Raw genomic sequence first — 131076 nt, 5'->3', positions numbered from 1 at the left:
GCGGCTCCTGGTGACAGGGAAGCGGGAGCAGGTTAAAAAGATTTGACGTCTGGAGCTGGGGGGGTGTTTTGCTGGCGCCTTTCCGTGCCTCCTCCCGTGCTGGCTGTTGGGAGCTAATGGTAACGAGCCAGTCCAAGGGTTTGGAGTTCCCCGGGGCCGCTGTGGGAGCGGTGCGTTGCTGTGCCTGGTGGTAAACGTGCGACTGAGATTGGTGATAAAGGGCTGTTAAACATCTGCCTGCGATCTGGGCGTCTGGGCTCCGGCGCACCAGCCCGGTCGGATCCACTGGGCAGCACCCACCACCGCTCCCGGCAGCGGCGTTCCCTGGCACCATCCATCAAATTATGAGCAGTTTACAACCAGACGTAAAGAATATGAAGCAATTAACTTTCTTTTTTTTTTTTTTTCGCTTAGCAACACTCATTCGCTTGAGGTGATTATTGGTCTCTGTGCTCGAGCTGGGAAAGCCAAGAAGGAGCAGCGCTCTCCTGCCTTGCCCCCCTGCTGCAAAGCGTGGTGGTGGGATGGCCACCGTGTCCCCAGCCTGGCTGCCGGGTGGGGACTTTGAGTGGCTGGATGGGCTTTGTGGGGAGTAAAGGCGGGGAGGAGATGCCAGATTGAAGTTATGGGGGCAGGCTGCTGTCTATTGACAATGAGGGAGGGGGCACAATGTGCATCATAGAGTGGTTTGGCTTGGAAGGGACCTTGAAGATCACCCAGTGCCACCCCCTGCCCTGGGCAGGGACACCTCCCACCAGCCCAGGTTGCTCCAAGCCCCGGCCAACCTGGCCTTGAACCCCTCCAGGGATGGGGCAGCCACAGCTTCTCTGGGCAACCTGGGCCAGGGGCTCACCGCCCTCACAGCAAAGAATTTCTGCCTCAGATCTCATCTCAATCTCCCCTCTTTCAGTGTAAAACCCTTCCCCCTCGTCCCACGGCTCCCCTCCCTGATCCAGAGTCCCTCCCCAGCTTTCCTGGAGCCCCTTTAGGGACTGGAAGGGGCTGGAAGGTCTCCCCGGAGCCTTCTCCTCCAGGCTGAACCCCCCCAGCTCTCTCAGCCTGTCCCCACAGCAGAGGGGCTCCAGCCCTCCCAGCATCTCCGAGGCCTCCTCCGGCCCCGCTCCAACAGCCCCGTGTCTCTCCTGTGCTGAGGACTCCAGAGCTGGACGCATCTTGGGGTGCATCAGGTTGGGCCTGGTGGAAGCCCCTGGCCGACTCGCTCTGCAGCTGCATTTCTGGTCTTGTTTCTGGGGAAACTTTTGTCCAGGAGATGGTGCCAGAACCGTACGACAGCGCGGGACTTGCAGCCGGCAACGCTGCCGGGGGCCATGGCCACCCCGTGGCACTTCTGCCCCAGTGGGTCCCCGCGGAGCCCCCTCCCACCCGCCCTGCGTGGTGGCCCGAAGGTGCTGTGCCGCCTTGCTCCGCAGTGAGCGTGGGGGCGGGTTGGGCGAATGTGGGACAAGTGCACAATAACCAACCCCTTTCCGTGCAGAAAGGCCCGGTTTTGTGACATTCCTAACGTCTGACCCACCGGGGCTCCGCGTAGGAACCTTCCTCGCCCTTCCTTCGCCCTCCCCGGCGGGGCAGGTCACCCACGATGGGCTGGGAGCTGGGTGTCACAGCAGCCGGGGCCAGACGTCCCCTCTGACCACAACTAAGCCGCAGCGGTGCCGGTGTCACGCCGCCGCTCCCCCGGCACAGCCCTTTTCCGCGTGTTTCGCTCCCTTCGCCTTTTGTTCTCGGCACAGTCCCACTGCGGCTCGGAGCGAGGGCTCGGCGCTGCGTGGCTGGAGGAGGAGGTGGCTGCTCCGTGGGAAGCGTGGTGCCGGGCTGCTCCTGGCTCATCGGGAAGCAAAATCCTTCTGCCCAAACCACCATCTCACACACAAGGGTGTCCTGGTGCCACCGGGATCGCCAACGGCCGCACGTCTCCGGAAGATGGCTGATGTGCTGGGGCTGGTTTTTGCCGTAGCAAATACATCTGCTGAGCTCCATCTCCTCCCTGTGCCCGATCCCGACGCAAATCCACTTCCCCTCTGGTGGGTTTCTGCTCTCAGGATGGTCCCGTGGGAGACAGGTGGCTTCCCCGTCCCCCTGTGTCCCCACCAAAGGAAGGACACTAAAGGAAGGTCCCCACTAACAGAAGGACACGGTGCACGGGGCAGTGGTGGCCATGCTGCCACGGCCGATGATGGCCGATGCTGTGGGAGCCTCCCTGGGACCTGTAGAATTCAGATTCACTAGAAATGCTGAATATGGGTGTTTTCACAAAGAAAACCTCGGTGTGTGCCCGCTTGCTGTCCCCTTCCTTCCTAGCCTGGGTGGTTGTGAACAAGGAGCTTTTAAAAGGATTTTAAACCAAATGAAAACAAAAAGCCCGGCTGGTATTTCCCCTTTGAATTTCCATTGGATTAAGATATAAAGAAATAGGGGGGGGAAAAATTCTCTTGTGGAAAGCAATAAAAGCTGATTTATTTACCTGGCAGGAGGGAGCCTGGAGCTGCTTGGGATTCTTGGCTGAAGGTCCTACAAAGCCCTCCAAGAACCTTGGCGTTATTTACCCTGGGGGCTGCACCGGCTCCTTCTCCCTTCCGATGCCGTTTCTGGCAGGGTTTCTCCTGGGGTTGCCACGGAGAAGCGAGGGGGACCCTGAGAATACGTGTGGACAGGGAAATGCACCCCTCCCTGGGGGTTACTAGAGAAGGAAGGAAATCTTTTAGCATCAGATGAGTTTATCTGGCAGGGACCCTGACCCCGTGTACCCTCCAGGTACGTTCCACAATAACCCCGGGGTGGCGGGAGAGGTTTTGCCCTGGGCTGCAGAGGGAGCTCCTCGCCCTGAACCACAGCGTGGGCTTTTTCGCTGCTGGGTCTCTTCAGGTTTCCACTTCACGTCTATACCAATGAATCGGCGGCGGTTTCGAAAGCTCAGCCCTGAAAGCTCTACGATGGGGAGATCTCGGCGGAGTCTCGGGAGCGGTGCCCGGAGCTGCTCGCAGACCCAGCTCCCCAAAATGTTTGATTAACGCCGTGTGTGAGCTATAACACGGGGCAGAGGCTGCTCCCCCTAAAGAACCCCCCGTCCGCGAGCGGTGGCAGGGACTGGGTGGCCGAGAGGACCCGGTGTCTCCAGGAGAGCCATGGTTATCCCCGCGGTGCCTCCCCCAGCGCTGAAATAGGATTAAGGCAGCTTAGGAACAGACCTCTCACCGCGTTTGACTTTATAAAACTATTTCTGCCTTGAGCCAGCACGTGCCACAAGCCATCCCTTGGCCAGGGCTGGCTATCGGGGTTTTCCCCAAAAAAACCCACGATGGGGAACAGTTTAATGTGGCAACTTTGTCCCCCGGTGCCTATTTTAGGTGAGCAGTGGGGCGTCCTAGCTGCCAGGTTGAGTGTCCCTGGGTTGAAGCACCACCACTGCTCGGGTGCTCCCCGGGTTTGGCCACAAGCATTAATTAAGCTCTGGGATTTCTTGGCTGTGGTTTGGCTCCGGCGTGCAGACCCTGCGTGGCTGCAGAGCCAGGGGAAGTGGAGCTGCCTCCCTCGGGACCACGCCATCACCCCATCACCTCCCCACTCCTGGGGTCATGCCGTCACCTCCCCGACCGTGGGACCATGCCGTCACCTCCCCAATCTCGGGGTCATGCCATCGCCTCTCCAGTCTCCAGGCACATGGCGGAGTCCGCGTGGTGGTTAATGGGGCGGTGATTGAGGTTTATCTCTGCAGCCGGGGTCACAGATGGTAACGTGATAAAGGTGGCAACTCCCCATCCGCCCCGGCGTGCCCGTAACCTAACTGGGGCAGGCAGGGAACGCTATCCTTGTTCCGCCCAGACCCAGGCAAAAAGCCCGATCTTTCAGAAAGCCAAACGTAATCCTGGTGAGCTGTGGGGGTCTGAGCGCTGGGCTGTCCTGAAGCCGCATCCACGGCACAGGCAGGACACGAGCTTGGCCCGCGGTTTGCAGCCAAGGGTTTCTCCCACAACATGGAACTGATGCCCAGGACTGCGGCATCGCTCCCTGCTACGCCGGGGTCCCATCGGGTGCTCTCCCGACAGGCTCACTGGGACTAACCAGACGTGTTTTTCCTACCCACTGGTTCAAAGAACCATAGGAAGAGCCTTCCCAAGGCTTTGGGTGAACTGGTTTCCCCAAATCCTGCCAGGGAACTGCTCTGACGTGGGGATTGTGCTTCAGCTCGGCAGGGCCAGCCCCTTCCTCCCTGCTGTGGGGACCAGCTCCTTCCTTTCCACCTCTCAAGCCTCTCCTGAACCAGCAGCTTCCCCCTTGTGCCATGACAAGCTTTTGCAAAGTCACCGCTGGGACACAAGGGCAGTCGCCGCCTTCGCAGTCGCCCAGCCCAGGTGCCTCCCAGACCCCACCTTTTCCCTTAAAAGACATTTAATTGACGGCTAAGAACAAGCAGAGAGAAAATACCCATTGGGTAGCTCCGAAAGCGCTGCAGATAATCATCAGGGTGCCCTACATACTGCCTCGGCTTGGCTGCGAGATCAGACGGGGAGAAGAATTTGACATTGTTTAAAACGAACAGGAGAGGGAAGTAACAACTCCATAATTACTCACCCCGAGTTAATTGACGGTAATTACACCGAGTAGGCAGTGGAGGAAGCTGTGACGGGCTAGCCCCGAAGAGTCACTTGGAGAGCCGTGCTGGGAGGATGCCCTCTGAACCCCGGCTCGCAGGCGGGGTGGCAGCCCGGCTCCCAGGGGGTTAAGCCGAGGGGTTTGGTTGGGATTTTTTTTTTTCTCTCCCTCCTGGGTTATTCGCCGCAAACGGAGCCTGGGTGGAAGGTCTGAGCTGAGCAAGTGTTTGCTCCTGAGGGGGACCAGCAGTTGTTGGGCGCTTCCCGAGCTGGGTGCCGTCCCTCCGCGCGGCGCGGGATCGCTTCTGCACCGCGGTGTCGTCCCCCCCGCCACCGCCGTCCCCATGGCGGAGGACATCGACTGGCTCGACCTGCCGGGCAGGTGGACTTACGGCGTCTGCGGGGACGGGCGCATCTTCTTCATCAAGTACGGTCCTGCCTGGCCACAGCGGGGGCTGCCGCGGGGACGGGGGTTAAGATGGGGCACGGGGGGAGCCGGGTGCGTGGCTTGGGGGGGGCTACAGGGGCTGGGGGGCTTAGTCCGGGCTGGGAACAAGGGGTACCCCCTGCTGCAAGCCTCTGTGTCTGGCTGCTTTCCTATCACACACGGTCATCTCTCCTTTCCCCCCACTTCTCTCTCCTTGGGGCTCACCGCTGTCCCAGCCTGCTGGATGCTGTTCCCTTCTGGACCTAAAATCCCCTCCTTCCATTCCTTTGGCTGGAAAAGTCACCCGTGTTGCAAAGACACCCTTCCCCAGTGATGGGAAGGGGCTCCCTGGGCCACCCCCGGGTGCTGACAGCCCCGCTCCTTGTCTTTCACAGCGACGAGACCAAGTCCACCAGCTGGGTGCACCCCGGCACGGGCTACTCCATCCAGAGCGGGCACTTCTCCTGCGCCGGTAAGGGACCATTCCTGGGTCTCAGCATTTGCCCTCTGCTCTCCCCGGACACTGGTCGGATCCTGGGGGTGTGGAGCGAGATCCTCCAGAAATGCCCCAGAGACCCCAAAAAGCTGAGCGAGCAGGAGCTGCCTTGCAGCTGGGGAGGGTTGGGGGACTTCAAATGATGCCCGAGGCGATGCTGCATCTCTGGGGCCTGGGGTTTCTCGCTGGAGAGATGTTCTCAGGGGGCTTTTAAGAGTCCCCTTCCACAGAGAGACTCCCTGCAGTCTCTGAGACCTGTCACTGATGAGGAGGGGACCCAAGCTGCTTTAAAAACGCAATTTGAGAGTAGGAGAGCCAACCACGGCAGGATGCAGCACCCCACGAGTGCCACCATCATCCCGTGGCTCCCTGCCCGTGAGCTCCTGTCCCTCTCTAGTGCTGCCTCCTGCAAGGGGGGGTCTCCTCCACGGTTGCCTCCTGGTGAAGTGGGCCCTCGGTGCAACGCCGAGCATTGCCAACTGTCCAGCGGCAGATCCTTTGGGCAACATCCCAGCCCGCGGCAGGGAGGGGAGGGCAGGGGCTGCGTGGGGCGAGGGAAGGTGACCGCTGCTTCTGCCCTGTGCTTCCAGGGCTGCCCCGAGGCTGGGAGGTGGACACCACGCTGCACGGGGGCTTCTACTTCATCAAGTAAGTGAGAAGGGGCTGGGGGAGGAGAAGCTTCACCTTCCTGCCCGCCGGCGCCATTGCACCCTCGGAGGATGCTGCTCCCTGGGCTTGTCTCTGCCCAGAGGCAGCCGCTGCCAAAATCCTGGCGAGCGTGGCACGGGCTGCGCCGATCCAGCCTGGTGGAGGACCAGGGCAGTGAAGATGTGGTTTGGGAGGCTTTGGAGCACAGCGGTTCCTGGAGGATGGGGCCAGGACCCGTGCTTCTGGTGCGTGCCGAGGTTTGGGTGGGTGCCCGTGACCCTGCTGTGGCTCGTCCCACGCTGCTGTGGTCACGGCTGTGGTAGTCCCAGCAGCTGGACAAACCCTGTTTGGTAGGCATGTGCTGGGCCACATCTCAGGGGCTGCTTGGATGCTGTGCTGAGCGAGCCCTGCGTACACGGGCTTTGGCAGAGGGCTAAAGCTCATCCCGACACAGCACAGCGAGGCCAGGCTGGGGCTACCTGTCCCTGCGTGGCCGTGGCAGTCCCCGTACGCGGTTAGAAGGGACCAGTCCCAGCTCTGGGCTATGTCCCGCACCTGGATCCTGTAACCGGCGCTGCTGGGACAGGTGAATCTCGCCCCGTCCCTGCACACAAGGCAGCTCCTGTGCCAAGTTACCGTTTCAGATGCAAATGCCTCTTCTAAGGGCTCCAGCAGCTCCAGGGTGGCGTGGGCGAGACAGCCAGCCCCCCGCCCTGCCTCATCCCTCGGGGACAGGTCCCCCGGAGCCCAGTGGGGACTTTCCCCAGGGCCCTGCGGCAGCCAGCCCTTGTGGGAGGGAGCTCAGTGGTGCAGAAGGTCCCCGGGGCACGCAGCACCCGAGGCAGGCGCTGCAGAGCTGGCTGCGTTCACCAGGGCGAATGCAACAGGAGCGTAACTCAGTGAGGATCTGGCCCCAGGCATTGCTCCGAGAGCCCCGGTTCATCCCGGCGGGTGGTTTCCCATTGCTTCTTGCCCCCTCCCTGCCTCCAGCGCAGGGACTGGGACCCCGGCGGGGTGACGGTGGTGTCTAGACAGGCTGAGCTGCAGGTTGCCGCCGTCTCGCCTCGCCTGGCGCGGGGCTCCAGTTCCTGCTGGCTGAGGGTGTTCCAGTCGGGATCTTTGAGCCCGTCCCTATCTGGTTTCTCTGTGTGCTCAGACGGCAGTAAACCCGGCGAGAGCAAAGATCCCAAGGTGGGCTGGAGCAAAGCGCCGGGATTAGCCGGTCTAATCTGCCGAGCAGAGCCAAGGTGTCCTTGAATCAGCCCCGTGTTGGAGTCGCGCAGCCACAAACGTGGCCGGGAGTGGGGCTGGCTGGGCGAGGGCTGCGGTAGCCAACCCCCGGGTCAGGCTGGAGCTGCGCATCTGCAGCACGTCTGCGATGCTCCTCCATGGCAGCGACCCTCTTCCCCTGCAGCCGGCCGTCGCTGCGTGCTGGTATTATCCATGCTCCTGGTTCCCTGTGCACCCTGCCAGCTGGGAACGCCGCTGCCGGGCAGGGAGAGGGTCCGGGCTGGGGGTGGGGGGCTCCGACCGGGAGCTGCTCCCCCCAGCCCTGGCTATGGCGGGCTGCGCTGGCTCCTGCCTTTGCGACAGCACCCACCAGGTGGCATTGAGGCTGGCGCAGCGGTGCATGCCCCGCACGTTGCCGCACACGTGTGCAGGGCCCAGCTGCGGGGAAGGGACCCGCTGGCTCTCTGCGATGCTGGCCACCCTCCCACCGGTGCCAGCCCAGGGGGTGGGAGGGCAGCACCCATCCCCACGGCCCGGCTGGGTGCTCCTGCGGGGAAGCGCCGCTGGTGAAAGGGCTTTTTTTCCATCCCACTCCTGTCTCCAGCTCTCTGCCGGCAGAAGGAAAGGCCCCGCTGTGTCTTTGCCTTCAGGATGGGATGCAACCAGGAGCCGATGTGGCAGCACCGGGCACCTCTTGTCTGTGTGAGGGGGTAGGGAACAACCGGCCCCCCAACCTGTCTGGGGTACACACGCGGCTGCACCCTTCCCTCCTGGTGCTTAGGGCTGCCAGGCTAGGCTGGGGGGGGCTCCCCCGAAAGCACCACAGCTCCCCAGTTGCTCATGGGCTCCCCAGGCTGTTTTGCGGCTTTTGGGGCTCTCCTGGGCGGCAGGAGGGCAGTGGGGGGTAGAGCTGGCCCAGCGGGTCCCCGCTGCCTGCGGAGTGGCTGGGGACGGTGACCTTGGAGAGGGAACGACGGGCAGGCACAGCGTGTAACTTTGGGGATGCGGGGGTCCCTCTGCTGTGGGCTGGCAAGGAGGGAGGATCTTGCCATTGCTGGGGAGGGGAAGGAGGGAGAGATGCAGGATGAAGAGCATCCAGTGAAAGCCAACCCCCTCCCCAGCCCCTAATGCCGTGTGGCTAATGGGGGGATTATAGGATCAAGGGCAGCTGTCAGTTTTTTCTTCCTGGAGAGCCCACGCCAGCTCGGGGGAGGAGGAGGAAGGGTCCCTGTGGGCTGCGGGGTCTGAGCCTCCGGCTGGGTGCGGGCAGGGTGCCGGCCATGGTGGCTGTCAGCTCTGACGGGCAGAAGTAGGGCAGTGCCATAGATCAGGGCACGGTGCCATTGCTGTAGGGCTGGAGTTTGCAGCTCCCCAGCGCCTCTGAGCGCCTGGCTCTGCAGCCTGGGAGTCACCCTGCCACCGGGCCAGCGCTGGGTGCCTGGGCAGGGCTGGGGAAGGGTCCTGCCAGCCCTGCTGGGGCCGTCACTGGCCCTCGGCACAGACCGAGTGGTGGCCTTTGTGCCACCAGAGAACAAGCTGTGTTTGTTGAGCTGTTTTGCTGCCTGTTCTCTGGGTGCTGCATCCTCTCCCTGCGGGCAGCTCTCCCTGGGGTGCAGAGCCTGGGGGTGCTGCCTGACCCACTGTGGGGGGGTCCCATGGGCCTGGCTGGGAACTGATGGGCTCCCCTGCCCTGAGAGATGCGGGGGGGAGCACGGTCCGGGCTGCCCCCGTGATGCTGAGATGCAGGGGGGAGTGTGGTGTGGGCTGTCCCCCCGATGCTGGGATGCAGGGGGGAGCACGGTCCATGCTGCCCCCCTGATGCTGGGATGCAGGGGGGAGCACGGTCCTGGCTGTCCCCCCGATGCTGGGATGCAGGGGGGAGCACGGTCCACGCTGCCCCCCTGATGCTGGGATGGAGGGGGGAGCACGGTCCTGGCTGTCCCCCCGATGCTGGGATGCAGGGGGGAGCGCAGTGCGGGCTGCAACCCCCAAGGGATGCGGGCTAGCAGCACGGTCCAAGCTGCTCCCCCAGGGATGCAGGGGGGTGTGCGGGGGGGGGCAGTGTGGTCCAGCCCCCCCCTCCAAGTGCTGCAGGGGGGGGCCGCACGGTGGCGGCTCCCCCCCAGGTGATGCCGGAGGAGGGCGGCGCGCTTCTCCCCCGCACCCCCGGGGTGATGCCGGGGGTGAGAGCGCGGGGGGGGCGGCGAGGCGGGGGCGGCGGGCGGGGCCCCCCCGCCGTGCTCGGTGCCAGCCCGGCATCACGTGCCGCTCGGCGGCCCCCGAGCATGCCCAGCTCCGGCTCCGGCTCCGGCTGGGGCTCGGGCTGCGGCTCCGGCTCGGGCTGGGGCTGGCCGGGAGGATGCTGCGGCCGTAGGCAGCGGGGGGGACCCGGGCCATGCCCTCCCCGCACGGTGAGTGCCTCCAGCGCGGCTCCCTTCCTCCTCCTCTTCCTCCTCGCCGGGCGATGCGGGGCGGCAGAGCGTCCCCCCACCGGGGACTTGTGCCATGGGGCAGGCGCGGGGGGGCAGCGAGCTGTGCAGGGGGTGTTTTCTTAGGGGAGGGTGAAGGGGACCTGTGCTCCAGCCGGGGGTGGGGGGTGGGGAGGGTGTCCCAGCCCCCCCGGGGTTTGCTGTGGCTGGATCAGGGTGCGCTGCAGACACCGCAGGGGGGGGCCGGCTCCCCCTGCACCCCCTTGCCCCTCCTGCGGTGTGTTCGGTGAGGCGTGGGGACCCCCAGAGCTGTCCCCGCGGTGTGTTTGTGTGCTGTGCGCTGGCTCCTGTCCCCGGACCCCGCGGCTGCAGGCTGGGGTCCCCCGGGCTTGGACCCCGCTCTGTGCATGGGCGGGCAGCACCGAGCCTTGGGGAGAGACCCGGTTTTTGGAGCCCTGGCTCAGCACCCCCAAACCCCCCATGATCGTGGCTGAGGGCTGAGATGGGCCAGACACCCCCAGCCCTGCATGGGGGGCTGGTCCCTGTGGCTGAGCGCTTTGCTGAGGTGACAGCCAGGACGGGCTGTGATGGATGGAGCCCGAGATGTCGTCTGGCACTTCCCGGGGACCCGACCGCTTGCCTGGGCTTCGCCACTCCCGCCTGGCTGCCTGCTTGTTAGCAGAGAGCTAGCCTCCTCCTCCTCGGCAGAGAGCAAGGGCGAACCGCCTCGGGGATGCGTGTCGCCTGCGAGATGCTGTTCTTGCTTGGCCCCCCCTGCATCGAGGTGTCTGGCGGTGCCGGAGACAGCGCGCGAGCCGCAGCCACTTCCCCGAGCAGTCAATTGCAGCTTTGTTGCGCCGCTGTGAGATCTGAAGGAACAGGGTCTGATTCGTCACATGATGGGGCACGTTAAATACGCCACAAGTCTATTAAACCCCAGTGGAAGGGGCTGGATTGGCCACCCTGTGCCATCCCCCCCCGGGACTTGGTGGGGACCCCAGCTCCAGCCGCCGTGCCCCTCTGAGGAGGGAGGTCCAGCTCCTCCATCGCCCCTTTGCGGGGTCTTTGCCATCCTCCCAGGGCTGTGCTGTGGCGTGGGAGGGCCGAGTCCCCGTGTACAGGGTTCGATCCGTACCGCCTGGCCCCGCCACCCTGCCCATGACGTGTGCCACGGTCCCTTGGGTGCGGGGGGGACGGCTCCCGCTCTCCAGATGGCTGCTGGAGCGGCTGTGTAATCCCTCCGTGCAGGGAGGCGGGAGGGAAGCTGCGGCGGGGAGGGTTTGCGTGGCCACCCCGGGGTGTGGAGGGGTGCAGGGAGGCCTGCCAGGGACCGGGCACGGAGGTGACCGGGGTGGCATTTGCTGGGGGAGGTGTCCTTCCAGGCAGGCGAGGCTGTTTGCGGCGCTGCGTGCTGCTCTGCAGCCGGCAGTCAGCAGCACCCGTTGATTTCTCCCACTTCTCCACGTCAAGAGCGTCTGCATCCCGCTGTGCATCCCGCTGTGCATCCCGCTGTGCATCCCCCGGGCCGAGCGCAGAGCGGGAGCTGGGACCGCTGCTTGCTGCACCGTCGCACCCAGTATGGCTCGTCCTGCGGTGCACAGCCGTGCACACGCGTGTGCACACGTTGCGTCTGTGCATGCAGCCCCTCTGATTCCTTCCCCTGAACCCCCCTGGCATTTCCTCACGGAGAGCTCCTGTCCCGCTCCGATCTGCACCGATCCCTCTTGTCCCTTTCCCTGTGTGGCCCCGGGGGAGCCCCCTTCCCTCCTCCACCTGGCAGGAGTCATGGCCAGGGGACATCCGTCCCAGTTGCCCACCCCGAGCCAGCCCCTCTGGGAGCCAGAGCTGGGATTAGGACTCCCGGAGATGGGATGGCCGAGGCATTAAAATTCTTGAGCGTCTGCTAAAAATCACATGGTGACTGCAAACCCTGTCCCCTCCGGCTGGTTGCTGGCTGCCTTGGCTGGAGCCTGCTTGGGGGGAGCAGCCCCAGCCCCCCCAGCCCACGCTGGGGAGCCCAGCGGGCCATGGCAACCATCCCACTGCACCGGGCCACCAGCGCCATCCTGCCTCCGCGCACCCCATCACCCTGCCCACGTCCCTGGCTGTCCCCTCGGGGAGAGGGGGGTGGTGAGGGGTCCCTGCCCTCCTGGGCAAGGCCAGGCACAGTGGTCCCCGAGGCAAACCGGGCGACGGGGCCGCTCGCCACCTGGCTTTGGGCTGCCGGGGCCGGCGCTGGCCTTACTAGAAACCATGTTTTCCTGCCGAGTTCCCATAGAAACCGGCGGGAGCAGGCGCTGGGCTGGCTGGGACGAGGGAGAGGAGGGACGAGGAAGAGGAGGGACGGGCAGGAGCAGGCAGGAGGGCGAGCTCCATGCCTGGCGCTGCCGGGATGAAGCGGCTGCATGGGCTGCCGGCTGCTGCCAGGGTGCCAGTAGCCATGTCCCCCCTCCCCGGGGCTGCCCCCTGCCATGGGGGAGATGCACCAGCATCCCCCCGTCTGCTGGCCGTGGCTCGCCGTGCCCCGGGCTGTGTGCGCACACGCGTGTGCGTGCCTGTGTGCGCGCACACCCGTGCACGCCGCTGCTCCGCGGCCAGGCCTGGCGTCGTCGGGCGCAAACACCAACCCAGATGGGCAGCGTGGGGGGCGTAATCCCCCTGGAGGCTGCCGGGCAGGGGCTGGGGTTTGTTTTCTGCTCCATCTGTGCCCCTGGGAATCAGCTGGGCTGGGGATTTCTCCTGCCTGGCTTTGCTCGCTGGAGGGGAAAGCACGGCTCCTTAGCTGCTCTGCTCTCTCTCCCTCTCTCAGGCATTTGTAGTAGCATCCCCCCCTTCTGTTTTCCTTAGCTTGAAACACGATAATCCGCAGCAGGCAGAAATAGTACATTGAGGAATGTGCCGTCTCCTCTTCAGCCTCGTTTTTCCCCAGGATCTGGCAGCTCCGCAGCCGCCGGGGGATGCCCCGCACCGGCAGGGGCCGTGCAACCCCTTCCCGCTCCCCCTGCCAGCCCTCCCCTCCGAAAACACCCCTGATTTCATGGCGCTGCTGGGAGAGCATCCCCCGGCGCAGGATGCTGAGCAGATGGGCAGGCAGAGGTGACCTGCAGGGACAGGGAGGGGACACATGTCCCTCCGACCCCCCCACAGCCCTGCCTGCTCCTTCCAGCATCCGAAGCTGGAAAAAATCCTAGAAATGGGTTGGTTTTATGCAGGCAGGTTAGGGCCCTCCTGGTTTCCAGCGTGGTTCTGGTTTTATTCCGGTTTTCACCCCGCAGCAGGGCAAAGAGCCGGGCGAGGAATCCCCGGGGAGCAGCGGCTGCGGGGCGAGGTTGCTCCGGCCGCGGTATGCAGGGAATCAGGTTTGGATGATCGCAGTGGCCGGTTGTGCCGCTAATCTGTGAATTCACCAAAGCTCTTTAATAAAGATTCAAAGTCACCAACTTCTCAATTAAAGGATGAGAACAGCTCCTGATCCGCGTTTCTGGGTCAGCCGGAGAAAGGCCATTTAGGACCTGGGCGATTACTTTTCCTTTGATGTTCCTAAAGGAGACGACTTTTGCATAAACACCTTGCGCTGTGCGGGAGGGCGGGTGGCCCGGCCGCCTCCGAGGCAGGACCTGCAGCCTGGAGTCCAACCCCGGCTGCTCCGGTGTCACGGGCTGAGCTGGGGACAAAGCCTCGCCTCTCCCTGCGGAGCACGGGTGCTCCCTGCCGCGGGCGCTGGGTGATGCCCTTCTCCCTTGGGATGCTCTGGGCTGTGCCACCAACCTCACGAGGTGCTGTCACTGCCCTCCTGCCGTCTGCAGGGTGCAGGGCGCCCTGCCCAGCCCTGGCAGGAGCACCCCAGGGCCTCGGGGAGGTGGGTCAGACACCTCGGCACCGGGGCCACCTATTCCCGGTGCGTGCCCATGGGTGGTCTGCACCCTGCCAGGACCCCCCAGCTCTCTAGGGTGCTTCTAACCCTCTGTTTACCTCAACAGCAGCCGCTTGCACGGGTGTTAATTGCAGGAGCTGGCAAGGCACTAATTAGGGGATAATGAGATGGCTTTTGTGTGCGCCTGGCATCATGTCGACAAACGCCCCGCTCCAGTGCGGAGTCTGTGATCCCCCTGCGCCGTGTTGGTGATCCCCGTGTGCCGTGTTGGTCATCCCCCTGCGCCGTGATGTCCCTGTGCCGTGTCCGTGATGTCCCTGTGCCGTGTCCCACTGGCCCCTCTCCCTGCCTGCCCCCCCGCCTGCCCCACAGCTCCGGCCTGGCAGACCGGGGCAGCTCGGAGTTTCCTTACACCACCCCGTGTCCCCACCGTGATGGGTCTCGAAACAGCTGCTCGATGCTCCTGTGATTATTTCAAGCAGAGGAGTCCCCGTCCCTGCTCTGTGGGACTCCATGGCAGCTCGGCTGCTCCGAGCCCCCGAGTCCCGCTGGTAATTAAGTGGCCACTGGAGCCTTTGCTGCGCAGCCCTTTGTTCTCGGGGCAGGGAGGCAGGATCCGGCCGATGCGGGGCTCGGGCCGCCCCCTCCACTGCCACCGTCTCACCAGGTACCATCCCTCCCCATCCTCAGAGTTGAGGACTGGGGCTTGTCCCCGCCGGCTCGGTGACCGAGCATAGAGCATCCTCTTGCGTCCTCCCACCGCGCACCGCTCCGGCACCCATCTTCCTCCCGCTGCCGCTGCCGGCAGAGCCGTGCATCCGTGCCGAGCAGCGAGAGGCTGTTGTTCCTCTCCGCCTGCCTGCAGTCGCCGGGGACTGGGAGCCAGCGCTCGCCTCGGAGGCTTCTTTACGTAACCGCCAGCAGCAGCAGCAGCGCGGCTGCTCCAGCAGTGACGGTGGCTCGGTGCCGCCGGGGCCTGGACCCTCGCATCGGCTGCTGGCAGCCAGGTAAGGGCCACCCCAGCGCCACGATGGAGATAGGCGTGTGGCTGCCAACAGCCTCTGCCGCGTGGTGAGGGCGCCGGTGTTGCCGGGCTGGGCTGAGAGGAAGATGCTTCTCTGGGTGCAGCCGGGGTGGGAGCATCGTTCCTGCCCCAGAGACCCGGGGGATGATGTGCCGTGGGTCGGGCTGGCACCCGGCAGAACAGCCAAGACCAGTCTGGCAGCGCCGGCCGCCTCCCAGCCCTGCTTGGCCGGTTCTGCGCCAGCCGGCGCGGCGATGGCGAGCCCCATCCGTGCTCACCGCTTCCCGGGGCACCGGCCGGGCGGCGGAGCTGCTGCACACCCGGGCGATGCGGTGGGTGCCGGGCTCAGCACCCATCCTGCGATGCCGAGCCCCCGATGGGACGGTGCTCAGCATGAGGTGAGGGTGGGGTGCGTGTGCCCGCGGAGGAGCATGGCATCCCAGGCTGGGGGGGGGCGGGGAACAGCTTCGCAACTCCGTCCCACTGGCATTGCCCCCAGCAGCCTCGTGCCCCCAGCTCCGGGCAGCCGGGAGGGTTTGGAGGGAGACGAGCCCCTCCGTGGTGGGTGCTGAGCTGCGGGTGGGTGGCGCGGTGCCTGTGATCCGGCAGGCAAAGGCTAATTACAGCCCAGACGAGGCGGGTTCAAAGGGCTGAGCCGGCGCAGGTGGGGTGGGCCAGGGCGAGCCCGGCGTGGGCTCGGTGTGGGCGCTTGCCCAGCCTCCTCTCCTGCACCGCCATCTCTGCCCCTCGCTGCCGTCACGGGAGGTGAATCCTGCAGGGATTCGCTTCCAGCCGGCTAAAACCCTTGGGTGATTTGGCAATGAGGGGGGGGTGCAGGGTGCAGGACGAGGCCGGGATGCGTGGGGCAGCAAGGCATCGCTGCCTGTCCCCAGCGGTGCCGGAGAACGCAGCTCACGCAGCTTTAGCATCCCCGACCCGCCGCGAGCACGGCCGGGGGCAGCTCCGCTCCCTCGCCAGGCTCCTGCTCTCCCTGTTCACCCCCATCCTGGAATCGCCATCACTTGTCCCTTGTCCCCGTGTCCCCCAGCACAGCCATCCTGGGTCCCATGGCCAGGACCCGCACGCTGAGGCTCTGCAGCCTTGGCGGGGGGGTTCAGCTCTGCCCCACCTTGCAGGGGGATGCTCGGGGGCAGGAGGTCCCCCAAAGTCCTGGCCCCCTGCCATCTGCCTGATGCACCGAAAGGAATTTTCTAGCCTTTATTCTTCTAGGAGAATTTGAAAATGCGATGGCACCCTCGGGGCCCAGAAGGCGCAAGCGAATGAGGAGATATAAATGATACAAATCGGCCGGTTTCGCCCGCGCCTGATGATTTTAAAGCCAATTGCGCGGTGCCAGCCTGCCACCTCTGGGGTGCTGAGGGCTGGGGGGGGGGACACCCCGGGCTGGGACAGGGTGGGCTGGTGTTCCCCGGCTCCTCCGTCGTGCCGATCTTCCCACAGCGCGTTCGCCGTATTTGCCGTGCGAGCGCGGGATATTTTTATTTCAAAAAAAACAAAAAACAAAAAAAAAAAAAAGCATGTTTTGTGAATGTGCAAATGCAGTGACCTTTCGCGGGGGCCGCCCGGAGCTCGGGCTCTGGCTGCCGGCTGCTCTCCCGCTCGTCAGGGAGATGAGGGTTTTCGAGGGCGACGTGCAAACTCCGGGGCCTCTGGGCTCCAACGCTCAGTTGCCATCACGGTGATGAGTTCCCGGAGGGGAGGAAAGAGCTTGTTTCCCGTCTCTCCCCGTGCGCCCGGAGATGCCAGGCCCTTCACCAGCCATCAGCGCTGCTGCTTCGCATCCTGTCCCCGTCCTCCCGGCGTCTCCTCCCTGCTAGCTGCAATCTGTTATTGGCGTGACCTTGTCGTCCCGTCCCCCCCCCTACAACTTGCCGTTGCAGGAGGCTCTGGGGGCAAAACATCCCCTTCCCTGTCCCCGAGGGTCCCTGGCAAGGAGCAGCCCGGGATGGACCGGGGTGATGGGTACCGGTGGGGAGGGTCCGGCTCCTGCCTGTGACCACTGGCCCCGCACAGTTCTGGCAAGTTGTCCCCTTCCCTGGCGTCCTTGGGCACGGCGATAGGGCTGGTGGCCTCTCCGGGCTGCGGACAGGTCTGCGCTAGCCCTCCACAGATAAGGGCTGTGGCGGCGGGGAGCCAACAGGAATGTTATTTATGCGGTTAAAGTTCACCTGCCGTTAGGAGCCGTCCTGGGCACACGCTCACGGGGGGTTTGGGGTGGCCAAGAGCAGGGCTGCCCTGTCCCTGGGGTGGCAGGGTGGCCCCTGGTCCAGGTGCCACCATAGCCCTGGCCCTGCTGGGAGGGGGCTCTCGGGGCTGCTCCGGCTCCCATAAGGATGCTCGTGGGCAGCGGGGGGGGCATGGACCCCCACTCCCAGCCCAGTGGGACCGGGGTGCAGTGGCAGCATCCCGCTGCTGGCTTGAAGCCAGCGGGATGGGGCCGGTGGGATGGGGATGCTCCTTGCCGAGGCAGCGCTGCTGTCGGTGCTTTTGGGGTGCAGGGGTTGTCGCGCCGGAGGGGTGTTCCGATGCCTCTGGAGTGGCTGCGGGATGGTGGGGAGAGGCAGGGGGGCGGCTGGGAGCAGGATGCCCAGCCATCCCCAAAGGGGGAAACTGAGGCACAGAGCTGGCACAATTGGCATTTAAAATGGGATGCCCAGCTACAACTGGGGAAACTGAGGCACAGAGATGACACAATGGGGATTTAAGCCAAGGCCCTCTCTCGGGACAGGTGCCTCCCTCTGACGTGTCCTGTCTCCACTCCGGAGAGCTCCGGAGGTTTCGTGGGGTGAGGGTGCGTGTGTGTGTGCGCCGGTGCACGCGTGCACCATCTGGCACCCAACAGCCCCATTTCCTGATCGGGGTTTGGGTGTTACCATCATATAATTAGTCTGTAATTGCTCTGTAATGAGGTAGCAATCCTGCGGCGGGGCTGCACTTAAAAGGGCTTCCCCCGCCCTGGGACGCTCCCCGCAGCCCCCCGGCGTCGCACCCTGAGCCCCATCCTCCTCCGCAGGCTGCCGGGGGGGTGCCTGCCGTGGGGTCAACGCTGGTCCCACTCCTCCCGGGAGCGGGATGGATGGAGAGATGTGGCGCGGGATGTCCTGAAAGAGGGGGTCTCCTCTGCGCTTGCCCCCCTGCCCCCTCCCGCTCTGCTCCTCCCAGCGGGTGGCACTGGGGGCGCTGGGAGGTGGCGTGTCCCCGCGGTGCCCGCGCCAGGCTGGCAGGCTGCCCCGCTGCCTATCAGCGCTGCCTTTCACTCCCTCCTGGCACCCGCCCCGCCGCCTCCAGGGCCCTTTGGGGATTTCCTCTGCCTCGCCCCCGCTTGTCCCCAGTGGCACGGCCACCCCGCTGGCACGGCCACCCCGCTGGCGGGGTCCGGCTTGCCCGACCTGTCGCCACCGTGCCCTGCTCCCGCATTCCCCCAGGGGAAGAGCCACCCCAGGCTGGCCCCGCGTCCCCCTCCCCAGTGCTGCCGGGTGGGTGCCCCGCTCCTCTCCCTTCCTCCCACCCCATAGGGCTGTTTCCATCCGATCCCATTTAAACCCCCCCGCACCCCACAGCCGGAACGGAGAGTGCCGGGTATTTATAGCCTGGCACGGATGCTGGGAGGCAAACAGGCGTGGAGGGGGGGGGGGGGGGTTGGTTTTGGTCTTTTTATTTTTTCTCAGTCCTCCTATTTTAAAGGCCAGGCTGGCTCTGCCGGAGGTGGGGATGCCCACGCGTTGGCAAATCCTGCTTGTAGGTCCTGGGAATGGGACCGAGCGTGGCAACCCACTCCGTCCTCCCCCTCCTCGCTGTGCCCAGGCACCGCAGGCACCGAGTTTGGGTGGGAGGGAGAAGGGGCTGGGTACGGACAGGCACCAGGGGGGAGCCCCTCCTTTGGGGTGGCCCCAAAAGCCCCTCTCCCGTCATCTGCGGTGGGTTTGCGTCCTCCAATTCTGGGATGTGGCATCGCCCTGTGAGGGATGCTCAGCCCCGGTTCTGGGCAGTGCAGGCAGGGGTGATGCGTTGAGAGGAGGAGGAGGAGGAGGAGGAGAAGTGGTCCGAGGAAGGCTGAGGTGTGTGTGCCGACCCCGGGTGAAGCCCACGTGCCCTGCTCTCGCGTCCTGTGGGTTTGTTTTCCTCGGCAGCATCTCTTCTTTAAGTTTGGCTGAGCAGCAATAATTAGCGATTCCAGTTTTTAGCGCGAGCCTGATGCCATCGGGTTGTGTGCGCCCCTCCCCTCCCCGTCACCCCCCCGCCGCCTTTGCTGCCAGGTTTCCCCGGACAAATTATTTGATTCGGTCTGTGGGTTTTGTTTCTTTTTCTTCCCCGCATCCCCCCCACCCCCCCTCTCCTGTCCCCTGAATCGGGTGGACTGTCCGATTTGGAAACAACAAGCAACTCGTGTGTGTGAAGGTGATGCATCTTTTAAAGCTCATCAAAGTGAAGAGGTTGCACCCATGCCGTGGGGGGAGGCTGCTGGGGGGGGTGTTTGGGGGGTGCAGCACCCCTCAGCCTTGGGGCTCTGTGCCGGAGGAAGGGCTCGTGATAGCAGCGAGGCTGCCGGGGGGGGGGGGGCCTTATCTTATCCCTCCTGCGCTGGGCTTATCACCAGACATGCTTGTGCTGCAGATAAGCAGGACCTTGGGTTCAGGCGGGGGTTGGCGGGTCGGGGGGGGGAAGCAATGCTCCGTGTCCCGGCGCAGGGATGCACCGTGGGGGCCAAGTCCCCCGACTTGGGGTGGGGGGCACCGCTGTGGGGTCCCCCCGTGGCTCGGCTCCCCACCACCTCGGTGTGTCGGGGCAGGGAGCACAAAGCCGCCCCCTCCCCCTGGCGGGTGGAGGATGCGCGTTTCGTCACATGGATGGTGCCAAAACCAGCTGGGAACCGCGTGTCGGGTTCGACCCCATCCCATCTTCTCTTTAAGGAAAAGAAAGTGCAAAACGCCCAGTTTTAGGCCAAGATGACGACGGTGGGCTCATCTAGCTGCTTAAGTAGAAGTGGCGTATTCAAAGTACCCGAGGAGGGGCCCCCGGCTTCTCTCCCCCACCCCCAAAATCTCCGACTGTGCCGGCAGGAGCCCCAGACCTTGCTGGTGGTCTCTGCTCCCTTCCCAGTGGGTTTAGGGTTTGCTGGAAGAAGGCAAGACGTGCTGCTGGGCCACGTCGGTGTGTGCTGGAGGAGCCGGAGAAGGGAGATGTTCGTGCAGAAGTGCTGCCCGGTGCCAGGGCTGCTTGTGGGGCACGGTGGGTGCTGTCCCGGTGGGGCAGGAGGACCCGCCGTGGGGCCAAAGTCCCGTGGGGTGGCCCTGGGGAGGAAATCCCTGCCCGAGGCCACCTCATCCCCCTCGCGCCCTGTCAATCCAGGCTCTCCAAAGGCAAATTTGCTCTTCCAAATTACCTTTGCAAGGTGCTGGGGGTCAGGGTGCTGGTTGAGGCGGACCCACCGTGCCGGTGCCTGTGCCGGGAAGGATCCTCATGGTGGCGTTTCGGTGGGGGGGGTCCGGTGGCAGCCCCCGGGGGCATGATGAGTGGCAGAGGGTGCCTGGGGAACCGCGGGCAGCCGGGCTGGGCTTCGGCGCGTCTCCCGCTCTTCTTCCCTGGGATCAGGCGGGGCGAGGAGCTCCGGAGGCAGGTGGCTGGGGCGATGCCGCCTGCTCGTAAACAGGCTGTTATTGTTTGTGCGCACCCGGCAGCGCCCCGGGGCCGCTTGTGCAACCGGGGCGGGGAGCTGGCTCAGAGCACCGTGGGGCTCATTGCACCCCAGATGGGGACGCCTTGGCCCGGATCCAGCTCCAGGAGCGCCGGGAAATCCCGGGCCGCGCTCATGCGGAGCCGGCAGCCCCCAAACACGAGCTGCCCCTTCTCGGCACCGAGCTCCCCAGCATGGGGATGCCATGTCCTGCCGTGCGATGGAGAGGTCCTTGTGGATGTGCCCTTCTCCATGCCATGGAGTGGCTTCACCCCCAGCTGGCAAAGCAGTTTTGGGACTCCCCTTTCCCGCAGGCACTGTCCAGGACTGTCCCCACGTCCCCGAGCAGGGCACACGGCACAGCCCCGCTCGCCCCATGGGCTGGAGCTGGGGTGAAGCAAGCAGCCCGGCCTCGCTGGTGGTATGTGGCCGCCCCGGTTCTGGGCTGTAGATGAGCCTGGAGAACTGGGGAAAACAGGGCAGGGTTTTGTCTTCTTGAGTGTTTCCTCCCGCTGGAGGAAGCGCGGCCGTGGTGGCGCTGGCACAAGGAAGTCCCGCGGTGGCATGGCGCGGCCACGCTCTGGCTATCAGCCACCGTGGCCTTGGCAAGCAGAGGGGGTCAGGGACAGGGACAGTCTGGGTCATGCATGTGGCATCACTGCCCGTTACCGGTGGGCGAGGGGGACCGAAATTTTCTATGACCGCAGGCGCCCCGTCAGCTAATCCAGCGTGGTGCTGAGTCCCTCTGACCTGTTTTATCAGGTTAAAAAATGTACTGTTTGCTTTTCCCACATGGCTTTTTTTTAGCGCCCAGGCAGGTGATGGCCAGTGCCCGCCGGTGGGTTCCTGTCCCTTTCCCAAAGCACGGAGCCCGCTCCCGCTGCCCGGAGGCAGAGCTGTCTGGGAAATGAAAATACCCACATCAACCAGCGGCGGGCTTTGCTTTGAGCCGGCCCCAGTGCGTTTGGCAGCAGGACTGGTGGCGGGGGGCTTGGGCGGCGCGGCCGTCCCCGGCGGAGGGCTGGCGGGTGCCTGGCGTGGCCGGGAGCGACGGGAGTGGCGTGCGAGCCGGCGCGCACGGGGAGGTGTGTGTGTGTGCGAGCGAGCGAGCGAGCGCCTGTTTATATAGGAAGGAGCCAACCTACAGTTTCAGATTTCAGACCTCGCTTATCAGCCGGGCCGCGCTCGGACGTGGCAGCTCTCGGAGGCGGCTGAACGCTTCTCCCCCTTCCCCACCAGCTCCCCGCCGGGGCACCGAGCCCACCGCCCACCCCGCGGCCGGCACCGTGGCCCCGGCAGCGCCCGGAGAACAGGTAGGCTGAGCCGACAGTGGGTGCTCTGTCCTCGCCGCCTGGCCCATGGTTGGGGGTAAGGAGGGGAGCAGGGGGATGGAGGAAGAGCCCCCAGGGCTGGAGCAAAGGGGATGCAGGTGCTGGAGGGGTTTGCGCAGCGCTGGGGGCAGCCAGAGAGCCGGGCTTTGCTGGAGGACGGCCACAGAGCCACTCATGGGGCCAGCGCTCGCGGGGAGAGGGGCTTGGGGACACCGCCCTGGATGTCAGCGTTTGCACCGTGCCCATGGACGGGCAGCACGTCCCACCGGGCATGGCATGGCACGGCACGCGGGAAAGCCCGGCTGCGCTCTGCCAGGGGTTAAACTCCTTTGCAAGGAGCTAAATGGAAGGTGTGGCAGCACGATAAGGCTGGCAGAGCTGGGAGTGGGGCAGAGGCACCCAAGCGCCCTATTACACAGCTCCACGCTTCCAGCCGGGATGCGGGGCGGGATCCTCCTGCCCACCCGGCGGCTCCTGGCCGGGAGCAGTTGTGCCCCTGCCCTGTGCCATGGGGCTGGCTCTGAAGCCTGGGGGAGCTGCCGTCCCTGCCCTGTGCTGAGCTGGCTGGGGAATAACGCTGAGATCTCCTGGAAGCACTGCTTAAAATCACCTCATGTCCTGGGGGAGAGACCCGGCTGCGTCCCTTGCTTTGTTCCGTTTCATGAAAGGCTTTTTTAAAGCAACCCTCTGCTGTACCTGCCGTGCCTCCCGGTGTTTTCCCAGAGCCTGCAAAAGCCCCTTCCTCCCGACACCCTCCAGCCCAGCCGCTGCCATCTCACAGGGCAGCCGGGAGGGATGGTGACACCCTGCAAGTGCCGGAGGATGCTCCGGCGCCGGGCACCGGTGGGTGCCGCAGCCCCTGGTTGGCAGCCGGCAGCAGCGTGTGGCTGTTGTGGGTCTTCCGCAGCACGGAATGGCTGTGGTTTCCATTCAGATGCTCCCGGCCATCCATGGGGGTGCCCGGGAGACGGGAGGGATCCCCCCGCTGCTCTCCATCGCTGGCAGGGTGGTGGGTTTGTAGCTGAGCCTGATCCTGGCACCATCCTGCTCCGTCCTCCCCTATTGCTCTAGGGGTGGCTCCGGTCTGGAGCAAAGCGTTCCCTCCTCCCGGCAGCATGTCCTTCACTCCATCCCAGCGCCGCAGGGCCACTAATTAATTTTGTGACAAGGAGGGACCTTTAGCAGCTTCTGGCGATGCCCGGCGTAGCTGGGACATCACCTCTGCGGTCCCTGCGCAGTGACTGCTCCATCCTGCTGGGGCAGGGGGACGTATGGGGAGGGAGAACGCATCGGGGCAAGTCAAGTCAAGTGGCTTTTTTCCACTTACTGCTTTCCTAAGGAGTTGAGGGTTGTGATCACTTTCTCTTGTCCATTCCCTCAATTCCCAGTGACTTCTGGGCCAGATGGGGCTGGGGGCACTGGTCTCCATGCGTGCGGAGCATCTTCCCCTGGCCCAACCCCGCAGGGAAGCAGGAGCCACCCCGCCGGAGGCACCCAGCGAAGGCATCTCCCACCTCTCCGGCGCCCGACTGCTCTTCTTGTGCATCGGCCCATCTCTGCCCTCTGGAAACTCGGCACAAGCCTCGGGCTCTTCCCGGCACCGAGAAAACCAGTTCCTTGGGGAGGGCAGCCACTGTGCTTGCTCCCCTCGACTAACCCTGGTGCAACTCCCCGGCCCCGGCTGCCTGCGAGCATCCTCGGGGGGATGCTGCGGGCTGGTGTGTCGGCGAAGGGTTTATCCGGGATGCGCCGGCGGTGGCAAAGGCGTCGCCAGCCCGGCTCAGCGACTCCCGTCCCGCCGGCTTCCCTCCCCGGGCACGGCGGAGGACGCGGGGCTGGGACCGGAGGCCGCATCTCCCTGCCAGGACGGAGGGAGGGCTGGGGCGGCGTTTATTTACGTGATGCTGGGGGAGAAGGGGGGAACTGGCAACAGATCTCGCTTGCAAATGGGATTTCTGGGAAGTGGAAGGCTGGCTCGCGTTCAGCCTGGAACTGTCCTGATTTCCAATTGGAAACATCCCACGGTGACTAAACTTCATTCAGGGGAAGAGCTCGTTCTGCGGAGCCGGCGCCGCGCCACTGAACTGGCCTGCGGCGTTTGCACCCTTGCGGAGGTGGCTGCGGGGAGGGGGACGAGGAACAAGGCGAGGGCTGTTTGGTGGCACAGAGACGTGGCCTGTCCCCGCGCTGGCTTTGCACCACCCTGGGAGACTCTGAGGGTCCGGTCTGATGGGTGCGGAGGGTTTTCTGCTTTTCCCCCAGCAAATTCCTTGCTTTTCCCTCTCCAGCTGCCCCCCAGGGCTGCTCTCAGCTTTTTGCATTAATTAGGACGCGGTCGGGAAGGTGGGAACCATCCGTGATTCATCGGGAAGCTGTGCCTGACTGCCCCGGCCATGGCCCTGCCACACCAGGGTGTGGTGGGCTGGAGACAGCAATAAAACCGTGGCCGTCCCATCCGAGGGCAAGCAGAGGAATCGCTGCGCCCGTCCTGGCGCTGGTGCCAATGGCTGGGCTCAGCGTTTAATGGCCGGTGGAGGAGGCTAATGGCTTGATACGGCAAGCACCTGCAGATAGCCGGGCTCTCGGTGGGTGTTGATAGGAACCGGACGGCATCCAGCCTCACCTGCCTGCCCGAGGCTGTGCCCCAGGACGGCTGTGCTGGAGACAGGAGATCCCTGGGGAGCAGTGCCCACGTCCTGGGGCAGAGCCGCTCCGAGCTCGGCAGCGGCACCTGGTGCCTTGGTCAGCTGCAGTTTATGGGACTGGTGGGATTTGGTGCAGAGAGCCCCAAAAGAGGTTTATCTCTGCCTCCGCAGACCCGTTCTGGCTGTGTCAGCCTGGCACAGGGCTCGGGGGGATCAGCTGTGGTTCCCCTGCACCCGGATGGCATCTCTGCCGGAGGTGGAGACCAGCTCGGCAAAGGCAGCGGATCCCAAGCCTGTGCCTGGGGTCTGGAGGGGCCTGTCGTCTTTGGTTTGGTCTGTTTGCTTAAGAACAAACCTCCCGCTTTGGGGGACCTTTGGTTCCCACTGTGTTTGTACATGGAGGCCGGTGGTGCGGCCGCGTTCCCCAGGCGGCTCTGGGGCTGGGGGCTGTCGGTGCCGGGGCCAGGAGGAATCGGAGGCAGCACCGTGCTGCAGGTGCCGGGCTCAGCTCCTGCCCACGGCGGGTACCCACCACGGTGGCTCTTCCCAGGCACTCGGGAGTGCTTTCGGCTGCTCCGCACATTGCACCCACAGCGGGATCGTGGGCTGCTCCCCGGGGCCGTGGGACACGCTGCAGGCGGCTGCGGGGTCGGGGAGCCTCGCCGGTGCTCGCCCCGCGTCCTTGGGAGCTGTTTTGGTGCAACACACACTTGCACAACCGAGACGCGTGCGCTGTTGCGTCACAGCTCGGTTACAAGCTGTTCCGAGGCCGGCGAAGGTACAGGATCAGATCTAAAAATGGAGAGTTTCCCCATACACCGCCATCACACCCCTGCCGACGTAGAGGGAAGGGTGGCATTGCACGAAGAAGGCAACTGGGACGGCGGTCGCGCTGCTGGGGAGGATGACAGGCTGCCCGCGATGACAACCATGGCACGGCAGCACTGAGATGCTCCTGCCCTGGGGTAAATCCCCACGGGCACACGTGGCCACGCTGGGCCATCGTGGCCATCAGACCACGACGAAGCCCAAGGATGCAGGAGCCTCTTTGCAGAGACCCGAGCGTGCTTCTGGCCTCCACCCAGCCTCGCCGCTCCGGCAGGTGTGGGGCTCCGCGCCGGCACGGCTCGGCACAGCCGGCTATGCCAGGAATGTGCCGAATGCGTCGGGGCTTGACTGCGGGAGGTCGGGGCGCAGAGCAGCCGATGAGTCACTTGGAGGGCTGGCAGCGGCGCGGCAAAGCTCGTGAGCTGGGGCAGAGCCAGAGCTGCCGCAAACCCCCCTAACCCACAGCCTCCCCGAACCCAAACGCCCGTGGGAAGCGTGCCGGCAGCGCTCTGCCACGGCCCCGCGGTGACAGCGGGGCCACGCAGGCTGGCAGCGTCGGTGTTAGCGGTGTAACGGGCCGTGTCGTGCCCCCTGCGCCCCGGGGTGCTGCGTTTACGACTTTATTTTTCATCCGTATGAGCGCACCCGATTGCTAAAGCACTCAAGTGAGAGGAGCCCATGGGAAATCCGACAGCGGAAAATCGGTAATTTAGACAAAAACAATCAAAAGCCTCTGCAGGGATCGGCACAACCTGCCGCAGCTGATTGAACCCGGCCTGGGGCTCACCCCACTCCCTGTCCCGGGCTGGGGGGAGGTTCGGAGGTAAGTGGGAATAGCAGCGCCCACCTCTGCGGACCCCCAAGAGCTGTGCCAGGAGCACCAGGGCATCCCTGAGCCCTGCGCCCTCCGAGTGCTCCCAGCTCGGCTCCGTGTCCCGCGTGGGTGCGGGGAATGGGAAATTCAAAAGCCGTGCCCGTATGCAGAGGGGCCACGCACATCGCGGGCACAGGGAGCCGAGCCCAGCCCTGCCGCCGCCGGCTCTTATCAGCCGCTGCGTCTGAGCGTATTTACAGCTCGCTCCCGTCTGTGGTTTTTTTAGCCATTTGATGGTCTTATATCATGATTAAAACCATCCCCACAGCAGCCCTCCGCTTTCCAGCCTGCGCGGGGTGGTGCCGTGCAGATGTTTGTCCAAGGCTATTTATGAGCGCTCGCAGTCCGCACGCCCCCGGGGCCGCGGCTGGGGCTGGAGAAGCCGAAATTCGCTGCGGGTCGGTGTGCGGAAGCCGGAGCCGGGTTGCGGTGCCGGAGGGGTCTCGTGGGCTGTGAGTACCTCCAGACCCACGGGAGCCCGTGGGAGCTGGGACGGGGACAGGGACAGGGACGGAGCCCCCTCTGTGCCCCTCTGCATTGGCACGGAGACGTGGGGGCTGCCCCGGGCTGGCCAAGGGGGACGTGTCCCGGCTCTGGGGCCGGGTGCGGGATGCTCCGGGGGCAGCAGGGGCTGGTGATACCGGATGGGCTTGGGATCGGGGGTTTGCTCCCCAGGTGCTGTCATGCCCCAGGGCTGCGCATGGGCAGAGCAAGGCTCTACCAGCTCCTGGCGATGGCACGGCCGGAGGTTAATCATTCAACCCCTTCGCACGTTGGGTAACACAGCCAGTGGTGGCGGGGGGGGGCAGTGATGGGGACATCTGTCCATCCGCTTCCCAGACCTCAGACATAGGAACGGCCCTTGTGCTCCTCCTCCAGCTCCGGGTGCGGGTGCCCCCTCTCCGTGGGGATGCTCGTGGCGGTGAGCCGGAAAGCCCCGTGGGTACCGCAGCGTGCGGGAGACCCTGGCATCAGGGTGCTGGCAGCACCGTGTGCCGGCAGCATCGGGAGCTGAGCCGGCCCCCGGCACGGCCGAGGGAGCCAAGAGCCAGGGCTGGGTTGTAAACACGCTGCGATAAAGTTACAGCCATCGATGTTCCTTGGAAAAGCTGTGTGAAGGGAGAGCTCCGGGACCCCTCAGCTGAGAGATCCCATCCTGCCCTGGCGCCCGCAGCAAGGAGGGGATGGACGTGCCTCTGTGGGCAGCCGGGGGGGAGCAGCCCCGCTCCTTGGGGGGCAGAGGGCTGTGGGGCTCAGCACCCAGGGATGGCCACTGCCGGCTGCCCCCAAGGATGGGGGAGATTGGGGCTTCCCCATGGCTGAGCTCCTTATGTCTCGGCTGGATGCAGAGGCAGGATACGGCCCTCGGGGCTGCACGGGGACATGCGGGGCAGCTCCCGGCGCCCGCGCTGCCGACGGAGCGGTTTGAGGAGCATAGACATGATGCTGTGGGAACAGCCATGGGTCTATGGCGGGTTGCGGAGCCCCTTGGAAACCCTTTTGCATCCCCGGCGGGTTGGGCTGCAGTGGCCTGCCGCACCGCCGTGCCGTTAAAGGGGCTTTAACGGCAAAGGATGCTTTCCCGTGCCGGTCCCGCCACGGCACGGTGCCGAGGGGGTTAAGGCGGCCGGCAGCTGCGGTGGCTGTTAATGATTGATACCAATGACGGTCTCCATGGGCTTGGAAGGAAACCATCTACCCTGGCTGCGGGAGAGCCACCGGCTTGGCAAGCAGTGTCGGACGGAGAGGGACGCGCGGTGGCACCGGTGAGTGCGTGCGTGTGTACGTGCGTGCAGCGTCGGCACGGAGCCCGGCCATGGCACACGTGGGCCATTGTCTGCGCCCATCACTGTGCCGGCCGCCCTCGGGTCCCCGGCTGCTCTCAGACAAGAGCAGCCGGGGACCCGAGGGCGGCTGTCACGGTGACGGGCGCCGATGGCGGCGGGGGGGGTGCCCCACAGAGCCCGTGCGCTGGGGTGATTATCGTGGGCGATGGGTTAAGCAGGTGCTGAGGATTTGTCCCAGCAGGATTTCCCCAGCCCCGCTGTCGTAATCCCTGCTCCTGACCCGACCTGGCCGGGGAGGGGTCGGGGATGGGTTTGTTTCGATGCCTCGTCGCGGCGATTGTTTCGGACAGGCATTTCTGCCCGCTGGACACGGTTTCTTAAGGAGCTTAGCGAAAGGTTTAAACCCTCCAGGTCTGGGTCCGGCTTGTGACTTGGAGGCCGCATCGGTGGGTCACCGTTGGCAGAGGTGTCACAGCTGCCCAGGCACCTCTGTCCCCCCCAGCTAGGTTTTGGTGGCAGTGCCAAGCCAGGAGCCATGACCCTGGCCCCCTGCGCCCCCCGTGCCGGGCCGAGGGAGGCGGAAGGTCCCCGGCCCCACAGTGGTTCCAGATTTGTGGGAGGCTGCAGAGCGCGGGGGGAGAGGCTGAAGGATGGCACCCTGATCCGTTAAACACTCTGGATGTCTCGTGTCCACTCGCCCGTGCCGGTGCCCCGTGCCTCTCGGTGTCTGCCATGGTCCAGCTCGGCGTGCTGGCAGCATCCCGCCCTGCCTCCTCGCCTCCGAGCTCCACAGTGTGTGTTTCTGTTTGTCCATGGCTGATTTCATCCCCACTGGTCCCTTGGGGGTTTGTTCCCAGCTCCTGGGCCACCCCACAACTGGGGAAGGATGCTTGGCCGGTGATGCCGCAGGAGAGCTGATGGCTGCCGTGGGGGCACAGTGGCTCGGGGAGCCTGTAATCCCGTGCACATGGGGTTTGGGTTTTGTCCCCAAGAAGGGACGATGGAGTGACATGGTTAAAGCAGGGCCATGCACTCAGCCATTGCAGGGCATGGACCGTGACCTTCTCTGACCCAGGTCCTCACCCACCCTGTCACACCGCTGTGACACTCCCAAGCTGTCACCCCAAAAATATGGGATGCTGCTGCGCCTGCCCTGAACCCTCCGTCTCCTGCAGCAGCGCGTTTTGGCTGGGCCACCCCCGTGGGCCATGCCTGGGATGGAGCCGGGGTTGCCAGGGAGATAAAACACAAACTCCCGGTGCTTTTTGTGCTTTTTCCCGACCCCAGCTGGAGCGGGAGAAGGAGACTCGCCCTCCCCGCCGCCGGCGATGCTGGCTGCCAGCAGCCGCTTTGTTCTCTGGAAATCCCCTGACTTCCCCCTGCTCCCGGCCATCCCGGTGCCGAGGGCGGTGGGGGCTTCTCCTGCTCTCCATCCCCACAGACCACGACCAGCCGTGGCCAGCCGGGATGTCCCTGCTTGGGGCCACCAGCCCCTGTGCCAGCCCGGCGGCGTGGCGACGGTGACGTTGCAGGCGGGTTGTGGGTGCGCGGCGAAAAGCCAAGCCGCCATCTGCCCTTGCCGAGGACTTTGCCCCGGTGCAGCAGCCCTGCTGCTTCCCAGCCCCATCCAGCTCAGGCTTTTCTGCCGTCCCTCCCTCCCGCCAGGGCTCCCGAGGGGACTCTCGGGGCTGATGGCCAGCGTGTCCTCGCAGGAGCGGGTGGTAAAGCCTGGCCTGGCCGCGGTGCTCGCTGCCTGCAGCCTCTCACGCCAAAACCCTCCCGCGGCGCGTGGGGCAAAGCTCTCCGGCCAGAGGCTGCTTTGCTCCGGGGAGGCTCTCGGCGATGGGTGCTGAGCCCGGGTGCTCCCCGCCTGGCACCGCGGTGGCGGGTGACGTGTGCGGTTTGTCACAGGGGTGAGGTGGCAGAGGGGATGGGTGCTCGGACCCGCACCCTCCCTCCTGGGGCTGCTTCCCAGCAGCAGCCAGCACAGGCGAGGGCAGGAGGCAAAATTAACCTTTGCCTTTGCCCCCCACCCCCAGCCCCATCCCAGAAGCGGTGGCACTGGAAGGGGACCGCTGGGCTGTGCCGGCACCGAGCTGGGCGCAGGAGGAGGCTGTGCCTGCGCTGGAGTCGGGATGCCTTAGCACGGGGGGGGGCGAGGGGGGGGCTGCGCTGCCTCCTGGCCCCCAGCCCTGATGGACGCGGTGCCGGAAACGCTTGCTCAGCTGGATGGCGGGGCCGGGATTAGGACGGGGATGAGGTTATGGAGGAGAAGCGGCTGCCGGTCCCTGCCGTGCTGGGAGCAGCGGGAGCCGGGCAGCCGGCAGCACCGCGGGGACGGGCCGGAGGGAAACCTCAGCCTGCGGCTCCGCACCGAGGGCTGGTTTTCAAGTGCCCACAAGCCGCCTTCTTCCCAAAGGCTGATCTTGCCGCAAATCCGGCAGGCGCTGGGATTTCCAGGGCTGCTGGTCGGCTCTGACGAGCCCGTGGCGGTGCCTGGCCGGGCACGGGGAGGGGGTGGGGGGTTTCTTGCACCTCTCCATCCCGCCTTTGCCTCTCTCTCCTCTTCCCCTGCAACCTTTTCAACTTTCGCTGCCCTCTCCCAGGGCTGGCACGTAACTCTTCCAAGTCCAGGGCAATTTGGAAATGCTGAGCAGCGTTTTCCCACCGGGTTGCGGCCCGGGCTTTTGGCGGGGGCCGGAGCTGGCAGAGGATGCCCTATGGCCGGCTCAGCCCTGCCGAGGGCGTGGGGAGCGTGCAGGGATAGCTTTTATTTTTTCCTGCTTGAGTCATCCAACGGGGGCTGAAGTAGCTGCAGCGATGGAGCAGCCCAGGGCCTCGCTCGGCAGAGAGCCGGAGCTGGGGACGGCCCCGCACGGAGACGCTGGAGCAGCCGAGCTGCTGGCGCTCGTTCCCCTGGCTCTAGCGACTCCGCCAGACCTGCTCGTGCTGCGCCTGCAGAATTTAATTTAATTTATTTTTTATTTCATTTTTATTTTTTTTCCCCCTATTGCATCTCAAGCACGTGCTGCGCCAGCCCCGCGGGGCAGAGACGAGTCCCCTGCACCCCCACCCTGAGTGGGACGGCCCCCGGGGGGGCGCAGGGTCCGGTTTATTAGTGCATTATAATGGGTTTGCTCCTGCCCCTTGCGAGACAGGACTCGGCAGTTTGCTCATCCCAGGGTGGATTTTCTCTGCCAGCCCCGGCGCGGGGGCCGTGGGGGTCAGGGTGACCCCGCATCCCTTCCCGTGGGTGCTGAGCGCTGCAGTTAACCGGGAGAGAAGGGTTTTCACGGGCTCTGGTCGGAGGAGAGGGAATGTGGCTCAGGAGGAGGGGGAGAGGTGAAGAAAGGGCTAGAAAAACAGAGGAAGGAAGCCAATGCGCAGGGCGTGTTTGGCCAGTGGCCACGCAAGCCCCTTGCTCGGGAGCTGCCTGGATGCTCGCCCCAAGAACACGGGTAAAACCTCCAGACGAAGGGTTTTCATTATCGCTTGGGAGGGGGGTTGCAGGCAGCTTTGGCCGCTTGCCTCCCCTTCCTCTTCCTCCTCCTCCTCCTCCTCCTCCTCCTCCTCCTGCTGCCGCTGTCCCGGGGTGGCAGAGCCCAGCAGCCGCCATGGCAGCCCCTCCATCCCAACCGAGCCCCCCGAGGGTCAGGGCGATGGGGGCGGCGAGGCGCCTGCCGGAGCTGAAAAATTTGGGTTGGGACGTGGGAGGACAAGGCGGTTGGATGCCGCGGCCAGGGCAGGGCCGGTGGGGCCGGGGTGGTGGGGGCTCCCTGTAGCCCCCCCTGCCTGGCCATTCTGCCCTGGATTTAGGGCTTGGCAGGCTCGGGTGCCTGGGCGTCGAGCCTGTGCCCCCCCCTCCTCCCGCCGCCGCCATATAACAGCCAGCAGCCCCGATGCCCTGGGGAGGGCCGCGGCGCGGGAATGGTTCCCATTAGCTGACGTCTGCCGCACGCCGGGGGGTTTTGGGGGCTGCATCCAGCCAGACGAGCTGGGCTCACTGTCTGCTGTTGGAGGGGACCCCACTGTGCACCCCACAGCAGCCCTCAGAAGGCTTTTTCCATCCCTTCTAGTGCATCCCACCCCACATCCGAAAAGGAGAGGGTAAGGAGGGGTCCCGATGCAGCCGGACTGGAATCCTGTCCGGCAGAGCACGGCTAGCATCACCCACTGATGCTTTGCCCCACGGCGAGCGGTGCTGGGGGCTCGCAGCTCCCCACACCCACTCCCTTCGGCGCCCTGGGTACACCAAGCCCTGGCGTGGGCTGGTGCCGGGAAATCTCTCCCTCCTGTCACCATTTCACCTGCTTCTTCCCAGCTGGGGCGGCGTTAACTCTCTCACACCCTCAGCTGCAGCCGGAGCGGCTATAAAGCATCCCACCCTCCTGCCTGCTGTGGCTCTGGCATGGCTGGTAGCACCCTGCTTGTGTCCTGGGGTGATGTGGGGGGTGGCACCCACCTTTCTGTGGGGGTCCTTGGGTTTTGCCACGCTTTGTGGTTTGCAAAAGCTGGAAATCTGTGACCTTCATGGGTTGTGGAAGGGCAGGGGGGGAGCCAGGAGGGTTTTCCTCCTGCTCTCAACAAACTTCAGCTTTGGGGAAGAAAAGCAGCATTGAGGGAAAGTCATTCTTCAGTTATTGCTTTTATTCCCTTCTTTTGCTCCTTACCTTTATGAAAAAGCAAGAGGAGGTTCAGAGGGCTTTTTCTTTGATGTTTACCCCGAGGAAAAGCACCGGCTCTTCTCCCCCCGCGGTTCTCCTGGGAGGTCGGGGGGAGCCCCCTGCCCCCGAGCTGCTCTTGGGAGCTCTGAAGCGTGTCCGCTCCGTGGGCCGCGGAGGATGCCGCGTTCCTGCCCACCCCCGGGATACTAATGACTGTGAAATAGCCCAGCTGGTCCAGGGAGAAGGGCGCCAGCTCTGTGCTGGCAAAGCCGTGGTTGAACTCGGGTGCAAGGCTCCCTGAGCCCTGGAAACCCCCCGGTGCTACTGAACTGGGGTGATGGGGGGGTGACACCCCCATATTGGGAGGGATGATGCTTCCAGCGCAGCCACGGGCAGACTCTGTGGCTCCTACCTGCAGCATTGGGCACATCCAGGAGCCGCCTTTCCTGCTCCTGCCACACCATCCCCTGGGGCTGCTGTCCCCAAAAGGGGCCACAGCTTCAGTCGGTGGCTCCCCTGCCTCCGTGGCCACCGTGCCACTGGGTGAGCATCGGCTTTGGAGGGCTGGCACGCACCCGCGGGCCGTTGGGGGACCTTGACCCCGGCTGCTTCGCTGCGGAGGGCGGCGGGGATTGAGGAGCGGGTGAGTCGCTGCCGCGGGGACATGGGGACAGCCAGCACTGGTGGGTTTGCCAGCGGTGTGGGCTGTGGTGGGCAGGTTTCTCCGTGCACGCGTGTCTCACCCCGTGGCTGGTAGCCGGCAGTGTGGCCAGAGGAGAGCAGCAGTGGCATCATTCAGCTCCTCCGTGCCCAGGGTGCCCTAAAGGGATGGATTTAGGTGTCTGGAAGGGGTGATGCTGCTGCGTTGGCACGTCCTCTGCCCATGCTGGGGGGTTGTGGTTGCTGTCCCTGGCTCTCCTCCCCACCCTCCTGGCAGGGACCAGCCGAGGAGAAGCGGGAGCATCCCTGAGCCGGGCGCTGGTGCCGACCCAGCTCGCCCCAGGCTCAGCGACTGGCATAGCTGTAACGTCAGGGCACTGGGGTTTTGGGAGGAGCAGCTGAATGATGCAATGGCCGGGAGAGGTGGCGTCCCGAGGTGGTCCCGGGGTGCCGGCGGAGCGGGGACGCAGCGTGATGGAGGCCAGCTGGCTTTCTGTGCTCCGCTTCCTTCTTTGGAAGGTTTCTTTGAAATGTCAGCGCTGCCTTCCCTCCCTCCCGAGGCATTATCATAACAGTCCGGCTGTGTTTGCGTTCGCTTTCCAAAGTGCCGTGCCCAGCAACCCCCAAATCCTGCTCCCAGGGCTCCCCACTCTTAACCTGATGGGGTGCAAAAGGCTCCCCGGATTTTTGGGGGTGCTGCAGTCCCGGTGCTGGATGCCCTGTCCCCCCTCCTGCAGCTGCTGGGTTGTTCGGTGGTCGCTGCTTGTCCCCATCCCACTCCCCGGGATTCTCTCCTGGTGTGACCTGGGGAAGGGATGACGGTGCCGGGGACGGGGCGGGGGGGGTGGGGGGGAGCGGGGACGGTTTGGGGACAAAAGCAGGGGGAAGGGATGCAGCCAGTGAATCCAGGGCAGCGGCAGAGCTCATCTCGGCGCGGCTGCCTCCCTCTCCGCGACACCCCCCCGCTTCCCGGCCAGCAGCCCCCCCCTACTTGCACGGCTGCCTCGCCGGGGTGGGGGGCCCGGCAGCCCCCCCATCCTTCCCCTCTCGCCCTTCGCCTGCCGCTCCCCGACACCGCACCTGGGCTGGGGGAGGCGGCGTGTGCGGCGCTGCCCTTCGCCTCTCCTCTGCGCGGGGACGCGAGCGGGAGCTGTTTGTCCCCGTCGTCGCCTGGCTGCCGCACACCGGGGCTCGCCAACCCCGGCTGCACCGGAGCCCACGGGGAGCTCCGCCACCACCGCCACCGGCGACGCCAATGCCACCGGCGCAGGGTTCGGGGGACTGGGACATCTGGAAGAGGACAGCGAGACCCTTCTCCTGCCACCGGCATCCCCCTGCCCGCGCGCCCCACTGTCCCCATGGCACGTGCCACCACCTCGTAGCGTGGCGGCACGGGGCTGGCCGTGCCCACCGCTGCCATGGTGGGAGCCGGGAGCCGGCGTTGAGCTGGGAGGGCCCCCGGCATCATGCTGAAGTTTCGGGCGGACCGGAGGGTGAGGTAGGACGCCGGCGGGGGGCCGTGGGCAGGCGGTGGCGGGGGACCCTTAGCCCGGGCAGTGGCTGCTGCATTGCAGTGCCTGGGAGGCGATGTGAACTCGGGAGTTTCTGGAGCGGGGTCAGCCGAGGGAGCCGCTGCTGGGGGTGGTTAAGGAGGTTTTGTGGCTGTTCTCGGGGTCTTGCCACATTTGGGGATGGGGACAGAATTTTTTTTCTTGGGGGGGAGGCACCGGGGTGGGTGCCAGGAGGAGCCATGGGGGTTGCAAAGCAGGGTGGGTGTGGGGGCTTGGTGGTGGGGTCGGCGGGGAGAGTCCAGCCTGCGGGAAGAGAAACCTGCTGCGGTGCTGGGGGGGACGGGGATGTCCCCAGCTGGGGTTCGGGCACGCTGGTGGGTCAGGGCAGCCCCCGCTTTCCAGGGCTTGGGTGGTCAGGGTGCTGCTCGCTCGGAGTTTGCACCCTCCTTGTGTGTCAGCATCACGGCGGGGGGCCTGGGCACCTGCTGGGGACCCCCTCCAAAGTCACCTGCTGGGGGCAAACGGTCCGGGCGCAGCTCCAGCCCCGGGTGACAGAATCCCCCTTTGCTGCTGTCAGAGTGTGGGCCGGGCAGGCTGTTCCCTGCGGATAACTCCTATCGGTCGTGGCCCAGAAAAGGCCGGTGCTGGGGGGTTTTGGGGAGCGAGTGCTCCCCACTCCTCATTACGGGGTGCGCACCCATTGCCCAGGTTTTTAAGGTGACCCTACGCGAGGGGGGGGCGCTGGCGGAGGATGGCAGATCTGTGGCAGGGTGCAGGGTGGGACCTGCAAGGGGGAGCAGCTCTCAGCGAGGCTTTTTTGGGCAGAAAGCAGTTAATATCTTCAGAGCCTGGCTGGAGCCCAGGTTGGGGGTGAAGCGTGCGTGGATGGGATGGTCTTGGCAGCGGCATTTTCTTGCTCAAACTTCCCCTGTTCTGCTGACACGCAGAAGTTCGGCAGCGTGCCGGGCTGGTGGCACCGTTGGCTTCGCCTGTGGTTGGGGGCACCCGTGTCCGGCGGCTTTGGGAAGGAGGGGTGTCATGGGGGATGATGTCCAATGCAAACTTCCCGGGATGGAGCCTTGTGGTTGCACCTCGTCCTTTCCTCCTGAGGCAGCGCCAGCGGCGATGGCCCCCGGGAAGCAGCGTGCGAGCAGGTTCCCCAGCCGGAGCAGCGAGGTGCCGGGGTGCCCGGCAATACCAGCTCTGCGGGATGGGGCAGGGACATGGCAAACGCTGCCAGCCCTGCCTCGCTCCTCCCGGCGCTGCCAGGGAGCCCTGCACCGCCCGTGGCGGCCGCCTTTGCCAAAACATCACCAGGGCTGGGGCCAATCTGGGTCTGATCCAGCTGCAACGGCTTGTGCTGGTGGGTCCTGGGCTGGCGGCCGGGGTCTGCGTGGGGCACAGCCCCACGTCGCCAGGTGGCCCTGCTCTTAGCCTGACTCGAGGTGCTTTGGGAAATGGCTCTGAAAGCAGCGAGCCGAAGGGGAGGAGATGACGCTGGGGATGTCGCTGCAGCCACAGCCCAGGATGGGCCATTGCTGCTGCAGGGACTTCTTCTGAGTGGGGCTTGTGGTAACGTCTGGGATGTGTCCAGCAGAAGTGACGAGGGCTCGGCCACCAGACACCTCGTTTCTGCTCCCAGCAAGGCAAACGCTTTCTGGGAAACACCGATGAAATGCGCTGAGCAGATCTGCAGCGCGGGGTTAGTGGGGGTGTGTGTGGGGGGGGTGATGCTCGGGGCAGGGCACAGGGAGCCAGCGCCGGTGCAGGTGTGGGACAACGGAACACCGGGCTGGGGGCAGCGAATGTGGTAAAGGCAAAGGGTTTCTGGGGGGGTGACGGGGACGGGAGATGCTAACCACCACCCTGCCGCTGTCTCTCGCAGCCACAATGAAAGGCGGAACACATTCCTGCACCCAGTGACGGGACAGGTCCCCGAGGACAACTCAAGACTTGACTTGCAAAAGTAGGTTGGCTCCCGACTCCTCTGGTTTTGGGGCCCGGGAGTGGGTTGTGATGGGGGACCAATGTGAGCTGGAGTGTGGGGGGCCGGTGCCCGGGGTGGGGATGCCCGGGGACAGCATCTGCGGGGTGGAAAACGCAGCTCTGCTGACTCAGCTCTCCTCCTGTGCCGCAGACCAACCTTGGACATGTCAAGCAAAACGGGTGGCAAGCGACCGGCGACCATCACCAGCGAGCCCTCCAACCACGCCATGGTGTCGGAGGTGCCCCTGGAGCGCCCTGGAGGCCGGGTGGGTGCCCGGAGCCAGGCGTCACGGCAGGCAGCAGCGGAGACAGGATGCCGGGGACCCCCCCGGGGACTGAGCGGCTCCTCTCCCCCTCTGCAGGCTTCGCGCTCCTCCCGCAAGGGCATCGCCTTCGGGAAGCGCTCCAATTCCATGAAGAGGAACCCCAACGCCGCCGTCACCAAAAGCGGCTGGCTCTACAAGCAGGTACCCGAGTCCCTGCCATGCCGGGTGCCCCCCCTGGGACTGTGCCATCCCCTTCCCGGCCGCCTGCGGCAGCCCCCCCCTCCCCGGGTGGGTGCTGCTCTCATGGCCCCTCTCTCGCAGGCCAGCTCGGGGGTGAAGCAGTGGAACAAGCGCTGGTTCGTGCTGGTGGATCGCTGCCTCTTCTACTACAAAGGTACGGCAGCCAGTACCTGCGCTGGGTGCCCCCCCCACGGCTCGTGGCCCCCCAGCAGGACCCAGTGGCCACCAGCCGGCCACCTGCAAGCAAACCCCGGGCTGTTAGCAGGCTCGGAGCAGGTTTTGCCAGCGTGGGTAAAAGGGCCCAGAGGTGACAGCCCAGCAGGGAGGGGCGGCCATGCACAGCACCCCTTTGTGTGGGCGTTTGCCATGCCGGGGACTCCAGGACTAATGCAGGCGCCTTCCCTCCCCGGCGGCTCGCTGGGCTCAGCCCTGGCAGCCCCGCCGGGGCGGGCATGAATAATTGAGCAGGCTGTTGTTTGAGCCGCGCAGAGCTGCCGGGGAGCAACAGGCTGGCAGCGGTTTCCCACAGGTGGGAAATGCAGGAGCGATGGGACCGTGTCCCCACGGCACCTCAGGGGTCTTTGCTGGGGGGCAGCCGGGGCTCCCGGCCCCTCCCTGCGTGTAACCCCTGCATTTGCCCACCAGACGAGAAGGAGGAGAGCATCCTGGGCAGCATCCCCCTCCTCAGCTTCCGCGTGGCGGCCGTGCAGCCCTCCGACAACATCAGCAGGAAGCACACGTTCAAGGTCAGTGCGTGGCCAGGACGGAGCAGCGGGGCAGCGCTGGGGCAGCGGTGATGCTCGCAGGGTCCCCGTTGCTCCCTCTTCTTGCTTTCTTGGTGACGGGGCGTGGAGCAAGCTGGGGAGAGGGGGGACCACAGTCACCCCCCGGGGATACGCTGTGCTATGCAGATGCGCTGGGGAAACTGAGGCACGCACGGGGCAAAGCAGCATCTCCAATGTCATCTCCCCCCCCCACCAGACTTGAGCTGCTCCTGGGCTCTGCCCCGTGGGGTGCCCTGCTGCCCCCTAACCTGGGGAGGTGCTGGGTGTGGGGCAAGCAGCAGTGCTGCCCTCAATGGTGATGCTCTTGTCCCTCTCCCTGCCCCACTTTCCCCTGCGCATCGCTGCTCCCAGCCATCCTCTCCCCACCGGCTGCTGCAGCCCTCCTCGGAGCCAGACGTAGAGGGGTGTCCCCAGCTCTAATTTATTTTTTTTAGCCTGCTTTGACTGGCGTGCAAAAGAAAGGGAAATATAATTGCAAGGGGGTAGCCCGTAATGAGTCGCTGCTCGTCAGCCTGCGCTGCCGTGGGTGTTGGAGGAGGCAGAGAGGATGCTGCAGACCTCGGCTCTCCCTCGCTCCGAGCAGGGGCTGAGCTTTCCCGGCACCGCGCGGCACTTGTCGGCATCACCGTGTACTTTTGGCATCGCCGTGCACTTTCACCGGCACAACTGCCCGCGCTGCCCGCGGCCGTGGGTCGTGTCAGCACTCGCTTGGTGCTGGGCCGGCGCGCAGGCTGGCTTCCACTCCTGCGCCCTTGTGCAAAACCCCGGCGTGCACCTTCCTGCCCGTGAGCGCGGCAGGAGCCGGCACCTGGGTCCCTGCAGGGCTCTGCGGAGGAGTTTTCCCGATCTAAGGGATGGATTTTTGTAGCTGCCACCCTTAAATCTGCGTTTAAGCTGCAGCTGAGCCCGGTTTTGGGGCAAGTGGCAGCGCGGGCTCTCCCGCATGCCCGTGATGATGCCGGCAGCCAGCGAGGTGTCTTTTGGCCTGTGGCTTCCGCGGGTCAGAGCAGAGAAGTGACCCGGGGGGTGTCGAAAAGTCTCTTGGCTTTTGGGGTGGGGACGGAGCCTTGCAAAGGCGCTGCCCACGAACTGAGCTCTGCAGGCGCCTGCCTGCGGTTCCTTCCGCACGCCAGGGTTTTGGGGGAATGGTTGTGTTCAGAGAAGGGTAGAAAGGGTCCCGACGGCCGGGGGAGGTCTGTGCTGCAGCACCCGCGCTCCTGCCACGCTGCGGCTTGACCCTTGTCTGTGTTTCCTCCTCTCTCCGCGGGCGAGGATCCCCGGACAGGAGGTCTCTCTTCGCGCCCGTCCACCGCGCCAGCACCCAGCCACCACCTAGGTAGTACCTTCTTGTGTTTCTGATGCATGCAGAAGGGCGAGGGACCCGCAGGCTTGCCGGCATGCTCCGCTCACCCCGCTCACACTAACTCGGGGGACGAATCGGTTTGGTTCGGTTTTTTGCTCTGGCTGCAGAGCTTTCAGAGGCAGGAGTGCATGGGGGCTGCAGGAGGTGACCCCGTGGCGGGGCACAGTGGCTGCATGCTCTGGGGAGGGGGAGGATGGAAACCCAAGGGAGGGTTTTAATTAGACCCCTAATATATTTTACTTTTTTTTTTATTTTATTTTTTTAAGAGATCGAGCCCTGAAAGTCACTCAGGGGGGAAAACCTCCTGCTTTCTCCCTTTTCTTCCTCCTCGCTGCCTCCCGTCCCTTCCCACAGAGGGGGAAGGTGGAAGCTTCGAAAAGGCCCTAAATAGCCAGACCAGGTGGAGAGTGGGCACTGACATCTGGGACCAAAAGTGAACCTTTTTCCCCCAAAAATATTTTCTGGGCCAAAAAGCCACCTTCCTCCTAACCCTGCATGAATGATAATGCTCCATCTGATGCTGCTGCTCTCGCTGGGAAGCGGACCCTTCACCAGCCCCATGTGCCCCACGCGGACCCGCTCGATGCTGGGGTGCAGCATCCTCCGTGCAGGGGTGCGGAGCCCTGGGGAGGGTGGTCCCGAGCATCCCACAGGGGGTCCCGTGTGAGGGGACGAAGGCTGGCGCTGGCTCTGCCTGCAGAGCCTTCCATCCCGAGGAATCACGCATGGCAGGGCGGGAAGGACCGCGCCTGTCTTCTCCTGCGGCAGCAGGACCTCGTGCCGGGGTGGAAATGGAGCTCTCACCCTCCTGTCTGTCTCTCTCCCCACTTCTCTGCCTCCCTGCAGGTGACGGTGTGCTGGGTGGAGGAGATGCCGGCGAGTAACGAGCAGTCCCTGTCTCCCCAGGCGGAGCACGCCGGCATCCGGACGTACTTCTTCAGCGCCGAGAACACGGAGGAGCAGGAGTCCTGGATCCAAGCCATGGGCGAAGCCGCCCGGGTGCAGATCCCCCCGACCCAGAGGTCAGCACCCACCGTCTCCCTGTGCCACCCCTCTCCCCTCCTCTCTTGGAGATGGAGCAGAGGGGCCGCGCATCGCGACCGGCGACCTCTTGGGAGCATGAGGGTCCCTCTGGAGAGTGGAGCCGGGGCAGCATTGGCCCCCCAAGGCTGAGGGAGGGACAGGACGTTACCGGCCACCCCAGCGGCATTGCAAAGGGAGGGTAATGCGCTCTCGTGTTTCGGCACCCTGCAGGCACGAGAAGCCAGACTCTGAAAACATCCCCCCCAGCAAACACCACCACCACCGCAACGCCGCCCACCGCGAGCACCCCAAAGCTGACCCCGACGCCAAGACCCGGGGGGAAGGCGACGGCCGTGGCTCAGAGAAGATCGAGAGGAAGCCGGAGAGGACGGAGAGCAAGAAAGAGCCCTTGGCCAAAGCCAACGGCATCGCCGGGCAGGAGATGCCCTCGGAGCCCGGCAGTCCTTACCCTGAGGCACCCCGGGTACCGGCGAGCGCGGAGCGGCCGCCCCAGCCCAACGGCTGGGCATACTCGTCACCCAGCCGGCCCGGCAGCACCGCGTACCCCCCGCCCGACGGGGAGAGCGTGGTCCACCGCCGGGGCTTTGCCCCCCGCACCAACCCCGAGAAGATCGCCCAGCGCAAGAGCTCCATGACGCAGCTGCAGCAGTGGGTGAACTCGCGCCGGGGGGCTGTGCCCCCCGAGGAGCTGCGGAGGTGAGGGCTGATGGGGGGCAGAGATGGGGGTCTTGCTCCTTCTCTCCAGGGCTGCCCTTCAGGTGATGCCCTGGGAATGATTTTCCCCTCCCCAACTGCTTTATCCCCTCCTGGGGTCAGAAAATCTCCTTTCTGGGCTGTCCCCACGTGCCAGCTCCGAGCTGGGCGTGGGACAGGGTGGGTTTTGGAAGGGAGGCCCCCGTGGGGTCCCTGGGAGGAGGGATGCCAGGCAGCCCAGCTTTGTGGATGCTGGCGTTGGAGCTGCCCGCTCGAAGGCTGTCCTCACTCACCAGGACCCCTGGCTGCGGAGTGACGGGCCGGGCTCTCACATCTCTCTTCCCCCCTCCAGCCCCACCAGGTTTTACCCCGTGTCTCGCCGGGTGCCCGACTACTATTCTCCCTACTCGCCCCAGTACCCCGAGGAGTACCAGTACTACCCGCCGGGGGTGCGCCCCGACAGCATCTGCTCCATGCCCGCCTACGAGCGGGTGAGCCCGCCCTGGGCGCTGGAGGACAAGCGTCATTCCTTCCGCAACGGGGGCACCTACCAGCTCCGCGACTGGAAGGAACACCCCGGGTTCGGCCGGCAAGACGTCCCGCTCTGGCTACCCGCTGCCGGGAGGCAGCCGACTTACTTGGATGAGGTGGATGCGGCCTCGGGCTCCCTGCGACGGATGTCGCTGCAGCCCCGCTCCCGCTCCGTGCCCCGCTCACCCAGCCAGGGCTCCTACAGCCGGGCGCGGGTGTACTCCCCGGTCCGCTCGCCCAGCGCCCGCTTCGAGCGGCTGCCGCCCCGGGGAGAGGAGATTTACGCCGACCCCACCACCTTCATGATGAGGCGATCCATCAGTTCTCCCAAGGTAAATGTCCCTCGGTGCTCGGGGGGGGGCACAGGGTTGGAGGGGGACCCTCGCTGGGGACGGCAGGGCAGGAATGCTGCAGCACAGCCTGTCTGTCCCCTCTGCCACCGAGTCCATCCCTTGCAGCAGCTGTTGGCTTTAGGTCCCCTCTTGTCATCCTGCAAAGCTGCCCAGGTTGCGCTTGTTCCTTTCTGGCTGCTCCTTCGCTACTGTGAGCCCAGAGGGATGGGGATGGAGATGGGGATGGTGTGCTCGGGGCCACCACGGGTGATGCGCTCCCGAGCAGGGACCGCTGATGTCCCTGTCTCGCTGCTGTGCACCCCAGAGCAGGGCCTGACCCTGCTGCGGGGCTGGTGGCTGCCCTTGCACGCGCTTTCTGGCCTCTCGCCCACCTCTCATGTGTCTCCGGTTTTGGGGTGCGGGGTCTCCTCTCTTCTCAGTACGACTATCTGGGAGACAGACGGCCCGTCCCTGCGGGAATGTATCCGTACCACTACCCGGCATCCCCCACCGTCCACGACAAAATGGTACGTATGCTGCTGGCGCTGGGGGGGTGAGCCCCCAGCGGACCAGGGTGCTCAGAGCCCCCCGGGGAGGTGGGCCAGCTCAGGGGCTCCTTGCTCAGACGGCCGAGGAGGAACCGCTCCGCTCCTGTGGGTCAGAGCTGGGCTGCTCTGGGGCAGGTTGGGACCACAGGTCCCTTTACTGGTGTCTCTGGTCCCTCCCGGCTGTGCCCAAAGGAAAACGTGATGGAAAGGCCCCCAGTTCCTGCCCTGCAGCCCCCAGGTCATGGGGGCAGTGGGACACCCTTGGACCCCCGTACGCCCTGCGATGGTGGCCCGGGCTCATCACACCCAGGGTGGTCCCTGGCTGAGGCTGGCACACATCCTGCACCTCTCCCCTTCTTGCTTCCTCACTTCTGGCTACAGCTGCTGCTTTTTCCCTGCATTGCGTTTCCCCTCGGAGCGCTGGGGGGTTGGAGCTGGCGGAGTGAGACCGGGGTCCCGGTATGCCGGAGGTCCCCCCGCCGAGCACGGTCCCGAAGCCACGGGGCAGGACCGGCCGTTGGAGGAGGGAGAAGCACAAGTTACCATAAGCTACCCATGCTGCCATCCATCCTCGCGAGCTGGAGAGGCAGGGAAAGGGCCGTGCCTCTTCCGAGGCACCGTTAGCCGGGAGGGAGAGCCGGGAGGGAGAGCCGGGAGCTCCCGCAGGACACATCCACGGCAGCTCTCCCGGCTCTGTGCCAGGGCGGTGCCTCGCTTCCCCGGCCGAGAGGTCTCCGCATTTCCGTAGCCTTCACCTAACCGCTTTGCTTCTTCTTTTATATGTTTTGTGTGTTCGTTTCTTGCCGCATGCCTGCTGGCTCCTGGTAGGATGAACTTTTAGACCTTCAGTTGCAAAGAAACCTAGAGTATTTGGACCAGCAGGTAGGCAGAGCTGGCTGCAAGCCTCACCCTGCTTACGTCCCCGCGTGCCCTGTCCCCAGTGGCGTCCCCTTCCCTCCCAGCGCAGCATCTCTTCCCCTAACATCCATCCGCACCCTTCTTGGCATTAAAGCAGCACGAGTTGTCTTTGGTTTGCTTCTTCCATCCTTCCTGTCTGTAGGGTCGCTCATTGCTTGGCAGAAAAATTCCCCCGACAGTGCCTTCTGTGTGGTGTGCTGGAGCTGGTGGGGGGGTTTTGGGGGGAGCCGGGGCAGCTTCCCACGTGCCCAGGGCCTTGGGGAGCCGATCCAGGGGTGCAGGGGAGGCAGCCGGCTCTGGAACCCTCCCCAGGTCGTGCTGACTCGGCGTGGTGCGGGACACCGATGCGCGGTGCCAGCGTGGCCGTGCTGGATGGCACGTCCCCACACCCAGCAGTGCCACCAGCGGCGGTGCAAGCCGGGCTGCTGCGGGGGTCCTGGGGCTGGTGCCCCCATGCTGGGGGTGGCCAGGCAAGCCGTGGGGAGCCGGACGGGTGTGAGGTGGTTTCGGTGACGCGCTGGCCCTGTTCCTCCTCGAAGGCGAGAGGTTTGATGCAGGGCTGGGACCGATACCAAAGCAGCAGTAGGTTTTTGCATGGCAGGGGGTGTTCAGAGGAAAGCTGTGAACTGGCTTCATCCCAGGAGCCGGGGTGGGGGCGATCCGGCTGGGAGAGACCCCCCCCAGGACTGGTGGGGTGGAAACCGCAGGCACTGGCTGATGTCAGAGCCAGGGACAGGAGCTGGCGGCCAGTGCTGCAGCCCAGGCGCTTGCCCGCCAAAGCCAAGCTTGCACTAAGGGAGCTGCTCCAGAGACAATCTCATTAGTCTGCAAATCTCCATCGGTGCAGTAATCGCCAAGATCTGTGTCTGCCTTGGAGCTGAGCCAGGGACAGGCAGGAGCACTCGCTGCAATAAAAGCTCTCTGGATTATTTCACAGCCATGGGCAGCGATGCTCGCTCTCCGAGGCTCTTTAAAACACTCCCTAAAAAGGCTTTGCATCTCCTCCTCCTCTCCTGCTGACCTCTGGAGAGACTAATTCGGAGTGACGCCGTCAAGTGTCTCTTTTCAAACGGCTCGCTGCTTTATTTTCTCTCTCCTTGCTTCTCCGGTCGCGGGGACGGCTCCCTCGGCTGGAGCCCACTTTCCTGACCCGCCCCGAGTCGGGGTTTGGTCCCTGGTTTGTGATTAAACTGGTGTCACCCCTTGGACCCTGAGGGTCCTGGTTGTGGGGTGCGAGGGGTTTCCCTTGCTCGTCTGCCCGGGGCTGCGGGCTCCTGCGGCGTTTCTGCTGGCAAAGGCAGCGGTGAAGCTCCGGTGCCGCTGATGTGAGCGGCTCCACCACACGTTGCGGGCTGTGTGCCCCGGCAGCAGTGCCCTGAGAGCAGCAAAACCCCCCCCAGGCTGCAGGGCTGAGACCGCGACCCGGGGCCGGGGTCTGCCTTGCCGGGGTGGGCTTGTGTCCAGGTGGGCTTGGCACAGCCCGGGACAGAGCTGCCAGCTCCGGGCTCTGGGGAGGTACAGCCGTGCCAAGCGCCGTCACATCCTTGTCCTGCCCGGCAGCGTGGCCACAATGTGCCATCTCCATGGGAGCACCCTGTTCCCACCCGGCTCCGCTGCTCGAGGCTGCCACGCTGGAGAGGGGGACGCTGCCGTCCCCAGCCCTTTGGTCACCTTCCCCTGTGCCCAGAGCTCGTCTGCGCCTTCAGCAGGTCCATCCCAGCCCCGGCTCTTCCGCGAGGGCCAGGGCACCGAGCCGTTTGTCAGCACGAGGAGTCTGTCTGTCTGCTGGGACCGTGCTGTGCCTTGCAGCCGTGGGCGTCTCTGTGCAAGCTTGTTGTCTGTATGTGCAGTTTGCTGCCACCCGGCTCCGAGCTGGCTCCGTTTTATCTGTGTTTTCCCCTCAACAAAGTTTTCAGGGCATGCAAGCAGCCCAGGATGCTCTTCAGTGCACAAAGCAGAGCAGCAGCAGCCCCGGGCAGCCGTCCCCAGGTGGCTCAAGCCTCTGGGACATCTCTTGGAGGTGGCATCTTGCAGCCCGATGCCCCGCAGGCTCGTGGACCGAGCCGCCCTGCTGCTCCGACGGCACCCAAGCACGTCTCCGCTGACCTCTCAACTTTCCTTCCCTGTCTGCCGCAGATGAGCGAGAGCGAAACCCTGATCAGTATGGTGAACAGGATGGTGGAGACCTCCTCCCCTAGGGCTCAGCTCTACATGCAAGTAAGCCCCTGGCCGCCGGGCCACGCATGGCTCGTGCATGGCAGCCACGCCAGCCACCCCGTGCTCCATCCCCGAGGTCACCTCCTGCCATTTCCACTCACGCCGACTCCAGCATCCATGCGGCTCCGGCACATCACGCTCTCGGGGGACCTGCTAGTCCATCACAGGCTTTGCTAATCCATCCATGAGCCATTAAAACTCGGCAAATCCTTGTGCTGAGAGCATAAGGTGGGGACGCAGCCGTCCTGAACTCTCATCCTCCTCTGGGCTGGACTCGGGTGCTCTGCTCACCCTCTGCTTGCTTTCGTGTGTTGATGAGGCAAGGAAAAGGTGTGGGATGATTTAAAGACAGGAATCCAGCCCAAGGCTCTTAAACCAAAGCAATAACTCCCATAACGGGGAGAGGAAACAGCTTTTGATCCCCTGAGGATCTGTCTCGTTCTGTTTCCCGGCCTGGAGAGGGCTGCAGAAGCATCGGGATGTCCCTGCTGATGTTGGGCTGCAGCTCCAAGCGTGGGCAGGTCCCATCGCCTGGGAATGTGTCTCCGGGTCACTGTGACCCGCAGCCCATCGCGCTGCCAGCCCCTGGCATGGAGGTCCTGGGGCCTCACTGTTCTGCCCAGGGCATCACCTGGCTGCGTGAGCAAGTGGAGACTGGGCGATCGCTGGGGTTTTCCGATGAAGGGAAGGTGCCTGTTCCCATCTGCTGTGGGCTGGGAGCCGGGACATGCTGGAGGGCAAAGCTGGAGCTGCCGAGATGCTCTCGCTGGCCGGGCTCCCTTCCCGGAGGCAGCAGCATCCCCATCTGCCGGCTCTGCCTCCAGCCGCGTTGGGCATTTCCCAGGTTCGGGTCTATTTGCATTGTCCGATGGTTTTAAATGGCTCTAAAGTAGCGTCTTGCTTTCTAGCAATAATGATCCCCTTCTTCCTATCTTATGCCTTTCATCTCGAGATCTTGGAGGCATTTAATTGGTGAGGTCCCATTAGTAATTTAGATTTCCAGGAAAGGAAAATGACTCACAGAGAAGCCGGATGGTAAACAGGCCCTGATGCTGCTGCTGATTTATAGGTGTTTCCACTCTGCTAAGTGGGATTACAGCTTAATCTTTCTGCCTTTGTTTCCCTGCCTGTGAAATGGTGGCAGTTATACACCAGGCAGTTAATGATTCACGAGGCAGCTCTTTAACTCAGCTCTTGGCGTCCTGCGGAGAGGTTGTCTCCGGATAATTCCCGTGGCTTTCCCAGCTGATGGGGAATGGGGAGGGAGGTTGTGCCTTCATCCCAGCCACCGGGCAGGGCTGGGGCGAGAGCTCCAGCGCCAACATCCCGCAATGCTTCCCGATGGATGCTGGTGCCTGCCTGGCCGTGCCAGCTGCTGGGAGCCCCCGCCACCTCCGGAGACTCGGCCGTCGCTTCTTTCCCCACTCACAGGGATGGGGAAGAGGGGCTGGGACCTGCCTCACCTTCCCCAGGGGCTCCCGGAGCCGTGCTCACCCCACGCTCTGCTTGCAGGTGACACCCTTCCCGGAGGCCTACAGGGAGACGCTGCATGCCTACAAGATAAGCGAGCAAGACACCGATGTAAGAGCAAACGTCCATCCTGCGCGTCCCCTCCTCTGGCTCATGCTGTTGTCCCCGTCCCCTGCAGCAGGTCTGCTGTCCCCATAGAGAGAGGCTCCCGCGCAGCCGGGGTGGGACCTGGTGATGCCCCAAGTGTGGTATCTGCTGCCTGGGGACTAAATCCTTGGTTGAGTTTAGCTGTTTGGTTTTGCCCCTTGTCCACATTTGGCCCATGTCACCCTGGCTGGGGCTGAGGTCCCTGCAATGGGAGCAGCAGGCTGGAAACCCTCCCCAGGACCACGCAGTTGTCCCATCAAAACAACCCCTGGGCCATGTCCTGGCTGTATCCCATCTCTCCCGGCTGAACACGGAGCCATTCGTATGGGTGGTCTCATCTTCTCCCTTTTTCTTTCCCTCCCGGGGACAGAAGCTGCTGGGGAAGCTCTGCGAGCAGAACAAGGTGCTGCGGGAGCAGGAGAGGCTGGTGCAGCAGCTCCGAGCAGAGAAGGTACGTGGTGGGCAGCTCAGGTGGCCGCCTGGGGACAAACCTGGCTGCACAGCAATGGCCGTGCCCAGGCAGCACCTTTGTGGTGAGGAAGCGATGTGTCCTGCTCTCTTGGGGACAGCACAGCGGGGATGTTTCTGAGCTGGAGGACATGCCCTGGCCATGCTGTTGTCCTGGGAATCCCCGGTGTTAATGGCCTGTTAAGGAGAGGGACTGTAGCTCCTGCACCAGCTGGGCTCTCATGGCCGAATCTCCCTCCCAGGAGAGCCTGGAGAGTGCCCTGATGGGGACGCACCAGGAGCTGGAGATGTTCGGGAGCCAGCCCGCATACCCGGAGAAGCTGCTGCACAAGAAGGAGTCGCTCCAGAACCAGCTCATCAACATCCGCGTGGAGCTGTCGCAGGCCAGCACGGTAACGGGCTGCCCCTCCGCCGCGGGACTGTCTCCCCCACCCGCCGAGACCTCTTTTCTCCCTTCCTGTAAAAAAAAAAAAAAAAAACAGGGAAAGGGAAATTCCCTCGGCTGGCTGGGGAGCCAAACAAGCCAAAGTCCATCACTGGGGACAAGGCAGATTAACCCTCATGGTGCTGAGCTGGCACATGTTCCCGGAGCCGTCTCGGCTCCTCCTTCTGCCTCCGGCTTTCCCACCTGATCTGCCGTCGGCACTGGGAGCTCCCATGGGCACAGCAGAGCTTGTACCCCACTGCTGCCACCCCCGCCCCAGCCTGGGGGAGCTGTGTTGGGTGCAGCATCCCCATGCTTTCCCGGGTGCCCCCACGCTGTGCTGTGCTGGAGGAACCTGGCAAAGACCCCCTGACCCCCCGACCTTTCCCCCCTCCCCAGGCCTTGGCGAATAGCACAGCTGAGTACGAGAGCCTGGAGAGCGAGGTGTCCGCCCTGCACGACGACCTCTGGGAGCAGCTGAACCTGGACATCCAGGTGAGCGGGACCCCGCCGGCCCCGGGGTCCCCCCGCCAGCCTCATGGAGGTGGAAGCCCCCTGATTCCTTCAGCCCCAAGGAGACGGTTTGCAAGTGGCTGCTCCGTTCTCAGCCCTAGGTGTCCTGCTTTGGCCACGGGCAAGGGCAGAGGGGCTGCGGGACCCTGGGTGCCATCGAGGGGCTGCAGCCCAGTGCTCCCCGTGCTGCTGGGCCTCCGTCAGCTCCCCGCAGCCCACGGGGGGCGCCTGGGGGAGCGGAATGATGGCTCCTGGCAGGAGACGAGTCGTGGGCGTGATGGCTCAGACCCCCCTGGGCTGTGTGTGCCTCAGCTGAACGCCCATGGGTCCCACGGCGTGGGGCTGGGGCGCAGCGGGGCTGGCAGCGGTGGGAGCCGCTCTGAGCGCTGCCTTCTCCCCCCTCCTCCAGAACGAAGTGGTCAACCGGCAGATCCAGAAGGAGATCTGGCGGATCCAGGACGTGATGGAAGGGCTGAGGAAGAACAACCCGTCCCGCGGCACGGACACTGCCAAGCACAGAGGTGGGCAAGGTCCATCCCTGCCCTCGCCCAGCACAAACCCCAGCGTGCCACGGCCTGGGGCATCCCCGGTGCCTTGTGCTGCCACGAGGCAGACGGCAGCACCCGCTCGGGGACGTGGACGCCCCGGTGCACCCACTTATTTCTGCTTTTCTCCGCAGTGGCCATCGGCCCCTCGGGGACGTACAGCTCCAACAGCCCCGCCAGCCCCCTGAGCTCGGCCAGTCTCACCAGCCCCCTCAGCCCCTTCTCCCTCATCTCCGGCTCCCAGGGCTCGCCCACCAAGCCAGCACCCGGCGAGGTGAGTGAACCAGGGCGTCCCCAGGGAGCCCTTTGCCACCATCGGGTCCCCGGCCCAGCTCGCGGGCTGGCCCGAGCCTTCGCTCTCGGGGGCCGGGCGGGCACCAGACACAGAGGATGGCTGGGTTTCCTTATGGCTCTGCCTGGGGGCACCATTTTGGCCACGTGCATGGGCTGCGGTGTCCCCTGGTGACATCTGGGTCTGTGGTCCTTGCAGCTGGGCTTTGCAGCCTTCGGGCTCCTGCATCAAGCAGCCCTGAAGGCTGAGAGTTGCTCAGCTCCAGCCTTCGGCTTCGGGACCAGCTCCTGCTGCCAGCACAGTCCCCTCTCGGGGTTCTCACCTTCATCCACGTCAAGTTTAGGGTGGAATCTGGGGACTCCCCAACCCCTCCTGGCAGCACAGAGGCGATGCCAAGGTTTCCTGGGGGCTGCCAGCCCCAAGCTGGGGCACCCCTCGCTCAGGCAGCCCCCGAGCCCTGCCTGCCCCGCTGGGGGCATGCAGCAGCAAGGGTGACACCAGAGGTGGCAAGCACTGTCCTCCTCTGCGTGGGGACACGGAGACCGCGGGGCCATGGCAGCGCCGTCCGGCTGCTCTCCCTCCTCCTTTCCTTGGCTCGACGCTTCCGCTGTGTGTTGTCTCGATCTTTTTTCTAACTCTCTCTTCCTCCCTGGCTCTCAGTGTCTCTGCTCTCACGCCTCACGCTCCTCTCCACCCCAGGAACCGGGCCCGCCTCGACCTCCCCTCCCCAAGTCCTACGTACCCCTGGAGTCTCCTCCGACTGTTCCTCCGCTCCCCGGCGAGAGCCGCCTCTGGCCGTACCCCACCTCCCCTTCCTGGCAGCAAGGCGGCGAGGCGAAGAGGGGACAGGTACCGAAACCTCTCCAGAGCAGCCCCGCAGCAGCGGCCCCGTCCTCTTCCTCCCCGAAACGTCGGCTGGAAGGGGCTGGGTTGAGACGGGCCATGGGGCTGCCCACCCTCTGCGCTGGCAAGGTGGGGACAGGGACCGCGTGGAGGTGGCACTTGGCGAAGGGACAGCAGCATGTGGCTGGTAGCTGCCCTCTCCAAGGGGAGCAATGTCCCCCCAGCAGCCTCGCCGTGGCCCTCCTGTCCCCGCCAGGTCCCCTGCGCCCACACGCAGCACCCGCTGCACTCGCTCAGGATAGGGACAGGCTCCTGGCCAGCCCCCAAAGATCCCACAGGCCCCGGTACCAGCCCCTCTGCTTTCCTCTGCCCTCGCCTCTCTCGCTGTCCTTCTGCAGTGCCGCTCCCCGCCGTGCAGCACCGGCAAGCTCTGCCCACGGGGGTGACCTCCCCCCCTCCAGCTCCTGCCCCGAACCCCAATTTGGGAATTCCTGGTAATGCCTCATCTGCGCTCCCACCAGGGAAAGGGGCCAGCTTTGGGCACCAGGAGACAGAAGCGTCCTTGCGGCCGGGGGGGGCAGGATGCGTGCAGGCCGGGGCTGGCACCGCAAAGCCGTGGCCGTGCTGAGTTGGGGAAGGGTGACGGACCCCACTGCGAGCGCAGGTGGCATCTCCAGCAGCCGTGCGGCTGTAGGGTGGCACGGTCATGGCTGCAGGCCAATCCACGGGGTATAAGGAGGGGTCGGGATGTGTCGTCTCCGTGCGGAGCACAGGGTGGTCAAGAGCAGCATGGTGGGCTCCTTGGCTTGTTGCTGTACCCCTCTGTTGTACCAGCACCATTGCACCGGTGCCGGGGCCCTGGGCAGGGTGTGCCCCAGGGAGGTAGGGGGGAAGGACCCCGAAAATGGCCTTCTGCTCGCTCTCCGCTGCTGCACAGGGTCTGCCCTGACTTCTGCCCCCGTGGGACCCCATCCTCTCCCGCGGGCATGGGATCTCGCTGGAGCTCAGCACAGGGCCAGGGTGTCCCCATCCCGGGGCTCCTGGGTGCCACCCCCGAGCCGTGGCAGGACTGTCACCCCTGCAGGAAGCTTTTCCCACGCAGGAGCCTGTGCTATGGGGACAGTGATCCGTGCCCAGACTGAATGGGATGGGGCATAGCAGGGGCAAGAGCTGCAGAGCCCTGCGAACCCCTCTCCCCACACGTTTGGGGTGTACTGGTACCGCCTGGTCCATGTCTGTGTGTCCATCCACTCCCGGGAGTGCGTCTGCGGGCCGCGTGTCACCCCACGGCTCCGGAGAGCAGTGGGTCTACCCCCAGGCAGAGCACGGTCCCCAGGCAGGACGGGGTCTCACCGGGGTCCTGCTTTCCCCTACAGCCCAAGACGAGCTTCGAGCAGAGCAAGAAAGAGGTGCAGCGAGCAGCCCCCCCTGGACCCACGGCCGAGGGGCTCCTGCAGAGCCGGCAGGAGCAGGACGCGGAGAAGCAGGCGGCTCTCAACAAGGGTACGGCACCGGGGACAGCAGGTCCCGCTCCAGTGGGCTCCTCCATGCCTGCCAGGAGCACCCAGCATCTTGCTGGGACCCTGCTCTTGGTCCCCGGGGGATTCAGCCTGGCGTTTCCGTTCGCTCCGCAGTGGGCATCGTCCCCCCCAGGACCAAGTCTCCAGCGGAGGAGGAGGCGGTGCCGGCTGCCGGCATGCCAAGGAGGAGCGTGGGTGGCATGGCCAACGGGCTCAGCTCCCGGGTAGGGCTCACATCAAGGGGCTGGGGGCCAGGATGGTGGGGCTGGGGGCTGGGTTAGCAAAGCGGGGGCTGTATCACAGCCTGTGGGGCTGGGGCAGCGCACAGGGGAGCCCGTCCCTGCGTGGCTCCGCATCTCAGCATCCAACTCCTCGGGATCCCCCCCCGGGTTATTTTGGTGCCTTCCCCCCACCCCAGGAGCGGGCTGAGCAGCCCCATTCCAGAGTGTTGGGGCGCCGGGAGGATGGGGCCGGACCGTGCATGACCGTGGGGCTGGGCTCTCCCCAGGAGAGACCAAAGAGTGCTGTGTTCGCCAATGAAACGAAGGTGAAGATGAGCGTGGAGGAGCAGATCGACCGCATGAAGCGCCACCAGAGCGGCTCCATGAAGGAGAAGCGGCGCAGCCTGCAGCTCCCCAGCAGCCATCAGCCCGAGACCCCCGGCACAAAGGCACCTGCCTCCTACAAGGTGGTGAGTCCCCGCACTGGCCATGGGGCTGGGGCAAACCGGCCTGTGTTTTGCAGAGTGCCCGAGGTCCCTGATGGAGCAGAGGGGACACTGGGGGCTGGGGAAGGGGGTGGGTGCTGGGGAAGGGGACTGTGCCATCCTGGCGGGGCTCAGCGGGGCTGGGGTCCCTCGCAGGTGCGCCGGCACCGCAGCATCCACGAGGTTGATATCTCCGACCTGGAGGCAGCGCTGCGTTCCGACGACCCCGGCAAGGTCTACGAGACACCCCAGGAGGAGATCGCCCGGCTGCGCAAGATGGAGCTGGAGCCGCAGCACTACGACGTGGACATCAACAAGGAGGTGAGGACGGGCCGGCGTGGGGGCTTGGGCACCGGGCATCCCTCCCTCCGTGCCCTGCACCGGGGGGTCCATCCATCCTCCTGCATCGGTCAGGATCCTGGAGCCACTGGCCGTACCCGGCCAGAGGTTGCCCTTGCCCAGGCAGGTGCTGGTGGCGAGTGGGGCAGGTGGGTGCTGGAGTGCGGATGGGTCCCCGGTGGCCAGCACACGGCTCAGCCCTTCCCACTGCCCCCAGCTCTCCACGCCGGATAAAGTCCTCATCCCTGAGCGGTACGTCGAACTGGAGCCCGACACGCCGCTCAGCCCCGAGGAGATGAAGGAGAAGCAGAAGAAAGTGGAAAGGATCAAGACCCTCATTGCCAAATCCAGGTGAGGCTGCTGTGCCTGTGCCCACGCCGGCCGTCCCGGGGTGCGCCCCACCGCCCCCCGCACCCCTTCCCCATCCATCCCCGCGGGGTCTGTCCCCTCGAGGCCGGGCGTGGGTGCTGATGCCGGGTGCTCTGCCCAGCCTGCAGAACGTCATCCCCCTGGGCGAGGGGGAGGTGGACGTCCCCCAGGACCCCGAGACCCAGCTGCAGGAGCAGGAGAAGAGGATAGAGATCTCGTGTGCTCTGGCTGCCGAAGCCTCCCGCCGGGGCCGCATGCTCTCGGGTAAGGCACGGGGGGACACGGAGGGTCGGAGCCTGCCAGCCCCATGGGAGAGCGGACCACGAGTAGTGTTACGTGCCGAAGGAGAAGGAGGGGTGAGGCAGGATTTATGGGCTGGACAGGCAGCAAGGGGTAAATACAGGCAGGAGAGCGGGTTGCATCGGTCCTGGGGCAGGGCATCCCTGCGCAGTGGGACAACCAGCCTGGTGATGCTGGCGGATGCCGGGACCGTGCCCACGGTGCCTGGGGCTGCGGCAGCTCTGAGTGTCGTGGGATGGAGCAGCCGCTTCAGCCAGGCACAGGTTCCGCCACCTCATCAGAAGCATTGGAGATGCTGCAGGATGGGAATGCCCGGCCATGCAGCGCACGGTGGCACACCCTGCCCGAGCCACCGTGGTGACACACCATGCCTTGTCCATGAGGAGCCCTGCGGGGAGCTCACGTGTGCGTGCCGCGGCCGGGTGCCGCTGTGGCTGTTTGTCCTGACCGCGCTTGCTTCCCCCCTTTCCTTCCTCTCCCTTTCCTCCCCTCCGCTAACCTCTCGCTGGGTCCTTCCTTCCCCTCGCTGCTGCCGGCAGCTTGTGTTCTTCATGCCCTTCTCCCATTTCTTGTTTCCAGCTCAATGCGCTACCCCAAGCCCTCCCACCTCCCCAGCCTCCCCGACTCCACCGACCAACCCCCTCTCGTCTGAAACATCCCGGGCCGCCGACAACAGCCATTTTATGCGTGTCTGAGCCATGAAGTAAGCACTTCTTCTCTCGTACTTCATCCCATCTTCTCTCCATCCCAGGGGGCCGGGCAGGGGGGGCGCCTCTTCTGCGCCCGTCCATCGCTGCTTGCTCCAGCTAACATCTCCCGAGCCACGTCAGCCCCGTCTCCTCCATGGACCAAGCGCAAGTGTCCTCCAAGGCGAAGGCAGGGACCCCAGCGTGGGCAGGGGGACACCTGCAGCGACCGAAAAAGGGGGGGTCTCAGGGCCAGGCTGTGGGGGATACCTGCCTTGGCACATCTGCGTTGGTGGCTGCAAAGTGGGGGGACGTGGCATCCCCCTGCTCGGTTGGAGGTTCCCCTCAGAGAGCTGGGGGCACAGAGCCGAATCTGCGCTAGGTTTTCCTCCAAGCAGGGCAGGAGGGGTCTGTGGGGTGGGCACAGGGGCTGCCCCCCAGCCCCACGCGTAGCTCGGCCCCGCTCTCCTCTCCCTCCAGCTCAAGCCCTGTCTGCTGCTGGCGCCGTCAAGTTCCACGGGGCCACGTTTTAACGTCCCGACACGACAGTGAACCTCTCACCATCGTTTTCGGTTCTCCCGGACCCCCTTCCCTCCCGCCGACGGCGAGACCACCCGGCACAGCCCAGTGGGGAGACGTGTCGCCGACACCCCCAGCTGCTCTGCCCCGTCCCCGAGGAGACGTGCGGCTGCTGGCAGGTTGTCCACTGGAGCGTGGTCCCCGAGGAGCCCCCCTGGGACAGATCGGCGGTGTCCTGGGTGTCAGGCTTGCATGGACAAGGCGTCAGGCAGGGGCATCTGCAGCGGTGGCCCCTGGCACAGTGGCCATCTCCTTGCTGGGGTAGCCTTGGGGGAGTGTTGGACTCCCCAGGCTGGACGCGTTGGTCTCCCAAAGGTCTGCGAAGGGGTTCTTCTGGGTGGCCAGTCCCCACCATGGATGGTGCTTCCACCTTACACTGGACCTGGATGCTCCATCTCGGCTCCTCGGGTGCCTCTTCCCCTCCCTGTGCCCTGAACCTGCTTTTAGCATCCGTCTGGCTGGGGGTGGCCACCGGCAGAGCCTGGCCTGTCCCACCACCCCTCGCGGTGGTGGCTTAGCAGGAGGAAGAAGGAGCTGTGACGGGGACAGGAGGGATGGAGATGGGACTGAGGGGAGGACAGGGAGGTGCCCAGGGGAGCGGTGCACTCAGGATGGCGTGAGGGCTGCCCGGGGCACTGGTGCGCCGCTGGCACGGAGCAGGAGGTCTGGGCAGGGCTGGGGACGTGTCACGGGAGCAGAGATGGAGCGGTGGTGGGGAGCTGGGGGGGGCGAGGTGGGACGGCAAAGCCGCGGGCTCGGCAGGGATCCCTCTGCGCTGGATGGGGATGGCGACCAGGAGGAGAAGGGGCTTGGGGCCAGGCGGCAGCAGTGGGACTCGTCCTCAGCGTGGGGAGCAGCGCTGTAGCTGTCCCCCCCGTCCTTCTGTCACCCCGTCCTTCTGTCACCTCTGTCTCAGCCCCTCTGAAAATCCAGCACCGCGTCTCGCCCCAAGACCTTACCGTTGCACTCCAGACCCTCAGATCTGTTTGGTTTTCCTGTAGCGAGTTTACCCTTTTCTGTAGCTTTCTGGAGGGAGGGGGGGAAAAAAAAGAAGCTGGTTCTGCCTGGAAAAGTGGAACCTCCCCCGCGAGGTTGTGCAGGGCTGCCGCAATGGGGCTGGAGGGGGCAGAGGGAGTGAGGAGCTGGGTACCATCCATCCTGCAGCTATTTCCCTCCCGCCCTGATCCTGACACCCACCAGGACCCCCACCCTGTGCTACGCCCCCCCCCCCGCATCCCCATCGCCCCCCGCGCACCCCATCTTAGCAATACCGGTAGGATCCCAGGAGCCCCGAGTCCCGCAGCCCTCTTAGCTCATAAAGCTGGCCCTTTATTTTGCTATTACATGCCTTAATATATGTTTTATGGAAATTATACATTTATAATATATATCTATATTTGGTTTTCTCTTCTTTTCTGGGAGGTACTGTTTTGTGCTAATCTCTCTCTCCACAGGGCTGTTGGCACCAGCCCTGCCAATGAGTTGCAAAAGCAGATTCTTTGCCAATCTATCAGAGGGGGGGGAAAAAAAAAAAAAAAGAAAATTTAAAAAAAAAAAAAAAAAGGAGAAAAAAAAATACCTATTTAAAATATATATATTTTTTCTGCTTTTATTAAAAGCAAATTTATTTAAAATAAAATATAAAAGAGACTGTAAGTTTTAAGAGATGACGCGTTTATTTCCCTGTCCCCGAGTGCAGTGGCGGGGTGGCCGGGGCGGGCTCCCCAGCCCGTGTAACCGGGGCAGACCCCACTTACACTGGCTGCGGGGACACCGCCGGGACGTCCCGGCTGTGGCCCACGCCGGGGCTGGGAGCTGCCCGGTGGGGAGCCGAGGGGGCACCCAGACCCACGGGCAGCAGTTCCTCCTGGTTCTGGGGGCCGGAGGGGACGAGGAGCATCCCCGTGCTCCGGTTCCCGGAGCCACCGGTGAGCTCCATGCTGCGGTGGCCGGGTCTGAGCATTCCCCAAACCGTGAGCGCAGCCCGGTGCACCACCACCCCACGGCTGCCCTGTTGTGGAACCTGGTAGTCCTTATTTTGTGTTTTTGTTTTTTTTTTTTTAAAAAAAAAACAAACTTAATTTTATTTTGGTTATTATTTTTCATAACACTTCATATACCAGTGACTTGTAACCGAGAAAGGATTTGCATCGGGAGGAAATCTATTTATGCACTGGGGAGGGTGGGAAGGGAGGCATTTGTTTTCTGGGTTTTTTTTGCTAGTGTTAGAGAAATAAAAGTATCTAAGAAACGACAAGGTGTCGGTGTCTTTTGTGGAGAGGTGACCTTGGATAACGCTTCCATACAAGCGCGAAGAGGCAGGGGATGCGTGGCTACAGCATTTCAACCGTTGAGGAAGGGTCTCGCCTTGCCCATAGCTCGCTCCAGGGCTGGTGGCACCTCCTCCTCCCTCTCCCTGGTTTGCGGGGGGTCATTTTTCCCGTGGAGTTTATTCTAGCTCAATAGCCAGCCCTCTTGGAGGAATAAGAGAGATGCATTTCTACCCGGCAAATTCGCGTAAAGCCAAGGAATAAAAGCGACGGGGTTGTGAATGTGTGGAGCTGCAGGCTCTCCTGAGGGACGTGGGTGTAGAGGTCCCTGGGGGGTGAGGGAAGGCAGGATCAGGCAGGGACCCGCGGCCACCGGCCTCTCTGCATGTCACCCTGCGGCGATGCCCGGCCCCCGTGTCCCCCCTGCGGGAGGTGCTGCGGGCGCGGGGCAGGTGCTGCCGGGGCGTTAATGATTTGCAGGATGACGTGGGGACTAAAGGGCTTTCCAAGGGTCGCTGCCGGGGAGGCACGTGGAAGGGCGGCAGCCCTCGCCCAGCCCCATCGCCGGCAAGATGGTGTCTCTGACCGACTTCCAGCGTAAGCGGGCGGGCTGGGGTGGCCGTGTCCCCGTGGCGATGCCCATCAGCAGGGCACAGCATGGGGATGCTCCACAGCTGGGGCTGGAGGCTGGTGACGGGGGGTTGCCAGGGCAGGGAGAGGGTGCAGTGCCCCATCCTGGGGTGGGGGGGACACGGCAGGAGCCCTGCTGGGGTGTGGGGACACGCCAGGAGCTCCCTCGGGAGGGGCCAGCACCGTGGGCGCTGCAGGGCCGGGGTTACCCTCACCCTCTGCCCCGGGTCTGCATCAGGAACAGCAGCTGGGAACGTGCCTGGCTTGTCCGGGGAGCATCTCCAGCCTCCCCCACCAGCTGCCTGCACCAGCACCCTTCATACAACTGCCTAGAAAAATGCTGGAGGCGACCTTCCCGTTTATTTTTTCTTTATCTATCAGCCCAGAGGCGTTTCTGGGGTACCGACAGCCTCCCCAAGGCGTGAGCAGGTGGAAAAGCCGTTTCTAAGCTTTGGAGACAAATCCAAAGCACATTTGTGGGAGGGAACGGGCCAGGGATGTGCCAAGGAGAGCGACCGCAGCCTGAGGTTCTCTCCCATCGTCCGCAGGGATTGGCGTGGGACTGGTCGGCTTCGGCCTCTTCTTCCTCCTTTTTGGGATACTCTTGTACTTCGACTCGGTGCTCCTGGCCTTTGGGAACGTGAGTACAGGGCTGCCGGGGCTCCCCACAGTGGGCACTGATGCCCAGGATGGAGCCAAGGGTCCGTCTGGGCAGGACTTCTCTGATCTGCTCCCCTTCATCCTCCCAGATCCTCTTCCTCTCTGGCTTGGTCTTCATCATCGGCTTCAAGAGGACCTTCACCTTCTTCTTCCAGCGGCCAAAGATGAAGGGCACCAGCTTCTTTCTCGGGGGGGTCGTCATTGTCCTCATGCGGTGGCCCCTCCTGGGCATGTTGCTGGAGGCTTATGGCTTCATCAACCTCTTCAGGTCCGTCCCACAGCACCCAGTGGCCCAGGCTGGAGAGCAGAAGCCGTCAAGCCTCATGGCCTGAAGCCCTGGACAGAACCCCATTGCTCCCATCCCGGCAAAATCCTGGCACGGATCTTAACCACGACTTTTGTTTCAATGCAGGAGTTTTTTCCCGGTGGCTTTTGGGTTTTTGGGCTCACTGGCAAACATCCCCGTGCTGAGCAAGGTGAGGGGGGCGCTGGGCATGGTTCTCCCGGGTGGATGTGACCCTTGGGGTTCTCAGTCCTTGGGTGATAACCAATCTGATCACAATGGTTGGGACCAGTCAGGGGAGGTCACTGCGGGGTCTCTCCATGGTCCCCTGAAGATGCACTGGAGGATTTTCCTGCTAATCAGGATGTGTCCCTGTCGCAGCTCTTGCAGAAGGTGGGAGACAGCAGCTCCATGGTGTGACCTGCGAGACGGGCCACATCGCTGGAGATGGGACGGCGCGAGGAAGCCCTGGATCCGGCTGTCCCGTGGTGAGCTGCCACCTCTCTCATCCCCAGGACCCTCAGCACCGGTCGGAGCCACCCCCGCTGTGGGGACGGTGCCTTGCTGCCCCACGGGGATCCTGTGAGCAGCTCCTGAGCGAGGCTGCGGGGACCAAACGCTATGCCAGGCAGGCTTCTGGAATTATTAGCGTTATTTCATTCTTTTTGTCTTCCCCTGTTGAGAGATTAAATTAAAAAATGTGTCTGAGACTGAACTCAGGCTGTGTTCCTTTCCTCTGGCTCAAGGCTTGCTCCAGCTCTGGCTCCTCTTAGTGTTCACCAAGGGGCACCATGGCCATGGCTGGAGACGGCATGGGGATCTTCCCATGGCCATGGCTGGAGAAGGCATGGGGTTCTTCCCATGGCTACGGCTGCAGATGGCATGGGGATCTTCCCATGGCTGTGGCTGGAGGTGGCGTGGGGACCTTCCCATGGCCACAGCTGGAGGTGGCACAGGGACCTTCCCATGGCCACAGCTGGAGATGATATGGGGATCTTCCTACGGCTGTGGCTGGAGGTGCCATGGGGACCTTCCCATGGTCATGGCTGGAGAGGTGGCACAGGGACCTTCCAGTGGCCATGGCCCCAACTGCCCTGGCCATGAGCCCTGGCCAGCGCAGGTAGGCCTGGCTCGCCGGCAGTGGCCATGGCACTGCCTTCCCACGCGTCCCACGGGGACGTGGGCTGCAGAGAGCAGAGCCCGGGGAGCCGCAGGAGAGGGTAGGGGAGGTTAGGAAAACACCCATTAAACCACATTAACATTTCATGACCTGATCGGAGGAGAGTAAATTACCCTGTTCAAATTCAGCCACCATGAAAAAGCAAATGACATCTGGGGTTATTAATTAATTGAGAGATGCTGGGGTGGGGTGGGGGGGCTGGAGCAAATCCATAGAGTTACAGTGCTGCTGTCTCTGAGCGTTACGGGCCAGGACCCGCATTTCCCATAGACCTGCTTCCTGCGGGACGCGGCCAGGAAGGAGCAGAGCTGGATCCGCTGGCTGCTGCCTGGCAGGATGGAGCCGGTGGGACCTACGGCGGTGGCGAGCATCAGGAGAGTTCTGCCAGGGTTTGAGCCAGGAGAACATCTCCAGCGCCCTGTGCCCACCCCAACACCAGTATGGGTGCTGGGGGAGCCTGGCTGCCCACCCGCGACCCAGACGTCTGCACCGCTCCTGCTGAGATGTGTGGCTTACACCCCGGAGAGGGATCCGGCCCCATCGGCTGGCATTCAAAGCACCTTTTCATCCGCCGCGCATCCTCACAGCCCCAGCACACCTTCTGAGAGGGCGATGGGAACCTGCCGCTTTCCAGCCTGTGTCTGGAGGGACGGAAAGTGGCTGGTTTGGCCGGCTGCTGGGGGCCCCGTCACATCGCGTCGCCCACCACGTCCCCTCTGCGTCCTCTCTGCAACCGATTTGGCCTCAAGAACCCTTCAGGCCCAGGTGCATCAAGTGCTTTTAGACCCTGCTTGAGGCAGGACCTGCGCTGCTGGATGCTCCGGAGGATGAGCAACCCCCGGCGTGAGGGGCCGGCTGCTCGCTGGGAGACCTTCGCTGCAGGCAGGAATCTGAGGACAGTGCGGAGCCCTCTGAGCTTAACCTCCGATGATTATAAAGGAGCTGTTTTGTTCGGGCTGCAGAAACTCCTCTCCCCAGGAGCGCAGCCAGCATGGCCGGAGAACTGGTCGGATAACTCAACGGGTCCGCGCAATCAGAGACACAAGCTAAACGGATGCGAGCCAGGTTTCTATGAGCGCTTGGGAAGCTGGGTGCAAGCAGGAGCTTAATTAAACCAAGGCAATCACATCAAAGCTGGTCCCTGTGCAGATACCCTTCTTAACTTGCAAGAATTAATTAATGAGTTTGAGTTAAACCTGTTCCCTCTTGATTGAAGCGCAGCCTGATGGAGCTGGTGGCACTTTGCAGGTACTGCCCCCGTGCCCGGGTTCGCGGTGGGTTGGCACCACGTGAGAGCAGAGCTCTGAAGGCTCAGCTGATGGCGGGTCACTCATTTGGGTACCCAAAGCCCAGGCCCAGCAGCCTGCCTGAGCCCTGGGGAGCAGAGGATGAGCTCCACAGCAGGTATAAATGAGGGCAGCATCCCTCAGATGCTCATCCACAGAATGCTCCTGAGAAGGGGGAAAAGAAAACGGAGCAGTTTCCCAGCACCAGCTTGGCTGTGGGCAGGAGGAAGGTAGAGGTGGGTCCAGCTCTGCTGGTGTCAGGGCCAGCTTTGATGATAAAGCGGAGGGGTTTGGAGCAGAGCGAGAGCCGGGCAGCTGCCTGGGGAGGAGGGATGGGAGGGGAAGAGCGGGATGGACGTCACGCGGATAAGCGAGGGCCGCAGCCTCCCTGGTGCCTAGCTGCGATTCCCATCTTTGCTTCACCCCGGCTGAAAACTTGGGCTGCAGAGCAACTTTTCCTGGTGAAGCTTCAGCTTCGGAGCTTCCCCAGAAGGAAGAGGAGCGCTCCTAGAGACGTCGCGTGCAGGATAACGTGATTCCCTCTGTTTAATGCCCCATCCCCGTGGCAGCAAGCACGGGTGACCTGGGCGTGTGTCCCCAGGACTTCACCCTGCTGGGAAAAATGAAGCCAGGCTTCACCCAGCATCATCCCTGGGTGGCAGCGGAGGATGCTTCCCGGCTGGCTCCAGAGTGACCCAGGGAAAGGCTGGGATGGAGCAGGCAGCAGCGAGCGGGAGCTGGCGCTGCTCTCCCCAGCCTGCCTTTCTGGGGCTTATTGCAGGGAAATGTTTTCCCTCTGGTTCAGTAAACTGCGATTTCGATGTGCCCTGCCAGAGAAGTTTTGGTTTTAAGCAAACACTTTGGGTGAAGCCCTGGCTCTGCTGACGTCAATGGCCGAATTCCCCCAGTGTCGGTGCCGTCCGGAGCCGAAGTCCTTTCCAAAAGTTGCTTTGGTGCTTGAGCTTTTTGGTCATGCGGAACAAGGATCCTCACGAGCCTCGTGTGTTTTTTACGAGCAACAAACTCACGGATTAGAAATGCGCGTAAAATGTGTGGGAAGGACAGAAATGTGCCTACCTTTTTGTACCGTTTTAAAAATCCCTTAAGAAATAAGGCTATTCAGTAAAACTTCCTAATGATTCCATTTAGAGAGGGAAGTACTTAATATTTCAAATTTTATTGTAACAAATGCTCTTGTTCAGCCTGACACTAGAGAGGGAAGCATTTGTTTCTCTCTGGAAAGCATTTTTCCTTGAATTCACTCTGCGCTCAATCGTCTGACTCCTTGAAAGCAGGCAGGGAAAATAACTTAAGAGCGTTCCCCTGCTGTTTCCAGATGAGCTGCCCTTTGTAGGATGGGCGATTTTATGGAGCCCCAGCCCTTTGCAGCGAAGTGCGGCAGGTTTCCCGCAGCAGCGCGGGCACCGAGCGGGGAGGCTGCAGCCTCGCCTGCCGGCCTGTTACCTTCAGTCCTGGCAAATTCAGGTTAAGCGATGCTTTGCTTAGAGCTGCCGGGTGCTTCGGGGCTGCGTGGGAATCGTTAAGCATCTTCCCGGCGGGTCTGGGGCTCCTGAAGGGCTGGGGATAAAATCGGTGCGGTCCCGGAGCTGGTTGATGTCCCTGTTGCTGCCCGGCAGAGCCTGGCCCTCGGAACGGCTCCTGCTCCAGCCCTTCGAGCCGGGGGGCGACGCTCCTTCCCCCTCCCCTGGTTCCTATAACCCCGTGCACAAACATACCCTTTGTAGGTTATTTAAAGCCCCGTGTCAGGACTTTCCAACGCTTCTCCCATGCACCAGCTGCTCATCCCTGCTTGCTGCTGGCAGAGGTAAGTGAAAAACGCCTTCTGGGGATTTTCCTTGTGTGGGGAAGGTGTCCTGTACCGAGGGTGTCCTCCAGCCCTGGTGCTGCCAGCAAGGCAGGTCAGGCTCAGGGCTACCACTGGCCACTGCAAGGCAACAGCCCTCAGTTCTCTGATGGGCTTGGATAAGTTGTTTTTGCCTGTTTATGCCTTGGGTTCCCATCAAAAGGGCTGTGGTGCCCAGCCCCTTGGCAGGGAAGGGCTGTCTCCCTTGGGGATCGCAGCAGGCTGGTGCTGCCTCTTCCCTGGTACCCGCAGCCCTCCACCGTTCCCAGCTGCATCCCGCTCCAGCTGCCCCACGGGAGAGGAGTCCATCCATCCTTCCCAGGGAAAAGCCGTGCCCAGAGCATCTAATGCTCCTCGGGGCTCCTGCAGACGTGTCTCCCCTTAGCCATGGGTCAAAGGGGAGCTGGAAACGCCGGAGCCCCATGGCTCCTGGGACCACCTTCCCTGGGCTGACGTGGTCCCTTTCCTTTGAAGTCACGCTGCAGCCCCGGCCTCTCCTTTGGGGAACGGGGCTCGGCAAAACAGGCAGGGCCCGCGGGATGCCCGGGAAGGGGATTTATGTCCGGTGGCTCCCTGCCAGGCTCTCTCTCTCGCATCGCTGTGGTTCCTGGGCTGGGCTGCTGCCTCCTGACCTCTGCACCTCGCCGCAACCTGCACGGGGGCACAAGCTCCCCCGAGTGACGCAGCACCGGGGCTTGGCGTGGGAAAAGACGTCAGGGCTGGGGGGAACGGGGCTGCGACCCACGGGGCAGAGCCTCGGTGCCCGCCGAGGTCAGCCTTCCCCTGGCTCCAAAGGCTACAGCCAAAATCCCCCAGGGGAAGGAGTTTTTGAAGTCCTGGTTTTGGGGAGAAGCTGTCTGTAGCTTGTGGGGTGTCCTCCTCACCCCCCTCAGCAATGGTGTCCCCTGGGCAAGGGTGACAGCAGTGCCCCAAACAAACAAACCCCATCCGCAACAGGGGCACATCGGCATCATTGCGGAGCCGGGGTTTCGAGGCAGGGGCAAGTGTGTCATCAGGTTTCTTCCAAGAACAATTTTATTGCCTTTGCAGTCATTTCCCACCAAGATTCCCTGAGCTCAAGCACTGGGCTTGGAGCCACGGGGCCTGATCCGGCACCCACCACCCTGGGCTAGGCGCTACTCAGGGAAACAGAGCCGTGTGTGAGCTGGGGACCAATGATGCACCTTGTCTGCAGGAGTCCTCCGCAGCCCACCCTGGCGTTTTCGAGCAGCATCTCCCTTCCAAAGCACAGGGCAGAGCGGGCAATGCAGCTCGGGCACCCAGAGCCACGCTGGGCTCCTCTGCACCCTGCTTTTACAGGGCAGAGAACACACCGCTCCTCCCGACCGCGGTGTGCCTGGCCAGGCTGTGGATGCTCGTACCTGGATCTTATGTCATATGCAACCCCTGCAGTGAGTTCAGCTGTTCTCTGCCCCCGGCTCTGCTCCCTCGCTGGTGTAATGGAGCCGGGGGGGAGGTTCCTCCTCATTGTGCTCAGAGCAGCCCCCATAAGGGCAGTGGGGTCTGGTGGGTTTGCAATTGGTGTCTACGTGGCTGGAGGGGCTGTGGCTGAGTTCCTCTTGCTGTTCCCAACCCTGGGCCTTCAGGGACGACCCCATTCCTCTGCAGCATGGAGCTCAGGGACATCTCCTTGGCCAGACTGCTTTCTAGACCTGAGCCACCTGTGTCAGCATCACCCGTCAGCTCTCCTGATTGACACCAGCAGGCATTTGGCCCATGCCCCGCACACGCCGCGTTAGCGATGGCCGGGTGCTGACATGTAGCAATGCCATTAACCACAAGGAGTGTGGGCTTGCGGCTCCCAGCTATTCACAGCTCCCTTTGCCAGCCATACTTGTCAGCTGTGCCCACCTGCAGCCGGGCGCGGGGCTCTCCTGGCCATGCCACCCTCCACAGGGGCTGTCACCATCCAGCCACCTGCCCACGGTGCTGCCCGTGGGATTCCCCAGCCCTCCCCCGGCCAGCGGGGAGGAGAAACCCACACGGATGCAGAAACCCAGGCTATAAAAGCATCCTCCCCTTTGGGATGCAACGAAGCTGCTGGCAAAGGAGGCGGCTGCCCGGGGAGAGCGCGATGCCGGCAGGACGCAGCAGGAGGGTGCAGCAATATCTGATGGTCTTGGCCGTGACCTGGGGCGCCAGCTTCTTCCCCTCGCCAGCCCAGGCTTTGCAGAGGTCAGCAGGCATGCGCGTTGCAGGTGGCCCACAATGTCATGGGTCTTGCTGTCTCCCACTTGTTTTTTGGGTGCTTGGGCTGGTGCTGAGGACCGAGGGACTCTCCTCCTGCTGCAGCCATGCTGGGGAACCCTTCTCCCCTTCCTCCTCCTTTTCTGTTCTGCGCTACCACACCTTGCTCCTCTTCCTCTCTCCCCTTGAGCACCCCACGGCTCGGCACCACCCCTGTCTCCCAAATAGCCCAGGAGGCCAAGGCGAAACGCTTCACTTGCAGACAGATGCGTGGGGCTGGGCTCCCCCCGTGGGTGGCTGCCCGGCATCGGTGGGTGCCTCCTGCAGCAACCAGCCCCCGTGGGGGGTCCCTTCCCCGCGGGGATCGTGGTGCATCCCACCTGCTGCATCCCCCCGCCAGGCCCCGGGGCCGGTGTGGGGCTCGGGGATGCCGTGGCAGCGGGACCCACCGGGGCTCGGTTGGCAGCCCCACGGCGCGGGGAGCTGCTGCCATCTAGAGCCACCCGGCTGGATTTCCCGAGGCAGGAGTGCTGCGGGGGGGTGGTGGCAGGGATCGGGGGTGTGTGTGTGTGTGTGTGTCTCCTGCGGGTACCCCGGTGCTCGCCGGCCCCCCAGCCCTGCCCTCGCCCCCCCACCCCCGGCAGGATCGCGCTGCGGAGGATGCCCTCCATCCGCCAGACGCTGCAGGAGATGGGTGTGAAGGTGTCCGACGTCTTCCCCGAGCTGAGGCAGAGCAGAGGCAGCGGCGCGGCCGGCCCCAGGAACGGGACGGCTCCCACCCTCCTCACCAACTACCTGGACGTGAGTCTCTCCCTGCGGGGGGGGGCCTGTCACCCCGGCACGGCCCTGCGCCCCCCCGGGTCCTGCCCGCTGCACCCCCACGGTGCAGGTGCTGCCGGGGGCTGGGGTCTGCGTGAGCGCCCTCCGCTATCTGAGCTGTGACCCCAGTGATGCTCCCCATGCCGTGTCTCTTCCAGACCCAGTATTTCGGCGAGATCAGCATCGGTACCCCCGCCCAGACCTTCAAGGTGGTCTTCGACACGGGCTCGGCCAATCTATGGGTGCCGTCCTACAAGTGCTCCCCCCTCTACAGCGCCTGCGGTGGGTATGGGGACATGTCCCTCCATCTCGAGGATGTAAAAGTGGGCTGGGGTGGGTTTACCTTTGCACAGGGGGGTCTCTCTGCTGCTGTCCTGGCACTGGGGCAGGAGGGGTTCATCATCCCACGGAGACTGGGGGAGCACAGACGCTCAGCCGGTCCTGCCATTGCCACCTCCCTCGCTTTCTTTGATGCACCTTCTCCCTCTCCCCAGTTTCCCACAGCCGCTACGACTCCTCCAAGTCGCGGACGTACATAGCCAATGGCACGGGCTTCGCTATCCGCTACGGGACGGGAAGCGTCAAAGGCTTCCTCAGCCAAGACATCGTCATGGTGAGTGCGTGCCCTGAATTCACAGACCTGGAGCCGCTGGCTCAGCAGGGAGATGCCCACCTGTGGCTCTGCTGCCCAACAAGAGCATCCCCAGTTATCCAAGAGCAGGGGGGGTCTGATGGGGATTTAGCCCCCCAGCTCCCTGCAAGGACACTGGTGCCCTTCTCCAGGTGTCAGACATCCCCATCATCCAGGTCTTCGCCGAGGCGACGGCGCTGCCTGCCTTCCCCTTCATCTTTGCCAGGTTTGATGGGGTGCTGGGGATGGGCTACCCCAGCCAGGCCATCGACGGCATCACCCCCGTCTTCGACCGCATCCTCTCCCAGCAGATCCTCAAGGAGGACGTGTTTTCTGTCTACTACAGCCGGTGGGTTTCCTGAATGGCAGGCGCTGGGGCTGGAGAGGTGCTTGTTTTACAGGGGATGGGCATTAGAACGGCGGGATGCTGGGTTTGCATCTCGGGACTGGGAAAGCCCCATGTCTGGGGCTGTAGGGCTCCGGCTGGGATGGAGGGGACGGGCATGTGGGGGGTGTCTGGAGGAGCTGGGGTGGAACGATGCAGCACAAGAGGCAGAGCCAGGTGGATGCTTATCTGGAGCTGCTGGGCAGGGAGTGCCGAGAGTGGGAGAGGCTGCTCCACGCTCGTTTATCATTGTCGGATTGCGGAGTCGCCAGCTCTGCTAATGGGGCTGGAGCAATCACAGACAGCAGTGGATTTAGTGTTTCCTCTAAAGGCAAAATTAAAAAAAGAAATAATCTATTGAAGAAAAACCTGCACCGTCAGCCAAACCCCTTTCATTTCTTGCACCAAAATGTTGTGCACCAGCATCCCTCCTCCCAGCAGCACCAAAACCCACGGGAGCAGCGGGAGGACCCGTTCTGGCAGAGCAGGAATGCTGTCCCCCCCCAGCACTCCCCACAGCTCCTGGCAATGTGCAGTGACAGACCCACAAACGCAGGCTTAAAGCAGGCATGGTAGCCCTTTACCTCAACTAAAGGTGGATCCATCAATAACGAACAAAGCCTAACGATGCTGGCTGTAACCACAGCCTTGTCTGGGTGGTGCTCGGGTCCCCTCGGCACCCAGGGGACACAGCCGCTCTGGGACCACAGGCTTATGGAGCATCTCTCTCTTTGCAGAGCTTCGAAGTAAGAAGATGAAAAGCATGAGCGCTTCGAGGCAGCACCCACTAACAGTCACCCACGCTCCCCGGGGACGGGCAGCAGACCCGGCTCGCGCTGCCGGCCCCGGGCGAGCCCTGGTCCCTGGGAGCTCACACCGCCCCGGGCACTGCCCGCACGCCTGCCCGGCACAGCAGCCAGCACCCACCTGCTCGGAGACCTCAGCATGTGGCACCCCCTCTCCTGCCAGCTCTCGCACCCCTCTGAACTAACTCGGGGTTTCTTCTGCCCCACCTTGCTCCCCGCAGAGCCCCGTGCCCGGGGCTGCTCCCTTCTCCCTGTTTATTCGGGGACAGCAGCCGGGGGTGGGGATCACTCCGCTGTGTTTTGCACCCTAGGAACGCTCCTCTGAAACCCGGGGGGGAAATAATCCTCGGAGGCAGCGACCCAGCCTACTACATGGGGGATTTCCACTACCTGAACGTCAGCAAGAGCGGCTACTGGCAGATCAGCATGAAGGGGTGGGTGAGGGCAGGGATGCCCCTGCGCCGGCCGCATCCTGCAAAGCTCCCTGGGTGTGCGAGGGGGGGCCTGGGGAAAGCTTGCTGGGTGCTGGGGAAGGTGGTCCGTGGGGGCACGTGTTCATTCAGCGTTGCTGGCGGATGCTTTCCCCTCTGGCGCGGAGCTGGGTTGGTTCTTGCAGCAGGGAGCTGCCTCCCCAGGCTCAGCAAGGAGCTGGGGAGCGACAGAGGGGGTGGCACCGTGGGCTGATCCGACTTGGAAGCTGCAGTGGAAGAGTTTAACCCTCTTTAGTCCTGCCGAAGGAGTGTGAGGCACTGAAACAATTCCGCTTTGTTTGATTCAAAAAAAAAAAAAAATCAAAAAACTACTAAAACCCACACATGATGAAGCTTAGCATTCGCATTTGAGAAGCTTGAAGGGAGGGTTCCAAGTGCCCCTGGGAGAGTCTGTACTCTGGAGGCACCGGGAGCAGCACATGCTCTGCTTGGCCAGCGTGCCCTGGCCAAAGATGTGGCACACTTGCCCGTGGGTGTGTACAGCCCTGGGAGCCGAAAGGCAACCACTCTCCCCTCCTGCTCCAGGGTGTCCATAGGGGCCGAAATCCTCTTCTGCAAGGAAGGCTGTTCAGTGGCCATTGACACGGGAGCATCCTACATCACCGGCCCCGCCGGCCCCATCTCCGTGCTGATGAAAGCCATCGGGGCAGCAGAAATGGCCGAAGGAGAGGTGAGCAACCCCCCCTTGCCCTGCTCTGCGTCCCTGCCCCCTCGCCGCCTGTACCCCAGCCCATCCCTCCCCCAGCGGACGGGCTCAGCGCTGTCTCCCCCTCCCGCAGTACGTGGTGGACTGTGACCGAGTCCCTCAGCTGCCCAACATCTCCTTCCACCTGGGGGGGAAGGCGTACGTGCTCAGCGGCTCAGCCTACATCCTGCGGGTAAGCGGCACCCCTCCGCGCGGGGCGGGAGGGGGGCTCTCCCCGGGGTGGGTGCGTCGGCCAGGGAGAGCGGTGCATCTCGGGGTGCAGCTCTCCTGCAGCATCCCACACCCTCCTGGCTCCTCTAAAGCAGCTGGGATGAGCCCTGGAATGACGTTTCTTGGTTTTCCCCAAACCCTCCCGTTCGGCAGAGGTTTCCAGGTGAGCCGGACCAACCTGTCGCTGCTTCCTTGGGTGGTTTCGGGGAGATTTGGGGTGAGCAGCAAAGAGCAGAGACAGGCAGGGATCCTCCTTCCTGGAGGAAGGAACGTCGAGGCCAAGGGAAGGGTGTTGAGCGGGGGATCACAGCCCTTCCTTGGGCACGCTGCGGTAGAGATCTCCCTCCTGGCCCCTCCATCACCACCTGGGTCTCCTCTTTGCAGCAATCCCAGTACGGGGAGGACGTCTGCGTGGTGGCTTTCTCGGGGCTGGACATCCCACCCCCGGCTGGTCCCCTCTGGATCCTGGGCGCCAGCTTCATCGGGCACTACTACACCAAATTCGACCGGCGCAACAACCGCATCGGCTTCGCCACAGCCCGCTGACGGCCGGGGGCGCTGGGGAGAGGGACGGGGCAACCAGCCTGGAGGCAAGAGTACCACCGAGAAGGAAGGATTTGAAGTGCAAACGAGAACGGCGTTTCCTTACCGCTCAGCCACCTCCTCTCTGTACTGAAGCAACTGCAAAACCTCGCCTTCTCCCACTCCAAAACCCCCGCTCTGCTTCCCGAGAGTCTCTGCTGCCGGGGAGAACTGAGCCTTAAATGCGTCTTCTGGCGAGGGCGTTCGGTCTGGAAATCCTAACGGGATCCTGGGTCCAGAATCGCACCTCCAGGGACTTTCAGGGTGATGTGCAATAGAGCACCTGGCACGCAGGGGATCGCTGCTGGCGGGTTGAGACTGAGGAGGGATGATCTGGTGGTTTCTGTTATCCTCTGAATGGGAGAAAAATTAACTGGCTGTGTGTAATGATCGTTGTAGCTGGTGTTAACCCTACCCCTCTTTATGACTTTAATATTAAACAAACTCAGAGCAACAGGACACTGAGTGGATGCTTATTCTTGCAGAGGGGGAGGGATCAGGCACTTTTATGAAGAGAACCGGACAACAAGTGCTCCTCTGTGACCCACCACTGCATTTATGTCCTTCCCCATTTCCTAGGAGTGAACACGCTCCCGGTTAGTGCCGCAACATCTACCTGTAGGCAAATCGGGGTCTTTCCAAACAGCAAACAAGCTCTTTCTGCAGGAGGTGAGGTGCTGCGTGGGCGACCCATGCCTCGACCTGCCTTCCCAAGGGGGACCTGGGACCGCTGGTCGCACCCCTGGGGACAAAGGGACCGGGCTGTACGTCTGCTCTGCTGCTCCTGGGGGAAGGGAAGGTTAAGGTGGTTAAGGGGTGACTTGCTGTGGTTAAGGGGTAACCTGCTGTGGTTAAGGGTGGCTGACTTTGCTCCAGCAGGAAGGCAGGATCTGTTGCTGGATCTGTTTTCCTTGCCACGTTGGCTCCAGCTAACAACTGGAGGCCGGGCTCTGTCCCGGCCATGTGCGGAGACGATGCTCAGCGGGAGCTGGAGCTGCGAGCCCCGCGCCGGCTGCCCTGGCAGGAGAGGACAGACCAGGGCTCCCAGCTGGAGGCTGACATTTCCAGTTCTGCGGGAGAGCTGCAGTGCTTCCAGTTACAGCCCAGCAGCTGCGAATCCAAGCGCTTCCCCAATGCCAAGCGGTTTGCGACACACTCTCTCGTCTCCAGTTCGACCAGCTCAGGTCTGTGACTCGGTCCGCAGCCGAGCCCTGGAAACGTGCCTGTACAGCAGAGCACAACGTTTGGGCTTCTGGAGCAGAGCCTGGAGCAAGCCACCATCTGAGTGCAACCGCTCGCAGAAGCTTCTCATCCTCATTTCTGCCACCGGCGATGACTGCTGATGAATTCCCTGTTGCTGACACGAGCTGCCTCAGGCTGCAGGGATGTTCGGGAGAGGGATGCTCCTGCCAGCACTGAAACGGCAGCTGCTGCGTGGCCTTTCCAGCCAGGTAGGCAGCAGCCTCTGCTTGCCAGCCCTCCCATCCCTCCCAGCACCGCACCTCATCCCCTGCCCCGTCCCACCGAGCAGCAGCAGAGCCTTACAGCAGAGAGGATGTGGCTGAGCGGATGTTTGTCCCTCCTGGGAGGCTCCCTGCAGCCACGTTGCATTTAAACCCCTTAACACTGGGATGCACAACCCTGAGTCTCCAAGGAGGGGAAATTCCAGGCACCCAACGACGTTACTGGTTTCTTGCCATCGCCTTCTGCAGCACTGATCCATCACCTCCAACATAGGGGTGAGGAGAGCAGTGGCAGCGGCTCTTTGGGGGCCGGGGGTGGAGGGAAGGGGCCCCAGCCACCAGCGTATCTCGTGTTCATCCAGCATTTCCTGAGCACTCCCGGCCGCTCCAGGCAGCTTCCCAGGGGCTGAGAAGCAGCGGCAGCACGGGAGGGAGGGCAGAGCTGCCCAGAGACGCCCAGCATGGGGACGTCTGCACAGATCAGCGCTGCAGCTACAGCCCGGCCTCTCCACAACCTTCTGGCCGTACAGCGATGCTGGCAGGCTTCTCCCCTTCCTTCCTACCGCAGGGAAACTCTCCAGTTGGAAATAACTAAGCCTTCTCTGTCCTATTCTACACCGCAAAGGCTCGAGTGGATGTGAGCTTGGAAAAGCACCAGGTGACTTAAGCCCCCATGATGGCTTCTGCCTATAGCCCTCAGCTGGAAAATGGTCAGGCTGGCCTAAAATAAGGATGTTTTTTGTGGATCCAGTTCTGTCCCTATTCAACAGAGTTGTTCTGAGCAGTGGGAGGGTAAAAATGCCCGGGCTGCTGGCGGTGGTGCTCCTGGGCCCCTTAAGCCATCCTATTAACACCTCTAATCGCCTGTGCCAGGGCAATTTCCTGGTGGCTGCTGGCTGCAAGGCACCGCTCACCCGCAACTGCCCCGTATTAACACTTGTGATTGTTATGGGCGAGCAATTAGGCCACCCTCAGCCCAGCAAAGCGGCAGGAGCAATTATGACCATCCTATTAAAACTGACAGAGCTCGCTCTATATTTAGAAACACGGGGAGCTGGCTGCTTTATTTTTTTTCCCCCTTCCTTAAACGATTTTCCCCAAGTCTCCATGGTCCATTTAGCTGGTTTCAGCCGCAGCCAGCTGTAAACTTTGGAGGGGGCATTCTCCGCTCCGAGCCATGTGCAATTGTTATTTCCTTCGATAATGAAGCCGGAGCTGGAGCGGTATCAGCGGCTGCGGGGGGGCTGTGCCAACGGGCCAGTTGTGCTCTGTCTTTAAATATCAAACCTCTCTCCAGCCCAACTGTAAATCCCCTGTGGGGGTGGGCGCTTGGTGGGTGAGATGGGAGAGGGTGGTCCGGAGAGGATGTGTCCCTCCTGGAGCCCAGGATGCTGCCAGCACATCCTGGGGTGCATCCCGTGCCTCCCCATCCTTTTTATCCCAGACCCCAAAGGGATGGGGGAAGCTGTGCGGAGCCTCCCCTGGGATGGCCGAGGGGATCTGGGGATAGGGGGGATGGAGGGCACCGGCAGCAGATGTGATGGGTGGGGGGAGGTCCTGAGGGATGTCCTGGGGGGGAGCGTCCCGATGTGGAGTCACAGTGCAGGTCCTGGGGGGAATCTTTGGTGCGGGGTCCTGGTGCAGGTCCCGGGGGGTTGGTGTTCCCGGTATGGGGTCCAGGGGGGCTTCCCGGTGTGGTTCCCGAGGTGGGGTCCCGGTGCGCATCCTAGGGGTGTTGCCGATGCGGGGTCCTGATGCGGTTTTGGTGCGGGTTCCGGGGGAGGTTCCCGGTTCTGTTGCCGGGTGGGGGGTCCCAGTGCGGGTGCCGGGGGCATTCCCGATGAGGAGTCCCGGTGATGATCCTGTGAGGGGGTCCCGGAGGGGGTTTCCCGGTGCGGGTCCCAGAGAGGTTCCCGGAGGTGAAACCCCGTGCGGGTCCCGTTGTGGGTCCCGGGGGTGGTTCCCGGTGCGGGTCCTAGAGGGGTTCCCAGGCGAGGATCCCGGTGCGGATCGCGGGGAGGTTTCCGGGGGGTGATCCCGTTTCGGGTCCCGGAGGGGTTTCCGGGGGAGGATTCCGGTGCGGGTCCCAGGGAGGTTCCCGGGGGAGGATCCCGGTGCGGATCGCGGGGAGGTTCCCGGGGGGGCATCCCGTTGCGGGTCCCGGGGCGGGTCGCGGGGGTGGTTCCCAAGCGAGGATCCCGGTGCGGATCCCGGTGCCGTTCCCGGGGGATGATCCCGTTTCGGGTCCCGGAGGGGTTCCCGGGGGAGGATCCCGATGCGGGTCCCAGGGAGGTTCCCGGGGGAGGATCCCGGTGCGGGTCCAGGAGGGGGGTCCCGGTGCGGGTCCGGTGCGGGTCCCGCTGACCTCACGATGCGGGCGGGCGCTGCCGCGGGAGGCGGGCGGGAGGCGGGCCGGTGACTCATGGCTTCCCAACGGCGGGCGGCTCCTCCCCGCGGCCGCCGGCCCCGCGGCAGCCCCCGGCACATGGGCCGCGGCTCCGGCGGCGCGGAGCTGGGCATGGCCGTGCCGCCCGGCCGCTGCCCCGACTGCCCGGGGCCGGAGCCGGGGGGCGGCGGCGGGGAGAGCCCCGCCGTGCCCCACCTCGGCATTGCGGTGGACGAGGGGGACGTGCTGCCCGGAGCGCTGCGGCTCATGCGGGAGCTGAGACCCGGCTGGGAGCCGGCCAGGGTGAAGACCAAGGTACGCCCCGCCGCGGGGGTGGGGGGGGAGCCTGCGCGGAGCCCCCCGGGGACCCGCCGCCGCAGCCCTGTCAGAGCCCACCCTGGGGGGCCGTAGGGTCCACCCGAGGGGGGCTGTGGGGCTCACCCCGAGGTGCTATAGGGCCCACCCTGAGGCAGCTATAGAGCTCACTCTGGGGGGGCTACAAGGGCCGCCTGAGGGGGACTGTAGGACCCACCGTGGGGGGCCATAGGACCTGCCAAGGAGGGTGCAGCATCCCGTCCCCCCACCCGCAGTTCTCCCCTCCCCTCCCACACCGTAACCGTAACCGGGGCCCATCAGGTGCGTGAAGGTGTGACACCCCCACCCCCACAGGCTTTGGGGACCCCTCGGGCAGTCATGGAGCAGTGACAGTGAATGCCAATGTGTCCCCAGGGTCCCTCGAGGCTGCCAAGGTGGGTGAAGGCTGGGGGGCTACCAGGGTGGCTGGTCCCCCCCGGACTCTCCTCTGCAGGTGCTGCACCCGGTGCTGTGCAACAGTGCTGATCCTGAGAGCAGGATTTGGGTTATTTGGGGGCTTCCACCTTTGCCAGGTCGCGGGGGCTGAGCACAGGTTCGGATGGGAGCTGGGATGCAGCGCTGAGCTCCTGCACGGGACAGAGCTCGGCTGTCCTGAGCTGGCAGGGCTTTTGCTGGGAGCAAAACGGGGCTGGCAGCGGCCTGGCATGGATGTCCCTTTCCCCCTCCTCGCTTCTGCCCAGGGGGTGCCGGGTCTGGGGTGGAAACGCGAGGCTGGTGGTGTCTGTGCCCTTAATGGGCTCCTGGTGATGGGCACGGGCGTGTGGAGGTGGCGGAGCTGGGCGCGCTTAAGCGTATGTACGTGTGCATGCATGTCCTCTGAAGGCACACACTTCCCGTGTGCCTGGAGTGTCATTAAAAATGTATTAATAGCCAAGTGTAATTAAATACAAGAAGCTGCAGGAAAATACATATGAAAGGGCAGATGGCAAAAGGCAGGAAGCTGGGAGTTCGAGTTCCTCGGAGCAAATAGTTGTAGGGGCAGGAAATGTCTCGGGCTCCATGCAGCACCGAGCGCAGACCGCGGTGGCGATGGCTGTTTGAGAAGGACCCCAGCTCTCTGGTATCCAGGCTCTCTCCAGGCATCGGAGGGGGTCAGTGTTCAACAGCAGCTTGTGTGCGCGTGCATGTGTTTTTAATTAAAAAAAAAAAAAAAAAAAAAAGCAACAAACCAGCCACCAAAAAAAAACCCTTAGGAGTTGTGGGGGGAAAGCCTCCAGTTGCGTTTCTCGTAGCTGCTATTGCAAGAGCTGTTCGGGAGGGGATTGGAGCGGTGCGCCGGTCCTCAGCTGGTTCCTATTATCGTTCCTGTTCGCTTTCCTCCGCGCGCTGGAGCCGTGCCCGCTTCACACCACCTCGTTGCACGGTGTCAGTGCACAGCTGCTTGCAGGGGCTGTACCAGGCTGCGCCGGTGACACGGGGGGAAAAAAAAATAATCTCCTGGCGCTTTGGGGCAGGGTCTGGGCGCTCAGTCTCCCCTGCCCACCCTCTGCTTGCTGGGGGCTTCAGCTCCCTGTGCTCCAGGTTGTGCCCGCTTTCCAGGGCTCCGGCTCCTCATCCTTTAAGCTCTGTCCCTGGGCAGAAGCATCTCCGTACCGAGAAGACACAGGCGGTATCGGTGAGTCAGCCAGCCGCGCTATCAGGGAAGCACGCACTCCTCCATCCCTCATCCGGCGATAAGAAGAGCAACAGCGACGTGGAGCCAAACCCCTGTGAGGACTCTGGCATGGTTGGACTTTTGTTAGCCCGACTTTGGCAACGAGGTGCCCTGCTGCAGCCTGGCCCTGGGCTCCTGGAGCTGGGGGTGCCAGCGCTGCGGGGTCTCATGGCAGACGCAGCACCGGGGTGTCGGATGGAGCTGCTTCGCTTCAGCATCTTTGCACAGGGCTTGGGTCTTGCTTTGCATTTAATCGCCGCAAGGCTCCAGGTGTGGAGTCACATTCGCTTTCCCCATCTCCCTGCTGTCACACAACCACAGCGGGGAAGGATTCGGGCTGGTAGCAGTGCCGTGGCCCCGTTGATAGCTGACTGCACTTTGGATCCACAGGGAACGGCATCAGGCATCTGCCAAGCAGCCGCGGTTGTTCCTCGGGAGCTGGGGGAGCTGCCGCCTCCAAAGCAGGCGAGCCCCTGCGTGCATGTGTGCAGGTTGCTGGCGAACCACATGTGAGTCTCCAAAGTTAGTGGTCTGGAATTCAGGGGGGGATAAGGCTCAGTAATCCCATTAAACCCTCTGGAAAGGGCTGACGGGGCTGTGGAGCAGCAAAACAAAGCAGCGCCAGGACTTTGCCAGGACTGAGCATCTCAATGTGGAGCCGTTCACCTGCGGCCAACGTGCGGGTGGCTGATGGGGGGCACCGGCCCCGAGTGCAACGTCTTCAGCGTGGATGGGCCATGGCACCTTTCGCTTGCTGAATTTCTGGCCTCTGGGGCCTGGCAGAAGAAGGAGAGGAGAGAGCCGAGCGTGGCACCATGTGGAAACACAGATTATCTGCCCTGGGAAAAGCAGCTCAGTTGCTTGAGAAGCGTCAGCCCACCCCAGCTGCAGCCGAGGGGCAGCAGCCTGCTGGGACATGGTGGCCCACTCACCGCCTGCCATGCTCGCCCCGAATCCAACACCAGCCAGCTGTGAAAAGAGGGGTGTTAGCGCCGTCTAACTCCGGGTGTCTCATTCCAGTGCTTTGAGTTTCCCTCGGGAGGCTGCATGGGGAGCCCTATATATAGGCACCCTATATAGGAGCGTGAGTTGCTGAGTGGGCTGTCTAAAATTAGCTCTCCCACCCCCGAACACCGCTGCTGCCATAGCACGCGCCCTCGCCCCCCTCCCGCTCCACCAGCATCACACCTGCTCCGGCTCCCCCAGCCCGAAGGGGATAAAGAAATCGCTATCGTGGGGAGCAGCGGCTCCTCGGCACACTCAGCCTCGGTGCCGAGCATCCCCGCCTGCGTGGGGCCGAGCGAGCATCCCCGCCTGCGTGGGGCCAGGCATCCCCGCCTGCGTGGGGCCGAGCGAGCATCCCCGCCTGCGTGGGTCTGAGCATCCCCGCCTGCATGGGGCCGAGCGAGCATCCCCGCCTGCGTGGGTCTGAGCATCCCCGCCTGCGTGGGGCTGAGCATCCTGCCTGCGTGGGTGATGATGGGGCAGGGGTTCTCCTGTGGGGTGACCCAAAGCCCTGGGTGCACCGGAGGCCACTGAAATCTCCGCGGGATGGGGAAGAGGAGCCCGGTGCGGGCGGCGGCGGCAGCCCCTGCATGTGCGCGGGCAGGCGGCCAAGTCGGGGCGGCGGGAGAACAAAACTCTCTTTCCATCTGTGAGGAGCCATCAGAGCGATGACACGAGATGTCCCCAGCAGAGACGTCCCTGCCTATCAGCGACCCAGCCCCGCGGGGAGGGTCAGGAGGAGGAGATGGGGGTGGTGGTGTTTGCTCCCTGTTGTTTGCTCATTCAGGGTTTGGGGTTTTTTTGGGTGGTTTGTTTGGTTGGGTTTTTTTTCATTTTGTGCCAAAAGACTTACACTGATTTTTTTCGGGAGTGATTCCCAGGGCTGCCCGGGTGCCAAGCATGCTGGCGGCACATCTGACCTGAGCTGTTCCTGAGCTTCCAGGTGAAAAATGGCAGGATTTCCACCCAAACCGCTAGCTTGTGGCTCCATGCAGAGCCCCAGTACACTTGTGAGCCTCGAGGCCTTGCAAACTCGTGTCATCTGCTGCGGGAGCTTTCCTGGCTGCTGTGGGCGCTGCTGCTTCGTGCTCTCTTTCGCCTGTTATTGCCTTTGCCGTGTTGCTTTCTCCCTGCTGGTGGGGAAGGGGTTTCCCCCGTGCCCGGCTGGCATGGTGGGCATGTACGAGCGTCGTCTCTGCCGCCCCTCTTCCCCTCCAGCTCTTCACCGACGGCATCACCAACAAGCTCGTGGCCTGCTACACGGATGAGGGCATGGCGGACGCGGTGCTGGTCCGCGTCTATGGCAGGAAGACGGAGCTGTTTGTGGACCGGGAGACGGAGCTGAGGAACTTCCAGGTGCTGCGTGCCCACGGCTGCGCCCCCGACCTCTACTGCGCCTTCCAGAACGGGCTCTGCTACCAGTTCCTGCCGGGCATCGCGCTGGGGCCCCACCACGTGCGGGACCCCCACATCTTCAGGTGCGCGGGTCCGGAGAGGAAAGAAACGCGGGATGGGAAAAGCAGCAAGGGGTTTGCTCCGTGTTTCCAGCTCTCCCCCTCGCCGCCTTTGCTCCAGATGGGTGCTCGGGCATCGCGGGTGGGCACAGACCTGGTGCTGGGGGGTAAATGGGCCAAGCTGCAGCCAGGTTTATCACCATGCTTTTAAAGCATCAGCTTTCGGTGAATAAAGAGCACTGCATGAGAACCGCAGCTTTTACCTGGCAAGGTGAATGCTGCCTTGGACCCGGACGGGGTCTGGAAATGCCGCAGAGGCTCGCAGCTGAGGTGGGGGGGAGTTTCAGCTGTGCTGACCCTGCGTTTTTAAACACAGCCTTTGAGAAACCCCCCTTGAGGCTGGTTTTGAGGAATCCTAGAATAGTTTGGCTTAGAACGGACCTTAAAGCCCACCCAGTGCCACCCCTGCCCTGGGCAGGGACACCTCCCACCAGCCCAGGTTGCTCCAAGCCCCGTCCAACCTGGCCTTGAACCCCTCCAGGGATGGGGCAGCCACAGCTTCTCTGGGCAACCTGGGCCAGGGGCTCACCGCCCTCACAGCCAAGAATTTCTTTCTCAGATCTCATCTAAATTAGGAGCACTCCTCTCGGGAATGCTGCTGCGCGGCCACCTCCCACCCGCGCATCCCTGTTCCCTTCCAGGCTGGTGGCCCAGGAGATGGCCCGGGTACACGCCATCCACGCCAACGGGAGCCTCCCCAAGCCCATCCTCTGGCAGAAGCTGCACAAATACCTCACCCTCGTGAAGACGGATCTCAGCCCAAAGGTATCCAACCCCAGGTAAAGGCAGAGGGATCCCAAAGAGCCAGGCTCTGGCTTGGGCATCCACTGCCCACCCATCTCTAAGTCTTCCTTGTACGGGACCGGGGGGAAGAGCCCCGGTTCCCAGGTAAAGCCTCTGTGGGTATCGGGCTGGTGAGTGGTGATGATGGATCCGGCCACGTGGTCACTTCGGGATCACCATCCCTCCATGAGCAAAGTTGTGGCCAAGCTCCCCCAAGAGCAGGCGGGATGGAGGCATCTCCGTGCACCCTTCAGCATCTTTCCTGCCGGTCCAGGAGCAGGGTTAGGGCAGAGACAGCTCTGGGGGGTGTCTGTACAGCACCCAGGCAGGATCCAGCCTGAGCCAGAGACTCCCACCCACTGTAATAATCCGCCTCCTCCTCCTCCTCCCTGCAAACCTAGCCAGCATTTTAAGCCCTCCTTAGAATAAGCTGAAGCTCAAGCCCTTCTTACAGGGCTTCTTACAGCCCGTCTACAGCGCAGCTAACGGTGGTGGAGGGGACGCTAGAAACCCAGTGTAGATTTCAGCAGCCAGTCCCTACTTCAAACCCGTTCATCCCATTTCTGGGAGCCTGAGTTCACGGCAGGTGAGTGCTGGGCTGTCAGAGAAGGATGCGGGCAGCCCCAAGAGGTGGCGGAGGTGAATGAACCCCAAGGCAAGCGAATAATTAACCTGTTCCTTGAGCGGCGGTGGCAGGACAGGGCTTTTCTCAGCCCTCGCCCTGCCACAGGCTGACTTTACCCGAGCCTCCGCCTCCAGTGCAGCCAATTAGGTAATCATTAACTGGCTCTCTTCTTGGAATTGAAACTTCTGAGGTTACAGAGAGGGTACGTGCCCTGGCAGCATCCAAAACAAATTTCCCGTTGCCTGGGGCTTAGTCGGGTGCTTTGGGAGCGAGTGCTGGGGGGGCTCAGTGGCTGGTTGGGTGAATTTGGGGGAGGGATGGCAAGAAGGGAAGGGCTTGAGGCTGCACCATGGCATCTGCTGGGTGCCCTGGGTACCACATAGAATAGAATCATAGAATGTGTTGGGTTGGAAGGGACCTCTAAATGCCATCCAGTCCAACCCCCCTGCAGTGAGCAGGGACATCGTGAACTAGATCAGGTCGCTCAGAGCCTCATCCAGCCTGGCCTTGAATGTCTCCAGGGATGGGGCCTCCAACCCCTCTCTAGGCAACGTGGGCCAGTGTCTCACCACCCTCAGTGTAAAGAACTTCTTCCTAATGTCTCATCTAAACCTCCCTGCTCTGGTTTAAAACCATTGCCCCTTGTCCTGTCGCTACATGCCCTTGCAAACGGCCCCTCCCCAGCTTTCCTGGAGCCCCTTTAGGGACTGGAAGGGGCTGGAAGGTCTCCCCGGAGCCTTCTCTTCTCCAGGCTGAACCCCCCCAGCTCTCTCAGCCTGTCCCCACAGCAGAGGGGCTCCAGCCCTCGGATCATCTTTGTGGCCCTCCTCTGGACCCTCTCCAACAGCTCCGTGTCCTTCTTGTGCTGAGGGCTCCAGAGCTGGACGCAGTACTCCAGGTGGCGTCTCACGAGAGCAGAGTAGAGGGGACCACACAGCACACCGGGCAATGTCCCCCCCAAACCTGACCTTCCCCCCGACAAAAGCAGCCTCGTTACCTTTGTGTCACCGATGAGTTCGTTTATAAAATGCGCGGAGGGAAGCAAGAGGCAACGCTGTCCCCCTGCCCCCGCGGGAGGTTCCCCGTGAGCAGAAGTGATTCCACCCCGTCCCCTTCCCCAGCCTCCAGCAGGACGTGCCCAGCCTGGAGATGCTCGAACACGAGCTGGCCTGGATGAAGGAAACGCTCTCTCAGCTGGGGTCCCCCATCGTCCTTTGCCACAACGACCTGCTCTGCAAGAACATCATCTACGACGGGACGCGAGGTTCGTGGCAGCAGCTTCGCCTGCGCGGCGGAGGGCTCTGTCCCTCGCCCACCTCCCGAGGGCTGGCGGCTCCATCTCCAGCCCCTCTCACAGCCCCCGCCTTTGCCTCCGCAGAGCACGTGCGCTTCATAGACTACGAGTACACCGGCTACAACTACCAGGCTTTCGACATCGGAAACCACTTTAACGAGTTTGCGGGTGAGTTGGGCACCTTTCCACGGCACCGAAGCCCCCCCTCCCCCCCACCCCACCATCAGTTGCAGTGGTTGCGCCGAGGTGTCCCAGTCCCTGGGGATGGAGGAGGCAGTTGCATCCCCAGTTCCGTGGTGGGAAATGGGGCAGCTCCTGGGCTGCCCGGGGTTCGAGCGATGTGCGAGGGATGTCTCTGCTGGCGGTGGGTGCCGTGCCGGCGGTGAGCAGCCTGCTGGGATGCAATGCCTGCACGAACCCAGCTCTTAACCACGCTGGGTGCGTGCCTCGAATCGGCGGGTTGATCCCCGCCTCGTGCACGCCTGGAGCTTGCAGGGGTTTCGCTCAGCCGCTGCTGCCCTGTGGCCACGTCGCTTTGCCCTGGATAAGCTCTTCCTTTCGCCCTTCTCGCCCCTCGGGCATCGCTGACCCCGGCTCCCCTCGCAGGCGTGAAGGAGGTGGATTACCGCCTCTACCCCAGCAAGGAGACCCAGCTGCAGTGGCTGCGCTCCTACCTGCAGGCCTACAAGCAGCTCACCCAGGGGGACGGCGGAGGCGCGGGGGTGTCCGAGGAGGAGCTGGAGGCTCTCTACGTGCAAGTGAACAAGTTTTCTTTGGTGAGTGGCGGAGGTGGGAAGGAGCCAGCCTCTCTTGAGGGCTTCTCGGGGGACGGGTTTCCCTCTGCTCTGAGCTGGGGCTTCGTGCTGGCGAGGATGGGGGTGCAGGTACCAGCCGGGGGGGTTTGGGGGCACCTGGGGCTGCCCCCAAGAGCCTGGCTGCACCTCAAACACACTGAGCCCTCGGGCAAGGTCAAAGATAGCGCTGGCTACCTGCCATCCCACTGACACATGCCAAGGGACAGCATGTCTCTGACAGCTTGTGGCCTTTGGGCATCCCTTCAGAGAGGCCAGGCGGACCCTGGGCGCAGCCGAACATGAGGAAATCCTCTTTGGTGAACACCGTGGACAGGCAGAGCTGGTTTTCTGGTAACTTAGGGCAAAATCTCAGCTGGTTTCCTGGCTGGAGCTGCCAGGAGGGACATCCCGGCTGCCAACGCAGAAGCTGCTACCCTGAGCACGTTGTGCGGCTGTTCAGCATCCTTCCTGCTGGCATCCCTCGCCCGGGCTGGGACCAGCCTCCAGAGCGTATAACAACACCCGTGTGGGCCAGCCCCAGCTGGCTGCTACCCCGCGTCCTGTCGTCACAGCCACGGGACTTCTGGGACCCGGCCAGGAGAGGCGCGAGTGACTCATCCCACGGGCAGGGATGCTCCGTGCCCATCTCTGATCCTTGCTTTGTCTGTTGCAGGCATCCCATTTCCTCTGGGCATGCTGGGGCCTGATCCAGGATAAATACTCTACCATAGACTTTAACTTCTTAAGGTGAGTCCACCGGGGCTGGGGGGCACTTGCTCCCAGTGCAATTCAGTGTTAGATGATTGGAGCAAGAGGATCCCAATGATCCCTCCGTGCCGGAGGGATCCTCCGAGGCAAGGGGACAAGGGGCTGGGACACGGTTGTCTCACGTCTGTCCTTCTTGCCTCTCTCGGCAGATATGCAAAGCTAAGGTTTAAACAGTACTTCAAGATGAAGCCGGTGGTCACAGCCCTGCAGATTTCTAAATAGCATCTCCGGCCCGAGAGACCCTGAGCTATTTTGTCCTTGCTGCGTCCACAGCCCTCGCATCCCCCTCGCCCCTTCCCCGCCCCAGCCGGGGGCGAGGGCAGGTCCTGATGGTGGGAAGGGGGAGAGGAGATCCGTCCCAGCCACCGGCCAAAGGAGACCCTGGACATACCTGAGACTGGACCATGAGATGCTCGAGAGGACCACGGCCTCGGAGAGGCCCCTGCCGACGCGAGGAAGCCTCACCATCGCCTTAACGCCGAGTCCCGGCTCGGCCCCGGTGCCCAGCAGGTCGGTGCTTTGCTGGCACTGCTGCTGCTCGGCCTGGCACCCGGATTGCTCCCTCTGTGCTGTCCCCGAGGGGGAAAACGGGTGCCACCATCTGCCCAGGAGCCCCCAGAGCTGCCCAGCTGCTTTACCTGCCCAATGCACACGCTGTGCCCGTTGCCTTTGCTGCTCCCTCCCTCCCCTCTTGCCTTGCCCGCTGGGGCTCCCACCCCCAAACCAGCACCTTTCGTGGGTCAGTATCGATGCCGGGCTTGGGGCTGTGTCTGGGCATGGGACCCTTTTCCACGAGGCGTGGGTGCTGCTGTGCTCCATCTTGCATGGTGCAAAGCATCAAGGGGAGGCAATAGCCATGAGCCACGTGGGCTTGGAATTAGCAAGCTTTTGCCGATGGGCACTGGGTGCCTGCGCCTCCTGCTCAGCCCACAGCTGGCTCTGCTTTTCCCCACGGACACGGTCTCCCAGACTCCCATTAGCTCCCTGCTCCCGTCATGGCTTCCCTCGTAGCATCCCACGCTGCCAGAGCACGGGGGTCCCAGCTCTGTCTCCCCCATGGCCAGGGGGTCGGTCCTGTCCCCAACATGGGCACCGTCCCTGTGCTCCTCTCGTGGCTGTGTCCCTGCGTGGGACCCCCTGACCGGAGGCTGAACGGAGCCAACCTGCTCCATGACCTGGGCACAGCTTCATCCCCTCTCAGCACTCGGCTGCTCCCCCACAACAGGCTCTGCAAGGGTGAGCCTGGCCCGCTGAGCACTGGCCAGCTCATGACAGCGCTTGTGGGGGTGGAATCGGACCCCTCTGCCCCTGCCTTGGCTGCTTGGCGAGGGGTATGGGGACAAGGCGGCTGTCCCTGTCCCCTCCGCAGGGGCACAGGAACCTGCCCCAGCAAGAACCGGGACTCGTTGCATCTGGTGTTCGTTTTGGTGCAAAATAAAAGCCGCTGGTAGCTGGAAATGCGGGATGGCGGATCTGTGGGCACTGGCGCAGGGCGTGTGCCGGAGCAGGGGCAGCACCCCTGGGACCTGGGGGTGTGCTCAGCCCTTCTCCCGCAGCTGGGGAGGGCCAGAGCAGGAGCAGAGATGCTGGCGGAGGCTTTTCCTGACAGGGTGGGCTTGCTGATGTCCCCCCCCTCCATGCTCCTGAGCTCCCTTCAGGCGTTTGCATGCAGCACTCGCTGCCCCTTCCCTGCTGGCAGCATCTGCTGGGGATTGTCCTTGTCCCAGAGCAGTGCCCTGTGGTTTGAAACGGCCTTCTGCAGAGACAAAGGCTGATCCCACATCTTCATCGTGCCACCCCCACCACCCCCCCTCAGGCCCTGCTGGGTTCCGGCTCTGGCAAGGGCAAGTGGGGCCACTTGGCTGCAGCGGGCACCGGGCAGAGGAGGCTGAACCCCAACCCCCCTGCCAATGTGGGGCAAGCCCTCGCGGAAAACACAGGTAAGAGGTGGGAAGGAGAAGGGAAACAGCCCGGGAGCCCCCACGGGCAGACAGGGCAGGAGAAAGAGCTGGGAAACAGCACGAGTGACAACATCGCAGGGAGCAAGAGCCTTGGGAGGGGGCTGTGCTGGGAGAGGGGCACGGAGCACCCTCCGTCTGTGCTCCGACTGCCGGGGGTGAGAGCTCCACATCCAGCCCCCAGCCCCAGGCTGGCAAAGCCCAGACCCAGATCTCTGCTCCAAAAAGTCATCTTTATTGTGCCAAGGGGTTGGGGGGCTGGGGGTGGGAAACGGGACAATTGTAAACAAGTATGTGAAATATACAGGTTAAGTTACTCATCATCTTATTAACAAAATAAAGCTCTATCTATATTTACAGTCTTTAAAAAAAAAAAAAAAAGAGAGAGAGAAAGAGGGGAAGAGCTGCATCTTTGTCGGGCACATCTTCTCCCAGCCCCCTCTGCAGCCCAGCCCAGCCCAGCCCAGCCCACCCTGGGAGCCGGCACCCCTTCCCCAGGGACCCCAGCCAGAGCAGCACAGGGAGGGGGAATAAATAATGCACTGACAAAAGGAAAGAGAGGAGAGAGGCATTTGCTGGGTGGGCGAGGAGGCAGGACCCTCCCTTGGATAAACACCATCCTGACGCAGCCCCGCGGGGAGCGGGAGAGCTCCGGACCCCCCCACTCTGGGGCTGAGGACATGGCTCTGCTGCGAAGTCCCCGCTGCAGGGCTCGTCGTGTCCCCCTCCTCCCCGCTGCAGCCTGGAGCGTGGGCAGCCGCGGCCCCCTCTGCACCCCCGGCAAGGTCCCCGCGGTGCCAGGCTGTGGCTGCAGCCGGGGCTGCGGTGCCTGTTTCTGGCTGTTGCCACAGGGCGGTGCACGGACTCTGCGCGCAGCCGGACACCGTGCACGCACAGCCGGACACCCTGTACGTACAGCCGGACACCGAGCACGCACACCCGGACACCGTGCATGCCCAGCCACGCTGCACCCCACACACCCCTGGGCCAGGCTCTGACCGGAGCAAGGTATTTTTTTTTTTTAAATTATTTCCTTTTTTTTTTTAAATTGCTGTTATTTTTTTGCTCCCTCTGTGTTTTTCGCACTGCAGGTCACAGGTGGAGCCCGCAGCTCGCAGAGCCGGGGTGCGGGAGGGAGAGGTGCCCAGGGATGGACAGGGCACAAAGGGGGCACGTACCCACCGCAGCCGGGGCTGGTGCCCGGGGCAGGGGCCGGCGGGGGGGGCCGGGGTAACGGCGCAGCCATAGAACAGGCACCCGCTTTATTTACAAAGTGGGCCAGAGCTGTCAGGAGCACAAAGGGCTCCTCGGAGCCTTTGGCTGGTACTGGGGCCAGGCGAGAGCTAAAAATGGCTCCATGGGAATTTGCTGGCAGGCTCTAAAGACCGAGTGGGAAATGTGGCGGGGAGGTCAGGCCGGGCTGAACGAGGGACAAACGTGTCCCCATCCCATGTCCCCCGCAGCGGGGGCTGGCAGCCACCGCAGGTGAGGCTCTCTGCAAGGGACCGGTGGGTGCTGCAGGGCTGCGAGATGCTCAGGAGGTTTTCCCGCACCCCGATACCCTCGGATCCCTCCCAGGGGGCTGCGAGCGGGTAACAGCTCAGCAGTCCTGACACCCGCAACCCTGGGCTAGGTGACTTCACCTCCCCATGTCCCTGTCACCAGAGCAGGACCAAGCTGCAGAGCCACGTTCCCGGCAGCCGGAGCCCTTGCCAAGTTGCCCAGCGGGGTCAGCATGTCCCAGCCACGGCCCCACGCAACCGGCAGCGCACGTCATGGCTCATCCCACCCAAAACGCTGGTTGCCCACCATGGGATATGCCGGGAGCATCCACGTGCAGGCAGCAGCGACTCCTGCCTCCTGGGGTAGCAGCTCTCATCTGCTCCCAGCGCAGCCCTTTGTCCGGATCCTGTCCCATGGGGGGATGCTCTGCCCTCCTTTTTGGTGGCAGCCAGCCCTGCCACCCCCACCCACCGCCCCCCTGAGCCCCCCCCCCCCCCCTCAGTCTGTCAGCACCACCAGCTCGCCGTCGCTCTTGTCCTCGCCCTCCGAGTCCTCCTCCTCGCTGTAGCGGTACATCTCGCCGTCGGCCACCGAGTGCCCGTCGTCAGCGCCGTCACCCTCCTTGAGGCTGCGGGTGTTGACGATGACGGGCATGCTGGGGTCCATGCCGCGGGGCAGGTAGTGCTCCATCAGGGGGGGCGTCAGCTGCATCCCCACCGGCCGCTGGTACAGCACGTCCGAGGAGGCGGGGGGCATCTGGCTGCCCTGGGGCCTGCGGGACAGGGGAATGCAATCACCGGCCGGGGCGTCAGGGCACTCTCCTTGCCTCCCCCGCCCCGTGGGCCCCCTCAGACGGGAGGAAAGGGCGCGTTACCCTATCAAGTAGCCCTGCCTGGCGTCCTGCCGCCGGTTCCTCATCAGCGCCTTGTACTCGCCCACACGCAGCCGCTTCCCCTCCACGATGCAGGTGCGTTTGGGTCGGGGCTTGTACTTATAGTCGGGGTATTTCTCCAGGTGCTGCCGGCTCAGCCGGGCTTGCTCCTCGTAGTAGGGCTGCTTCTCCTGGTTCGTCATGGATTTCCACCGGGAGCCTGCGCAGAGAGGAGCCATGGGACGTGCTTACACCCCACCTGCTGTGATGAAACCCACACTGGCTCCCGGCTGGGGTAGCCATCACAGGCGTTAATTAATGCTCATATCATCCCCTGTGCAAATGGCACCTGAATTTGCGCAGAGCTGGTGAGAGCGGCTGCTCCGATGGGAGCCCTGCGCCGCAGAGGGCTGCCAGCCCTCCCGGCACACCGGGAACAGGTCCCCAGCCCTGACCTTCCCCGGGCACCTCTCGTGCCAGCGCTTTCGATCCTCTCCAAGGTATGGCGAGCAGGTGCTGCAGCTAAAATAGGCTGTGCCGGCGTGTGACTCGCGTTCCCCCACTGGCTGACCTTTATTGTCATCGCTGCCAGCACCCCGGGCAGGAGGGTAATGCAGGGCACAGCACAAAGGCTGCTGGGCTGGGAGAGGGGCTCGGGCTGGCGGAGAGAAGGGATTAATCCCCTCAGCTCAGCAACTGGGAGGCTGCAGCTGGCCCAGCGTCCAGTTTGTGAGAGAGAAGGACAAGAGAGATGCTTGGAGATCCTCAGCATCCTTGGAGATGCTCAACAGGACACAGCCCTGAGCATCGTGATGGGACTATGGAGTTAGCCAGGCTCTGAGCAGGGCTTTGGGCTGGCCACCTCCGGAGACACCCCCCCATCACCAAAATGCTCCCGTGAGTCCTCACGTGCCCTTTTCCTGGGTGTCCTGTACCCACTAGCACAGCCCAGCTCCCCCAGGGAACTCCCACACCCACACCATGAGCCAGGTGGCCCAGGTAAACCGAGGCATGGAGGTGTGCAAGCCCCTTGCCCATGGTGTCCTCCACTGGCTCCTTCCCCACACGCTCGGCCCCTCGCCTCAGACCTACATTTCCAGGAGCAGGAGAGCACACAGGAACCGAACCCCCCCGGCCTGGGTGCACACCGCCTCCGGACCACTCGTCCACCTGCTAAATTGGGACCCCTCGAGCAGCGCGCGGCTCCGGCTCCCCGGGCAGAACCGCACCAGCTATTTAAAGCCACGGACATCTACTGTGACAGCAAGCGGCTCGCCGCAGAACGCCCGCTCCTGGACCCCCCCCGGTCCCCGCGGTCGTGAGAGGTAAGCGGAGCAGATCCTGCCCACGCGCTCTTTCAAAGGGAAAAGCTTGGCGGTTGTTTCATTTTTGTTTTGTTTTGTTTTGTGTTGGTTTTTTTTTTCCTTTTCTTTAACGAGCAGAGCTGCTGAAACGAGTTCCGTGGCAGAGCGAGGGGTGCGTGTCGGAGGTAACCTGCGGCGCACGCTCGCTCGCTCCCGGCCCTTCCCACGGGCTCGCTGCCGACCACACCGCTCGCTTTTAATAGCTTTTAATGGCCGTGGCGAAGGGCTGGTGTGACCGAGAGCTGCAGCGGGACCGCTGCTGTCAGGGGGATGCGAGACGTTGCCCGCATGAGGCTCCTGCTGCTGCAGGCACCTCCAAGAGTGATGCTGCTACAACCAGGGGAGCATCATCCTGGTGGGCATCACCCGTACGTGGGTGGCCGAGGATGAGCGGAGAGAGCAGCCGGGCCCTCTGCAGGGATGCAGCAGCCGGGCCCTCCGCGGGGATGCAGAAGTGGGGTCCTGCCCCAGACCCACCCCACCCCCCCATCCCTGGCACTCACCCAGGATCTTGCTGATGCTGGAGTTGTGCATGTCTGGGAAGGCCTGCAAAATCTTCCTCCTCTCGTCCTTCGCCCACACCATGAAGGCATTCATGGGCCGCTTGATGTGGTTGTTGTTCCTGGATTCCGGGAAGTGCCGTGAGCCTGTGAGGGAAATCCCGGCCGAGGTCAGGAGCCAGAGGATGGAGCAAACTGGGGGTGACACCACAGTGGCCTTGGACCTCCTTACCATCCATCTCACAGCTCAACAGAGCCTCGTCCAGCCGGTGGGCAGGGGTCTCCTCCATCCGCTCCTTCACTGGGGAAGAATCAATCCCAACGTGGTCCTGCAGGAGAGCGGAGACTCAGGAACCAGCTCCAGGGACTCGGCACGGATGGAGACCCAGCTCTGGCTGCCAACGGTGGGGTCAGAGAAGGGGACAGTGACCACCCTGTGGGCTTTTCTCACCTTGCGATAGGCGTTGGTCAGTGACCCCTCCATGGCTCCGCTGTGGCCATGCAGCAGCTGCCGCGCGTCCTGGATGGCTTTGGTGATGGCGTCGCCTTCGCCCAGGAATCCTGGCAGGACAACAGCACGGGCACCCATCAGGGCCAGTGCCCACTCCTCCGACACCCCATCCCAACCCCAGCAATCACAACTGCGTGCCCCGAGGGGGTGGCACAGAGCAGCAGGTGCCCACCCAGGCCACCCCAGGGAGGAGGGACCCCAGGAACCAGAGATGCCCCCTGTCATGGATGGGCATGGGACCATCCACCAGTGAAGGCGCTTCGAACCCACCCAGAGGCAGGTTGGACGGGCTGGTCTGCAGGTCCCTGGTGGCCCCGTGATTCGGCGTGAGGGACTGGCAGCCGCTCATCTTCAAACTGGGCGAGCTGGAGGCACTGGGGAGGTCGGAACCTTTGGGTTTGGCCGTCAGGTTCAGCGGCTGCGAGGTCTCCTGCGGCGGAGGGGAGGCAGGGGGATGAAGCGCAGCCCCCCACAGCACCCCAGCGCGGGGGGACGGAGGTGCTTTGGGGCTGTACCTGCATCTGGAGGTGGCCCGAGCCGGCGGGTCTCTTCAGCGTGGGAGGAGGGGGGCTGTGAAGCAGCTGCACTGGGTAATCCACTGCGGGGAGCAGAGGGAGAGGGGTTGGGGGGACAAGGCCACCCCGCGGGGCTGGGGCAGTCCCGGGGGACCCCGCTCACCTGGTTTGCAGGGGATGGGCTGGATGGGCAGCGCTAACTGGGAGTCGGGAGTGACGGGGAGAGGCTGGTGGCTGGGGGTGAAGGCGGGAATCATGACGTAGGGCATGTTGACCTGCTGGAGGGGAGAGGGGGAGAGAAGCAGAGAGACCAGATAACCGCTGCGGGACACTGCAGGAGGGTGCCATCCCCTTGCCCGGCCCTGGGAGGGGACACGAGGGGGCTGCAATCACCTAGCACGGGAAAGGGGGGCGCCCCGGGAGGTGTCGCCCCGGCATTTACCTGGATCTGTTGCTGCAGGAGGTTGATTTTGTGCTGCTGCTGGATGAGCTGCTGCTGCTGCTTGGCGATCTGGCGGAGGGGAGACAGCGGGGCTCAGCGGCACCAACGGCAGCGCCCAGCTGGCCCCGGTGGGGTTATGGCCCGGCACGAGCTGCCCAACACCGGCAAAACGGAGGCAAGGGGTCTGCGGAGGGTCCCGGGGGCCGTGGGGAGGGCAGGCAGGGGGGGCTGAGCTGCCCCTGAGCCACCTCCTGGGACATGGGGAGAGAAATGGGCTGGGAGGGACGGTGTCACCCCCACCCTGGGGTGTGCCGGGAGTGTCATCCCTGCCCTTAGCATCGTATGGGCCACCAGAGAGGGAAAAATAGGTGTGCAAAGAGCAAAGAGAGCACGGTCACAAGGATTCAGCGTGGTTTCATTATTTTGAGGAGTGCAATTCCCATCTCCTTTGACCTTCATCCTCCTGGGACCAGGGAACAAGACAGGGCATCTTTGGGATGGGCACAGAAGATGGGAGGGTTTCCAGGCAGAAAGCAAAGTCCTGCTGCCCCCAAAGCCAAAAGCCACCTCCCCCAGGAGGACCACTCCCAGGAGGACCCTGTCCTGGTCCTGCACCCACGGCCAGCAGATCCCAAAGGGATCCCCAAAGGGATGGATGGTCCTTGGCAAACGCTGCCCCCAGGCAGGCTGCCCCCGGCGACCTGAGCTCACCTGCTCTTGCTGCTGCCGCGCCAGCTCCATCTGCTGCTGCTGCTTCTCGAAGAGCATCGCGGCCATGTTCTTCTGCTCCGAGTGGGCCGTCAGGAGCTGGTCCCGCAGCGTGGACAGCTGGTTGATCATGACAAGTAACTGGAGCTCCTTCTCTGCCAGGCTCTCCTGGGTTCCTGCAAAAAAACAAGTGGCTGTGGGTCAGGGGTTTGGGGAGGGTGAAGAGCATCATCATCGGCACCACCAGTTGGGTGCTGGTGGGCGATGCACGGCCAGGGAACGGCTAATACTTGGGGTGGGGCATAAAGATCCCCATGGGCTGAACCATCCCCTCTGTGCAGTCAAAAGGCAAGCTTTCATCAGGGACGCTCCCCCCCCCCAAAAAAAAAAATCAAATTAATGTTTTGGTTAAACAAAAATACAAATCCCAATTAAGTACGGGCACTTGCAGGCACATCTCCCCTCCGGCTAAGGTGGGAAATGCCATGTTTCCAGCCCAGGCGGCACTGGGTGCAGGAGGGAGGACGGTGGAGGTGGGTGGCCGGGGGGAGACCTCACCTTTCACTTCCTTGGACTCGGCAGTGTTTCGGCCCAGCAGCCGCTCCTTCCAGTCGCTGGACAGTAATTTCTCGATGGTTGGCATCACTGTCCGCGCCGGCCGGCACCGGAGTCGGGAGAGCAGGGAGAGGGAGAGGACAGCCCAGGTGAGCATCCCATCCCACGGCTTTGCAAAAACAATGAGAGGCTCAAAGGGAGCGAGGGGGAAGACCCAGAGGCCACGCGGAAACCTTCCTTACCCTCCTTCAAGTTCCTGTTGAAGTCCAGCTTCTCCTGGCCGCCGACAGCCGGCTCGAAGGCAGAGCGCCTGGGCTCCGGCGCGTCGCTGGCGGGCGAGCGGGACTCCTGTGACACACACAGCGGGACTCGGCACCCGCTCCCATGGACGGGGACATCGCCGGGTCTCTGACAGGGACATTCCCAGGTCTCCAGGCAGGAGACGCTTGGCTGGTGGGATGCTCGGAGCCGGCCCTGCCCAGCTGACTTCTGGACCACGCTCTGCCAGGCACATTCCCCCAGCCCGGCTTGAGAGCATCTCTGCTCTTCGTGCCGCAAAGACTTATTTGCAAGAGGTTTCTATTATTTATTTAGACTGCCTGGCTCCTCTGAGCCCCGTCCCCCCCCGGGAGGCAGCACAGGGAATGGGAGAGCTGAGGCTGCTGGGCACGGGGAAAGAAAAGCCAAGAGTAATTAACAAGGGAGGCTGAAGGGACGGAGCACGTCTGGAGGTGGCTCCACACCGAAGGCGAAGCACTCAGACCCCACGGCTGACCCGAGAGCACCAACACCGGCCAGAAGACCTTGGGGGAGCCTCAGGTTTCACCTTTGTTTCCTCGGGATGAGGAATAACCACCCGGAGAAACAACCACCCTCTCCGCCAGGGACGGAGCCCAGGTCTGGAGTGGGGATGGCCAGCAGGACCCCAGCCAGGACCAGTGTTTGTCACAGCCATGGGACACCCACCTGCGGCAGGGCCTGGGGGTCGGTGCCCTCCCTCGGCGGTGGCCCCGGTGGGTCGCTGGGACGGGGCTCAGTGCTGGGGGCAGCCCCCGGCGGGGACTCGTAGCCGCCCTCCTTCTTCTCCTCCGTCTTGATGGTGCAGTTCACCATGCTGCCCGCTCCATCGAGCTCCAGGTGGGGAGAAACGGGGCTCCTCATGGACATCCTACGGGGCAGCAGGGCTTTCAGCGGAGACACAGGGCATCCCCCGGCCACAGGCACCCCCCTCCAGCCACAGGTACCCCTTTTCCCAGCCTGGCCCCATACTGGAGTGCCCTGTGCTGCTGGTTTTTCAGGGGCATTGGTTTTGCTTTTTGGCTTGGCAAAGCTGAGCTCTTCATCCTGGCTTCCTGAGCTCAGGTTTTTTGCAGATTTGGGGCTCGGTGGCCAGAAGCCCCCAGGGAAACAAGCCCATAACACTTTGGGCTGTGAAGGGAATGGAGCAACAAAGCAAAGCCCTAAAGAAAGCGAGGTAAAGGCATGGGATTTAGGGCCAATACGAGCACGTGCCTTCGCGTTTCGTCCAGCAGCCTGGCAGAGAGCAACCCAAGGCTCACCGCGAGAGACCCGTGCCAGACCCGAGCCAGCACCCCAGGGGTCCCCGGCTCTCGGCTCACGTGTGGCCCCCCCCCGCGCTGCCCCAGGAGCCGTGCCTAGAAAGCCAGCAAAGCCGGTTTCCCGCTACGACGGGAAATGGAAATCCTGGTCCCGCCGAACAATGGCTGGGATGGCCACCAGAATCGCTCCTGCAGGAGTCCCCGGCTCGGCGCGGAGCTGGGACCAGCCGAGCCCTGGCCATGGCAAGGGGCTGGCCCTGGGGAACGCTTTCCCCAACTTCACCAGCGCGGCTGTGGGTGCCGGTGCAGCTCCCGGTGCTGCCAACCGCTCAGCCAGGCACCGGAGAAGGGACCACGAGCCATTATGGGGCACAAGCTGTATAACCCCAGGGGACCCCAAGCACAGCCAGAGCCAGTATTTTCAACGGGAACTGCCCCAAAAAGTGTGTCACAGCCATGTCCTTTGCAAAGCCCCCAGCAGTGCCAGGGCTGTGGGTGTCGTACTCCGGCACGGGTGCCGGGCACGCCGCGATCTCACCATCCCTTCACTGCAAAGGGCAACCTGCAGCCATGCTCGGTGGCCTTCTTGGGGCCACCAACCCTCACGCTGCACAGCAAGAAATGGGAGCAAGTATTACCCTCCCCAGGCTCGCTTTTCAGGGTGGAATAATGGGAAAAGGAGGCTGTTAAGGAAGGGATTTGCACCGGCCGCTGCCAGGAGCCAGGATCCTGCGGGACCACAGGGGCTGCCAAGGTGGGAAGGGGTCACGGTGGGATGGGGAGAGCATCCTCCCTGGGGGCTGGCACCCCCCAGCCAGGACCCCCGCACTCTGCTCCCTCTCGCCGCCCCACACCCCGACGGCTCCTCGGGACCCCCCCCAAAATCAGGGCTGGGGCGTGCGGGATGGGGTGATGGTTGGGGTGGGGGCGGGGGGGGGGCCGAGCCGGGGCAGCAATGACATAACAAACAAAGCCCAGCTCAAGCTGCGAATTAATCAAACCGCTGAAAATAAAACCTTCCTCTCAGGAACTTCAAACAAAAGAAACGAAAACAACAAGGCCGGCTGGGTAATGAAAAGCCAGGGCTGTGAATAGGGGACAAAAGGAAGTGGAACAATAGGGTGTTGGACAAAAGCAATAAAGTAAAGGGAAGTGTGACAGCTCCACAATAGGGCACTGTGCGCGCCAGCCTTTCTGATCTTAGCGGGGCTTTTTTTAATCTCAGTTCCCTTGCCCTCCGCTGAACAAACCATCGCACTCGCCGGGCCGGCCGGCTTCCTCCCGGCATCGGCGGCGGCATCGCCCGGTGTCCGCCGCATCCTGCGGCACCGCCTGTGTCACAATCCCCCCCCCGCCCACCCCGTCCTGCCCCGGCTCACCTTGGCCAGCCCAGTGGCCAAGAGGGCCACCTTGGGCACGGGCCAGCGCAACCCCAAAGCCCATCGCCTACCTTCGACACGCCTTGGCCGGGGAGGGACCGGCCGCGCTTGGCAGCGGCATGGAGGTGGCGGGCAGCCATGCCCACAGCTCCGCCGGCTGCATCCGTCCGCGCAGGCAGGATTTGTGGCTCCAGAGCCCACGCTCTCCATGTGCTACAGGTGGGGAAACTGAGGCACGACTGCACGGCGGCTGCAGCACCTTGCACTGGGCACATCCCTAACTCAGGACCTGCAGGTGTGGGTGCACAGCTGCTCCCCCCTTCCAGCCTTTTTGACTTTTTAAAGGCAACAAGCCCCCCCTTGCCCTCCCTCCCTGCAGCTGGGATGCTGCCCGGGTGCCCGGGCAATGGGGTGGCAGCATTGACGCTGCAGCACAGAGCGATGCTTTTGGTTTGAGACAGGCACAAAAGCAACGTCCCACTCCTCCGGCAGGTCACATTTCTATTGTACTCAACCTCCCGGTGCCACTGGAAGTTTACTCTTAAAAATAGGGCCAGTACTTTAATAGGGGTCTGTTTGAAAGGGGCCTCATTGTGGGTTTATTATACCGTTTGCTGAACAAAAAATAAAAAAGAGAGAAGAAAAAGGAGAAAACGGCACCGTTATCTTGTTACGGGGCTGGTTCCTCGGCAGCCCTGTGCTGCGGGCTCAGGTGCTGGGCTCCGGGGCTGCCTGTGGCAGACAATAGGGATGGGAACAATTGCCTTGGCACCAGGAGTGTAACAGATCTTCGCCTTTAATGTTTCCCATTTAACGAAGGGCGGAGGGGAAGGGAAGGAATGGCGTTGGGATGTGAAGTGCCAGCCTTGAGGACCAAAACCTGGACCCATCAGGGAGCCACGAGTCCTCGGTGAGGGACCAGGGACCCCCGGGGCTGCTTCCTCCGGGCACGGCGCTTTGGGGAGCACGAGGGGGGCTCATCTCACAAGCGTGGAAGCCCTAAAGCTCTGCAGGCATCACTGCGCTCACCTTGCCTCCGAAACCCCACCCAGCAAGTTCCAAGGGCTGAGATTTTTGGGATGGCTGAGATTTTTGGGATGGCGACAGCCAGCTGCCGGGCAGCTTTTCTTTCTCCATTCGTACCCCGGAACGGCACGTCCTGCAATTCTCCCGGTGGCCGTGCCACCCTTCCTGCCTGCCAGCCGATCCTATCGGCCCCGGTTGTGTCGCGGCACAACAGCTCGAAAGGCCAGGGGATGCCAAGGTGCCAGTGAACCCCCACCCTGCCCGGCACCGCAGCAGCTCGGGGAGCACCGGGGGGATGCTGAGACCCCCACCCCTGGGCACCCAGAGTCCCCTCTAGGCGCTTGTGCGGGCTCTGGCTTTGCCGAGAAGGGAGCTGCCAGCATCGCCCCGCCGGCACAAAGCAGCAAGGGGAAGAAAAGGTGGCCGGCAAAGGTGTGGTGCCAGCTGGACCAGGCTTTGTCCCCGCAGCAGAACCTGCCTGTGGCCATAAGGAAAGGGTTTCTGCTCGCGGGGCGGCTGGAGGAGGAGGACGATGGCAGGCGGGTCTTCCCAAAGGCATGGGGGGGGCGTCTGCCCCTGGCTTGGGCAGGGATGAAGCAGGTTCCGTCAAACCCAAGCTCTTCGCGAAAATACCGGAGAGTGCAAGAGGCCAGAAAGCCACAAACACATGAAGTTTCCCGCGCTGCCAGGGTCTGAGGAAGAGCCGCAGGGATGCTCGGCTCGGGGCAGCGGCACTGCGGCACGGCCGCATCCCGGGAGAGAGGAGGGGAGTGCGGGAATGGTCCAGCATCCCTGCCCCATTCCAGAGCATCCCTGCCCCACGCCACAGCACGTCTGCCTTGGGGCTGATTCTGCCCCTCGACTCGGGGCTGATCCTGCCCCAGGGAACTGGGGGGGCAAAGGGATCCCACAGAAGTGGGACTGGGGAGAGCGGCTGGCAGATGGCTGGGGGACCTGGGCTGCCCAGATTTTTGGGCTGGCCTTGCCCCCACCTGCTGCCAGGCTGTCTGGAGCAGCAGGAGAGGCTCTTGGGTTTTTATTTTCCTCTTTCTCTCCAATTACAGCAGAAAGCTATTGGTTTTCACGGGTTATGGCAGACTCCTCCCTTCAGGAGCAGAGCGTGGTACCCAGTCAACCCAAAAGAAACCCACCCATCCCGAGCGGCACGAAGATGCTCGCCCCGCGGCCGCGTCCTGCCTCCACGGCCCAGGTAACCCACCCAGAAACACGCAGGGCAAAATCCTGAGGGGGAAAACACCACAGGAGTAAAAACCAGCAACGCCAACAAGAGCCGGGGCGGCGCAACACCGCCGCCGAGCACGCACCAGCCACGTGCAGCGCTCGCAGCCCCCGGCACCCCCTCGAGAAAGGGCAGAGGAAAAAATAAGATACACACAGACGTTTTCTTCTTCCAAGCAGGGCCCGAGGAATCCCGGCCGGCCACCGGGACAGACAATAGCCCATCTCCTGCCAGACAAGCGGGCCGCTTTCCTGCCAGACTTGGAATGTCCTTTCGGGGCCGTTTCCGCCCGGCGTGCCTTCACACATAAAAGAATGGATGGCTTCCTCCGCCGTGCCCGGGCAGGGATGGCCAGGGACGGCCGAGGGAAGTTCACGGGGCTGCCATCATCCCCCGGGGATGCGGAGCATCCCGTGACAGCAGGTTATTCCCCAGGAAGGCCAAAGCAGGCAGCAGCGGGGGATGCGGGCTCTGCCACCCCCAGCTGTGCATGGAGGAGGATGCCAACAGGTTTTCTACACGCTGTCGGTGAAACAGGGCAGAAAGTGTAAGGCCTTGGGGTTTGCTGCTTCTGAAAAAGCAGGTTTTAAACCCAGAAGGCATCTGGATGCCGAACACATTCAGCCCCGGCGATGCTGTCCCCCCGGGTGAGAGCCACGGCTCCACGTGTCCCTGCCGGCGGTCGGAGCAGCGGTGCTCGCAGGACACGTGTGTCCCCCCGCTGCGGGGCTGCGTCACAGGCACGCACCCGCCCGTGCTGCCCCGCGGAGCGGGGTGCTGCAGCAACGGAAACACACGGTGTTTGGGGGAGCGCGAGCCAACGCTTCCGCGCACCCTCAAACGCTCGTGTTTTTAACATCTTACCTGTCGGCGGCGCTCCCACGGAAAGCCGCAACCTCCATCTGCTGCCGAGAGCTCAGGTTGCCGGAAAAGCTGCAAAATCAACGCCGAGAAGGGAGATCTTTGGCAGGCGGAGGGGGGTGGGGGGCATTTTGGGAGCGTAATGCCCCAGGGGACAGAGGGGCAGCAATAAGCGCCCAGCAAGCGCAGGACGGGGCAGCCAGCTGGTCCCCGTGTGCTCAGCCCTGCCACGGGCAGGATGATGCCCACGTGAGCTGCCAGGTATGCCCTGCCCAGCGGCAACTTCACCAGCCCAGAGAGATCCCCCCCCCAGACCCCAACTGCCCCTCTCCATCCTGGCCAGACGCGGGGTCCCATGGGAAAAGCTCTGGCGTCAGCAGGAGCTGGGATTTCCCACTGTCCACACAAAACAGACTGGTCTTTGTCCAACCTCCATCCACCGTCAGCTCCCTGAAGACAATTTCTCTCCCCGACCGAAGGGTAACGGCCTCCAGAAACGTCTCTACAGGGTCAGAGCAAAGCGGTGACGCAACGGCGAGAGCATCAGCATCACGGAAACTCCCAGGAACGGCCGGCGCAGGAAGCAGCAAGGGGTCACACTCCACATGTGCCACCCCGAGCACCCCACCACCCACCCCAGCCCCCTCTGTCCCCTCCCCGACCGGGCCTGGGACCCCCGTCCCGGTGCCCCTGGGATCTCCCCCTTCGCCCTCGGAAGGGTTCCTGCAGCCGCAGCCTCGGCGCTGCCACATTACCGCTCTTTGGGGGTGGGGAACATCAATTCTCCATCTACCAAGATGAAAAGCAGCAACGCAGGTCTCCTATTACTGCACGGCACTTGGAAGATTTAACCCTAAAGCAATTACAACCAGCTAGCATAGCGTTTACTAATTCTATCCAAAAAAAAACCCCAACCTGCCTTCTTCAAAGGCCTCCAGGCCATCGCCGGGACCGCTAATGAAATGCATATCTCTCTGATGCATGCCAGCAGAGAAGCCCTTCAGAGGTTCAGGGGGAAATCGAATCAATCCTGCTATTCAAAACTTGAGGAGAGAGAGAGAAAATAACCCGTATTAATCACTAAATTCACTTAAGTCGAACACTTGCAAGCCAAGGAGAAAAAAAAAGATGTGTTCTCAGGCTGTGGCGGGGGGAAGCAGAAGATCTGGGTTGCTTAATCAGGGTCCTCCATCGCCTCCGTACACCAGCGGATCCCAGCTCCGTGCCGGGTGTCTCGGGGCACCGGCTGACGGCTCGTGTGAGCACTAAGCTGCAGCAGATCGAGCCCTGAGAGGGCAGCTCTGTCCTCAGAGACTCGGCTCCTGCTTTTCTGAGTCTCCTGGAATAACCCCACTTGCCGGAATCCACCTCGCGCCCCATCCCTGCAGCGTGGGACTGTCCTCTCCGTCCTCTGCCTCAGCACCGGCCAGACCCGAGGCGGCGGCGATGGACACGCGGGATGCTCCGGGTGGGAATGGGAAAACGAAGCCTCCCGTGATAACGATGAGACAAGCACAACACATTCCCTGTGGGTACACGGGTCCACTGGATCCATCCCGGCGCACGTTTTCACCGGGCCACATCCCAGCCTCCTGATTCCCCCCCCCCCTTATTAACAATTTCCAGCTCACTGCTGGTTTCACAGCGCTTCTGAGACGGGTTTGCTCACCTTCCTCCGGTTTCTTATGAGATGGCAGAGGGACACATCACCGCAAAATGCCTTCCTGTCTTGGCGTAAAGGATTACTCACCCTGCCCGCATTGCCCCCCAGCACCAGGGCTTTGCTGGGACCCCCCCGCCTCCACCACCCGGCTGTGCCTCCGCGACCCAAAATCCAGGGATGCCAGCTCACGTGAACCCGCCTGCATTAGGATGCGGACAAAAAACCAGCCAGTAGTTTTATAACCATCCAAACAATAAAAACAAATGCAAGGAGGCAGTCGGATCCTTCCCCCCGGGTGTAAACTGGGCACAGGTCCACCGCCTTCACAGCCACGACCCAAACACATTTTTCCTTTAGCGGGATGAGCGATAGGACGGTTTTAAGTAGGCGAAAAATTAAACTGAACCTCAGGTGGAACTTCCTGGCCGCGAGATTTATTAGACGGGGAATGATCTCATCAGGGAAGCGGAGGAAACTCCGTCGCACTGGAATTATTTAAAACCGTGCAAAGCCCGGAGGAAGAAGGCGCGGGAACAATCCCAGCGACGGCCCACGTGATGGCCGGGGACCGCGCTGGTCATTCCCGTTTCCTGGCCTCAAGACTAGACAGTCTGCAGGATGTTTTTTTTTTTTTTTTTCTTCCACCCAAGAAGACGTATTGATAAGGAAAAAAAAAAAAAATCTCCTCCCACCGTCCCCGGCTTTGCAGGCAGATGGGTTTCTTGTCCGGGGAAGGTTACGTGGTTTAAAGCATCTTTAAGCATCTGGCAGCCCCGGGGGTGCGCGGCAGAGAAGGGGATGCTCGGCAGAGGCCAGCGCTTTGCTCCGAGGGGGAGACGGGCTGAAAGAAGAAACTCCCCTTCCCTGCAGGTCTAAACGCTCCAGGGAAAAGCGCAAACCCCACATTTTTAATATTTTCCAAAAGGCCCTTCCTATTGCCTCCCTGGCCTCTGCCGTTCCTGCCTTCCCCTGCGTTACACGTCAGCGACAGAAATGCCCCAGCGTCTTCGCAAGGGCAGACGCAGGGGAAGCACGAGGAGGGAGGAACTCTGAAGAAAAGGCATTTACTCTTTCTTTCCTTTTTTCTGCATCAGAAAACAATTTTTAAAACGAGTTCCCCCCCTTCACATGAGGCTTTGCCTGGATGCAAAAGAAACGGGCAGCGAAACCTGCCCAGCTCATGGATGCTGAGCCTTTACACCCAGCACCGGGGTGGCTGGATGAGCCCCACGGTCCCACCGATGCCACCAGCGGCCGGCCGACCCCCCCCAGGGGGTGTTGGGGGAGCCGCCAGGTCCCTGGGACCCCGCGCAGGCCCTGGGGGCTGCTCCCAAACCCCCTCCCACCACCCCAGCACAGGCATTGGCGCGTTCCATCGCCCCGCTCCCCAATTTAACCAGCCCCCATCAATCAATCGAGCAATTATGGGAAAGAAATTTAAAAAAAAAACAGCAAACTCAGAGCAAATAACGAATCCCCCCCGCCCCCGCAACTCCATAGCGGGAGGCAAAGGATGGGGACGACTCACCCAGCCCCGGCGGGACGGCGCGGTGATGCCGGCAGGGCACGGGTGCAGCAAGGGACCGCAGTTAGCGTGTCTCCCTCCTTTTCTTCGCAGTTTCTGTCCTCCCCTCACCCAAAAGCGGCCCTCGGGCTTATCGGGGAGGCCAATCTCGGTGTCGTTTTTTGTGTAATTTCACTCACTCAGCGTTTCCAGGCAGAGCGGAGGGCACGTTTGACTCGGCTGCTTCGTAAACAATACTTTCCTATCGCATGACGGAGGGGCAAAGACATCTGACCCTTTTCCTCTCCTGCTTAGAAAAGAAAAAAAAAAAAAAAAAAAAAAGGACACAGGGCTCACCCGCCTCGAGCGTGATCTGCCCTGCACCTCCCGGGCTGGGCCTGGGCTTTCTGAAACCTTTTTCCACGCACCGTGACACAGGGGACACGGTGAGCCTTGTGGCACGCAGGACATGGTGCCATTTCGGCACAGCCCCACGGTCCACCCCATGGCATCGGCCAGCGTGCGTCACCCCCTCCCCTCGCTGAGCTTCTCGTGGCATTTTAACACCTTCCAATAATGTTATTATTTTTCCAGCCGACGCCAGGCTCTGCTGGGGGTTTTTTTTGGGAGGGGGTCATCCCATCTTTTTTGCACTCGTGTTCCCCCTGGGTGAGCCGCGCACACACGTGCGCACCGAAAGGATGCTCGGAGCCGGCCCCGACCCCTCTCACACCCAGCACCCCAGCCCAGGGTAGTATCCGAAAATCACGGGGCCGCTCTTCCGCCCGCAGCACCCCACACCCTGCAACCAGTAGCGCCCCGGAAACCCCCGGGGTCCCTTTGCACAGGGATCCTGAGCTGCAGCAAACAGCTCCGCGCGCCCAGGCTCGGACACGAAGGGACAAAAGCTCCACGGAGCCCCTTCGCCCTCCCCAGCTGCTGCCCAAACTGGGGGCAGGGGGGTGGGAGCGGGGGAAGCTCCAGCTGCTGGGGCCGCTTGACATTTCAGCAACAGATTTATTATTTTTTTTCTGCTGGCACGACGGGAGCTGCCCCACAAGCCGCCGGGGCCACCGTCAACCTCCCTCTGAAAGAAAAGGCAGCCTGAAGGACGGGTGCTTGGTGCCTGTATCTGTCCATCACCGTCCCCAAACCATCGCACCCCTTTCTAACGGCAACCCCGACGCCGCTCCTGCAGCTCAGAGCGCCATGCCTGGCTGAGCCTGGGTGAAGACACCCCACTCCCCTACCCCCACCAAAGGAAAACGCTTTCGGCCTGACTTCTCCCCCTTATTAGTTTAAGCCGCTTTCACTTTGATGGCGTTACCCCTAATTCAGGGCGTGGGTTCAGGCTCCCGTGGTCACGGCCCGGGAGGTAGATCACCCCCCCTGTTGCTCTGCGCCCCATGGCTGAGAAAGAGCATCCTCCAGCAGCCGCAACGGGGCTCGCACCCGGCATCGCCTCGGTCGTGTCAACGGGGCAGGTCTCACTTTGCGAGAGAGAAATCGCGGGGGGGGGCAGGGGTCTGGTTCATGCCATTTTTATCGCTACCATTATTTTGGCTCAGGGAGAGACCCCGGGCTCTGGGGGACCCCTCACCACCCCGTCCGGCTGCAGCACCCCAGGGATCTAGCGGCTGCGACCCTCCGAACCACAACCCTCCTGCAGGGCTGGGTTTGCACCTCACCCCTCCGCTCCCCTCTCGCTTCGGAGAAACTTAAAGCCCACGAAATCCTGGTCATGCAGCAGCTCCCAGCCGGGCTCCTCTCCTCCCGGGGAGCAGAGAGATTTGGGAACAAGCTTTTACCGGCCCGCCGGGATCGTTTTCATTGCACAACAAAACCCCAGCACAGACGAGGGCAGAGGCACTCAGAGCTGCCGGCCCTCCCCGTTTGCAAGGGGGTGTCCAATTGCCCCCAGCCAGACGGGGCTGCCGCAGCACACCCCAGCGCACAAGGGGCTCTTTGTGCCCGGTGCCACCTGTCCCCCCGCCCCGTATCCCCATTTCCCCTGGGGTCCCCGAGCCTGCTCCCTCCAGCGAGGGGCTTTGGCAGCTCCTGCCACCACGTGCCGCATCCCGGCGCGTTCCCCTGTGCGGCTTCAGTGGGGCTGTGGGCAGGCACAGTTGTGCTCTGCCTGTGCAGGCAGGAACACGCACCCCGCTGCCACTTGTGTGCCGTGGGGGGGGGTGTCTCGGGCACACAGGGAGGACAAGAGGGACCCAGAGGCGTTTCATGGCCTCCCCGGCTGCCGGAGCCACGTGGCTGCTGGGCTGATGGTGCCGGGAGCCCCATGGGGATGGGTCAGCCTTGCTTTGCCCCCACTAAATGAAGGACAGGGAGGGCTGTAAGGGATGGCAGAGCTGGGGTTTGCAGCCCGAGATGCTCCCAGCCAGCGCTGGCTTCAAGCTGTGTGCTCCCCTGAGCTGTTGCACCAAGAGCCGCGTCCAGTGTCTGGCCCCAACTACCAGCTTTGCTTGAAAACACACATATTTCCTGCAAAAATGAGTGTTCCTCCAGCCAGTTCCCAGGACGGACCCACAGACCCGAGGCAACGCAGCAGGAAGGACAGGGCAGGGGGAGCCCAAAGGCCAGCGCCTGCACGTGGAGACCCGAATCACAGACCGAGAGCCTCCAAGGAAGGAAATATTTCCCTGCCTCTGCCCCATGCTGCAGCCTTCGCAGGTAGGGAGGGTCCCCTCCAGCCTGGGGACCTCCCCCAGATTAACCCTCCAGCTCCTGAAATCCCTGTGTCACGGCATGGAAAATGAGCAGGAAAGGTCCCGAGCTGCCGTCTCTCCCGCTCCTGGGGAATTCACCTGCAGGGCTGCCCCCGGGCAGAAGCACAGACTGGCGAGGATGGCCCTGCCAGCCCTGCCTGTCCCTGCCAGCCCTGCCTGCCCCTGCCAGCCCTGCCTGTCCCTGCCAGCCCTGCCCATAAGCCCCCTCCTGCACACACAGGCATGCTGGTGTGCAAGCCCCTGCCCCAGGGGACTGGTTTTCCGCCTGGGCGTGCAAGGTAAGAACAATAGGGCCAAGCCCTCTATTGTTCCAGACAAAAGATAAGCCGGGCTCTGGCATTCCCCTACGCCCTGGTGGGCAGGCAGCGGGCAGGCAGCAGGCAGGGCTGCCAGCCTGGGCCAGGGCAGAGGCTTTTCAAAGCGGGTTTTCTAAACCCTTCCCACACCAGCTCGCTTTTGGCAGGTGAACCATTGGGTGACCCTCCTGCCCAGCTCGGAGCTCGCCCACCCGTGCACGCGCACACACACACACACCCCCCTCAGCCCCGCAGCCGCGCTCGCCCTGCCCTAGGCTTTGTCCCAGCTCTGCGTGGTCCCCAGTTTCTGCTGCAGTGGCCTCAGGCATCCACGTGTCCCCAGTGACAGGCCACCGGGGACGAGAGGCACCCACATGTCCCCAGTGACAGGACACCGGGGACGAGCTGCGCGCTCAGCGCCTGCCCAGTCTCTTTAACCTCGGTCCTTTCCCCACCCCGATCTGCTTCTCCTCTCTTCATCCTGCAGGGACACAGTGGGGACAAAGCCAGCCATGGGGTGGTGGCAGGGGGGCTGTGGGTTGCCCAGCATGGGGGACTGGCTCCCCGGTGGCCTGGCCAGCCGGCGTGGGGAGCAGAGCAGACATCTCTGCGCAGCCCAGCACATCCGCTGCAGTCCAAACCCTCACCACCATCACCCAGCTCCGCTTCTTCAAAACAAGCGGTTTTCCAGGCTCTGAACAAGGCGACAACCGGGAGCCGCGCTGTGTTACCAACGCCCAGCCAGAACAAGGGAGGAAGACTACGGGGGATGATGAGGGCCGCTCACTGCAAACCCACACCCATACCAGGCAAGAGCGGCGGTGACAACGCCGGGGGGGGGACTAGCGCTGCAATGGGCGATGTGAGAAGCCTCCTCTCTGCTGGGGAATGCCCCCGCCATGTCGCCTGGCCGTGCTCGGCCCCGCTGACTTTCCCAGGTTGACTTTTACATCCCAAGAGTTTCCATTTCTGGCTCTCACCAGGTACCGCCATGGAGCCCAGCGGCAGGGCAAGGCAGCAGCCCCGCGGCGGCGGCAGAAGCTGCTGCGTGGTGCTGGCAACGCCGTGGGGTATTTCTATCTACCTGCTTCTCCATCTTCTCTTCCTTCTCCTGACAGACTCTGCCTCAGCCCAGCTCGCCACAAGCCCATTTCGCATGGGCAAAGAGGATCAAATACCCTCACCGGCCTCACTGCTGCCCCACCTTCTTTTAATTCTCTTCGCTATATTTAATTTATAATCTTATCCTCTTTCCTCCCCGCCACACAATGAACTGCCACGAGCTGCCTCCACCAAGCAGAATTAAAAAATAATAACTCGGGCCAGCAGATCTTGGCCGGGGCTAGTGGGTGCTGGCAAGGGTCTTGCAGGCAGCTTTAATGATGAGCCGCGTTATCTCCTTCCTCTCTGATAAGACACCCGGGGGGTCCGTGGGGGGAGGCCGCCCGGCCTCTGCAGCCACCAGACTGCATCTTTTATAACGGTCACATGCCTGCAGCAGGCCTGGGCGGTAATGGAGCATTAAATTATGGAGAAGCAGAATTTCAAATATTTCAGATCCATCTCCCCGTTTGCATTCTTCAGCCGAAGGGCTGCAAGCGGGAGCGGGGCAAGAAGGCAGGGAAGGGAGCTTCCCTCCCGTACAACGTGCGCAGAAGTGGCTTCCCCCTCGAAAAACGACACATTTGAGCAAAAAGCAGAGCCGTTCGGGGAGCGGGGTGCTGGGGGGGGCTGCTTGGAGGCAAGGGGGACGAGGCTGTTTCAGCTAAGGCGACCCTCCACCTCCACCATGTGCTCCAGCGCACTCGCCTAAACGCTTTGTTGAGGCAGATTCAGCCGCTGCATCCCCTACTCCTATTTTTACCGACCCATCCAAGCGGCCGGGATGTTTCTGGTGCGAGCTGGGCCCCCCCCCACTCCCTGCCCCAGCACCTCCCCAGCCGTCCTCCCCGCCGAGTTGGTGGGACTGGGCAGACCAAGGGCCCTTGTTCGGGGCTGGAGCGGTTCCAGCTTGGGACATGTGGTCCTGGAGCAGGTGGAGACGGAGTGGGAGGGCTTCCAAGCAGCAGAAAATTTTCCAAAAGTCGATGCCTTTGGAGGCTGCCAACTTTCCTCGTGCCGGAGGAGCCCACGCACTTCTCAGCCGTCCACAAGCAGCACCCAGCCATGAGGAGCTCCCGGGGTTGGGGGGGGGGGCACAGCCAGCACCAGCTCGACCCGAGGGAGCGGATTTCACCCCTGAAATTACTCCCCAAAAGGCGCAGGATGGGGGTAAAGGCACCGAGATATTTTCCAGCAGAAATGTCACGAGCCGCGCTAATTTATTTCCCTTTCGCTTCTTCTTTACTGGGTTAAAACGGGGTGGAAATGAGCGACGCACGGTGCAAAACTTTTGAGCGGCCTGAATCTTCCTCCCACCCGCAGTGCAAAGAAACCAAAAACTCTGCAAAGTTTGGGAAAAATAAAGCAGCGGAGCCGAGGGTAGCCCAGCCTGGCTCTGGTCAGGGGTGGCCGCGACGCTGCCAGGGACCCCCCAGCCGGGGAACGCCCGACCCGGGGGGCTGCCCGTCTGTCTGGGCTCTCCCCCCCACCCCCGGCCAAGCACAACCTCCTCCATCAGCCCCGCCGCCAGACGCACAAAAAGCTTTGACCCATCGGGATTTTCTACCCGAGGTGGGGGGGAAAAAAGGAAAAAAAAAAATAAAAAATTTCATGACGGGTCCCCGGTTGGTAGCGATGCTGCTGTTCAGCGGCGCGGCCGCAGGAGAGAACAAAAGAGGCCAGCCCGCTTTCTCCACGGCATCGCGGGCTGGAGGTAGCCACTGCCCTGCCGGCGAGTGGATTTACTTTTTCATTATAATAAATGTATTTCTTGAGGAAAACAAGCAGCACGCGGATTATTGGCGGGGCTGGCAGCTCGTAGGGCGTAAAAGCAGAGCGGAGCCGTACTGACAAGCGCGTCCCGACAATCGGTCGCAGCCGTCTGTTTAAAGGTTGTCACTTCGCTCATAAAAGCTTTTCTGATTTCTGCAATTACACGTGCAGGCACAAAGCCGGCCCCACACAAACCCGCCCTGAGTGTTTACAATGGGATAAAGCTGGAGCAAGCAGGAACGCGGCTTCGCGGCCGGCTGACAAAGCGGGGCTCCCCGCGCTCCACGTGCGGGACGGGATGGCTAGCAGCCACGGGCTGTGGGCTCACAGGGCTGTCCCTGCCGCTCTGCTGGCCCCGAGGGTCCCCAACCTGCAAGGGACCCCCAAAAGCAGAGCCACCAGCGCTGCTGTGACACCAGCCTGCCAAAATCCACCAAAGTTTGTTTGGTTTTGCCCTTCGGAGGAGGACGGACAGGATCCCTGAGCAGCCATGGCCGTGCTGAGGGCTGGGGACAGCAGAGGTGACCCGGCTCCCCCGTCAGCGAGCAAAGTGTCCCCGCACAGCCCAGCGTATCCCACAGGGATTCGCTCCATCACCCTACCCACTCGCCAGCAAACTCCCAATTCCCTGCATCCCTAAGGATGCTCCATCCAGGGGACACAGCCTGGACTGAGGGGACACAGCCTGGACCCATGTCCCAGCCTGCCGACGGCATGCTGCCACCCCGGGGGCAGCAGGCACGCAGCCCCCCCGCCATCCCCCTCAAACCAGCCCTGAGCACTCACCTGGGGAGCACAAAACACGCTGCTGCCGGGTCCCAGAGCCACCCTTCGCCCCGACCCGCTCGCAGGGCGCGCAGCGGGCGCTCGGCCCCGCTGAATATCGGTTCCAGTAAGGCGAGGGGCAGCGAGAGCGGCCGGCTGGGGCGAGCGCCCGGGGAGCCCACCAGCAAGTCACGAATGTAAAAATAAACCCAGTGAGAGACTAGATTTACTGTGCTGCTGCGTTCCCCCTGCACGGAGAGAAAAAAAAAAAAACCCTCTTCCTCTGCATCCCATGAACAAAAATAAAACCCCTCCGGCGCATAACAAGTTTACGATCTGCTCCATCTTCCCTCCGGCCCCGCGTGCCAGGGCACAGCTCCCCTGGCCCCCCCCCGGAAAATGGACATTTCGGCAGGGAGACAAAAAGTCCAGCTATTCCCCCCCGGGACATCTTGCACCCTGGCTGGAACAAACTTTGCTTATCAGAAGGACTTGTTTTTGGGGGGGGGGGGGGGGCGCAGAGGGTGGTTTGGGTGCTCCAATTTGGTAGAGGTGAAAAAAGCAAACGTGGGCACACCGGAGGAGGGGAACTGCCCGACGGCACGAAGCGCTTCACATCGGAGAGGAAAAATGTTTTTTTTTTTTCCAGATTTGGGATCTCTGCTCCTACCTATTACACCTCTGTCCTAAAGGGATTTCACCCAACGGCACAAAGAGCTTCCCATCGGAGAGGAAAAATGGATTTTTTTCCAAATCTGGGATCTCTGCTTCTACCTGTCCTAAAGGGATTTCGCCTCCTGCGTGAGATGCCAGCCCAGATGCCAAAGGCAAACCCCCAGCCCCGTTGGGAGGGCACCACCACCACCCCCCCCCCGCCAGCGGCTCCTCCAGTCATGAGTGAAACAAATAAACGGCACGAAGGGAGACGCTGGTAAAAATGTGTCACTCGCAAATGATTTAGAAAACTGTCTTCAGCCTGCCCACGTTTGTCAAAGGACAGCAGCTATTTTTAACACAAAGCCTCTGAAATCGCAGGCTTTCAAAAGAAAAAAAAAAAAAAAAAGGAAAAAAAAAGTACTGTATCAGTGTCAACAGAATGGATTCTGTACAAAATTAAATTGAACTAAAAGGAAATTGCATGAATTACAAACACGAGTTATTGGTTCAATAGGAGAGTAACTGAGTGATATTATCTGGTCTGTGCTATGGAGAAAATCACATTAGCTGAGCTAATGGTCCTTTTTCACTCCTAAAATCTATTACTCCAGATTTGCTTTGGAAGTCAAGTGTTTTCCATGCTGAAGGTACCTCACAAGATGTAACTGAGACTTGAACAATATGCGGCCACGGTCTGTAATTTTTCCTGGGCAGCATCCCTCACTGGCACCGAACCCCCTGCACAAAACACTGGAAATCATTAGGCGGAGGTGGAAAGCAGCACAGCTTTGTATTTATTTGCACATTTCACATGAAAAACCTCTCCTTTACAGCTCCCTGGGTGATGCGTCTCTCGCTTTCTCTCTCTTCCGCCACTAACTTTGTCGGCGTTTAACTGCGGGGGTCCCCAGGGGCGAGCGCCCAGCTGCGCTCCATCACCCAGGGGCTGAAATCCCCCCACACACCCCCTCCCCACGGCTGCACCCACAGCCCCACTGTGGGACCCCACGAATTGAGCCTCCGCTGTGCAGCAGCGTCGGCCCCCAGAGACCCAAATCTGCCCAGGACGGGTCGCCCGCGCAGGACACGCCATGGCTGCCGGGCAAGACGTAATCTCAGTGACAAGGTTCATCCGCTCTTAGGTCCCAGCGAGCGACAGAGTTCAGTGCCGACCCCGGTCCCAAACCCCCTCTCTGACCGTGCGCTATCGCGATGCTGTCGCTGGGGTTTGTTAGAACAACCCCAGCCCCTCTCGGAGGACAGACAAACACCCACGCGTGGCACCCACGGCAAGTGTTCCTGCCCCGACCCCGTGCCCGCTTCCCGGCAGTGTTGCGGGGCTGGCCGCAGCGATGGTGGCACAGGGGACAGAAGTCGCCTCTCCCTGTCCAAAAGGCAGTGGGAGTTGGGTGACGGGGCAGGAGCGTCCCATCCGTCCCACGGCGGGGGACAAGGGATGGGGACCCCGCCAACCCCTGAGCGCCGTGGAGTCATGAATGCCCACAAACAGCCCCGAGCCCCGTGGACACACGCGTGTGCCGGGCACGGCAGCCGGGCCCTGTGCTGGCCCGTGGGGTCCGTCTGTGCCAGCACGGCATGTCCGTCTGTCCCTGCACGGTGTCTGTACTGGGACCCCCAATGCCGTGTCTGGGGGAGCTGCCAGCCTACACCCTGCAGCCCCCCCGTATTCCCGACCCAGACACCCGGTGGGGGCCGGAGCTGTGTGCCCGGGATGGGGGGAGAAGTCCCACCGGCAGCCCCGGTGACCAGCGGGAAGGGGCGAGAAACCTTCCCGGACTGGGTGGGACAGGGGTCCCGAGGAGGGGGCTTCAGCGGGCCAACCCTTGGTAGCCAGGTCAAGGGTCTAGGGGGGGAGGATGTCATTCAATGATTAACCCCTTGTCTGCCGGCCCTGTACCCTCCCGGGGAGGGGGGGTGTGTGCCCGTGGCTTAACCCCTTGCCTGCCGGGCTATCGGTCGCCCCGGCACGGCTACCGGCGCGGGGGGGCTCTCGGAGGAGAGTTTGCAGCCCCTGAACTTTGCAGCGGGGACGGGGCTGGGGGATGAACGGGCCCTGCACTCCCCCCCCCTTCCCCTTTTTCCTTCTCCTGTTTAAGCAAAGGGGCTTTGGAGGTGGTGGCGGTGGGGGTGGTCCTGTCAGACGGCCCCCGCCATCCCTGCTCAGCCCAGCCGGAGTCGGGGACCGCGACCCGGGAGGATGCTCGCCGCGCCGGGGGCCGTGTCGGTGCCCCTCCGGGCAATGCCTGTCTGTGTCCCCCCCCTCGCCCCGGGCCGTGCCCCCGACCGCACTCACGGCTCCGCCGCGCTGCAGCGCTGCTGCCGGGTCCCCGCCGCCGCTGTCGGTGACGCCGCCGGTGCCGGTGCGGGCTCCGCCGCCGCCGCCGCGCCCGGCTCAGGTCCGCTCCATGTCCCCAGCGCCTCCGGTGGGAGCTGCCCCGGCGCCGGGCGGAGAGAGGGAGCGAGGAGGAGGAGGAGGAGAAGGAGGAGGAGGAGGGGAGGAGGAGGAGGAGGAGGGACACCGGTCCAGCCAGCCAGCAGCCGGCTCCGGGGCGGCCCCTCTGCCCCGTCCCCTCCCCTCGGGACCCCCTGCCCCGACGGGGGACCCACGCGTGACACCGCCGGGAGCCCCCGGGCCGCTCCCACCCTCTGCTCTAGAGTCCTGTGGAAGGGCCGAGACACCCCCAAAGACTGAGGCACGGCTCGGAGGAGTCCTGGGGGACACCCCGGGACCCCCCGGCACTCCCCGGGACCCCCGTCCGTGCAGGGACCGGCACTCCCCGCTCCCAGCGAGGGACTGGAACGGCGCCTGGCTGGCAGAGAGCACAGCCCGCAGCTCCGGGGGGAGTCCCAAAACCATGGGACACCGAGTGACAGACCCCAAAGCCCAGCTTCCAGCCTCTCCTGCCCACACCACCTCCAATTTTTGCTCCTTCGCCCAAGACCACCACAACCAGCCCAGAAAAAAACAAGGGAAAAGGGGCCCTGGCAGGGCTTTTGCTGCCCTCGGTCGCTGAGGAGCTCACCCCGGGCCCCGCATCCCGCACTCCACACCCCGCATCCCACCAAGGGCTCCGCTGGGAATGCCATCACCCGCCTTCCTGAGGGAAAAAAACGCTTCCTACAGAGCAAACCGGTGCTCCAGCTGGAGAGCGAGGGGGTTGGTTTGGACAAACAAATGTTGACAAACAGTCTTTTTTGTATAAAGAACTCTTTAAAATGTTATGTCAACATTGAAGGAGAACTGTTTACGTTTTACCAACAGGGAAAATTCCCATTGACTCGAATCCATTTCCTCCCCCACACCATCATTTTCTTCCATGGGAATTTCTTTTTTTCCAAACATTGTTTTCACCCAGTCCCAGGAGCAGACGACAAGAGCTCAAGCTCCCGGGACTCCCAGCTCCCCCAGCCACCACGCACTAACTGGGAACATGGGGTTTCTGGAGGGGTTTGGGCACCCACACCCTATATCCACCCTGACACGTGGCCTCCCCTCGCTCTGTGCCCATCACACAGGAATGCACGGGGCTGGGCAGAGCCAGGCAAGAAGTTATCTGGGAGAGCTTCCCATCTGGCATCTTCACCCAGAGGACTAAACACGAGGCACAGCAGTGTTTGGAAGCCAAAGGCAGCGAGTGGGCTGCAACCACAGACCCCAAAACATAAAGGAGCTCAGTGATAGACGTTCCCATTTCACAGATGGAGAAACTGAGGCCCTGAGGGGAAACGGCATTTCCCGGGACTGTGCAGCAAGTACCAAACACGCAGCAGGGCAGGATGCAAAGGCAGCTCCTCCTGTGCCAGCAGGTCTCCCCCCAGCCCTTCTGAAGCCCCCTCCCCAGCTAGGGGACACTGGCGAACCCAGTGCCATCCCATGCATGGGCAGTGCAGGCAGCCTCATGCGCCCACCAAAGCCACTGGCCCCTCTCTGCCGGCACTGCCGGCTGCCGACGCTCTCGCCCCCCCGGCTCGGGAGAAGACCCCGAGGTCACGTGAGGGAGATGGTTGCCAGCGGCCAAGCGAGCGCCAAGCGCGCAGGCAAACCCACAGCGACCTCCATGCACTCCTGGGGCTGGGGCTGCCCCAGCAAGGCCCCCCGAGCCGCTCCGGGGGCAGGAGGAGGCGGGAGGCGCAGCCCCCAAACTGGACAGGGAAACAATTAACAAAGGGGCCGAGGACCTGCACAACGGAGCCAAAAAAGAGGGCGCGGGAGCTTTGTTCGGGTCGTCATAGCAACAGCCAGGCCGGAGCAGCAGTCAGGGACTTTCACTTTCCTTTCCTTCCTCGTGGTCCCCAGTGGCCGTGGTGGCCATGGTAGCCTTCCTTGCCTGGTCCCTGGCAGGTCCCCCCAGGTGCTAGCCACACTGCGGTTCCCTGAGTCCAGCATCACCTCCCAGATGGGTGCCAGGAGGTGGTGGCCCAGCTGCCCATCCCCAAGTGTCACCACCCACGCATCCATGGGTCCTGTCCCCATCCTGGCTCTGCTCCTCCCCGGGTCCTCCTTTGAGCCACACTAGCTCCACCTGCATCTCCTTCTCTCCACCTGGGGCGTCCCCAGGATGCGCAGGGCATCCCCAGGACCTGCTGAGCATCCCCACGACCACGGGCACGAGGTGTCAGGATGGACATGATGGTACAGAGACAGTCATTGCCTTTTCAGACAGGGTCACACGGGGACCACCCACCTCCTGCTCCATCTCTCCCTACCTGTCTGAGCCCAGGAGAGCAACCAGGGCTGCTCCCACCCTGTAATCCCTCCCCCGGCTTTCTGCTTCCCTCAGCAGAAGGAAGCCGGGACAATGGGTGGAGGGACCAGGAAAGCTGGTGGGGGCAAAGATCCCAGTGCCGCCAGCGCAAGGGGCACGGAGGGGAAAGGCACGGCCAGCGCGCGCCTTCCTTTTCCCAAGCCCCCCACCCTGCTGCGGAGCCTGCGGTGCTGCTGGCCGCAGGAGCCGTGCCTCCTGCTTTGTGCTGGCTGCGAATCCCAGCCTCCCGATCGCAGGATACTGGTGACTGAGTCATGGAAATGGTTCAGACAATGGCTTGGCCCCTTTATAACTGGCCGGAGGGGGCAAAGCAGGGAGAACAAATCCGACCTTGCTTCCTGTGCGGAAGCGGACCCATTGTTTGGAAATGGGCATGTGCTTTGCTCCTCACCAGCCTGGGAAAGCTGCAAAGCGATTGCTAACAGTGAGCAAGCTGCGTGGGTCCTGCCAGCCGCCCCCGTGGCCCCCCAGACTTATAAAATCTAGGGAAGATGCGGATGAAGGGGCTGCTGTTGCCCACCAGGTCGCTGCCACCCACCCCCCTGGGGGGTTGTTCAGCTGGCGAGTTGCTCAGCTGGCCCGGGCTGGTGTGGTGGCATCGCCCAGGCTGGCGTGGTGGCAGTGCCCGGGCTGGCGTGGTGGCAGCATCCCGCTGAGCCATGTGCCAGCTCAGCTCCTCGCTGTACTGGAGAGATCAGGCTCATCGGGCCCCTCTCCCACCTCCCTTCCCTGCTCCCATCCGAGCCCTCCTTCGCAGCACACAGTGGAAGAAGAGGTACCGTGAAGCATCTCACAAACCTCGCCAAAAAAACCCAATCACGGTGTCATCCTTGCGCTGGCCCTGGGGATGCGGAGCACCCCGAGCAGCAGCACAAGCAGGGCCAAGGGAAGGAGAGGAGCCAGGGAGCAGCTCGGGAGCCTTGGGACTGGGGAGATGATGGGGTCCAAACCTTCCCCAGCTCCCGCCTCCAGACCTGCCTCATGCATCCCGCAACAACCCATGTGTGCGGGATGAGGGTGTCCCTGCAGCGTCCCCGTCTGCAAACTGAGTCCCACGGTGGCCATGCCGCTCTTCTCAGAAAGGAGGAGCTGTGCCACACTGGCGGAGCAAGCAGAGGGACCCAAAAGGGTCTAGACCCAGTGACAAGCCCCCGACCAAGAGACTCCAAGGCTGGACGTGCCCTGGTGAGGCCAGCACGGTGTCCCCGGCCACGCCACGCAGTGAGAACCGGCTCTCAGGGAGCCGTACCAGGCGCATGCACTGTGGTCTCGCACGGGCAGACAGACAGACAGACATCTGCAGCCCATTAAACCCAAGCTGATATGACAATGCTAACAGAGAAGCTCAAACCCTCTGGAACCGCGGTGGCTCTGGGGCTGTCCTCAGTTCACCCCACTGTATCCGGCTCTCGGGGTCCGTAGGGCTGAGGGACGCGTACGCCAAGGGCCGGCGGCAGGGCTTCACCTGTCTCCCCCAGCCCTCTGCACCCCCAGGCGACGGGCAGCTTCTCGTGATGGTCTTAAACCCGCTTTGTGCATCCCAGGTGCTGCCTTTCCCTGCGTCTGCCTCCCCGGCACAGCTCCTACGGTCCCTGCCTGCCCAGCCCCCTTGGTTTTGGGGCTCAGGGTGGGAACACGGCCAGGCCACACACACTGGGGGACGATGGCTGTGAAAACAGCACATCCCAAACCCTCCCAGAGCTGTCAGCGTCATCCCCCTGCTCCCCGTCCGGCGCCTGCCCTCCTGGGCTCCTAGCAGGGTGGTGGGTGAGCTCCAGGAATTAACTTACCAATTATTGCCACCCGAACACCACAATTTATCCTGGCCACTTCAGAAGCGTTTCCAGAGGCTGGGAGCTCCGTGCTGCCTTCCTCCCCGGCGCTGGCAGTGCCCGGCTACTGCAGGGAGCCGGGGCTGTGCGAGCGAGTCCGCCCGCAGCGTAACAGGCTCTAACCTGGGCATAATAAAACCAAGATGTTCCAGGATTGCTCTATGGGGAGCGCACTCGGAGCAGCTCAGTTCTTAGCCAATGCTCAGAGAGAGCTTGTCCGAAAAGCGAAGTAAAATTGAGCAAATAACGACTCCGCAGGGAAGCAGAGCTGGGGTGGCGCGGGCTGAAATCGCAGGTGGGCTCCGGCTGGTGCATGAGCAGAAATACCTGGGCAGAACATTTAGAAATGACTGAGACGCTCCCTGTGGCAGGCACAGCACGCGATGCTGTGCCTGCAAGTGTTTGGACACGGCGCTAAAATCCTGCATCCCACTGCCCCGGCCCCCAGCCCCCGCCGAGGAGGGTGGCTTTGCCAGCACTGTCTGCAGACGGGACACGGAGGAGATGCCACTGCTCGCCGCGGGGAAGATGTGCAGCCAGGGCAGGTGATGGAGAACAGACCCAGGACTGGGGCCACATTTTGGGTCTGGAAAGGGGACTTTCAGAAAGCCCCTGGCTCTCGCTGCGTGGTTCTCCGGCTGCCCGAGAGCCTGCCAGATTGGCACCTCCAAAAGACACTGAAATCACCCGCCGCTTCCAAAACCATCGCAGCAACAAGCAGCCAAAGCACCCTGGGAGGGTGCCAGCATCCCGGCTCCATCAGGGTTCCCGTCCACTGTCACCATCACCATCCTCACCCCGCGCCGGCTGCCTGACCCTGGGGGTACCCGCCGCATCCCCCCGCAAGGCGGCACGCGTAACACAGCCGGACCCGTGCGTGCCAACAACCCTGCCGGGGACTTCCAGCTCCAAACAGGGATTCGACGGGGAGAGGAAACAAAGCGGCGTGGCCTCTCTGTAACTCTCTATTCCCAACCTGAATGCCGCTGTTGTTTTTAGTCCAGACGATGCGAATCGTCCTCCCCGGAGCGCAGCCCAGGCTAGCCACACACAGAGCGTTGACCGATAGCTCCTCTCCGAAGGGAAAGCCACGGGGTGGGGAGGACACAGCCAGCCTGGCAGCGTCCCCAGAGCATCCCCAGCCGTCCCCACGCCGCGGGGCTGGGGGGACAAGAGGGGGCAGGGGGCTGCGGCAGAGGGGAGCGGAGGGAGGGGAGCGGGGTGATGCCGAGCAGGCTGAGCCCCAGAGACGCGTGGGGAGGGAGGGGATGGCCGGACCACACAGCGGGACGGGAGGGGACGGCGGCCGGAGGGCAGCGCAGGAGCAAAGCCACGTCCCCCAGGCTGCTGCCGACCTCCACCACGCAGCACCCGAGACGGCGTGGCACTGGGGTGGGGGGGGGCGAGCCCATCGCCTCCGATTCTTTAAAGGTCCCTTCCAACCCAAACTATTCTATGATTCAAAGGCGAAACTGGGCTCCCGGGGCCTCGGCTCCCAGGCTCCGGCGGCCTCCGCCAGCCCGGCTCCAGCGGGGACCCGCAGCACCGCCCGTGCCACCCACCTCCCGCCGGGCCGGGACCCTCCAGCTCAGCCCCGACAGAGGGGCTTTTCTTGTCCCCTGCCTTTGTTTTCTATTTAGTGCTTTTGTTCTCCCCTCTTTGGTCCTTTGTTCCAGCTTGTCCTTTGTTCCGACGCCTTTGGTTTCTCTTCCCTTTGATGCTTTGTCACTCCCTTCATCTTGGTGCTTTTCTTTCCCCGGGTTTTTAAGCTGGCGGTTGTTTTCTCTCCCCGCTCTGTGCTTGGCATTTTTATCCTTTCTCCTGCCTGGTCCACTCCTCGGGTCACATGGACCCGGCCCGGATTGTCTTCAAATCCCCATTTGTCTTGTTTTGGTGCCTGGATTTCCCTGCCTTTATGTCCTTTCTTAAGAGACTCTTAGCGATTTCTTCTCCTCAGTGAGGAAAGTAGAGGGGGGGAGGTCGGGGTTTAATTAATTAGCGAGTGTAATCTTTAGATGCGTGGCACTGCAGGACGTGTGGAGCATCATTATTATTGTCATTACGATGTTAAGGGTTAGCGAGGGTTTAAATACCAGCTAATTGCAGCGAAGGGCTCCAACTTCGCAAAATTATATCAGAAAGAGCCAGATTTGTTTTCACCCACCAGGCTTGGGAGAAGAGAGAAATTCCCAACACGGACAGGCAGGCAGAGGATGAGCAGAGGCAACGCGTCCCAGCCCCAGCCCCGAGGGCTGTGTGATGGTCGGAAAGGGCTGCCCGGAGCAAGGAGGAGAGGGCTGCTGCCGCGCTCGCCTCTCCCAAGAAGACCAAAGAGCATCATCCTGCCTCCGAGGATTTTAAACACAGAGATCGGTGACTCGCAGGCACGGCAGAGCCCGGGGGAAGCACGAGGGTGCGAGGGCAGAGCTGCTGCCCCAACTGAGCAGGTTAAAGTCCCCGGGGTTGGCAATTTTTGCTGGTGGCCATCGCACAGCGGGGCCAGTGCGCCCTTTGGAAACGGGGGCTTATCGTAGAAACATAGAATGGCCTGGGCTGGAAGGGACCTTTCAGATCATCGAATCCAACCATCAACCCAACTCTGACAAAACCATCACTGAACCGTATCTCTAAGCACTGTGTCTACCCGTCTTTTAAATTCCTCCAGGGACGGTGCCTCAACCGCTTCCCTGGGCAGCCTGTTCCGATGCTTAATAACCCTTCCAGCGTACAAATTTTGCCAAAAACTTGCAAAAGGTTTGGCCTTGCCGAGCTCCTGCCACGGGCAGGGCAGGACACAGACCATGAGGCTGCTCCTCCAGCAAGTCAGAGGGGACAAGGGCTTTAACCTGGGGGAACGACTGTTCCTGCGCCGGCTTTGCACCTCGAGACACAGCTCAGAGCATGTGGACAAACACAACCGCAAATTCAGATACCAGGCGGTCAGGATTAGGGAACTGTTTGCCTGAGAACAACTTCAATGTCAGACGCTGCCGCTTTGCTTTGATTTAGTGCCCCAAGTATCGTCCCGCCCCCCCCAGCACCGTGTCCTCAGCATCTGGTCATGGCACGATCCACCGGCCGGGCAAGAAAGGGCAGGAGGAAACGCTGCTCACCACAGCACCTCCGAGATGTTGCATGGCTCTTGCTCACCACGGTCAAACGAAACCTGGGATCCATTTTTACGAGCACCAAACACCCCCCCCCGCCAGCCCCGTGCAACACACGCCGTCCTCGCCACGCAGGTTTAAAGCAGCTGTAGCTGCGCAACAGCTGTTGAACGGAGGAAGCAGCCAAAGTTAGCAACAGGATGTACCCTCAGATAAGGTGATCGATATCAGAAAACGCAGCTTTTCAAGTGAGAGCTGAACCCATCTGCTAAAAAACTGGGTGTCTCAGGAGATCGGCACCGATACAGGGCGTCTCTGACTCCGTCTTCGCAACACCCTAATTTCTCCTCTCCCAAGTCACTTACGGTAACTGGGTGACGTCCCCACGGTTTGTGGCAGCGTAGGAGGGATGGATTTCCGAGTGCGGGTCCAGAGGAGAAAAGGGTACGAGGATGCCGGGAGCGCCAGGGAGGGACGGGTGCCTTGGGGGAACATCCCTCCCTTGTGGGAACATCCCTCCCTGCCCAAACGGACGGGTCCAGCGGGATCAGAAAGTGCCCGGGAGCTGCAGACGGGGTGCTTTGATAACATGCCCTGCAATAACAACCTCACACCGTGGTAAACGCGCCCGTGTGTAACCGCATCAGCGTGACCCAGGGCTCACAACGCAGCCAGCCCATCGCCAGGCAGGGACAGACACTGGCAGACAACTGCCCTGAGGGAGGGTTTTCCAGGCAAAAGCTGGAAAAAAATACACCTACACCAGGCAAAACCCAGGCAAAAATCCTACACCAGCTCCTCCGAAGCCCATGAACGGTCGCAGGCACAGCAAGTGAGCTGGGACAGGCTGTCATGGGAGCAGCCACGCACCGGCTCCTCTGGCACATCCCAAGGGGCTGACCCTGATTTACGCCAGCCGAGGATGCGGGATGCTGGGGACAGCAATGGACCAGCACCCTGCACAAGCAGGAGGCAAGACAAAGAGGGTGCAGAGCAGAGCCCCGTCCTGCCCCAGCCCCGTTAGCCATGGCAGCGCCTGCACAGCTTCTGCCAGCCCCGGGATTACACGAGAAAAGCCTGCACACCCTTTCCTGCGGGTCCAGATTGCGCAAAAAACTGAGCTTGGTGGTCGGCAGGAAGAGACTGGATCCATCGGGGACATCTTCACCCAGGGCGGACAGGCTCTGCTCTGGCAGATTGAGGTGTCTGAGCACGGCAGAGCTGGGACCTGCAGATTAACTGCTCCAAACCGTGCCGTCGCCTCTCCTCATCGGGGCTGGGTGACTCACCGGTGGCCGTGGAGCAGAGGACGGGGGTGGAGGGATGCCAGGGAGCCATGCCTGGCAGCTCTGCCAGCACTGGGGGGGTTCCCAGCCCAGTGGGCACCCCCTGTCCCTGCCCGCACGCTCCAGGGGTTAAAAACTTAAGTGCTTGAAACAAAAGCAGCCAGGAAAAGCCATCTTTCTGGTCTGCCCGGTTCTGGTTTCAGGCCTGCAAGTGCAGCTGGCCAAACGCAAAGCTCAGGGCTGATAAGCCCTGGACATGAGTCATAAAACACACCACCCCAGAGCCCTGGGTTCCGTCTCGCACCGGGGTGCCAGCCCTGCCACCGTGCCCAGCCGTGCTGGGGGCCCAGCCTGGCCCTTGCAGGAGGCGGCATCGACCGATGCTCATCCTCCAGCGGAGCCGCGCCATCCCTGGCACCGGCGGGTCGGGCTCCGCCAGCTCTGCCCACCCACCCCCTCGCTCTGCCCCGCTCTCCGAAGGGCTGAACCTGTTTTTATTACAGAGCTGGCACCGGGAAGGCAAAAAAAAAAAAAAAAAAAAGAACCAAGCCCCCCTCATCGCTCTATCTGCAGCCATGCAAGGAATATTGTTCAGCGCAGCACAAAAGCATCCCTGAAAATAGAAGCGCCAGGGCCAGGCCTGCCAGTGGCTGTGTGAGATAACGTCTACTTGCAAACAGTGTGCCTTTGTGCCGCTGTCACTGTCCCCATTGTTCAGGAGCCTATTGCCTCGGGGATATTGTTCCCTTCTTTTGTCTCAGCCCGGCTCCTTTTTGTTTGACTTTACTTACCATTTCATTCCTCTCCTTTGTGCTGGGGTTCTTTCTTTTGTCTCTCTCTCTCTCCCTTTTCTCTGTGTGATTTGTATTTAGCAATTGTTCCCGGCCCGTTGGAAACACAATGTACTCCGGGCTCTTTTCTCTCCTCCATTCATTACCTATTCAGGTGGGTTTGTCTGCCCAAAGGTAACCGGGAGGACCAGGGGCCTCCGGGAGCTCCCAGGGGCACAGGAGTGGCAGCGGCCTTTGGGGACACCCATGTCACCAAGCCCGGCACTGGGTTCCCCTCTCCGTCTGTGACAAATGAGCGCCGGGAAAAGGACAAATTGGATCCCAACTCGTTGCTGCCCCACTCTCAGCAGATGACCCGAGGACGGTGACACCGTCACGATGGGGACGGTGTGGTACCGCCACCGGCTCAGCCGGGGAAGCAGACGCACCCAGAGGTGCCCAGGTCCCACGTGCCGCCTGCTCTGGCTCCCAGAGCCAGGACGGGGATCTGAGCCCTCATCCACACCGGATCCAGGTGCGGCCAAGCAGTCCCGGCCCTGGCCTTGGAGGACCCTGGTTAACACACCTTGGCTCTTCCCCATCCCTGCTTTTTGGGAGCCAGTGAAGGGACGAGGAGCGCGTTCAATGGCAGGAAACACCAAGGCTGCCTTGCAGCAGCGTTTCCACTGCCCAGATCCCTCCCAGCGCCTCCCCCATGCTGCACAGCGACTGGGTGCCCTCCGAGAGGGACCCTTGGGGCTGCAGGGTGGGCACCCACCCACCGCGCTGCCAGCCAGCAGTGCCCGGAGCTGCTGCAGCCCATCGGGCAAAGCGGGGAGGGGATTCACCCCTCTGCTCCAAGACAGCCCCCAGCAGCTTCTGGGGACCACAGGGATGCAAAGAGCTGCTTGATCCTCGGGGATGTCTGGATGCAGTCAGGAAAGAGAGAAGAGGCATCTGGAAAGTAGCTCAAAGGCTCCCGAGGTGCCCCAGGGTGGTGGGGACCCCTTGCACCCCAACCCCTCCTGCCTCCTCCCCAGGCCCACGCTGCTTCTGCGGAGCATTTGGGGGTGTCTGCAGTGAGCAGGGTGGGCAGAGCCGCTGGGGTTGTTTCTGACCCCAGGAGGAGGAGGATACACCAGGAAAACCTTCAGGGAGCGCCGTGCCGGCGAGAGCTGACAAGTGGCCATCCCCGGAGACAACAAAGCCCCGCTGTTCTCCGGGGCACCGACCGCGTGACCTAACGGGACTTTTCCATCCCTCCCGCTGATGAAACCCCGAGGATCAAAGCCCGCAAGAAGCCACCTCCTCCTCCTCCTCTGAGACACAACCCACGCTGACGGGGAGCCAAGGGGACCCCCGAGACTCACCCCGCGAGCGAGGGATGGGAGCCGAGCGAGCGGGACGGGGGGACAGCGAGCAGCAGCGGCGGGTCCTCGGGGACGGCGTGAGCCCCCGAACGCAGACGGCCCCGGGGCCGCAGGACGGGGCTGCGGGGGGGGCGTTCCTGGGAATAAAGGGAGCAGACTGTGGTCTATTGTTTCATTGTTATGGCTTCAAAGGACAATGGGGCATTGTTGTCTCTGGGGATCCCATTGTTTGCTTTCGCTGCAGATCCCAGCCGCGCAGTGGATGGAGGTTTCCCGAGGGCCAGGCAGGCTCCGTGTGTGGGACACTAAATAACGAGGCAGGCATGTTTCCTTCCCCACCACCCTTCCTAAAACGGCACGGCACACTGCAGCCCGCCTCTGCCCGCCCAGGCCAGGGCACGGCCCCACACAGCACGGGCAGAGGCACCGGGACCACCCATCCGAGCGGGGAGCACGCAGAGAAACCCCCACCGAGATGGGGACGAGGGCAGGGGGGGTTCACCCCGCAGGGGCTGAGGTCGTTCTCTCCATCCCCGCGGACTCCAGCAAACCTGGGCCAGGGGAAAAAAACCACACGGTATTTACGGTGGGAACCGAAGCCCCGTCTGCTGCCAGGAGCCACCCACCTCTGTCGCAGAGCGGGACGGAGCTGCTGCGCTGCTGCTGGCCGGCAGCCCGGGGAGGTGGCCACGCTCCAGCCGCGCTGGACGGGGCTGTGGCCCCACTCCCTTCCCAGTGGCATTTACTGGTGTCCCCTCTCCGTACCCGCAGGAGGTGCGCCCTGGCCGCCTTGCAACATCCCGGTGTTTTTGGTGCCTCCTCTCATCACACAGCATCCCCCAAAGACCGACATCCCCCAGGCATGCAGAGCAAGGGGCGTTTGCTCTTTTCCACTGCAAAGCCCGGCTTCTCCATCAGTACCAAGGAAAAGGTACTTGGTACCGTCAAAGGGACTTGGGAAAGGACGACGCAGCCCCTGGGTCCTCCCTTCACTGTTTGTGCAGCACCCAAAGCCCAGGACTTATTTGCATAGCTCCTTCCTATGTCAAAATAAACCTGGGTGCTATGCAAAAGCTGGGGGAAGGGGAAGGAGCAGGGAGCTGGCTCCAGCCCACAGCTGAGCCCTCCGGAGCCTGCCGCTGCCCTGGCACATCAGGCGGTGCCGGAGGTGGGCTGGGAGACTGATGGAGCAGGAAAGAGATATGCTCTCCCCAGAGACCTCCGTTCAGCATGAGGCCGCTCACAACAGCTGGGAAGGGAGGAACTCATCCAGGGAGCCCAGGCCGAGCCCCAGGAGGGGTCCAGGGCCGGGCAAAGCAGCGCCGGGAAGCTCAGCCGGGGAAAGGGGACGCCCACCCTGCAGAAACTCAGTCAAGCCTGGAACAGTTTTGCTACCGTGCCCCGCCACCAGGCAGGGAGCTGGGCTCAGACCCAGCGGAGCCCCCCCGCTCCCCAGGGGTCCGACCACCCTCCCGGATAACCCGCAGAGAGGTCTCAGACGAGCTGGAAGAGCTGGCTCGCACAGCATGGCCCCCCATCGCTCCCCCCCTGCTCCCTGGACCACGGCCCTCTCGCTGGAGGGCTGAGAGGCTGCGCAAGGTCTGGGCTCAGATCAGCTGCTGCCGAGCATCTTTCACTGCCCAAATGCACCTTGAGGCCGCCTGGCCGCCAGCCGACCCCCCACCCCTGTCTTGTCACCTTCCGAGTGACAAAAGCCCAGGCCAGGCCTTCGGTAGCCCCTGACCAAGCTCGGTTTCACAAGAACAAATAACAGGGTTCGGGTTTTTCAAAGGGAGGGAAGCAACTGCAGCTAATAAAGGTATAAATTCAACCTGGGTTGGTTGGTTTATGTTTTAATCCTGGGAATTCCCACTGCTTCTAATCAGAAGATGAGGGTGGACCTTGCCTCTCAAATGCCTCTAAGATTAATTTCTGGAGAAAAGCACCATGGGATTTGTTCGGGGATCAATAGAAGCTATTTGGGAAAAACAGGTAAGGTGTGATAAGAGATGCTGGATCTTGGCAGCGCGGCACTGCCTGCCTCCAACCGAATTCCTCTGCTCCCCCGGACCTCGCACCTCCGCCGCGGAGCAAGAGGATGTTTCCTCCCTCGAGGAGCCCGGCTGCAGCCCGCAGAGGCCAAGCCCGTTGGGTACCAAGGGCACCCATCCCCTGGGGACTGCACCCCGCGGCTCTGCGAGCTCCGACGCCGCTCTGTCTGCTTCTGCCGTGATCCATGGGTCTCCTGGGGACTCGCTCTCATCCTCTCAAGCCACCAGCCCGGGGAGATGGCAGCCACCGGCTCCCCGTGGGGGCCGGACTGACCCCAGCCTGGGTGCACACGGATCAGCGTTTGCAACGTGCCAACCCGAGCCCAGGTGCTGGCACCAAGCCTGTCCTACTCCGGGGGCTCTTTCATGCTCCTGGCAAGTTATTTACACAAATGTGCACGCACACACACACACAGAGACGCACACGCTCTCTCTCCCCCTCGAATAGTGCAATTTCCTCTCAGATAAAGAGCTCCTACCGCAGCCCCCCTTTCCCTCTCCCCCCAAACTTGTGCATGTCTCGTGCACCCATTTCGGAGCCCACCTTGGGCTCTGATATTATCTCACTTCCTCGATATGAATATTAGCTCTTGTTGTTGATTTACGATAAAGGGACGGGCTCCAAAACACTGTACTTTGGAGAGGAGGCAGTGGTGCAACACGGGCTGCCGTGCCCCAGCTGAGAACAAAGCCTTTTCAAGAGCGGATGCCGGTACCTGCCGTACTGCTAACTCGACAGCCCATCTCCACCAAAGCGCGGCTCCCGTTGGCGCTGCCCTTCTGTACACCCCCCCCCGCCTCCCAACACCTGCACATGGCACGGCGGAGGGGGCCCCGAGAGCAGCTTGGGGGTGCCCGTGCTCCGCAGGGTGACAAGCGCTCGCGGGACAGGCAGCGGCTCCGCAGGTGCCACCGACACACACCACGGGTGTCCCCGCGCAGTGGGGGATCCTGGCATCTGGCGCGAACGCTCAGGGCGCGGCGGCTGGTCCAACTTCCCCTCTGTTTTGTAGCATCCTAATGTACAAAACGCAACCGAGCGTCCTCTAAAACCCCTCACCAGCCGGACCTGGCCCACTTCGAGCTCAGTTTACAAGGTGAAAAAACAACCGACCACCTGAAAACTCTCCTTAACTCTGAACCCGCCCAACAGGGAGCACAGGGAAGGAGAAAAGCATCCCCGGAAAACTCAGATTTATTTACGAACCAGATTGCCTGGCAGCAGGAGAGCCGCCGAGACAGCAGGTCGGTGCGCAGCGCTGTTCCACTCAGCTGAGGACATCGCACCACTCCATCAGCCGTCACCCCCCCAGGGGACTATTAGATATTGCTCCTGTTTCGCAGACAAGAGGCTGAAGGATAGCAGACACGGGAAAATTCTGAAAAGCAGCAGCCAGAATCAGGGCTGGACCCGCAGGAAAGCTCACTCTGCTTTTGAAGCTCTGGTCCCTGCAACAGGGCAAGCCCCTCTGCAAATCCGATCCCATACAATTTTTCTGGTAGACGGGCAAAACCTGGAACGGGACATGAGCGTCCTGGGTCTTAATAAATACTCACACGTGAGTAAAATAAAGTGCCCAAACGTACAGCTGTCTCGTGGCTTTGTTTTACCACCACGTCTACAGCCCAAATCCTGCAGTTAGAGGAGAGCCTGCCCTGTGGAGCAGAGCTGTAAATAACAATATCGCTCTCTCTGCTGCAGACAAACCGGCATCGTTGCGGGAGAAGCCCGGGAAACATCGCCCACCGTGACGCTGTGCCGAGTAGGAGCACGGCCCAAAGACAAGTGCGGGAAAATTGGGCTTAAATATTGCAAATCGAGGCACGGGAGGGCAAAAGACCTGCGTGAACAGGGTTGCCTTTCGGGCGACAGAGTTTGCGACGCTACCTTGGGCTGAACTCCGTCCAGGCTTTTTGTGCGTGGGGAAAACAGGGAACAACACCCTGCCCAAAGCCCAGGTTACCGCTGGCAAGAAAAGCGGCAATAATCGACCAACTCCAGCGAAGCAAGTCCGGCTCCTCGCACGAAGGGGCCCGCTGGTATGCGAGGCAGCGGCGCGGGGGGGCGGGCGTTGCTGCTGCTAATGTGGCAGAGTTTCCCTGCTGAGGGCAGGCAAAATGCCCATGACTCATTTTTCCAAGAGATGTTACAAACAATAGTAATGATGCCCCTGGTGGGTATGAATGTGAAAAGGCACGACGGGGGGGCAGCCATGCTGGGCACCTTGTGTGTGGGCTGCCAACGGAGGGTACTGCCACGAACAAAACCTGCTGGAGCCAGTTTTTTGGCATTGTGTGCGACGAGAGCCCTTCTGCAAGGGCTTTGGGGGAAGGAGGGCAAAATGGCTGCCCGGCAAACTCCTCTCCCCATGGCATCCCATCTGCTCGGGATGGGTACCCAACCCTGTCTTCAGCCAAAGAGGGGATCAGTTTTATTGCCCCCGGAGAGAAAAAAAAAAAAAATAAATGGCAAAAACAATCCCAAACAGCTCCATCCCCACGTGGGACTGGAACAAGAACAGGCAGGGAATTTAGGAAAGCATTACAGTGCTTTAACACTGCTCCCCCCCAGCTCCTGCCTCTACCCTCCACACAAGTTTTCCATATTCAGATGCTGCCCTAAGGGGACAGCTTCTAAGCCATTTGAGTCCTTGACCTTCCACTGTTGTCTGTTTGATACTATTATTTTTAGGCACGCAATCCTTAAAACATACCAGCACTTGAAATAAGTTCCCAGATAATGCGCGCTAAAAGCACGAGGTGGCGAGGCTTCGGGAGAAGGGAGCTCTGGGGGATCAAGGGCGGTGGCAGAGCGCGATGGAGGGAAAGGTGATTTTCCCCTTGGTACAGCCCACCCCCACCCAGCTACGCGCCCCGTCTCCCCTGTATTTATTTTAGACGCTCAGAAGGTTACCGGCCTGAAAAGACGGTAAAGGGTGAAGGTAGCCCAAGCTCAGCAAGCAGCCGCGGGCTACTCAAGGTGTCTGCTCCCATTCGCGGTGCTCCTGCCAACACAACCCCACGTCCTGCCCCGGGATGGAGCCCGCTGCATCCCCCGCAGCCCGAGCAAAAGACGCCAGGAAGGGCACCAAGCTGCAGGCGGCGGGCCGGCTCAGAGGTTTAGGTTCAAGCATATATAAAATTGTCCTAGAAATCACTGCAGCCGGCCAAAGAACCACGGAGAAACTGCTCCCCCTTGGAAAGGCAGGACCACTCTGCCTCCCTCCTCGGGGGGCTCTTTCACAAGCACGGAGAGTCTCATCCCGCAAAAGGACTGGGCTGGGCCAGGACAAGCAATTCCCAAGTGCAAAAGGGAAGAAATGCAGCCTTTTTCCCAGAACCGCGAAACCACAGGCAGAGAAAAGGGACAAATATTTACCCAAAAGCACCTTCCAGTGCTGTTAAAAGGTGCTAACACTTTTAAGAAAGGAAGAAAAATAAATACTCAAACGCTGCAGAGCCCCACCTGGATGCGAGCGGGCTCTCGCCTGCCCGCCACGATCAGCGCGATGGTCTCAAACCGAAATGCCGCGTGGAGAGGGCTCTGCTTTAGGTAACCTGTGCCGTCCTTAGTGCAGAAGCAGGTCTCAATCACCAGCTTTTTGAGAAAGAACAAACTCTATTGCTACAAAACAGGCACTGGCGTAGGGCGAGATGGTATCTAAAACTGCCGTCAGCTCGATTTTTGGCTGTGACAGATATCTGAGCACTGGTAGCGGTACAAAAACTTTCCCTGGCAAACCCCCCCCATAGGCACTTTGTTTCCTAGAGATGCGTGAAGGCTGCAGCGTGGTATTTGCACCATGACACGACATCCCACTGCAATAATAAAGCATGCCGGGGCGCTCCTCATAGTGCCACCTCAAGGCATCTTCTTCAAAAAGGAGCCTTTACTCACACACCACACACCGCCCCCCGCTCCGACCCAGCCCACCCCCGCATGGAGGGAAAGGAATTTGCACGTTATGGAAAAGTACAATTTGCAAAAGCAAACACGACAGGCTTCAAGGCAGCAGAAAGCCAAGCGACACGGGAGTTTTCTAACCACAGAGCCCAATCGTAAGCGTTCAACTCTACCTTGCTCCTCCTCAATTGCTCAGCCAAAACCAGAACCTTCTACTCCTCATCCCCTCCTGGAGCAAGGACACCCCAGGGTGCGGACGAGCCGGGGAAGGGGCCGGTGCCCAGCAGATCCAGGCACCCCGTCCGGCCGCCGCACCGCCCGAGAGCAGCCCCGCACCAGACAGCCCAGTTTTGCTTTCTTCCAGGTTGTTTGGGAGCCAATAAAGCTGCTTGGGGAACTCTGTGTTCCTGCGGAGGCTTATGACACTTTGCTGGAGGGGCAGGAGGAGCTGGCCGGGCCCGCAGCACCCCCTTCTGTCTACCGCACTCTTTTGCAGCCAGTTTGAGTCTCTTCCTGGCACTGCCCGCTTCCAGAGACTCATGAGATGTCACCTTCTTGCTGCCTGCAGCTTGGAAAGGCTCAGGAAGCTGGAAGGATTCGGGGTTAAAAAAAAAAAAATCAGCAAGCATTTAGATGAGTCAGTCCTGTGGTTTTGATGAGGACAGACAAGTGCTTCTTGGGAAGCCGGTTCGGCAAAGCCAGAATTGTTTTTGCGCACCATCTATGTGCTGGTAATGCCTAGAAGCTCTGTTCTTGGACCACAAGGCTCCATTGCCAGGCGCTCCTCAAACAATGGGGCTGTGTTTCCTCCTGGACATCCACACACGCCTGGACTCTCCTTGCAGGCTTTCTGCAGTTTTCACGGCTTCCTGCTCGGGAGCTTCTCCTTTTCTTCTGCAACTCCCCCACGCACATAATTACTGCCTATTTTGGTACCTTATCATGAGATGCTTTGGAGCCGATTAGCCTGGACTTCCTTCCTCCCATCATCAACCTACTCCAATATTGACGTTCACTCGCGCTAATTTGATAATATCAAAGAGCAGAGGAGCTTTAGGAGGCATTATGGTGTCTTGAAGTGCACAATTTGGAGTCGGCGGCAGGGCTGCTGATAAGAAAGAGCTATTTCTCCTCATGTCCGGCTCTTCTCAAAAAGCAGCCGCTTGCCAGCCACGTGCAGAGCGGAAGGAGGACAGACCCTTGTAGGCTCCGAGCCAGTTTTATTTCAGTGGCCCTGGATAAACTGTGATGCAAGCACATCCCATCAAATAACTTTTTTGTAAACGCACACTATCTGTTAGTAAAAAGTCACACACGCTTAGAAAGAGAAACGATTACTTCAAAGTAACTTCAAAATTATTTCGAAAAGAGTCTGCGTGTTTACTGAGGCTCAAGGCCATCATCTGCCTGTAACCATGAAGAGACGTGGGCTGGTAAACTTTGCAGCACTGAATCACGAACACCCCTTACTGCGACACCTGAACCATTGACCAAGACAATTCCTTCCTGCCTTCCCTGAAAGCCTCACATGGTACACCAAGGATAAAATGCAAAGCAAATGCAGGTGACCCCTTTAAATACTATTTTATTCCATACATACTAGTTCCTGGTGATGACTTCTGTTACTAAACTCTGTGTGAAAAGGACTTTGCAGCTTGTGAACACAAACATAAGACTACTGACTCCATTAGCGGGCTGTACAGCTGGAGCTGCTTCACCCACTGCAGTATGTCAGGCTGCCTCTCAAAAGCTTCTTCCCACGAATATCTGCTCCCATACTCATGTACGACTCCTTGGAATGGGAGGAGCGTGCTTGATGATCTCTGCCAGAAGACTCATAATGTACTTCTATCCTTTGAACCAAGAAATCTTCCAGCTCGAGTTTATGAATTTTCACACTTAAGATGATACACAAATTTAAATTCTGAAATACCGAAAGCTTATTAAATTATTGCAGTGCAGCCTGTGTATCAAGATTTCCTTCTCTCCATCCAGGTAATCTATATCTCTGAGTTACTATTACAGCCAAAACCTTTATTTTTTTCCTCTTTACATCAGAAAAGCAACAGTGGGGACTGACAGTCCCAAGTAAGATAGGGAACGTCTCTTTTGTTGATGCGATAAGCAATTCAGCTCTCCTGTGGAAACTTAGAACAGCCAGATCCTCAAACAGATAATAAAAACAACCAACATGATAAAAACCCAGCTGATATATCTGATATCCCAACTTATTTAACGGTGACACAGTTTGATCTGGAGACTGCCCAAAGAAGCAAAACGTTGTAGAGATTTAATCCAACCCCACTGCCCTCTCTGCTTCTCTGATCTGAAGATAAAAGTTATTTTACAAGCATGCCTACCGGTCAAGTTTGTAAATGCTGGATTACTATGCCACAACCCCACGTCCCTCACTAGAGCCATGCAAGCTCAAGGACCGCGGGTCGCTCAGATATCCCGAACGAGCCCACCTTGTCCACCTAACGCAGCTGTAACATGCCAGACGCACAGATATTTATCAGACAGTGCATAGACCCACGGTGAAAGTCACTGCGAATAGGTTTCCCCCCCTTTTCTACTCACAGAAGGGCACGAGACTGAAAGCAAGCAGATTTGCGTTTATAGTTAATATGTGAAAAATGTTTATTTGTGAAATACATTGTGCATCGTTTCAAACTACAAAAACCCAAAGGAACTACAAACTACTTGCACAAAGGAACGTGCAGTTTTCAACTCGCATGTGACCCCAGTTACGCATAACTTCCTCTCTACTCCTGCTCCCACCAGCACCTTATTCACTCTGAAGCACGCCAACCATCGTTCTAAGTGAAGAACAACAAATCCTAGTTAGAAACACTTTGTAGAAGAGTGATATTGTCCCCTTTTAACATGATGCGACCTGCAACATAGAAAAAGGAAAGGGGGGATTAGAGAGATCCCAGACTGACGATAACCTTGCGTTTTCAAAACACATTTCACAACGTCAAAGGTGTTTGTAAGAAGACACCCACACAATAAATGACCAGGTTTTCATCAGTAACAAAGAGTCCCTCCCCATTTGGCCACGCCACAAGACTGTAAGCACGGTCGTACAGGGCTCACGTTCACAATTCACACTACAACGTATCAGACGCAAACTCCACTCCAGTGCTGTGTTTGAACAGCACTCTGTCCCCACTGGCAGCCTGAACATGTCACTTATCACAGACTGCTGTTCATCCTCATTGGCAGGTGGTAAATATTAAATACCACCACTTTGGCAATTCCCTGCTTCGACTCGGAGATGACACAAGCAAGTGGCAGAACTGCCCAGGGCCACCTGCATTAGCTGCAGCTGGGAGGAGTATGACTGGCCCTCCCCCGGCCACCCTGGCTGCAGGACAAGTGCAGCGCCGTCTATACTGTGTTACACACACTCGAAAAGCAAAAACCACTCTCAGGCACAGGCAGATTCTCCTGCACATTCAACAAAACCACCAGCTCAAGAAACAGTTGAGACCTAGCCAGCAGCTGCTCACCGTACTTCAAACCCAACACTCGTCACGTCTTTTGTACTTTAGATTGTTGCTATTTGTCAGGCTTATGCAACCAGATTTCACACATCATTCAGGTTACACGGATGTACTGACATACCCAGCTGTTTCCTTGATTTTGTTTTGGAGTGAATTTCCTCTGCGTCGTCCAGCACCAAGTTCATATATTCATCAAAGCCCTAAAAACCAGCACCAAAAGCAGTTAGTGAGCTAAGTCCCCAGGTATAAACATCAGCAACAATGATACAAACTATCATTAGCTGTGCTGACATGGGCTGGACTTAAAAAATTAAGACTATTGAACAGGCATAAAGCATTTCCACCCCCACCCCCCCGCCCCGGCTAGTTTTTCTTGGCAGGAAAAAATAGTCTTATGAATCTAAAAAATCCAACCAAACAAAACCCACACAATCAGAAG

At 62.3% G+C, this 131076-nt stretch overlaps 6 protein-coding genes and 1 long non-coding RNA gene across 22 annotated transcripts in view; 5 read left to right on the top strand and 2 right to left on the bottom strand.

The window, feature by feature from the left end:
• The first annotated feature begins 9665 nt into the window (after positions 1–9665).
• On the top strand, positions 9666–56914 carry PLEKHA6 (pleckstrin homology domain containing A6). Of its 8 annotated transcripts, XM_063356369.1 has the most exons (27): positions 26406–26563; positions 36619–36699; positions 36871–36985; positions 37082–37186; positions 37307–37379; positions 37871–37971; positions 40220–40395; positions 40628–41113; positions 41463–41973; positions 42414–42500; positions 43350–43403; positions 45576–45656; positions 47169–47237; positions 47644–47724; positions 47984–48133; positions 48565–48660; positions 49088–49199; positions 49358–49497; positions 50215–50364; positions 51735–51861; positions 51993–52102; positions 52387–52569; positions 52741–52905; positions 53141–53274; positions 53414–53556; positions 54172–54295; positions 54759–56914. In XM_063356369.1, the coding sequence occupies exons 1-26, from the start codon at positions 26442–26444 to the stop codon at positions 54285–54287; spliced, it is 3768 nt and encodes a 1255-aa protein (XP_063212439.1). In that variant the 5' UTR covers positions 26406–26441; the 3' UTR covers positions 54288–54295; positions 54759–56914. The 8 variants fall into 8 exon arrangements, with proteins under 8 accessions (XP_063212443.1, XP_063212438.1, XP_063212439.1 ...); XM_063356373.1 differs by lacking the exon at positions 26406–26563 and adding an exon at positions 9666–9822 and having other exon boundaries at positions 36871–37186; XM_063356371.1 differs by lacking the exon at positions 43350–43403 and having other exon boundaries at positions 26407–26563.
• A 544-nt stretch (positions 56915–57458) lies between these two features.
• On the top strand, positions 57459–59403 carry GOLT1A (golgi transport 1A). The gene is made up of 5 exons (XM_063356620.1): positions 57459–57724; positions 58306–58397; positions 58507–58685; positions 58830–58893; positions 59082–59403. The coding sequence occupies exons 1-5, from the start codon at positions 57700–57702 to the stop codon at positions 59118–59120; spliced, it is 399 nt and encodes a 132-aa protein (XP_063212690.1). The 5' UTR covers positions 57459–57699; the 3' UTR covers positions 59121–59403.
• Positions 59404–64993: 5590 nt separating this feature from the next.
• Positions 64994–70233, top strand: REN (renin). The gene is made up of 10 exons (XM_063356563.1): positions 64994–65226; positions 65883–66039; positions 66216–66339; positions 66552–66670; positions 66841–67037; positions 67811–67819; positions 68191–68313; positions 68896–69040; positions 69150–69248; positions 69671–70233. Exons 1-10 carry the CDS (start codon positions 65078–65080, stop codon positions 69830–69832), a joined length of 1284 nt encoding a protein of 427 aa, XP_063212633.1. The 5' UTR covers positions 64994–65077; the 3' UTR covers positions 69833–70233.
• Positions 70234–73773: 3540 nt separating this feature from the next.
• Positions 73774–83960, top strand: ETNK2 (ethanolamine kinase 2). Of its 2 annotated transcripts, none has more exons than XM_063356398.1 (8): positions 73774–74032; positions 77970–78229; positions 78907–79044; positions 80795–80937; positions 81052–81135; positions 81648–81743; positions 82435–82508; positions 82679–83960. In XM_063356398.1, exons 1-7 carry the CDS (start codon positions 73817–73819, stop codon positions 82476–82478), a joined length of 981 nt encoding a protein of 326 aa, XP_063212468.1. In that variant the 5' UTR covers positions 73774–73816; the 3' UTR covers positions 82479–82508; positions 82679–83960. The 2 variants fall into 2 exon arrangements, with proteins under 2 accessions (XP_063212468.1, XP_063212467.1); XM_063356397.1 differs by having other exon boundaries at positions 73776–74032; positions 81574–81743; positions 82679–83954.
• A 1465-nt stretch (positions 83961–85425) lies between these two features.
• On the top strand, positions 85426–88712 carry LOC134525490 (uncharacterized). Of its 3 annotated transcripts, XR_010073792.1 has the most exons (5): positions 85426–85495; positions 87005–87229; positions 87342–88186; positions 88304–88350; positions 88429–88712. It is a non-coding gene; the product is annotated as an uncharacterized LOC134525490 (long non-coding RNA). The 3 variants fall into 3 exon arrangements; XR_010073791.1 differs by having other exon boundaries at positions 88304–88712; XR_010073793.1 differs by lacking the exon at positions 85426–85495 and adding an exon at positions 86877–86957 and having other exon boundaries at positions 87039–87229; positions 88304–88712.
• Positions 85452–127491, bottom strand: SOX13 (SRY-box transcription factor 13). Of its 6 annotated transcripts, XM_063356393.1 has the most exons (15): positions 110336–110501; positions 100889–100995; positions 92423–92624; positions 91699–91804; positions 91460–91546; positions 90905–91077; positions 90194–90262; positions 89915–90029; positions 89752–89834; positions 89507–89666; positions 89177–89286; positions 88958–89054; positions 88729–88872; positions 86865–87081; positions 85452–86762 (listed from the first exon to the last, which is right to left on the bottom strand). In XM_063356393.1, exons 3-15 carry the CDS (start codon positions 92621–92623, stop codon positions 86489–86491), a joined length of 1836 nt encoding a protein of 611 aa, XP_063212463.1. In that variant the 5' UTR covers position 92624; positions 100889–100995; positions 110336–110501; the 3' UTR covers positions 85452–86488. The 6 variants fall into 6 exon arrangements, with proteins under 6 accessions (XP_063212463.1, XP_063212461.1, XP_063212460.1 ...); XM_063356391.1 differs by lacking the exons at positions 100889–100995; positions 110336–110501 and adding an exon at positions 127302–127491; XM_063356390.1 differs by lacking the exon at positions 100889–100995.
• Positions 127492–129737: 2246 nt separating this feature from the next.
• Positions 129738–131076, bottom strand: part of SNRPE (small nuclear ribonucleoprotein polypeptide E) — a 2390-nt gene continuing 1051 nt past the window's right edge. The window contains exons 4-5 of the mRNA XM_063356296.1: positions 130759–130837; positions 129738–130024 (exon numbers count right to left, since the gene is read on the bottom strand). Coding sequence (XP_063212366.1) covers positions 129969–130024; positions 130759–130837 — 135 coding nt within the window. The 3' untranslated portion in view covers positions 129738–129968. The remainder of the gene's footprint in view (positions 130025–130758; positions 130838–131076) is intronic.

The sequence above is a fragment of the Chroicocephalus ridibundus genome, chromosome 20 (assembly GCF_963924245.1).
Source record: "Chroicocephalus ridibundus chromosome 20, bChrRid1.1, whole genome shotgun sequence".
Taxonomy (NCBI): Eukaryota; Metazoa; Chordata; class Aves; order Charadriiformes; family Laridae; genus Chroicocephalus; species Chroicocephalus ridibundus.
This window is presented reverse-complemented; position numbering and strand designations above follow the sequence as displayed.

Coding starts and splice junctions, on each gene's coding strand:
- PLEKHA6 (XM_063356368.1), top strand. CDS start 26,442: ATGAGCGCTCGCAGTCCGCACGCCCCCGGGGCCGCGGCTGGGGCTGGA. Junction 41,114..41,462: donor CCCCCCGAGGAGCTGCGGAG/GTGAGGGCTGAT, acceptor TCCCCCCTCCAG/CCCCACCAGGTTTTACCCCG. Junction 48,134..48,564: donor AGCTGTCGCAGGCCAGCACG/GTAACGGGCTGC, acceptor CCCCCTCCCCAG/GCCTTGGCGAATAGCACAGC.
- GOLT1A (XM_063356620.1), top strand. CDS start 57,700: ATGGTGTCTCTGACCGACTTCCAGC. Junction 57,725..58,305: donor GTCTCTGACCGACTTCCAGC/GTAAGCGGGCGG, acceptor CATCGTCCGCAG/GGATTGGCGTGGGACTGGTC. Junction 58,686..58,829: donor GGCTTCATCAACCTCTTCAG/GTCCGTCCCACA, acceptor GTTTCAATGCAG/GAGTTTTTTCCCGGTGGCTT.
- REN (XM_063356563.1), top strand. CDS start 65,078: ATGCAACGAAGCTGCTGGCAAAGGAGGCGGCTGCCCGGGGAGAGCGCG. Junction 66,040..66,215: donor TCCTCACCAACTACCTGGAC/GTGAGTCTCTCC, acceptor TGTCTCTTCCAG/ACCCAGTATTTCGGCGAGAT. Junction 69,249..69,670: donor GCTCAGCCTACATCCTGCGG/GTAAGCGGCACC, acceptor TCCTCTTTGCAG/CAATCCCAGTACGGGGAGGA.
- ETNK2 (XM_063356397.1), top strand. CDS start 73,817: ATGGGCCGCGGCTCCGGCGGCGCGGAGCTGGGCATGGCCGTGCCGCCC. Junction 74,033..77,969: donor CGGCCAGGGTGAAGACCAAG/GTACGCCCCGCC, acceptor CTTCCCCTCCAG/CTCTTCACCGACGGCATCAC. Junction 81,744..82,434: donor AAGTGAACAAGTTTTCTTTG/GTGAGTGGCGGA, acceptor TGTCTGTTGCAG/GCATCCCATTTCCTCTGGGC.
- SOX13 (XM_063356391.1), bottom strand. CDS start 92,623: ATGTCCATGAGGAGCCCCGTTTCTCCCCACCTGGAGCTCGATGGAGCG. Junction 90,030..90,193: donor TCCTGCAGCAACAGATCCAG/GTAAATGCCGGG, acceptor TCTCCCCTCCAG/CAGGTCAACATGCCCTACGT. Junction 89,667..89,751: donor CGGGCCACCTCCAGATGCAG/GTACAGCCCCAA, acceptor CCTCCGCCGCAG/GAGACCTCGCAGCCGCTGAA.